The sequence below is a fragment of the Dermacentor albipictus genome, chromosome 1 (genome assembly GCF_038994185.2).
Source record: "Dermacentor albipictus isolate Rhodes 1998 colony chromosome 1, USDA_Dalb.pri_finalv2, whole genome shotgun sequence".
Classification (NCBI taxonomy): Eukaryota; Metazoa; Arthropoda; class Arachnida; order Ixodida; family Ixodidae; genus Dermacentor; species Dermacentor albipictus.
This window is the reverse complement of record NC_091821.1, coordinates 342,957,271-343,101,449: the sequence shown is the minus strand read 5'-3', so window position 1 is coordinate 343,101,449 and position 144,179 is coordinate 342,957,271. Positions and strand designations below refer to the sequence as shown.

At 45.3% G+C, this 144,179-nt stretch overlaps 2 protein-coding genes and 1 non-coding gene across 9 annotated transcripts; 1 reads left to right on the top strand and 2 right to left on the bottom strand.

Annotated features, from left to right (window-relative positions):
- Nucleotides 1-23,410: 23,410 nt before the first annotated feature.
- LOC135908588 (neprilysin-2-like) lies at nt 23,411-85,937 on the bottom strand. 4 transcript variants are annotated; one of them, XM_070531750.1, is made up of 3 exons: nt 85,874-85,937; nt 68,561-68,750; nt 23,411-25,402 (listed from the first exon to the last, which is right to left on the bottom strand). In XM_070531750.1, exon 3 carries the CDS (start codon nt 25,300-25,302, stop codon nt 23,542-23,544), a length of 1,761 nt encoding a protein of 586 aa, XP_070387851.1. In that variant the 5' UTR covers nt 25,303-25,402; nt 68,561-68,750; nt 85,874-85,937; the 3' UTR covers nt 23,411-23,541. The 4 variants fall into 4 exon arrangements, with proteins under 4 accessions (XP_070387851.1, XP_065296581.1, XP_065296649.1 ...); XM_065440509.1 differs by lacking the exon at nt 85,874-85,937 and adding an exon at nt 72,504-72,682; XM_065440577.2 differs by lacking the exons at nt 68,561-68,750; nt 85,874-85,937 and adding an exon at nt 48,670-48,805.
- TRNAT-CGU (transfer RNA threonine (anticodon CGU)) lies at nt 41,438-41,509 on the bottom strand. The gene has a single exon. It is a non-coding gene; the product is annotated as a tRNA-Thr (tRNA).
- LOC135908781 (oxytocin receptor-like) lies at nt 49,072-112,416 on the top strand. Of its 4 annotated transcripts, none has more exons than XM_065440706.1 (3): nt 49,072-49,178; nt 109,871-110,758; nt 111,514-112,416. In XM_065440706.1, the coding sequence occupies exons 2-3, from the start codon at nt 109,940-109,942 to the stop codon at nt 111,922-111,924; spliced, it is 1,230 nt and encodes a 409-aa protein (XP_065296778.1). In that variant the 5' UTR covers nt 49,072-49,178; nt 109,871-109,939; the 3' UTR covers nt 111,925-112,416. The 4 variants fall into 4 exon arrangements, with proteins under 4 accessions (XP_065296778.1, XP_070387853.1, XP_065296720.1 ...); XM_070531752.1 differs by lacking the exon at nt 49,072-49,178 and adding an exon at nt 84,048-84,122; XM_065440648.1 differs by lacking the exon at nt 49,072-49,178 and adding an exon at nt 84,739-85,112.
- Nucleotides 112,417-144,179: the final 31,763 nt, after the last annotated feature.

The window sequence follows — 144,179 nt, the reverse complement described above, 5'->3', positions numbered from 1 at the left end:
GTGTGACGACGACAGCGTGACGAAGAGGGCATGACGACAATGGGATGAGGGCGAGTGTATGACAACAATGGCGTGGCGACTACAACATGAGGGTTGTCGGATGATAAAACTTTAAATGACAATGGAACCACCATGAAGGCGGTATGACAAGGAATGCATGGAGACGACTATATGGTGACGACGCAATGTCAGCCAGCCAGCCAGCCAGCCAGCCAGCCAGCCAGCCAGCCAGCCAGCCAGCCAGTCAGTCAGACGGACGGATGGACGCACAGTTGAAGTAGGTTAAAATGCTAATCGCATTAAAAAGTTGACAGGGAGACAGCTGTCGCAGTAGCTAGATAGGGAGAAAATCGCATGCGTAATACGTAAGATGCCGATTCAGTTACGTCGCACGGTGAAAGGATCTTCTGCCTTTTCCTCTTAATTCCTAGGTTTCAATTTATTGAATAGGTAATTTCCTTTATGCTTTCCTCAGCTTCATTGGAGCCCCGCGGTTCTCGTTATTATACTTGCTGATTATGCGAATTAAAACGAGTCACGCTGTGAATCATTCTCGAAAAAAATAAATATTGTGAGTAAGTGATATCGTAAGTGAACAAAGCATGCTTCGAGATGCATTTACATGCTTCTAACCAGAGTTAGACGAAGAAGTATGAGAATTTTATTCATTCGCTCAAGAAAATAAAAGCACAGCAACAAAATGTACAGAAGGAGGTCCCAAAGCTCAAGGCGAAAGGAGTCCGCTTTAGTAGTACTCTCAGAATATGAGATCAAGCGAAAAAAGAAGCGTTTATAAATAAATAAATAAATAAATAAATACGTAAATAAATAAATAACCACCTCTCTGTAATATCAGTGTATTTGACAATGAGCGTGCGGAGGAGGCTAGGGATCAAATCCCGGTCATCATGATATGATCCCCATAATTGGGCTTGCTATATTGTATCAAGGTTTTTCGTTAACGTGTGCAGCTGTTGATGGCCCCCAGCCGCGTGCTTCGACTAAGCCGATGTACATTTTTATCCAGTGTGCTTTCTAGCTTAACAAAAGTAAAGCTTCAATCTCTGCAGCGACGACGATAAACGCTACTAAGCTTACATATATGAAGTTATATCGGGCCTAATAGGCAGAAGTATCAGTAAGGAAAGTGAGGCCACAATACTTTCAGAAATGTCATGTATAATTTTGTTTTGTTTGTTTGTTTGTTTGTTTGTTTGTTTGTTTGTTTGTTTGTTTGTTTGTTTGTTTGTTTGTTTGTTTGTTTGTTTGTTTGTTTGTTTGTTTGTTTGTTTGTTTGTTTGTTTGTTTGTTTGTTTGTTTGTTTGTTTCAGGAAAGTACGCCATTGAGTAAGCTGTGCCTCATATTCTGCTAGCCGCTTTGGCGGAGCACACATTTGGTGCTACGCTGTAATCGCGTGCGGCAGATGAGCACAATTGAGTACCACGCAACGTCGTGGCGTGTTGGCAGAGGAAATACTTTGCGCAAGCACAGTGTACAGTCGCTGTTGTACGTGTGCACCTGATTCTTCCGGGATACGAGAACCTAAAGCTTCCTCCTGTATACAACTGACGTTCCAGACAAGGAATTGTTGGACGTAAATGTTTCTCTCTCTCTCTCTCTCTCTGTCTCTCTCTCTCTCTTTCTCAATTTACAATTTCGGTTAGAAAACCATACCATGGCACTTAGGCACAGTGCTCTGAGTAAGCACGAGTAAAGGCAAATAAACAAAGTTTGACAGACTCAAATAGAAGTTGCAGTTACAAAGAGGACATTGCATCAGTAGTATCTAAAAGCAGCGCAGTGAGAGTTTCAAATAATTTTCTTCTTAGAAATAATGCAAGGGAGCAAGTCACCTTTATTAATAAAAGTGTAAGAACGTCGCTAAAGCTGGCAAGCGACAAGGCTGTATGTCCCAAAGAGAAGCGTTGATTCGCCGAGAGATCAGCTGGTTATGACTACAATTTAGTCGACTTCGCTCAGATCATTTGCACTCTCGCCTTGCAGTGTTGTTGCGTGCTAGTATTATCATATCACGCACATTGTTCGGATGATGAAAATATTTTTGCACTGCTTCGTTAGCGCCACTCCATAGGCACGCCGCAAATAAATTCCAAAACTTTCAAAGATCCGCTACGCGGTCACGGGAGGGTACCGTGAGCACACGTAAGCGTGAAGCATTCGCTGAGCCCTTCAACTCCACAAACAATCGGCACTCTCTTCCACGATCACGTGAGAGACAGAGCGTTCCCGCAAAATAGCAGCCAAGCAAACGCGACGATTTGTTTCAGGGCATTCACAGATGAGCGCCTCTCAAATGTTTCCGACCACCGCCGACAGCGCTTTGTTCTTCACGGTTCACGCGAGAGCGTGCCAAGCAACCATCGGAATACGACGACTTCTTTAAGAGCGAAGACGGTGGCGCTGGCATTCAATCGTTCGTGGCGGCTGAAAACAATCGCCAGCTTTGTGTTTCTCGGCGGGGCGGTGCTGGCTTGCGCGTCGCAGATGAATGGAGCGTCTCCCACAACTTCTCTACGCGTCGTGGTAATCAGAGATCGCCTCGAGAAGTAATGCCTCGGAGACGCAGAATCGTTCGCTTCTCTTACATCGCACGAATTAGTGCGAAGCGGAGTGGGTGTGCCGGTCGAAGGTAACGTTATAAGGGGTATTAGTCTTCCCCTGTCCTTTTCAGTCCCCCAAAGCTGACACTCACGAGAGAGGAGAGCGCGGCAGTCGCAGCAGAGTACAGGAAGTGCTATTCAGGATTCCATTCACGGAAGAACGAAAGCGTCGACAGAATGTTGCCCGCGATAAATAAACGCGGGGGCTTGCGGGAGAGACTGCCATTTCCTCCAAACATAGTTTGCGCGTTCTCGGAGTCTGTCGCGGTTACCGGTGCACGGAACATGAATCCGGGCAGACACACAAAGCACATTTATAATATATCACACTGATAAGTCCCCGTCAAGTCTACATACAGCCGCAGAAACGATTACACTGAGTTTGATCTCTCCCCTTCACACTAATGTATTTCCCGAGTTTTTAAATAGTTTGACAAGTTCTTAAAACGTCATTTTACCTATGCTACAATGATGGTACTGAGATGGTACTGAAAATGGCCGACGGCGCGAAGAGTAAAAACACGTGAAAATACTCGGATTGACGTCAAATTTTTCAGGCAACTTTCTGTAGGGAAAGTCAATTAATAGAATCCAGTAGAAAATTCGGTACAGTTTCATATGACTAGGAATCGAACCCGGACCTCCGTGGTGCAAGACGAGGACGCGTCGCCGACACCACGGTGGCTCCATGGTCATGGTTGACTAGATTGCTTGGGTCATTGCACACGTCACCTCACTGCCTCCTACGTGTCACTTGCTTTCCGGGTTTCCTCGGTGCTGTGTCTACTGTGATGCACTCCGAATCGTCTACCTCAACGGCTGCTGTGAAACGTGGTCGCCCACGGAAGCACGCCTCAGAAGACGAAGCAAGGGAACACAAAAGAAGACGACATAGTCACGACAGGCCAACCACTACGCATAAAATGAAATTCATCATTCTGCAGCAAAATGGCCCGAATGTTTCCAGCCTGTGGCCAATGTATACGCAAACGCACACACTAACTCAGCAGAAAGATTTTAATGCGTGTCGAAAACATCAACCAAAAACATTTCACCTAAACGATTATAATGCTTTCGCATTCCCACATCTAAGCAGTCCTATGCGTCTCTGCTGATCTTTTTTGCATTTTGCCTAATTACATAATTAGTCTTAATTAGTTAATCAACGTCTCGAACATTCTAATTAGACGAAAAGTGTCCTTGAAGAAACTATAGAGCAACATGAAAAACTCCCGGTACAGCTTTCTGTTGCTCATATATGCTACATAAAAGTGTTTTTCTGAGCGTGAAAGAGGCCCGCGAATACAAGGAAAATTGCCGCGCGTCTGGCCGCTCGAGGCACTGAAATATGTTTGTTGTTACAGCAGCGCTCTCATCCGTAGCGCACACCGGTGAGCACATACGATGCATCCGCGTAAGGTCCACAGGCGCGTTCTCAAGTTGGGGATATATGCACTGCGCGGTGCCTACGAACTGCCTTTTTACATGCGTGTTACGCTGGCAGTCAATTCTGTTTGGGCGGCCCAATATCCAACGCTTTTTTCCTGAAACGCCAAACTGGCGCTGAGCAGCCATGTTGCCATTCACTTCACTGAAATCCACAACTTTTACCTTGAACACCACAGACAACGGGCTCCACGTGCCGCTACTGATCGCCCACCAGACATTAACAAAAAGAAAGAAAAAAAAACATGCATGAGGTTTATCGGAAGAGCGCACATAGGAAAGCACATTGACCAGAAAAAAAATGCCTGTAGTTACATTTGTAAATATTTATGGTTGTGGCTATCAGTTTGTCAACAGGCACGCCGTAGTTTGCCAGATGACCGCTCAGCTATTGCTAAAGCCCACTATGAAGACGCTGCTTTCTTTTAAAAAAAATATCCCGACTTATATTTCGGTTTGAATAAAGGGGAAAATCAGACATCCATCCGTTCATAGCATTTGCTACAAGGGAAATCCATACGGGTTCCTCGAAAGAAAAGCCTCGTGTTGAAGAAAAATTCGTCCTGGTCCAGGACTCGGCACCGCCGTCTTTCCGGGGCAGCCGCTCTACCATCTGAGCTAACCAGGCTGCTAGCAGATGGCAGGGCGAAGTCGAATTTGTCGACAACACGAAGCAAAGGCAAGTGTTTGACGTAGTAGTTCTGCGAAAACCCGCAAGGTGGAGAGAAGTATTGAATAAAGGGAAAAATCAGACATCCACCCGTTCGTAGCCTTTGCTACAAAGGAATGTTTTAGTTAAAACATTCTTCAACTATGAGGCTTTTCTTTCGAGGAAGCCGTATCGGTATCCTTTTTAGTAAATGCTACGAACGGGTGGATGTCTGATTTTTCCCTTTATTCAATACTTATCTCCACCTTGCGGGTTGCCTCAGAACTACTGCGCCAAATATGTTTCGGTTTATACGAGGTGGCTTTAGGGATTCTGTACAAAACTTTAAAAATACGTATACAACTGGAAGTTTTACTAAAAACGTTCAGACCATTAGCCATTTCTCTAGAAAAGCTACAATTATTGCCCGTATCTTTCATTTGTCGTTGCAATGTGTGAGGCATTCTAGCCTATGGGCAATACTGCAATTCCCATAGCAATAGGGCGTTGCTTTTACCAAAGGCTATGCGTTCCTCATAGGGACGGCCGACACCGCAACCTGTGATCACTGCGGCCATGAAGAATCGATTGGCCAGATTTTGTGCGCCTGCCCGCAGTACAGTCCAAAGAGGGAATCCCTTCGCCACGAACTCAACCGGCTGGACGACCGGCCACTATCGGAAGAAGAAATTCTACACCATCGACAGGATCTAACGTCACAAAAGAAGGCCGTGCAAGCGCTACTGCGCTTCCTGCGATCTACTGACCTTTGTGAACATTTCTAACTGGAACGCCCTTCGTGTGTGTCTGTGTGCGTGCATTTTTTAACCCTTTCCTCTCTGTCCTCTTTCTAATCCACATCACCCAAACCCAGTGTAGAATAGCAAAGCTGAGACTAATATCTGGTTAACCTCTTTGCCCTTGCTCTTAATCTGCCTCTCTCTCTCTCTCTCTCCCTCTCTCCCTATAGCAATACACGTGGCAACTCAACAATAAGAAAATAATAACGAAGTTAAACTTACTTCGCGAAGTGAAAGGAAACAAAAGGCAAAAATGTCGGTCCTCTTTGATTTCCTTTTAGGTAAAAAAGAGTAAACTTTCTTCTAACGTAACCACAGCACGTCAGAGCAGGGTCTTCTTCTCGTGTCCCTCGCTTGAAGAAACTTTCTCTCCTATTATTCTGATTACGTTCACAGATCATAAAATTCGTATCTAATAAACATATTTAGTGTTCTATGTTTCTTGTTCTCTATGTTCTGTCCTGCATTGCATATTTAGTTATGTTGTTCTTTCTCTCGTTTCCTAAATCTCCTCTACGACTTCTTTTTTTTTTGTTTTTCTCCCGGTATTATCCTTATTTCGTAGCTACTTTCTGGGGTACACGGCACACACTAGTTAATGCAGGGGTCCTTGCTTCGGTTAGCGTTGTGCGGTTCCCTGTGTCTTGAAGTGTCTTTAAAAGAAACAAAGAAAATGCCCCAGTCAGTTGTGCCCTCAGATTCCTTTAACCCATTTGCACGGGCAGCAACTTCGTGGAATGCTGCGTAGCACGCCATGGTTTCCCGCCCAGACGAAGTTCAGCACTTTTCTCAGGAAAGCGCAGAAAGCGAGAAGAAAGCAAAGCATGCCGTTCGAGCAAGCAGTTTGAACGAGGCTTGCTATAGGCCACAACTCGCACTTTGCGCAGGGTTTGCCTACATACAGTGGTTCGGTGATTTCAAAAGGCGCCGGGGCTCGAGCGGTCAAATGCTGAAGTAAATGACTTTCCCCAGCCACGAAAATGGCAATACCGTGATATGCAGTCATCGCTGCCAAAATATGAATGCCATCATGCGTCGCCCATTTCCTGCCATTGCTTTCGATTCATATGGTAACGCAGTGTCAAGCACACATTAAATCACTTGTTTTCACACCTGCTAGTTATCTTTTTTTCATTTTTTACATAATTTCATTTTGGCCAAGCTCAGCTGTCTAAACCTTATATTGGTTCATTCCAGCTTTCTTGCGTGTTAGTTGTGTGTCACTTTTTTATTTATTGTATCGCTTTGTACAATGCTCATTTTGTTTACGCGTCGTATGCAGCAAACATGTAACAGAAAAGTGTTGTAGCTTAGCGTGTACGTAGTAGCGTAGTCGTATACTGTACATGTATACTTAAAGCACAGTGCGTATAGGCGGCAGACGACATCTTGGGTCATTATCTTCACCGAAAGCGCACAGAACATTCATTGCAACAACAAAAAAAAATGGGCAGACATATGCACATACAATTCGTGTGTTGCCTTAGCTTGCAAATAGTTGCGTGCAGAAACTAACAATTTTTTATTTTAACTGTGTTCTTGGCACCACACCGTGTGGAGACACAGATGCCATAATATTGTTCGTTTTATTTGTTTGTTCGTTTGCTCTATTTTTGTTTGCTTGCTTGTTTGCTTGCTTGCTTGCTTATGTTTCATAGCGCACACATTAACATGCGCCTTAGCCAAGGTTTCTTTTAGCCCTCTTTTTTTTGCCATGTCAAGTGCAGCAAAAATGATCACGTGACAAAGCCTACTTGGCATTGGTGGATGTCCCTGCTTGTAAAGTTCTTTTTTCGCTCTCCCCCCTTGAGTATCTTCATATATTTATTCCACTGACAGGGGAATAAAACTATTGTTGCAAGTAGCGCACTGTGGTGTGTGTTTCTCTGCTTTGTGTCTCGTCAAGATGTTGCGCAATCCAACCTCTAATATGCGCCTTAGATTAGAAGGACTAACAGCTCTGTCTTTCAACCCTTGTATAGCCCTCAGCGGGCACAAACCCAGTAGGAACAACCTCACGATGTTTTGTCAAACAGTAACTCGTCGCCCCCATTCGCTATCACCATGGTGACCTGCCGGTAAGAAGCGTGGTAACAATGTCTATCTCACGTTGCGATTAGCCATTACTCTCGGGCTAGTGGCGCAGAGCAACTGACTGCGCCTCGAGCATCGCCTGTCGCCCCCCGACGGCGGACCGGATATTACTTTCCGCTTTCGCTGTCGTTGAGTTTCCTAGTTTGCTGAGCGCGTACTGCTTAAGCGTGTATCTACCTATAGGCAATCACCATAGCGACGTGCAGTCTGGCTTGCAGCCTTTTTGCTTGTATGTTTTATTGCCCCTTAACTATGTGCATATTCAATTTGCTCTTACCGGTTTTGGAGAGTTCCGGGGCAAACTGTCTTTCACATTAGAGGTAAACCAGCATGGTTGAAATTTGGGACGAGCAGCCTTCTCGCTTTGTCTAGAACCAGTATAGGTGTCCGTACGGTAGTCGAGATTGCACTCGATTGTGCTGACGCTCTTCCGCTTCCTCGCTCGTTAAGTCCTGAGATATTGCGATGACGCTGTCCTTTGCGCACGGCGCTTCAGTGGCTCTGTCCTCGGCGGGCGTTTGCACGCGATTGGATGGAACGAACTTCTCACTGAGTCAGCTCATTTCCTGAGCGCCTCCACCGGTATGGGCAACAACGTTTAGATGCACTCCAAGTGCCAATAAATATTCATGAAGAAGGTATCACGTCTGATATGCTTTGCAATAGAAGCATCATTTGACAAGGCACATTTGTCGTTTGCAAGTAAAATTGAACACCACGGATAAAATCCTGGGAATGTGGCATCCTACACATGTACCATGCAAAAGGCCACGAAACCGCATCTGCGTTTAATGAAATCAAACGGCCTGCCTAACCGCTTGTGCCTGACTGACTGAGCCACGCCGCCTGTTAAACGAATATCAGGCCACGTCGGCCACATTACCCTACCGGCGCGATGTGAAAAAGGTACGGGTGTTCAGATTAAGCGTCAATTAATAGACATGCAGATATACCTCAATGTTCGAATCTAAACGAAGCGAAGCTTGTTTGACTTAGCGAGGCATATAGCAGCAGAAGCTAATAACACCCGATTAGGATGAGAGTTATATGCACGGAAAAATACAACGCAATTTTATTAATACATTTAAGGCTCCTATACTTTCCCGTCACCGTGGCACAAGCAGTCCACGAAGGCAAAGAAAGACTTAAGCTCGTAAAAATTCTGCAGGAGCACTTCAACATAGCTTTTCTCGTAGACCATATGCTTTTACAGCAACGCTGTTAAGGGCTACTTTCCTCACTATCGTGTACGCGTCTAGAAAAAAAATCCCGAAGATAGTGCAATGCTGGGCCGAGCTGCGGCGGAGGTGACCCAGACGTTAAGCAATCCTCGCACGTGGGCTGGGCCGATACCGAAGGCAGTACGTTAAACACGTGAGCCAGGCGTTAAACACGTGAGCCGAACTCAGAGATAATGCAATGCCGGGCCGACCCGCGGTGGAGGTGAAGCAGGCGTTAAGTACCCCCCATACAAGGGTCGATCCCAAAGATAGTGCAATACCGGGCCGACCTGCGGCGGAGGTGCAGTTCGCCATTAAGAGGCCCACATACACAGCTTCGCTGGACATACTTCGTCACAGAGTGGAAGGGCACCGAGATTTTTGGCATGCTATATTCACTATGAACCACGTACTGTGTGTACGTACATTTGCGCATAGACATTGTATCTCACTCTAACTAATTTCTTGCTGTCTTTCTTTCGCTTGGGAAGTGTAGGGTGGCTGAGTGTGCTCTTCATGTTTAACTCCTTAGCTTTTATACATTAGTTCTCCCTTCTTTTATAAGCAGTCGAATTAAGGTATCCTTCCTACGCGAACAAAGAAAAACAAGATAAACCAATCGTCGTAATGTGTTGTTTTCGTAAGCCGCGTCTTAAGCGCTTTACAATACACCAAGAATGATTGGGAACCCACGGCTCAATTTCCGTCACAATGAAAAAAGCGAGCAAGCGCGTCGAGAAAGGCTGAAATATCGATTCAAGCAGTTCAGTCGAACAAACACGCCATGCCTGATTTGTACAAAGAAGCAGCTAAGCTGTCTTCGCCTAGAATGGCAACGTAACAACAGAGTATGTGAGAATTATGGCGTCGTAGGAATTCACTATGACGCTGCTTGCCGAGTACATCGCTGTGGAAACCTGCATGTTGTCGTCTTTGTTCGCAAGAAAGCACAGGCTTTCTTTCGTAGTGACATAAAACCAGATGCAAGATCAAATTTTAAATCGTGCTAAAGAAAAAAAATATGCGAGAAAAATGGAAATAAGAACTGCCACCTAACTTCAAGGAGGTCGTTAACACGCACATATAGCAGCAGCCTGCTTACCAATAAATTCAATGCGTAAATATCCTTAGGAGACTAACGAGGGAAATCTGTCCATTGGTGTGTCTGTCCGTCCGTTCCGTGTAACGCAATGCGCTTCATGAAGAAAAAAATTCTAAAAGAAAAATATTGGCGGTGGTGAGTTTAGAACCTGCGCCGCCACGCTCAGAAGCCGAGTGTCTTACCCACTGGGCTAAATACCCATTATTTTTTTCTTTCTTCTTCGTATTTATTACAATCAATGAAATTACGTGCTTATAGGAACTATTTACAGCATTATGCGTCGATTACCTGTCGCCTTAATAATAATAATATTTGGGGTTTTACGTGCCAAAACCACTTTCTGATTATGAGGCACGCCGTAGTGGAGGACTCCGGAAGTTTTGACCACCTGGGGTTCTTTAACGTGCACCTAAATCTAAGTACACGGGTGATTTCGCATTTCACCCCCATCGAAATGCGGCCGCCGTGGCCGGGATTCGATCCCGCGACCTCGTGCTCAGCAGCCCAACACCATAGCCACTGAGCAACCACGGCGGGTTACCTGTCGCCTTGGTAACGTGCCTGGAACTATTGAACACTATTTTATTGATTGTAAAGATGCCATTTTATTTTGGGATGTCCTCCATAGGAACTTGCAGAAATATTTCCATTTCAATTCTCGCACTCTCCCATATCTTGTTGCGGCGCGTGATGACGGGCCATTCGTTACTGGTAGGCCTGCATAGCCTATGTAAAGCTCGTATGCAAGACCAAAATGCAGGAAGAGCCATTTGCTCAACCACGCACTTCACTGAAAAGATTATGCACTTAAATGGCATTTACGTTCAAAATGAATTTCAATCGGATTTGCATACACATTTTATGAGCTTTCTAACTTCTACTTTCAAGTTTTTGGTTGTGATAGAAGGTGTTGCTGTGTGTGACATCTTCTTTGTATCTACTGCTCGTTGAACTGTCATTGGTTATGACCACCTGGTACTCATAATATGGTCTAAACACCCACGATTGCCCGTGTCGCGTGCACTTGGGGGCATGTTAAATATCCCCTGGTGGTCTAAATTTATCCCTAATCCCCCGCTACGACAGTCCTCAGAATCGAATCCTGGTTTCGGCACGTAAAACCTCAGAATTCGTTCATTCACCCCCCACGCTTGCAGAATGCGAATATAGCTGAACCATATGAATGTGTTGTGCCGGTGGTACAAAGCAACGATCCAAGGAGAACAGTTCCTATATAACGCGTAGTTTAAAGATTCGTTGATGCTGAAATAAAAGCTTTCTCTAGAACCACACGTAGAGCCGACTTAGCGCCTTGCAGACATTATAAAAATTCCAGTTTTCCTAATACTTAAGGCCAAACATGGCGCATACCCGATGCGCTTCGGTGGTCGCGGCATGCTTCTTTCTTTGGGGCATTCCTTCACGGAAATGTCGCTAATCTCTGAGGACTCACGTGCTTCGCATCGCGCAACACAGACAGATAACTAGGGTTGAGGATTGGGCGAGATGGTAATGCATTCTAAAACTGGCACAGCGCAAGAACGAAACAAGCCGAGCCGGCCAGATAAAGGAACAGATAAGCCGTCAATGAGTTGATAACGATGATAAGGAGTGATGAGGGGTTATATGAGTCTGATCATGGTTTATAATGGCTCGACGTGAATATATAAGGTGCTAAACAGCGATAAGGGCTTATAATGGTGGGAACAATTCTGATAAGGTCGATAAGAACGAATAAGAGTTGATAATGGTCAAAACTTCCGCTGTATAGCTAACATTATCAAAGGGCCCTTTAATATTATCCACGCGTACAGGTGACGATCATTTAGCAAAGATTTCTTCGCGCCCTGCTCGATGTTCTCTTGATCAAGCATTTGTGAGGACCACAGGTATCTCGAGGTGAGCAATAGCTAGAACCTTGATGAAGCAAATTAATGCTTTGACAAATTTCTCAGTTGCTAGGGCATGCACTTGTTGTTTCCATTTATAATTTGTTCGTGAAACGCTGGTCGTATCGTTGTATACAGTAACGTTCAGAACAAATAGGAAAAATAGTTGAGTGCGATAAAAGGCAGCGTTAACTGTCGTTCTTCCATTAAAATTTCAGTCCACGCGCCAAACTTAATCTCCCCGTTTATCGCCCTTATGCAAGGCGCACCGACCTCTTTGCCATCGTGATCACTCGCTAACCAACTTCATTTTCTTTTCTTTTCATTGTCACGCGGAGTGGTATTTACATTACGAAATGTGTAAGCAGCGTTCCAGTAAAACAGCCGCCGGTGTCACTCTCGGTCTTCATGCATAAACGAACAATAGCTCACGCACACACATGCCATGTGAGCGCACCCACCGATATTATCCACCAAGACAGACGCCCTTAAAAGTTATTTCCAGCAAGCACCCACATCTCTCTCACAGAGTGCAGCACGCTCGAACGCATAATGCGGATTTACTTCAAACATGCATGGTGGCAGCAGGCGATAATCACAATTTAGTAGCTTAACTTATTTATCTATGGTAACTCTCCCTTTTATGCATCGATACACGCTATAATTACTAACTATGGCGTATAACTGGATACAGCAACAACTGCTGTAGTTCTGCACTGACACCTCGCAAAAAAGGTTAGTTTCGCACTGGCACCTGGTGAAAACAGTATTCGCCAGCTTGTCTACAACCATCGCAGGCGCTCGTGTGTGCGAACGACAAGGCGGCACGAAAAATGCAGAGTAAAAAAATTTACTCAATACTGGCACGAATATGACACTGTTCCCACGACCAATAGAAAGGTGCATGGCGGCGTGGTCGTTCAATGTGCTGACCACCTCATATCATATAAGCACATATCGACTAACTTTGTTCTCCTAGTTCAGCGGCGATTCTTTACTGTCTCTTGCAATAGCTTTCAATTATATTTGTTAACAATACATTTTCTGGTACAAACAAACCTCTGTGCTTGAAAAAGCTAGCTGGCTTGCTTTTGTTTCTTGATGACGCAGTGAACTAGGAAATGCGAAGCCCTTTTGGCGACTCTATGTTGGACGGGAACAAATAGCATCGATCGCTCCAATCGATGTCGTCTTAGTAGTCCTAACAACGTTCTGAGGCTAAGCTCTTCCTCAACAGTACACAGTTCCATCTGTGCGCATGGAGTCCAACGTGAGAGTTGCAAAGTTTGCAACTCTTTCGCAGAACATAGTAAGACCCAGCAGGCTGTTCATCTTAAGGTCAGCCATCTGATGTCGCCTTTCGGAGTGAAACATTCGCCGTCGACTTCGACTGCACACGCACTTATTTCCGCTCCATAAATGCTAAGCGTGGCACGTTTGAATGAACTCCGGCAAGTGCACAACTCATTAGGCACGAAGCAACCAAGGCCGTTTCTTTGTAATCACCGGCGGCCGACTAGAAGGAACGCCACTAGTAATTTATAACCGCCCCTTCGGGGCCTCCTCGGCAGATTCTGAAGCTATTTCGCAACTCATGGTGGCCTTAAACGCAAACAAAGGGGAACGGGTGTTGACGAATACCTCGTTTGCGCGAAACGAAACGGAAAGGCCGAGACAAGACGGAGCTTTTAGTTTCCATGTAGCATCTAAGCATAAATTGAAACGCAAGCGAGAAAAAAACTTATCAGAACTCCTATACATAACGTGCTTACACGCAACTACAACGCGTAATCACTCTGTGGGCACTTTCTAAGCATGAAGTAGACCCCAGTGTATGTTTTGGGGTTTGACGTAAGCCAGTGTTGCCTATGCAGGTGAACCTGGAAACGGAACAACGCATCGTTGTCTATAGTTTCGGGAAATGTTAATACTACCAGAGTAGTACGCGAATAATGTTGGTATTGTACCTGAATTATTCCTGAATAAGTATTTCATTCAACTGACAACCTACTCGCTATGTAACAACGAATAATGGTCGTGCAGAAAAGTTACCGCAGAAACCACCTGAGCATAAATGCCGCGTTTATGCGAACAGCATTGGGGCAACGTAGCGACGCACCGCATACTGCCAAAGTCTTCTCTCATACTCGTATTCATACCCAGCGAAGAATTTTGTTATATTTTTTTTTTTTGGGGGGGGGGCGTTCACTGAAGAGCCGCCACTATACCCAGTGGCACATGTCCAGTGGGTGCCAAAAAGTTTCATTACGTACGGTTGTCAGCCACTACCGCTAGCATGCACGATGCGCTCATATTGCGTTTACATTTATTGCGACTAGCATTCTTAGGGTAATTACGGGCTCTGCTTGTGTGCTTGTCGTTGTATCTAACCGTTTTCGCGCCAACTTGGATCAATGTGAAGCCGATGGTCTGCTCGGTCTAGTTTGGCCACTGCCGGTAGCAGCTTGCATCGCCCGAAGAAGGTTTATACCTACGAAACGCGTAGTCTCCGGTTTGCATGAGGGTAGACGTTTGTTGTCGAGCGGGCCTCCCTGGACATGGTACCCGTGGCAAGGTAGAACAGATAGTGTTCTCTGTCACATGTTTGTGCGCGGAAACAGGCACTTTAGGTTTCTCCCGTGTGCATCGTACTTCTCTATCCGCCGTTCTCGGCTCGTCACTGCCAGCGACAGACGATAAGACGATGCAATGTCATGCGTGTTGCTGAACCGATGGATAATTCATCGTAAATCGGACAGTATGCGTATGTGCTATACAACATAAAATGTATAGAAATTAACCTGAGCTCGTAAACATAAAAAATCTGCACTTAAACATATATTAATATCCGGTCTCTGTCTCCTTATTTTCACCATCGCAAGAATTCGTCACGGATAGTCACTAATTAAACGCCTAATCCCGTTACCGTCGCCTGTCATTCTAAAAGATGAATGCACCGCCATTTTTTTTTTTCTCCAAACGATGGCAGACCGGACCTCTCTGCACTGTCAGGTTGTTTATGTATTCTTTGACAAGAATAGCTTCTCTGCTTATAAACAATGACCCGTGCTTCTTGTTATATTCTGTAGGCATATTAAATACAATTGTAATGTTTAATGTCCCAAGGAAACGCTCGGGCTATGGAGACACCATAGGGGAAAATTTTAGTAAAACGAACGTGTCGGATAGTTGGTTGCACATCTTGAACTGTGGAACAGAGCGAAAGACGAGGACGCAGACGAGGCACGCAACAACCACAAGCAGCGCTGGCAAAGAAGTGAACTTATTGAGACGAAGGACGCCCATATATATATACGCTAGAGTGCGTCCTCAATATCATACAAAACCATAAAGGTTAAGATATTGGATGGTCGCCCTTACGTGATCACCCTTGGCGCCGTTCCCTAGTTCAAGAGGATTCTAGATTAAGTTAGAACACCATTTGGCTTCTTAACGTTCGCCCAAAAGCATGGTACACGAACGTTCTCCCAATCTGCCCTCGTTGAAATGTAGCCGCCACAGGAGGTAAGCGAAACTGCGACTAAGGCGCTCTTGTGCTTCTTAAGGACGACGGCCTTGTTTGAACGTCTGTGACTATTAATGCAATTTATATTAGACCACACGCGTCAGCGAACTCACCACTAATTTCCGTCTTTCCTTCCCTCCTCTCCCTCCCTGTCATCTTTGTTTTCCCCTTTCCCATTCCCCCGGTGCAGGGTAGCCTACCGGACGTTATTCTGGTTAACCTCCCTGCCTTCTGCTTTTCCCTTTCCTACTCCTTGTGTTCAGTAGCAGAACGTCATAGCCACTGATCAAGGAGGCGCGCAGTAAATTGGTTGCAATTTCGCCATTGAAACGCACTAATATAAAGCCTCGTAGTTTCATATGTCGTCCATGTGTTTTCTGCACAACTCTCACAAATAGCACACCCGGCGCAATGTCCTTGAGTAGCGCTGGCTAACACTCCCCGGGTTAGGCCTTGTATACGTACATTTTTTTTGCCTTTATATTATTATTGCCAACTGTACGGGTACCTGGGCCTCGTCAGGCCTTACCGCCTTTTCTCCCGGTCCCCTCTTTTCCTTGAAAATAAGAATGAACTTCACTTCACTTCACACACACGCATAAATACCCAAGAATGTGCACGTGGGAACAGCCTGCACCGTAAAGCAACGCACGCGTAATGCAGATGGTGTGGGTTCGGCTCCCATCAGCAGCAAGTTGTTTTTTAGTCCACGTTCATTTCCCTTTATTAAGCCGAAAGCCTTCGTTGGCTCATGGGTAGAAAATCCGATGCCCGGCATTATGGTACAAAAATTCATAGGGAGTCGAACCCACGACCTGTGGCGCTAATTAAGCCTAAGTAAAACCCAAGACCTTCGGTAGGAGGCAAACCAGTGGCCTTTGGTGTTTTAGGGCAACTTACGCCGTCAATTTCTTTATAAGAAAGCGTGAATCCGATGCGAAGAAGAAGCATCTGCATGACCTGTGCTGTTAAGGCACAGTTAATCAACATATATTTAATTAAGGCACTCGAACACACCACCTTTGGTGGGAGTCGAACCCACTTGGAGATATGGGCAAGCCGACCTCTCCAAATTGGATTCAGATCGACATGATCAAGGTCGAATGTCAAAACCATCACCTTTGGTGCTAAGGCGAAGTTAATTAAGGCCAGTTAATTAATATATAGTTAATTAAGCCACCTAAACCTTCGGCCTTTGGTGGGAGTCGAACACGTGACATATATTGTTAAATAGGGCGAAATTAATTAAGGTATTGTCTCCCGTTGTAGTATAATTAATTAACGTGCGGCTAATTAAGGAACTCAAACCCATGACCTCATCCTCCTTAGCTTATGCTAAAGTGACTGTCCACATTTATTATTTCACACCTAGATTAAAAACAACAAATAATATTCCTTATGATTTTCTTGCCTTCGTTGACTGTTGGTTTCATATATATGGTTGCGACTAAGAAAAATTGCGCTCCTCTGTTCTCCTCTCTCTCGTAAATCCACTTCATGTAGTTACTGTGAGATTCGTAAATCATCATACAGTGTCTCAAAAAGCACCCAAAATGTTTCGCAAGGATTCGTTGCATTCTCATTAAACTCAGTTGCCTGAAAACTTGTGGACATGTGTTCTTTCTGTATCTCTTACCACTTGCGTAATACCTTTGAAGAGGGTTCCTCAAGAAAGCAAGGCTGAACTGAATCGAAGTCCGGAAATGAGCAGTCGAAAGCGCGTAGCATGGGTCCTGTACAACTAGAAATGCAATACGCGCAGGGATTGCGTCAGCTCCACACAGACCGTACACTTGACCGGGAAAGGCGTGCTCGCTGCTGTAATACAAAGCTCCTGCCTGTTTAATGTTCCCAGGAGCACGGGGATATTGGATCGGGCTTGTCTACAACCTTCGGTAGCGTCTACACTGGAGATGTCCAGGGAATGGTGTAAAGTGCGAAAGAGTAGCAGACAAGAAATTCCTCGGAGATAGTAAGTGGTTGGGCTAGTTAGTTTGCTGAAGAAGCTGCTGACACGTCGGAAGGAAGGCTGTAACCGTGCAAGCCGGGACTGCAGCTTTATGTAGTTTTCTTTAAAACAACGTGTAAAGCTGCAAAGGCGGGATGAGCCATGGTGCAGTAGGGAGTAGAGATGTAAGGTACGTGAGCGGTATTTGTATTCTCAAGCTGAGATTGTATGCAGAAATTTGTTACGATGCGATCTCGGCAACAAACTACGTCTAACGCTGGTGCCTCAAATCATATTAAACAAGTACTAATAGCTTCTCGGAGTTACGACGTGACTCTCTAGTCTGTAGCTAAACGGCTCGTATTACGGCACACCTTGTTTTCCATCTTTAACGGCATCCCTATATGGGATGAAGCAGCTAGTCTTGAGCTTTGATCTAGTTAGTGACACAGGATTCAGGAATTCAACGGCTTAAACAGGTGCAAACCCACACACAGGTGACAAAAGGGGCATCTAATGCCAACTGAATCATCATCATCATCATCATCATCATCAGCCTGGTTACGCCCACTGCAGGGCAAAGGCCTCTCCCATATTTCTCCAACTACCCCGGTCATGTACTAATTGTGGCCATGCCGTCCCTGCAAATTTCTTAATCTCATCCGCCCACCTAACTTTCTGCCATCCCCTGCTACGCTTCCCTTTCCTTGGAATCCAGTCTGTAACCCTTAATGACCATGGGTTATCTTCCCTCCTCATTACATGTCCTGCTCATGCCCATTTTGTTTTTCTTGATTTCAACTAAGATGTCATTAACCCGCCTTTGTTCCCTCACCCAATCTGCTCTTTTCTTATCCCTTAAGGTCACACCTATCATTCTTCTTTCCATAGCTTGTTGCGTCGTCCTCAATTTGAGTAGAACTCTTTTCGTAAGCCTCCAGGTTTCTGCCCCGTAGGCGGGTACTGGTAAAACACAGCTATTATATACTTTTCTCTTGAGGGATAATGGGAACCTGCTGTTCATGATCTGAGAATGCCTGCCAAATGCACCCCAGCCCATTCTTATTCTTCTGATTATTTCCGTCTCATGATCCGGATCCGCCGTCACTACCTGCCCTAAGTAGATGTATTCCCTTACGACTTCCAGTGCCTCGCTGCCTATTGTAAACTGCTGTTCTTTTCCGAGACTGTTAAAAATTACTTTAGTTTTCTGCAGATTAATCTTTAGACCCACTCTTCTGCTTTGCCTCTCCAGGTCAGTGAGCATGCATTGCAGTTGGTCCCCTGAGTTACTAAGCAAGGCAATATCATCAGCGAATCGCAAGTTACTAAGGTATTCTCCATTAACTCTTAGCCCATTTCTTCCCAATCCAGGCCTCTGAATACCTCCTGTAAACACGCTGTGAATAGCATTGGAGAGATCGTATCTCCCTGCCTGACGCCTTTCTTTATTGGGAATTTATTGCTTTCGTTATGGAGGACTACGGTGGCTGTGGAGCCGCTATAGATATCTTTCAGTATTTTTACATATGGCTCGTCTATACCCTGATTCCGTAATGCCTCCATGACTGCTGAGGTTTCGACAGAATCAAATGCTTTCTCGTAATCAATGAAAGCTATACATAAGGGTTGGTTGTATTCCGCACATTTCTCTATCACCTGATTGATAGTGTGAATATGATCTATTGTTGAGTAGCCTTTACGGAATCCTGCCTGGTTTTTTGCTTGACAGAAGTCTAAGGTGTTCCTGATTCTATTTGCGATTACCTTAGTAAATAGTTTGTAGGCAACGGACAGTAAGCTGATCGGTCTATAATTTTTCAAATCTTTGGCGTCCCCTTTCTTATGGATTAGGATTATGTTAGCGTTTTTCCAAGATTCCGGTACGCTCGACGTTATGAGGCATTGCGTATACAGGGTGGCCAGTTTCTCTAGAACAATCTGCCCACCATCCTTCAGTAAATCTACTGTTACCTGATCCTCCCCAGCTGCCTTCCCCCTTTGCATATCTCCCAAGGCTTTCTTTACTTCTTCCGGCGTTACCTGTGGGATTTCGAATTCCTCTAGACTATTTTCTCTTTCATTATTGTGGTGGGTGGCACTGGTACTGTATAAATCTCTATAGAACTCCTCAGCCACTTGTACTATCTCATCCATATTAGTAATGATATTGCCGGCTTTGTCTCTTAACGCATACATCTGATTCTTGCCAATTCCTAGTTTCTTCTTCACTGTTTTTAGGCTTCCTCCGTTCCTGAGAGCATGTTCAATTCTATCCATATTATATTTCCTTATGTCAGCTGTCTTACGCTTGTTGATTAACTTCGAAAGTTCTACCAGTTCTAGTTCTATATGCCAACTGAATGCTGATTACCAATAACGTTTCTTTTAATCAAAGCGAACAGCCAGATCTTCACGGCGAACATGCTCGCTAGAGAAAGAACAACAAATTGTGCAGGCGAAGTTAATCATAACATTGAGCGTTAACTAATGAATTAAAGAAAAACTTTATTTAGTAAGCTTTTCCAGGGCATCTGCCGGATGTAATTGGTCCCTACTTCACAGAAATCCATGTGCTGCTCTCGCCGCCTGGCCCCTGTTTACGAGCGGCAGCTAGTCTTCCAGGGCAGTGCTGGACAGAAAGATCTTTCATCGCTCTCTAAGGGGTGGGATGGGGTTGCGGCTCATGTTGGGGTTGGAGTTGGTGAGCAATAGTGGGTGTTCTTGGCTAAACCTGTATTCTCCTATTTGTGTTGCAATGTTCCTGGCTCCTGACACACGGGCCACTCCTGCCCGTACTTTTCGGGTACATGCGGTTTAGTACTCGGAGGTGCGAGTATGACTATCTGAATCCATCTATATGGTGTCTGCTGCTCCCTCGTTAACTAAAAGAAACTAACTAAAATAAAGCTAAATGGCATAAAGGTATCTACAAAGCGCCCTTCCTTCTATGAAAGTGGCACATAGAGCATACCTATACAGGCTTCACGTTCTCGCTTGGTGCGATAGACCTACATTCAGAAAACAGCCACATTTCTTGAAATGTGCGGTTATGGAGCTGCAAAAGTCATTCTTGACATTCAGTCTTTACTGGCAGCACAATCAGTGAAAGATTGACAGGTGTACTTGATGTATTAAATTGGAAGCCTTTAATGGCCCCTGTCAAGGTCGTCTACCATTAGCAGAAACTGTCACAGCTTTCCGGCCTCCTGATTGGTCTCTGTGTCGAGCCGTCACTGTTGGTAGGCACAGGTGTGCGCCTCCTGATTGGCTCGCGTGCGTGACGTCACTGTCGTCAAGTGCGGGTGTCGGGGTGGTTCGGCGCCGGGTGGGATGACTCATCACATCGGCACGCGTGGCGGCCGTCTGTTCCACGGTGCGCCCTGAAGTCACTGTCGTCAGGCGCTTGAGGTGGCCTCCCGATTGGGCGCTGTGTGGCCTGACGTCACTGTCGCGAGGAGCACGTGGCGACCGTCTGTTTGGGCGTGGTGTGGAGGTGGTGGTGGCGGCAGCTTGCGATATTTTGTGGGAAGGATGCCGCGTCTCACCAAACCAGTGTCGCCCAACACGCGACGTGCGACAGCCGCTGAACGCAAGCGGCGTACAAGGGAGGCTGAGCGTATACATCGCATGCATCAGGGTGGCGAGGCGCGTTCGACACCGCAGAGTCCAGGGACGCGACGGGCCAACGTAAGAGAGGCAATGCATTTGAAGTGACTCACTGCATCTCCGGGTACCAAAGCAAATGAAGCTCGGAAGCATCGTTACCGCCATCTTGCCGCGGCAAGCCAAGCAAGTACAAGTCAATCGAGCGAAGTGGATGATGAGGATGGCCAACTACACCCCGACACAGGAGGAGCCATGGAAGCTCCTCCTGATCAACAAACGGCTCTTCAGCAGTTCCAGGCGGCCACAAACTACTTTAACAGACACTTCGTCCAGATCGACGTTGCAGGCATTTAATAAACAAACATTCACATAACGGTGTACGAGTTGTGTGCCTCCGTGGTGTTTCCGATGCAACAAATCGCCATTGGCAATGGTGTCAGTCTTCCACCATTTCACACTTTAGTCTCGACAAAGTGTCTTCCGTTTTTTCTTTCCCTCAACTGTATGCGCCGCACTAGAAACGCCGCTCCTGACGCATGCTCTGTAAACATGATCGCGTGTTTCGTAGCGAACGCTTCTTTTCTGCCTATTGTGCTTCTATGTATCACAAATCTTTGCCGGTTTTCGAGGTGCTGACATGACAATGCCAACATCGAGATGTATGGTTGTATTCTGATGTGGTGAGGTGATCCATGAACTTATAAGGTGCTATCTGGACGAGACACATTTGATTGTTTCCTGTACCATCGGCCAAAGTTGGTTCACGTTTCGTTTTGTGTAAAATGCTTTCAAAAATTCCGGAAACCAATTATGACCGGTATTGAGCTTCCCTGATACGCATCAACTGAGCAGAGGAGCCGGAGAGCAATTTATGTCCGTAAAGTTTCTCAGCAGGGGCTTTTAGGCATGGTACAGTACCTTATTTTGACTACCTTAAACAATGAGCCGCTTTATTTTATTTAGTTTTTCCACATGAAACGACTTTCAGTTTGTTCAGCACAGGGGATCGCTTGCTAAAACCGCATGTAATGAAAACAAGTAATTCTATTATCGTTTATATATTTGCGGCTGTACTAGCCATGTGCCATATTTTGGTATCGTAATGTAGAGGAAAGACGCCATTACTCGACCAGGAATCAGTCTTGTGCACAGATGGCGCCGATGTTGAGCCAAGCATGACGCAATCGGAGCTACATATAGCGCCTCGCTCGTGTTCAGAGAGGTGTAGCTCGGCATTGCGTTCGTCGATCCTAGCGCAAGTGGTCGCGTTTAAGTTTACCCAGCCGTAGTAGGTATAGTTCATCAAACCCGAACTTGTGTTCAGCAGGAATTATAAAGCTTACAAGTGTGCAATTCTTTGCAGAAATTTGGTGGTAGCTAAGATATGTTGCCCCGCAGTCGATACATAGATTCGAGAAATAACGTGAACAGACTCAGTAAGCAATACGGAGGAAGGCAAGTTCGCGCCACCACCTTTGACCAAGGCGGGTCTATTACGAATAGGGAGAGAGCACGATTCCAAGAGTAACCCGCTGTGGTTGCTCAGTGGCTATGGTGTTAGGCTGCTGAGCACGGAGGTCGCGGGATGGAATCCCGGCCACGGCGGCCCCATATCGATAGGGGCGAAATGCGAAAACATCCATGGTACTTAGGTTTAGGTGCACGTCAAAGAACCCCAAGTGGTCGAAATTTCTGGAGTCCTCCACTACGGCGTGCCTCATAATCAGAAAGCGGTTTTGGCACGTAAAACCGCATAATTTTTTTTTAAGATTAGACAGTAGAATCCCCGCTAGCTCTATCATAAGTTTAGCATGCAAGCATTGTAATGCGCATTAACAAATGGTACTTGCATGTTTGGTTACGTCATTTCTGTACCCTAGTGCCCATACATCCTCAGCATCACGCAAGGGACGGTTCACGTCTTGTGAATTGTGCAATTTACGCCACACAGAAGCCATCTGTGTGGGCTGTGTTCCCCGTAATCTTTCTCGTGTAGAGGAGGCCTCTTCGAAAACTACAAGGTGGAGCGGCTCTTACACCTTCTGTTACCTGGGTCCGCGCTTCTCATGGTTCATGGTTAAACCCCGTGACCTGTGCAAAATGATTTGGTCCGACTTCTAAAACTGCCAATCCCCAGCCGTTGTGGCTCTGAAGAAGTACAAGTTATAGCGAACGCATGTTGACATGACTGTATGATTTATTCATAGCGCATATTATCGTGTAATCATACGTTATCGTAGTCACACCATGCACACGGTCTTCCTTTCAACGAGTCATTGAAAATCTGAATACATGGCCCGACGAATCAAAATCGTTTCCATGCAAAGCGATCGAAGATGGTGGGAATATTAACTTTTTCACACTCCTTCTGTCTGCCTGGCTGACAATTAAGCTAACCTGATCGCTGGCTGGCTGGCCGGCTCGCATGGCATAGGTCTCCATGTGTGTGTTTGTGTTGGGGAGGGGGTCATTTCGACCTGCTGCAAAGGTAAAGAAGAAACGCAATTTGTGTTCAGAAGGAGTACCTCTGAACCTATCATTCTATTGTCATTGATGAGACATACGACAAATAAAACATAAGACAAATCACAACAACACCATACGTCGACACCTATATAGGACCTTCGCACAACGTTTCAGAAGACACACTTGCGCCGCGGGTTCATGTATGAGCCGCGGCGACACTGGAAGGCCTTACTGAAGCTGACTGAGTGACGCAGAGGTCCGTTGACCCGGTAGGCAGCGTGCGCGCGGCGTCCATGTCGCAGTAGCTGGTCTTCGTAGGCGGTGTCGTACCTCTCGCAGCGACTCAGTGCAAAATGCACAAAGAACAGCTGCTCATTACTGAACGGTAAGCCGGGCAACGTGCCTTCTCCGCCGTTACCGATGAGCCGGCTATATGCGCGAAATGCTGCTGCAACAGCGAGCAGGTCTCGCACGTCTTCCCGAGCCGTGCCATTCGACGTGAAGGGCACCGACGTGGTCTCACTCATAGACAGCCGCGTCTCGTGCAAGCACGACTCGGTGGCCGCAAAGCGGTCGTGCAAGTCCGTGTAGCTGGAGCGCAGCTGGAACGACACGTCGCGAAACACGTCCAGCAGGGCGGCGCTCATCTGGAGGAGCACGCGCGGAAGGTGATACTCCCAGAAGGCTTCCTGGTGATAAACACCGCGCACGGCCCCAAGAGGCACGAACAGCGTTCCGCCGTCGAGCACGCGACTTTCGGTCTCGAACAGGTCGAGCGGATAGTCGGGAAACGGCCGCCTGCTGGCCGCCAGGCGCCGACGCTGGCGCTGCGCCACAATTTTCCGGAAGACGTCGACCGCCCGACGGCCATCCGAAGCGCAGCTAAACGGATGGCACTGGATCGCGCGGAACGCGAACTTCCTCCACTCGGCCGGCGTGAAGAATGCCGCCTTGAGCATCCTGACGCGGTGCTCTAGCTTGGCCAGGAACGACGTCGTCACCCAGGACATCTCGCCGAGGAATTCGAGAACGTCCCTCTTGGCGTGTTCCGCCATGCTTCTGAGCACAGGCTCGTTCTCTTCGTGTTTAGACTGGGTGACCAGCAGGTAAGCCGCGAGTCCCGGTTCGGCTCGAGCTGCTATAACGGTGCAGACGTGGCTGCGACGCTCGCTCCAGCCGTCCTCCCAGCCGACCGTCTGCGCGACTGACACGTCGCTCAATTTCCGGAAGCGTTTGCCCGGCAGCATCGGTGCATACGCGAGCGCCAGTCTAAACGCCAGGTAGTTGAGCACCAGCGCTGGCTTCGCGGAGGACACGAGCCCGAGCAAACCAACCCCGAGGCGCTTGGGCTCGTATGTCACCTTCGTAGCGGTTGTAATTGTACGGATGCCGAACATGGCGTTCGTCAAAAACTCCGCCCAATTCCACTCCGCGGTTGACTCGAGCTCTTTGACAGTCACCGTCGAGTATTCTTCGACAGGCGCGCTGAGGAGTGCCACGAGTTCCTGCTCAAAATCGAAGAGCTCTGGCATAGGCATGCGGGCAATACGACGCGCCGCGTCTATGTACCAACCGCGATGCGCGTTGGCCACGTAAACGAAATCTGGGAATAGTGTAGGTGCCTCGGACAGCTTGATTCCTTTGTCCGTCAGGCTTATGTGTACGAACGGTGAGACGCCGGTGACTCGCAGAAGCCTGCCGGCAACAGCAGCTGAATTGGCGAGGCTCCAGGCATAGGGAAATCCGCTAAGGCCGACGCTGTCGAGGATCTCTTGGAAGGCGAGCGTTTCTGAACCAGAGGAAGTCATGTTCAGGCAGGCATTGTACAGGTCGAACATGGCGCGGCTACTCGTGTCTTCAGTGCCGGCCGCAAGCATGGCCGTCAGCTGGTCTTCCAATTCGCGGGTGCTCATGACAGCCTCGGAGTACATGGCCTCGCCCTGTAGTTGGTAGGTGGCGCTCCAGTTCGAGCAGACATACTCGTAGAAGTTGTCACAGGGGTCGCCATCTTGGAGGGACTCCGAGATGTACCTGCGTAAAAAAACGCATATAATGTTGCCGATTCCGCACGTCATATGAATGTAGTTATCAAAGAACGCGATCACAAGTTGTAGATTCAGTTCAAAAGCGTGTGTTTGTTTGATTACTGTTGCGCAGTTTTTTTTTCTTTGTACCAGAAGTCGTAGCATGGTTCATCGGAGAAAATAAAATGTTAGAAGAAAGCAAGATAGCTATGCTCGACTGAATTACCACCACAGGTGCTATGCTTACGTACACCAAACCCGTCGCTATCTAATCTCACGAGTTTGCATGCATTAGTGAGTCAAAGCAAAGGCAAAAACAAACGTACTAGGTTATATCATAGTTTCCGAGTGCTTTTAAAGGGCCCCTCACCCGGCCCCATAGCAAATTTTGGTTATACGCTGGAAGTTGTTACGTGCCCTCTAGGGAGCGTTCTGCCGCAAAACTTTTTTCAAGTGGGCTTATTGATAGCCGAGATATAAATATCCACTGCCACTATAAATATCCAGTGTGCTCCACTGCATCGCGAGATTCTCTCTCCACTCGCCCTGTCTAGCCTTCGCAAGCGAAATTCCCTTCCTGCGTTTTCCCATGCCGGACCTCGAGGATAATGGGACACATACGTCACGGGCCCCGCCTTCGCTTTCTTTCTCTCCTCGCTTTTTTTTTTTCGACGCTACGCATTTCCGCTGACGGCGTCGCGCGCGAGCTGCTCTCTCGTTCGCGCAGTGAACGATTTTGCGCACTCTGCACAAGGAAACGTAATTAGCGGTATAATTCAGTGCTACACGAATACTGAGGCAGAACAAGCGGATCGCAGAGCATGATTACGCGCTGCAGCACGGTAGAAAATGGCATAGTTTCGCTACCTGGCCACACGGTCGTGGGAACAAGCAGACGAAGCGTAAGTACGTCGCTCTTGCTTCGGTGCGAGGTGAAGCAAAAAAAAAACACGGAGAGGTTCCGCTTGTGTTTTCTTATTACTCTAAACTTCAATTTGTCAATTCAAGCAGCAGACCCCACAAATAACAGATGGCGCCTTGAATGCTTCTTGAAGTCATGTGCCACCACGAGCGACGTCCCACTGCGGACTCGAGTACGTAAGCGCAGGGACGCGACGTCATCCTCCGGCTTGGAACGCGGCGGCCACGAGAAGAAAAAAAAAACGGCGTTAGATTTGAAATTTCAGAACTTTCCGCGGCGCGTAGCAATGTAATACTTGGCAGACAGGATCTTTATCATGCAATGTATGCTCTGTACTTCATTCATTCATTCAAATAACTTTATTCCGTGGCATGCGAATTGGTGTGGTGGGCCTGGACCCCGCCTAGGTTTCGGCCAAGGACTGATGGCCCTTGGCGGCTTCCTCGGCTCTCTGGACGGTTCTTCTATCTTCCCACTCCCGCTCATCGGTAGTCAGTGAGGCGGGGCTAACCGAGGCTCGGTCCGTAAGTTCTCGAGCCATGCGATGCGCCGCCTCATTGGTAGTGTGTAAGTGGGTGTCCAGATGAGATCGACAGTTTTGTCGCGGTTATTAGCTAAATTTTTAGTACACTTGTCAGCTAAAAGTGGCCAGACCTGTTGAGGGGCCCTTTAAAACTTGAACAGGTATCCCGACAAAATTGTAGACTATACCAAGAGTCCTGTTTGCTCTCTGATCTAAACTACTCTCTTTCTGTCCAACCCATTTTTATTTTTCTGTGAATTTCCTTCTCATGACCAGGGTTCCCTATGATTAATTGGGCGAGGTAAACCTATTCCATCACAGATTCAGAGGGCTGAATGTCGATCCGCAACTCTTCCTCCCTTGTCCGGCTATTGATCATTATCTGGGTCTTCAGGATATTAATCTTCATCCCCACTCTTACACTCTCTCTGTTAAGGTCCTCAATCATTTACACTCTCTCTGTTAAGGTCCTCAACTCGTCTGCAGTGTTGCTGAATGGAACAATGTCATCTGCAAACCGAAAGTTGCTGAGATATTCGCCATCGATCCTTACTCCTAAGCCTTCCAAGTTTATTAGCTTGAATATTTCTTCCAATCACGGGTATAGCCGATATTCTAATTGACATTAAGAGAAAAAAATGGAGCTGGACAGGTCATGTGATGCGCAGGTTAGATAACCGCTGGACCATTAGGGTTGCAGAATTGGTACCAAGAGAAGGGAAGCGCAGTCTATCACGGCAGAAGACTAGGTGGGGCGATGAAATTAGGAAATCCGTGGGCGCTAGTTGGAATCGGTTGGCGCCGGATAGGGGTAATTAAATATCACAGCGAGAGGCCTTCGTCCTGCAGTCGACATAATATAGGCTGTTGCGGATGATATCAAGTGTCCATGACATTATTGCTAGCACTTCTATATTTAGTTTCTGTGTTACAATTGAATTTGGGCTGTCTGAACTTAAAACCGGCACAGTATAATGGTGATTCACAGAAAACATGTGGATCTTTTAATGCGAAGCAATCCTCCTCATTCTGGGCGCATCGCGGTATGTAGGTGGGTAAGTATATTCCGGTCTTGGCCTCATTTCTCACTTTTGTAGTAACCAGAAAGGCATGACCGTCAGTAGAATCGAACCTCTTCCTTTGAATACAGCAGCCCAGTGCTCTGACCATTAGGTCACAACAGCTTTTCTTCTAAAGCAATAGCTTTCTTTGGTCCTTCTACCCACATTGCGGTTTTTATGTTTCTGCCAGTTTATGACCAACTTGGGGCACTAGATGTCACTAGTTGTTGCTAGAAATAAATTGAAGTGTGCGAAGCGTGCTTTTAAACCCTGGTCCACGAGCACGGAAGCCCAAAGCTCTAACCATTAGATATGGCCGAATTACCTGGTGCTTAATTATTTCCGACGTTTCATCAACAACATAATACAATCGCATACAGAAATAATCAGGCACATAAGTACGTAGCAGACACTTTACAAATTAGTTATTTTTGGTTACGCATTTCAATCGCTGCAATCAAATACATTATATAACCATCCAACATTTCTAACGCACTCTTTGCAAATACCATCTTCGATACAAGATAGAGACAACATATATAATAACAAAAAAGGCAGTTAGTGCTCCGGCTCCTAAACCTCATCTTAAGCATCCTCAGTGATACACTTGCCTTGCTTTATATCTGGTAACATTAATCGCTTCAGGGTATTACAGTCTGAAACAGCAAGTGAGATTGGAATAAAATTCAATCATAGCGTACACCTTTTAGTTTAGTTTTATTGCTGGAACTATTTAAAAATCGTGCAGCCGTATACTTCATGTCGGAAGTCCTTCGTTTGCGCAGGTCATTTCATACGTACAGCATACGCATGACTTCCAGGGCTGCAGCTTTTTATGGCAGAGCTCTTTGAGGCGAATTCCGTAAACGTTTCCGTGCGGTGGCGTGCAACGTGTGCGACGAATTGGTTTCAAACGTGATTATCGAAGATTAGTCTCGCACGCTTCTCCTCGCAACCACAGCGTACCTTGCGCGGGGAGTGATGGGAGCTTGTCGCGCTTTTACTTTATAAGGAGCATCACCTGGGGTGCCCATAGAGGCACTATCGCAATACAAAATATTACTCGAATGCCATCGGCAGATTTTCTATTTCAAATGCAATTCTCCTTCGAATCACACTTAAGTTTCAATGGAATCAGCGGCGCAGTTTTATGCAAGAGATGTCTACATTTGAGATGTACTTGAACAGAGAAATTGAAGACGAAATCTAGCCAAACTCTTACTGCAATACGTCTGGCCCTAGAGACGCAGGTTGCAGAAGAACGTGACAAATGCGCCCCAACCATGAACATTATGTTATGGTTGTCGCATAATATCGAACTTGCCTGGCCAACCCCGCTGAGAGACTGCGAGGTCTGGGGTACGTAAGTACGAAACACGTTCCACGCTGAATCAATGACTTGGGCACTGGGTATGTGAAACTAGGTATGTGCCACTCGGCATTTGCGCATTCTTGGCCAATCCACCAAAATATTAATCCAACAGGGGGTACGGAAGAAGTGAACGTATTGAAGTATTTCTCATGCGTGTCAGGTGCTGTGAGTGGACCTGGTACAAAAATGTTTTTCTGGGCAAGCATCATGCATCGCGCTTATGCTCGTAGCACGCTCACAGTCAACAGCAATACAACCGACGATGTTGCGCTCGTGTCTAACTCAATAAAGAAAAATACGGCTCAGAACAGCCGCAAGGGTAATGATCCTGGTGTTTAAGCATTGTATACTGGCTCGTTATTTGCGCGTTGACGAGCTAAACGTTCTTGCTTCTCTTCTTTCCTTAGATTGGGTACCGCTGCCCATCTCTGGCTGTTCCGACGCATGACGTAGTACCACTGGCCACCTTCATTGGTCTAAGCATGCCTGTAGTCCTCGCGAAAGCAGCTGCAGCTGTGGAGAGTGGCGAACAGTGCCCGGTGTCCAAACATTGCACCAATGAACACGAGCCTCCGCGACACGTGTGCGCTAGTTGCGTTGTGGCTGAGCCTCTATGGCGAGTGATGTGGGCGGAGCTTCGGAATTTGTTTGCGGGTGATGTGACCTTGGTTGCCGGAGGACCTAGGATACGCAAATTATCGTATGGTCACATGACTGACCTTAAATGAACCCTTCCTACATATAGAATACAGAGTGGCCACTTCCAAGTCAGCAAGTTATCTATCATCACTTCACACTCCTCACAAAACAAAACAAAAAAGTTGGGCTCCCTTATAACTTTCATTATTTACTACTTGATATAGCACTCGTGCTGTTGAATATTATAAGCTAGACACTATTAGGTCTAGTTTAAGTGTTTAGCATTATTTTCCCATATTTGTAAGAGGAAAATTACATTTTTTGTTTTGCGTGAAACAAAACAGTGATAACCTTGCGTGACCTCACTGAGCGACTTCTGTATAATGCTTCGGTTTAAAGGTTTCGAGCCATTTAGGTTCAGGGCGAGAAGGTAAATCGAGAGTGATTTCCCAGAGAGAGAGAGAGAGCGAGAGAGAGAGTTTCGAAATTGATGGCAAGACAAACATTCTCCGGGTGTTGTCTTGGTCCGCACGCAGGCATGTGCAGGTTTTGAAGACGTGCAGGAAGGTTCTGTATTCAGTACAATACATAATAAAGACTACACGGGCAAAACAGTTACCGCACAAGCGGGTACCCGGCATCTTCGAACGTCTGTCCCTCTCCGAACAACCAGACAGAGTAGTCTGCAGGCCTATGGGTGTCCCCAACTACTCAAAGCCTTGCAGCACAGCATAAAGATCCCTCTTGCAGGGGATGCCAGCTATTTGCTAACGCGGGGCAGTCACTCTACCACGCAAGCTGAACCGGGAGACTATACTTAAGTCACGGATACGATCTACGGGACAGCAAGAATTATTAAACTGCGAAGCTGCCTATATGAGAAAGAAAAAAAAAAGACTGTGTTTCGAACGTAGCTTCGTGCTATATACTGTCGGGTGGATGGAAATTTTTCTCTTTCCCAACCAGTTCTTTGCAGGCTTTGTTGACAAACAACGGGCTCTCAGTGTAATAGCGCCCACACTATCGCACACGAGGGACCGAGTCAACGCACCTGGCAAGACGGTGACAGCTTTCGCCGGCGCAGCTCGGTGCCGAGTCTCGGCGACCGGGCAGCAGCATCGGCGCCGACGACGAAGCCCCCCGGTTTCGCCGGCCGAATTCCAGCAAGCCGCGTGACCCGGGGTCGCTCATTATTCGTTGCAAGGCCAGCGCGGCGCCGATCCCGATCGCGACCACGGTCAGAGCACTGCAGACCACGCACAGGCGCCAGCGCAGGGGCTGGGACCGAGGAGGGAAGATGGATGTTGCCGTGGGGGCCACCAACGGAGCCGTAGGAGCACGACCACCGCCGCCAGACATATCTCGCTCTTCTACGTCTTCTTCTGCTTGGCTCCGAACGCATATCACGTGCGGATGCACCCGTGCGAGCTTGCAGGGGTGTAGCTCGCACGGGTGCATTATTATTATTATTATTATTATTATTATTATTATTATTATTATTATTATTATTATTGTTGTTGTTGTTGTTGTTGTTGTTGTTGTTGTTGTTGTTGTTGTTGTTGTTGTTGTTGTTAGTATTATTAATATTATTATTATTATTTTTTTTTTCTCTCATCAATTTTTGTACATCTTTTGCCTTGTCTATCATATTCATTGGCACGGTCCTACAAGCCAACTAAGGCTTAGACCGGCCTGCTTGTGTTGTTTTGTATATTGTGTGGCAATAAACATTATTATTATTATTATTATTATTATTATTATTATTATTATTATTATTATTATTATTATTATTATTATTATTATTATTATTATTATTATTATTATTATTATTATTATTATTATGTAGCGGAATCAGTCGCAGATGTAGTAGATGCATTTATAATAGTGGAAACAAATGTACCAGAGGACTGCACTAACATTTACAATTTAAAGGGTTACAAAGCCCATTTCATGTCACGACAGAAACGACGAGGAGGGGGTTTAGCAGTGTTTGTTAAGATAAGATATGACACTGTGGTTACAGACATTTCTTTAAACCACGCCGAAAGTTTGACAGTAAAAATTACGCTTACGAACACAGAATTATTGTTGATAGCTATTTATCGTCCACCTAATAACAGTGTCACACGGTTCTTGCGTGAACTTGAGGAAATTTTAGAAGGCCACAAAGCAGCAGATCAGACTTGTTTGGCGGGTGACCTAAACATTAATATATTGAACATCAGTGCGACTACTGTGTCGGATTACCTCTCTATCTTATCAACCTATGGCTTACAAGTGACTATAAATCAACCTACAAGAGAAGAACTTTTACAAAATAGACTAGTATCCTCCTGTCTAGACCATATAGCAATAAGAGCACCGAATTATTCTTTAGAGGCATGTATCATAAGGCAAAAGATAGCGGATCACTATTTTGTCGCATGTCGCCTTAAGGCACTTTTACCCCTGCCCGGAAAGGACAAATCAGAAGAAAGACATGACAGTAATCAATTAAAAGTGCATATTTTAAACAAGAGAACGTTTGATCATTTGATCGCACAGTTTAACTGGGCGGAAATGATTAAGGATTGTAATTATGCTAAAGTTTATGAAAAATTTTGTGAGCAGCTGAAAAAATTTGAGCTTTCTAGTATGTACACAATAACTAAAAAGCAAAGGAAAAGTTACCCCTGGTTCACAGCCGACATAATGAGAGCTATTTCCAACAGAGACTGGTTGTGGAAAAGGAGCAGGCGTGCGCCGAAAAATCAAGATTTGAAAACTGAATATAAGATTACAAGGAATAGGGTCGTTGCCCTCTTGAGATCAGCAAAACGGCTGTATTTCGTAGACAGATTTAATCAAGCACACAAAAATTCTGCAAAAACTTGGGCTTTAATAAATACGCTCCGAGGCAGTACTGCGGCACCTGCGAATTTCTTGGAATCTTTTTCAGAGAAGCCAGATGTAGTTGTAGATAATTTCAATAATTTTTTCATGCGTTTTTCTAACACTGCGCAGTCGCAGAGACACACTTGCTCACTCAAACATACTGTTCAAGCATCTGCTTTTTTGCCCACGTTGTCGAAGGAAGATCTGAGGCGAATCATTTTTGGTTTCCGACCTAATAAACAACCGGGTATAGATGGGTTGGCTGTGGCCACACTAAGAAGAAATTTTGATACATTAGCAGACATACTGCTTTTTATGATTAATGGTTTTATAAGCACCGCATCAATTCCGGAGACCTTAAAAACGGCGATTGTTAAGCCACTGTATAAAGCAGGAAAAAAAGATGATGTTGAAAACTATAGACCTATTTCTGTTTTGCCTATACTCTCTCAAATACTGGAAAAGTTTCTGTTTGATTGCATGACTTCCTTCTTAAAGAAATTTTCAATCCTAACACCAAGAAAGTTTGGATTTGTTGCTGAGCGAGGTACTATTACACTGTTAGAAGAGTTCACAGATGAATTATATTCTGCTCTAGATAAGAACCTGTATAGTTGTGCCTTGTTTTTAGATTTAGCAAAAGCGTTCGAAACTGTAAATCACGATATTTTATTGGAAAAGTTGTTTCGTTTGGGTTTCAGGGGACCCTTTTTTGATATTATTTGCAATTATTTACAAGATAGATCACAGGTGGTCATGGGCAGTAAAGAAATTTTTAGCGCTAGAAAATATATTACAGCTGGTGTTCCACAGGGATCCGTGTTGTCCCCTCTTTTATTCAATTTATTTATGAACGACTTTCCCACGATAATTACAAAAGCCACTGTGTATCAATATGCAGATGATACAGTTCTACTCACTCGTCATATGCATTATGAAGAAGCAATTAGCGCCCTTCAAAATGCAGTCCATAAGGCTATGCAATGGTTTGAAGAAAACTGTGTTTATATCAATGCTAAGAAAAGCAAAATCATGTGCTTTCGTAGTCCATTAAGAACTCAAAAAATGAACTTGCCAATATTTCTGCATAATGAACATTGTATTTCATGTAAATGTACTGCTATAGAATATGTGGAGACATTCAAATACCTGGGTATAACGTTCAACAGCGGCATGTCTTGGCAACATCACATGGCGTTTTTATGTGGGAAACTACGTAGTGTTGCATATTTACTTTTCAACATAAAGGGTTTAGTACCTCTACAAGTCAAGAAAATGATAGTGCATGCACTAGCATACAGTGTGCTGAGGTATGGGATAACGATCTTCGCCTTTTGTACAGAGCACTGGAAAAATCGGATTGATAAACTACTAAAAAAATATATTAAGAAATGTGGCTTATGGTACTACACTTAACGACAATAATATTTTTCAGGAATTAGGATTTTGCACATTGGAGGGTTTATTTACCAGAACTGTTATTATGCGGCATAAGTGGAGCGATGAATTCAAAGAGGCATACGATACACCTCGTTTGTTAAGAAACAAAAAACGTTTTAAGGTACCCTATTCCACTACTAAGTATGGTGAAGCGAGAAGATGTGTATACATACCAAAAATATTTAACGATTTGGCCGATGAATTCTTCTTGGCAACTTCGAAAAAATAGTTGAGGAAATTATTGATGAAACGTTGAAATTTATTCCCGATCTTTACTTAAGTTGTTGATGTGTTTCTCTTTATTTACTACGTCATTGTCTGTTAACGGGTAATACTACCAAACATTCTTCTCAAAGTTGAAAAAAACATGTTATTATGTATCTGCCTACCTTTTCACTTTTTATGTAAATATATAACCACATCGCTGTACCGACTCTGCCGGGCCTAGTCGCACAAGTCCTCGTAGACTTAGACAGGCCCGTTTCTTTGTATTGTGTTTGGATGTGTGTCAATAAATATTATTATTATTATTAATATTATTTGTAGTAGTAGTAATAGTAGTAGTAGTAGTAGTAGTAGTAGTAGTAGTAGTAGTAGTAGTAGTAGTAGTAGTAGTAGTAGTAGTAGTAGTAGTAGTAGTATTGCCCATGCCTTGGTCTACAGCACTCTTCGATATGGGATGGCTGTTCTTGCTTTCTGCCCTACCCAATGGCAAAACCGTGTTGATTCATTGTTAAAAAACGAACTAAAAAACATAGCCTACAACACTCTGTCAATCACAAATGGTGGCGTCTTGTCTGCGCTTGGCCTTCCATGCTTCTGCACTCTGTTTACGCAAAATCTGGTGATAAAGCATTCTTGGTTCAGTGATATTAAAGTATGTTACACAGCCCCTCGAAGCCTTCGTAGTACTGTTTGCTTTGTAGTTCCGGGATCCTCAGCAAGACATGGTCAAGCTGGGCGTTGTGTTTATGCGCCAAAAATTCTGAATGATTTGCCAAATGAGGCATTCTCCATCACATGAAAAAATGCATTGAAAAACATGATTTGTTCAATGTAAGATGGTTGCTTCAAGATTTGTAAAACATGCTGGTCATTATTTCTAAAACATGTACATCTTACCGTCTTGGTGTCGATTGTTGGTTATTGCTACATGATTTGCTTCTGATTCGTGTTAAGTTTCTTAACTGTTAATCCTCCTGCATTATCTTGTTGTATGACTATGGTAAAGTAAATATTGTACGCTCGTCCGCTGATTGTGCCGGGCCAAGTCCCTCAAGCCACTGGTGGCTTTGACAGGCCCGTTTCATGTAAGTGCGCAGTGGGTAATGAGAGACGCCGAAGTGAAGGGCTGCGAAATAATTTCGACAACTTGGGGTTTTCTTTGGCGTGCTGCCAAAGCCCACTATCCGATCGCTTTTGCGTTTAGCCTCTTCCGGAATCAGACTGCGGCTGCTGGGAATCGAACCCGTGATTCATCGGAGGAACGCACGTGCTATTGAGCAACCTCGTTGAGTATCGCAAGATTTAAGAGACCGTGAGCAAGAGTAAACTCAAGGCTGTTTCACTCGCCTCACCCTCTCGTGCGGCAATACTCAGCCCACTCGCTGCTGCTAAAGTTGGCGGGCCTCTTGCATTACCGCCCCACCAGGGACTTGGGTCCAAGAAAGGTGCACTCGGACTTATCCTTGTAAGTGATTATATATTTCTTTGTTGCAATTCCGTTTGCATCGAGACATGTTTACGACACAATTAAGGGCAAACGGCAAGCACTTCAGACCGGTGCCATTCTCCTCGATGGCATGTTCTCTCCTCGGTCTGCCCTCCTGTGCATCTCATTCACAAACGGTTTAGAGAGCAACCACAGTGGGTCAATAGGTCAAGTAATAAATGCTCTCTGGAATAAATTACAGGCAAAGGCGACGCGGAATGAGGCGCTTCGTACCCGGCTGGGTCGTTCGCATGGCAAGGAACAGCTCCCTCAGGCACATTTTCCAGAGGAGTAACGGGGATGTTTCCTGTCTCTCCCCTATTTAAATGTGCCCAGATCGACCGAGTATGCAGCAGACCTTACAATGAAATTATTTTGTTTTTGTTCTTACTTGTGGTATATACTTCCAAAACTCTATTTATATTCCTTTTTCCTAAAGAAAGACCAATTATAACAACGGCAAAAAAAATTTAATGAAGGCCGAAGTTTTATTATTATCGAACCCAAAGCGTCAAGCCGGTGATATGGTTTTGACGACCAGTATTTCGCAATGTTTCGGCGTATCCCATTGCTTTTGTACACAGAAAGCTCCTTAATACTGCCCGGTTGTTTCATTGTTTTCTATTTGATATGGAAAGTCGCAGAAACGAGAAATATGCCACCGGTAGTTGTCCAACTCGCGACCTCGTCATGATGAATGCGGCAGCCTATACCAACTGAGCTACGGCGACTGTTTTCCCGCCGTCAACTTTCTTGGGATCATGGAGGTGTATTTATACAACCCAGTCCTGTAAGTTGCTCAAAGCGGGGCCACGGGGCTACGCCGTAAATACATCTACGTAAATACCCAAGAAAGTGGCAGGAGGAACAGTCGCCGAACGACGCTTGGATTGCATTGGATTGGATTGGATTTCCTTCTTTGGTGGCGAGTATCCAATACGACGCTTGTCAATGCTTGTTCATTGCCGGTGACGTCGGACCCACTATCGCTGTTTTTGGTGGTGCCTGATTCTTTCCTAAGAGTGGCCCTCACTTCACTATTTCTTGAAAAAAGACGATTGATTGATTGGTTGAGTGATTGAAGAACGTCAATTTATTGAAAGCGCGATATGGCGATAGGCGAAGTGGCAATGGCTGCGGACAGCCAAGCTGATAGCCGAAATAAAGAAAGAGAAATAGAGTGAGGCTTCTTAATCAATGCTGGATATATTTTTTGGGTGCTACGCCTCACGCTCTACTTCAGAGGGGAATAATAAGAAATTAAATGGTGCGCACTGTACCTGCCGCAGACGCAAACAGTAGACAAATCAAATCAAACTATATCAAGTTTATTCATTACAAAAAAGGAAACGGTTACATTTTTGTTTTACAGACGAGGGTCCCAAAGTCGAAGACTGTAACCTGGACCCTCGGTGGGTAAGTATAAGAAAAAATTACATAGGTGGCAGGACAGAAATATAATTTGCAAAATGTAAGCTGGGATTAACGAAGAGGTGAAATGCAACAACAGAAACGTAATTAGGATGTACAGTATTACTATAACAATATAAAAACAAAATTGGCGTACAACAGAACCTTATAAATTATGTAAAGAAGGAACGGAACGAAATAGATAAAAATATAATCGGCAGACCCAAATGAACGTAAAGTAAATATATCAGTGTGCTAAAAATATACATAAAAAAATTTCAACCGACACAAAAAGCAAGAGAATACATAAAAAGAAGTCTTTATAAACAAAACAGCTAAAGGCTATGGCAAGCATGTGAATAGCAACACACAGGAAAAACAGCGGTAAGAATAAACAAATAAGACATTTGGAACCATAATTGCGTCAATGTGTAAAAATAAAATTGTTAAGGTATTTCTCGAAGGCATAGAACGAAGTGAGTGATATTATGTTTGATGGTAAGTGATCCCATAAAGATATGCCAGCAAAAGATGATGTTAGTTTACCGTGATTGGTACGAACACGAGGCAGGGAAAAATTTCTGTAAAAGGCAAACCCAGTTCTATTGTAGTTATGTAAATGATTTAAGTCAACGAATTCATAAAGCAATTGGTTGTTAAGTAACTTGAAAAATAGGATTGTCAAATTATATTTAAACAAGTTCACGGTCGTTAAAATGAGGTTTTGACCGACCAAAATGGATGCATTTGACTGGCAAGGACTGCTAGTAATGATACGAATGGCTTGATTTTCTAAATGCTGAAGTGACGACACGTGAAAATTATACGTGTTACCCCAGGCAGCGGTTCCATAGTTAATATGGCCATCAATAAAATCGAAGTGATAAAAGAGCCTTGTGTGAAAAGAAGGCTCATGCTTTTAATAAAGCGCGAATGCCAAATGCCGTTTTTTTTTCTTAGTATTATTAATGTACAAGTCAAATTTGAGGTTAGCGTCCAGGAGAACACCGAGCAATAGAACCAAGTCACTGGCTGGAATTTGATGAGCACCAAGTGTTAACGCTAGTGGAGAAGTTAGGACCCTGTGACAACTATTGAATATTATATATTTAGTTTTATCGGGATTAATTATTAGGTAATTACTGCGGCACCATTCTGTAACCTCAGTTAGCGCAGCATTTAACTTTGATGTCAATGAAATTTACGACGTGTCTGGTAATGATAAGGTGGTGCCGTCGGCGTATAAAACGCAGTGAGATGAATTTAAAAGATTGGGTAGGTCATTAATGTAAATAATAAATATACTAATGGACCAAGAATGGACCCCTGGGCTACACCTAAGTTAATTATTTTAGTTTGAGAAAGGGCACCCGCTACAGAAACCACGCATTGCCTATCCAACAAATAGCGTTTTAATAAAGCTAAGGCGGGACCAGGAATACCGTATGCTTCAAGTTTGGTGCTTCAAATTCTCTTCTGGTATGGCTGTTAATAAGCGACTCGTAGCCATATCCGATAAAGCAGTTTGAGTAGGCTGTATATGCGCTAGTATTTGTATCGAGTAAGTTAATGTTAATGTCGCCAACGATTAAAGCGTTCTTGTTTTCGAACGATAAATGGGTTAAGTATGACGTCAAGAGCAAGTAGGAAATCAGTGGCACGAAATGATGGGGAAATGATAGAAGAAACCAAGAATCATATTTGTATGATTAAGTGCAAAGAAAGGTTGTTCAGCCTCGATCCAAATCGCCTTACAGGAACTAACATTTATTGAAAGCTCATGCCTGCGGGTGTAAGCGACGTCCGGGGCAATGAAAATGGCAGCACCTTCATGATTATCAGACAAACGATGGTAGTATCCAGAATTGTAAGATTAGAAACCGTATAAATTAATATCATTGTCAGAAAGCCAGGTCTCAGAAATGCAAATAAACGAGAAAGAGTGATTAAGATTGGTGATAAAGTAACTAATGTTAACATGATTCCTCCTAAGGCTTCGAGCGTTAAAATGGATCAGTGAAAGATTATTACTCGAAAGTTGATGCTGAAATCTTTCCGGGGACATCAATGACATGACAGATTAAGGTGCGCAGGTGCACGGAAAAGATGAATGAAAGACGGCTACGTGAAGATTCGCAGGTCTGCCTCAAATGAAATGCAGAATACATTGCTGTCACTGGTCTTACGAGCTTTAATGAGGCAATTATCCATCCACAGGAATTGCCACTTGTTGTCTTTCGTTAAGGCAAGTACCTTCGCGAAGAGCCTCTTGTTGTCGGGGGTTAAATGGTCATCTAGAAGGGCTGGAGCTGGGGGTGAAGTGGAGCCTGAGAAACCAATTTGGTTGGTTTGTAGGCGGGCCTTCCACGATTTGCACAGGAATTCGTTTTTCTTGTCGCGGCAGCAGAAGCGGGTAATTTATTTTTTTCGCCAGACTTCGTAGCCACGCGATATAGGTTGTCTAGGTCAGAGGGCGAAACAGGACATTCAATCACGTCGCCCATTAACTTGATAATCGCGACACAGTCCTCTCCATCAGTGGACGGGACACCCTTAATCTCGACATTATTCGTTCGAAATACTGTTCGAGATGCGCGACTTTCTTCTCAAGCTCATTATTGCGTGCTATCAGGGCTTTGTTCGGTGCAAGCAGCTCGCCCTGTTTCGCCATCATTTCATTGAAGACGCCGCTCAGGTGCTCGACACTCGCACTGAGAGTAATATGTAGGTTCAAGCCCTCGCTGGACAAAGCCCTATAACACGCGACAGAAAACCTAATTAACGTGTCTCGTTGAGACCGGTGTCTCTGCAAAAAAATTAAAGTTCCGTTGGTGTGTGTGACGCATAGGCGACGTCGTCAGTGGTCCAAGTACGTGTTTTAATGGAGGCATGTTAGTCCCTCAGGTACAGTCAGCGCGCACATGAAGGCGGTTCCTTATATTGGGAATAGGGCGCAGAAGCTGATTACGTTTAGACATCTTTGTCCAATTTTAGCCCTAGATGTTCGACACAAATCAATGCGAACTTACTCAGTTCACCCTCCTTATCAGATTAAGGGGATTACGTCTTCCAGCACGTTGCACATGGGGCCCACAATGATGACGGGACGTTCAATAGACGATGCCCGTACGCGTCGGTTTCCTCCTCGTCATCGGCGGTGTATACCTGTAACCGTAGCGGTGACACCGCTACAAAACCAAGGAACCTCTGTCAAACCGCGCGGGATGTGCACAGGCCAATGAACAGTACAAATTGTGTTTGCTTTTGCCACGCGCCGACCAAGTGACCTTGGGGTTATGCGAGCCCCACATGCGCACTGCTCATTACATAACCCGCTTATGACCTGTTTATTTCTTAGAGGGCAACACTGAAAGCTACGCATGCAGTGTCGGCGTGGAGTATGAGTTTTCTACGTGCGATCTGTCTTCTCTATTGCAGAGCCATCGAGTGCTCATGTTACAATTCCGGACATGCGTCAACTGCGCCTCGATATTAGGGAGGATGGGACGCGTTGCGTTAGGTGTACGCGTTGTGCTACTCATTGTTATTGGAAAAGATGCATTGGCCCTAAAACAGGTAAGCCAGGGTAAATATTCGAGTTCACTGTAGCTGGAACGCTTAGCTGAACGACAATCGAAGCTCCGAGCAGCACCCCTGCGCCGGTGACCAAAGTTAGATGCGAAAAAGAACAACAAAAAAATCATAATTTACAGGGCAATGTTTAGACGACTTCTTGTCATTTCTTTGGTTTCTCGTTATCATTGGTTTCATTTACTGCAACTGTAATGAATAACTTATTACTGGGCCTATCGATGTAGCCTTCTTGTGGTCGAATGCGGCATGTAAGTTCAGTCGCGTGGTTTTCAATATGCTGCATTCTGAGCGTGAAACGCAGCATTAAAGTCAAACACTATTGGAGCTCGATGATGGCAGTGACATGTTGATAGTCCTACTAATTATTCATTGATGATATAATGCTTAAGCGTGACTGAATGGAGTGGTAGAAGGAAACAGACACCCAGAGACACGTTCCGATACCATTTGGCAGAACGAGCCACACAAAAAGATAAGGCCTAATAAAAAAATTCGCTGCCGCCAGTGAGGATTGAACTCACGACCCCTGGTTTACGAGACCAGTGCTCTACCACTGAGCTATAGCGGCGGGTGTTCGTGCCGTAGTTTAATTGTGCTGTTTTCATTTTTCTATGTTCCTTTTGTTTTATTTTCTATGGACGACAGTTTGATAGGATCAATCATTCAATGCATTTTGTTTATCCATTGGAACCTCGAGAGTCGGCAAAGGCGTCTATTTTATTAGGTTCAGCAGGCTGTATATAGGAAGGTTAAATAAGTATTTCAGAAGAAACAAAATATCTGTTCAAGTGCCTTTTGGTAATGCCCTGCGAATATTTGCTATTTGACACTCACGTGTTGCCATTCTGTATGCACACTGAAGCAAAGAAAGAGAAAAGATATCAGCCACTGTGAAGAGGCAATTTTTTTTCCTCTCTTCCTTGGCGAGGAGCTTTTTTTTTTCTCAGTCTTCGTCAAAACTACTTAAATTACCGCAATCCACCTGCGTTCTCTGTCTTTGTCTTCTTCTAACGGTAGACCTCTCCCGGCCGACGCCACAGAGCACCGGTGGCATCCAAACAGGAAGTCACCGGCACACATGAAGCGGCCGTGGTTAGAGCGGTGGTTGGCCGAAAGTACCCGGCGCCAGTTCTCGGTGTGGTTGACATGGTGCCGTCATTGTATTGAGGCGCCCAATCTGCAGTCACACAGTGTTTGGTGAGAGTTTGCGCAGGTGGACAAGTTCTCTCTTCTTTTTTTTTCCTTCCGTTTTGTGAAGGTTAGTAATCATTTCGCCCGCCATATTTGCACTGCTAAATGTGTGAGCTGGAAAACGACGGTTTGTGACCTGTGTGGCGAGAAATGGAGACGCTAACATCTTCTAATTGCGAGAATGGATTACTCTGTTGACTGCAATAAATGCTTCGCCCAGGCATCGGCTTTTCTTTGGAAATGTAGCGCAGATTTGTGGTGGCCTCGTGCATTGGCCAACGAAAATCAGCAAGAACATTGGCTCATCTTGCTTGAAATACGGGCCACGTTCTTGTGTGCCGTGGACTGTAAGATGATCAATGGGCGATATTGGATCATCCTGCTTACCAAAATATGGACAACCATAGCACCTAGCAGACTAGTCGCAATGATCAGAAGTGGAAGAAACATCAGTACTGACGAAAGTAGCGGTAACCGTAAGTTTTCTGCGGTTGAAGATAAGTGAGAAGCGATAATTCGAGCCCGTTCATTTCGGCACCTTCAACACTGTACGAAATAGTGTTCAAAAAAGTTAACTGACCATCATTAATAGAGGGAAATGTATAGGTTTACCCGCTCTAGTAGCATGTTTTTACTGTTATTGCCACAACTTACGCTGCACCACCACGAATGCTTGGAAGTCTAAGCGATCGAATTATCTCGTTAGAAAGGTGATTAATTGGGTCTGAAGTGAAGCAGCCAACCAAATGCTGTTATCGTTCGAGGTGCGAACAGCCCATAATGAACGTGTACACGCTAACTTGTTTTTATCCTGTTAAATACGACAAGAGCAGGTAACGAACGTGCCAGATGCTGACACGCGGCTGACGTAGAGAAGTTACTGTGCAACGAATTAGGCAATTATGCTCGCTTTGCACGTTCGCATGGTGGTGGCTGTTAGTAACCTCGTTAGCTAAGTGATGCATGCCACTCCAGCAGTGTACAAGAAAAGACAGCTGGTTGTCATTTATTTTGACCTCTGTAAGGCGTTTGATGTTGTATGCCACAAAATACTTCTTCAAAAGTTGACGCCACTTGATCTGCACCCCTCTGTCACAGCGCTCATAAAAAGCTACCTACGCGACCGGTACTGCTACGTTAGTGTAAATGGTCAGTCATCAGAACTTTATGCGGTTACAAATGGAGCTCCTCAAGGGTCTGTCTTCAGTTCTCTTGTTTTATCGCTTTTTATTGACGCCGTTTCGGTAGTCATTCAGAACTCTTCATTTTTGTTATATGCTGATGACGCGAAGCTTTTCAAAGCGGTAAGAAATGTTAATGATTGCGCTGCTCTTCAGAAGGACATTACGAATTTTGCATCATGGTGCCCTGAAAACAAGCTGGTCATAACTGCATTAAGAACAAAAGTTGTAAGCTTCACGCGGAAGGCTAACAAGACTTTGCTTCTCTATAGCGTTGAAGACGTTCTCCTGCCAAGAGCTCGGGGAACAAAGGACCGTGGAGTGTACTTCGATAGCTCTCTGAGTTTCTCGCCCCACGCTCAACAGATGAGGCAGCGTGCACTTCGAACGTTAGGCACAGTATATCGGGTGACGAGAGACTTCAAACAACCTGGGTCATTTGTAACTTTGTATAAGAGCGTATGCCCTCCAGATCTTGAGTACGCCTCCATAGTTTGGGGCGGCACTTGTAGGTCAAATTGTGAACTTCTCGAAAGTATGCAAACAAAGTCCACATCCAAAATTTAAACATCGATTCTGTTGAAAGCCTTGCATCTCTGTAGAGCTACAGATACTCACGTTACCTACCCCCACTTGTAGACGCCACAAATTGGTTGTGCTTTTTCCCCACAAATTAATACATGGAAAAACCTGCTGCTCGCACTTGCTTTCTAATGTGCGCTTTTACATTTCTTCGCATTTCGCCTCTTCAGAGTGCCTGGATACCTTCATGCCTAATTTTAATATTTTGCTGAAAGGAGTTGCAGAGGAATTTCAGTAACTGAACAAAAACTCATATATCTATTGTGTGTTCGTTCATTCTGTAATCTTTTTCGTGTCTCCACTTTTGTTTTGTATTCTCTTCGTGTACACATTTGATGCTCTGTTGAAATCTGTGTTTGCGAAATTAGTTTTTTGTGTGTGCGCGCGTGTATATAATATGTCTGAATGCGTGTGTGGGTGTGCAGTGTTTTGCCTGTGCGTTGTTTTGCCGAGTGCGCGAGCACAATAACCTTCGAGGTTGTTCCTGGGAACATTAATAAACATTTGATTGATTGATTGATTGATTGATTGATTGATTGATTGATTGATTGATTGATTGATTGATTGATTGATTGATTGATTGATTGATTGATTGATTGATTGATTGATTGATTGATAGCAGTAGTAATATTTCTGGATAACTTATCAGTCATTCCAAGCTGTCAATTTTGTTTTCTCGTGGGACGGGGCAACGTTGCTCTGTTCGAGGAATTTTCAGACGAATTAAACACAGCGTGGGACAAAACATGTTCGCATGTCCATTATTTCTCGATACTTCTAAAGAATTCAATACTGTGAATCACGAACTCCTGCTTGAAAAACTATACCTGTTCGGTTTCAGGGGGTCATTCTACCAGTTCCTAAAAATTATTTGTACGGCCACTAGCAGGTGATATTTTTAGACAGCCAGTTATTCATCAATAACAAATTCCTCTGAAAGTAGGAGTGTCTCAGGGCTCTATTTTGCCTCCTCTTGTTTTTACCATATACACCATATAGATACAGCAGACTTTTCATATTCTGTATCGAAGTCTTTGATATTTCAGTATGCAGATGATACTGTACTTTTAAAAAACACATGTATGTTACTAAAGAGCAGTTGCGTTACCTCAAGAGAGTGTGTACGATGCAATAACCTGGTTTGTTAACAACTGTTCGTCAATACACAAGAAAAAACAAAAATGGGTTTTAGAATCAACTTAAAACAATTGTTACAAGTTTACCACTGTGTTTGCACTATTCTAATTGCCAATCGTGTCAGTGGGCCCCCGCGTCATATGTAAACTCTAATAAATATCTTGGTATTTTATTTGACAGTGACCTCTCATAGAATGATAATTTGACGCATATTTGAGACAGGCCCCGAAGTTTTTCATCGCTATTTTTAATCATTTTTATCATTTTTATCATTCATGCCTTAGCATACAATGTCTTACGTTAGGGCATTACATTGTTCGACTTTTGCTCTTTTCGATGGATGAGTTGACAGAATTCTAAAGAAAATGCCGCCCTTCCATTAGTGTGAAAACGGGTGCAAACGAAGCTCGGCATCCGCGGCTCTTCGTTGTCGTAGGATAGGATACACTTTATTGCTCTAATTTACAGAGTCATTCAGCGGCCAGACCGAGTACTTCCGTCTTCTTCTTGTCGATGGTGACTCCCGTCTTGCAGCGTGTGCGCCTCTATTCCAGGGCACAACTGAGCGTGGCTGCTCGTAGAGCTTTGTGTACCAGCCCTTGTTGGAGGCATGGGTTGCCGCTGGAGAGCGCACTCTACCACTGCTCCGCACTCGGATTTTCTATATTGTGGAATGTTTCGTTTTTGCTGCATTCCCACGTGATATGGTAAAGGGGGTCGTAACGCCTCGGCTTGGCGCTCCCTCACGGCGAGGTCGGCACGTCGACGACATGCTATGGACTGTTTTGTGAAACAGACAAAGCAATGCTATGGTTTCTCGTGAGTCAAAAGATGAGAGGGACAAAGATGACTTAATACTAGTCACGCTAGAGTCGCGGTGATAATATCTGACAATGAAGTGGGCGGCGCGGTTTTGGACTGACTGGAACGTCGCGATTTGGTAATCTCGATGATGTGACCAGATAAGGGCTGCGAATTCGAGTTGTGACCTTACGAATGTCTGATAAGCGATTTGTCTGGTGAAGGCAGGAGCATCGCGCAGGTTACGTTTAAGATAACCGAGCGGACGTAGTCAATTCGAATGGTTGCGTTTCACATTATAGTCCTTTTCTAAAACCATGCTGATGTTTAAAGAAGAACTTTTTAGTTTCCAAGTGATTTGCTACGTTTGGAAAGATTATGTGTTCTTGTAACTTACCGGGAACGCTTAATTTGTTAGTCATACTGGGAGGTAATTGTTAACAGCGCTTTTATCACCAGACTTTGAAAAAAAGGTATAATTTTACCGACCTTCCAGTCATACGGAACTTCCGCTGTTGAGAGGGGCTGTTGTAACAAGCAAGAAAGGACTGTGCTAGAGGGTGCAACTGTACATTTTAAGATTTCTGAGTTTATACCGCGTATGCCGGAAGAAGTTGACATCTTGAGGTTGTTGATCAGCTCAGCAACACCAGGGGTTGTTATATTGATGAGCACCATGTATGGATAATCGGGTTCGATGGGTGTTGGTATTTTCTAATGGTCTTCCTTTGTAAATACGGCCGTGAAGTAATTGTTAAAGAAAGATGCTGAAAGCTCTTGGGCTATCGGCAAGCCAGAAATATCAATTACTGTGAAATGTCAGAATCTTTAACGGGAGAGATCGTTTTCCAAAATTTTTGGGGGTTGTTTTGAAGCAGTGATTGCAGATCGCAAAAGATGTACTTTTGCTTGGCTTAACGCAGGGCATTGCAGTAGTCTACATCACAAGACTTATGTTTGCTCCAAGATACAGGTATTTCCACAGGTTTGGCAGTACTGTAAGGACGCTTCTTTTTATTTTTTAGAGTACGAAGAGCTTTACTGAACCAGGGTTTCGATGAGTTAATGCGAAATGAAACCTTTGGTATATGCGCATGTGCTAATTCCATTAACATTTCTTTGTACAGGCACCAATTCCCATGACTACGTGAAGCTTTCCAAACCATTGTTAATAGCCCTGACCTTTGCTCTTTCGTAATCAAATACTTGTTTAGTTTTCAGGTGGCGTGGGCATGAAAGTGTATGAACTGTGAATTGTAATAACCGGTGGTCACTGAACCTATCCGCAAAAGTGATAGTGTTAACCCTCTTGGGTGCGGACGATAGAACAAAATCTAAAATATTATTGATACGAGTTCGTTGGTCTTTCAATTGCACAAGTGAAAAATCAAGTGTTAGTTAAACGAACTCACAAGATGCACGTGATTGGCCTCGCAAGTTTTGCCAGTCAATGTCTGGAAAGTTAAAGTCACCAAGAAGAAAAAATGTCAGCTTTGATATATTTGGATAGAATAGGGGTAATGTTATCGTGTAATTCGGAATGAAATTGGAGGAGCTATCGGGTGGTCTTTAGCATGCACCATAAATTCTATTTGATTGAGGAAATGATACGCAGACCCACAAAATTTCGAGACTCGAAGGCATCGGCCCAAGAAATGACGTGATATGTTTTTTTTATGGCGAGCAATACCCCACTACCTCTTCTGTCTTCCCTATCTCTGCGATAGATAACGTAAACATTAGAATCGGGTAGAACTTCGCCATCCGTAATTTCAGAGCTGAGCCAAGTTTCCGTAGGTGCCAATATGTCCCATTCACAGTCATCTAAGTATGACGAAATTTAATTGCGTTTCGGAAGAATGCTACGAATGTTAGTTAATGATATGGATAGGTACGAGAGCACGATAGGCTCATGTGACGAATCGGGTTTGTTCTTAAATGCACGTGTTCCCAGTCTAGGTCTCTGCTATCAGTGTAGGGGAACTACAGTGGCAGACGCTGCATCGTATGTGTGCACATTGTTATCGATTCTTAGTTTATCGAGGGTTAGCTTAAATTGCGCGTTACTGGTTTTCGCGAAGTCTATCAATCTGCGCCGAGCGATACAGGTTTGCATAGAAAAGTCTTCACGAACAGCAAAATTGGTGTTCTTGAACTTGCAGCCTTTTTCTATTACGCGCTGCATATCCTTAAAAATGCGAACCTAACGATGACCGGTCTATTTACCTCACCTTTGTATTGGCCGAGGCGATGCGCGCGGTCTACTTGAGCTGGATCGATAGTGATAACAAGGTGTTGGTTACATATTTCAATGACTTTTTGTTCTGATGATGACCATGATTCGCTTTTGTCATCTGCGATTCCAAAGAATAGCAAGTTGCAGTGGCGAAGTCTATTTTCTGTGTCTTCACAGCGCGATTGCATTGTTTTTAGCTGTGTGGAATTGCCTTTAGCTATGTTCAGTGGTTTCGGGCAATGTATTGTTGACGGAACTTTTCATTGAAACAATATCGACTTCTACAGCCCGGAGCCTAGTCGACAACTGCTTTAGCTCGACATCAGCTGACGCCTACCAATTCTTTAATGCTCGCAGGTCATTACAAATCTCGTCCTGGCCGGATTCAATACGTTCCAAAGTTGCGAGAACGTTATCCAGCACATCCAGCCCGGGGTTTGATTCGATATCGCCGGATAGAAGTAGGTGCAACCCACATGAGCATAAAGAAAACAAGTTTTTGCCATGCTTCATTAACGAGTATAGCTCACTGGGGCACGACACCGCAAAAAGACAGCGATTGCTACTTTTCAGACAAGAACAGCGGTTCAAGTAACCAACCTGAAGCGTGAGCACGGGTGAGCACGGGTGAGCACTCCATCTCCGAAACGCTGTCGTGCGCCGGCGCGGCGGATGGTCGCTTAAATTCGGTGCAGCCAATGTTGTCAGTCGAAGCAGTTGGCTTTGATGATCCCAGTTGCCAGCAGATGAAGTGAGTATCATCCAAGGCGGGCAGTTGCGTCCAGTTCGTGAAGTGGTCCGCTGGATGATTCCAGATAAATGGGTCAGTTGCGCACAAGGCAGCAGGCAACGCCAGAAGAAGGGACAGCTGAAACGTGAGCACGGGTGATCACTCCATGTCCGAAACGGTGTCGTGCCCCCCGTGAAAAGCTATAGCGAGTTCCCGGCGGCGTTCATCAAACACCACGTTTCCTTCAGCCGAACTCACGACGCATGGCCCGCTCCCGCTGCCATTCCTACAACGCAGCTTGCTCTTCGGCAGAACGAACCGAACACTGCCTCCCCATCTGGCTGCCGGGCCTGAACTGCCGGGAAACAGCAGGCGCGAGGTGAGCGAACACGCGATCGCACCCTTTCCCTCCTCCTCCGGAGGGAGGGGACGCCTGTGATTGGCTCACACCTTAGGTTACCTCTACTTCTTCATGCGTATAAAACCCACCTTTAAAGAGTGCGTATGAACCGATATCTTGATGTGCCTCTCGATAACTTCCGGAACAGTGGAACTCATTCGACGTCCACAATAAGCACTATCCATCGAAAGATGACAACCTGGCAGGGGCGTGATCTCTCCATTTTTGCGAGAGCTAAGGCATTCAATATATTTCTCGCCTGCAAGCTTCTTTATGTTCGGCAGGTCTTACACTGCTCACGTATCCATATTCAGACATTTCATAGAATATTTGCATATTTTATTTGGCGTTCATCATGGGAAGCCATTAGAAGGGACAACCTTTCCCTTCTGCTTGAGAAGACAAACCTGAGCCTTGTGCATTTGTTTGTACGACAATTGGTCATGCGATTATTTTACCTTAAGAACGTCCATCATCCATTCCTTCTCACAGTTAACGAACACGTCTGGCTTCACGCCTCCATTTTCTTTTTGTCAGGACAAACTTTGCTCAAGAACTGCCGTTATGGGGCTTCTTAAACGAACTTGTCGACGCTACCTTCTTGTTAAAAGGCAGATTCACTCTAGAATGCTGGTTTACCGTTGATCGAAAGTCGCTAAATGTAGCACCTATAGATAACTTTTTTCCTGAAGCTATGTACCAAAAGCAGCATCTATCTCTATTTGGTCAAGATGTTCTTTGCCGTGTCCGTAGAATGTGTAGCACGCCAGCAGCGAAAACATTTTTATTTAAGTTGCACACCTCCACCCTGCCAGTTAAAACGTGGCTTCAGGAAAAAGGACTATATGTACCCTGGAATACGAATTGTAGATTTTGCAATCAACCCGAGACAATAGAACGTTTCTTTATACTTTGCCGTGACGCATTTTATTTTTGGGACATTTCACAATGAACTATCAAAAAAGATCTTCCTCTTACATGTTATGGTATCTGGTTCCTTCCTTTCAAAAAGTCGGCCAGTAATACACCATATGATTTATTTATGTTATTAGGACCCCGTTCATTATGGTGAAGCCGAAGGATCGACAGACATGCCGAGCCACCTCGCTCGACAAGGTCTGCCTTTCGAGGAGAGAATGCTCAAGCGCGTAGTGTGGTTCCTACCATTCATCCCGTACCTGAAAGGATTTCGCGTCTGGACGCTTTCGCCCGTTTGCCTGAATGTTGAACTTTCATTGCACTGCATACCATGTGCGCACTTGTTTCTCATCTGTGTTCAAGTGTAATGTAACAGTATTGGTTTGACACTACTCATAATTCCATGCGATGAAGAAAAGACAACCGACAGTGGCTGAATCGGTAAGCCTGTTGGTCTCGCGATCCGGAGTTCGGTGGTTCGAATCCGCGGACCGACGAGCAATCTTCATTTTATCGTGGCTTCAGTTTTTCCGTACGGCCACACCGACGCCGACACGAGTGAGGCTATGCAAGCTTCGCTTTAAAAATATGTTGATGTCCATTGCCTATAATTCGTCCTCAAGTGACAATGTGAACTTGTTTATATGTCTGGGTTTTCCGTCATTTATAACTTTGTTCAGTCAAACTGTTTTTGTAAGACATTTATGGAACCTCGGTTTCGAACAAGAATATATTTCTCTCCTTGCCCTGCGGAAAACATTGCGTTTTATGATATGCAACTGCAACACAAGATTCGGTAAAGCTAATAGGTATGCTTATGTCCCAGGAATATTCAAGGACCTGCCTGATAATATATTTACGACAACCATGAAACAAAGCTTGAAAAAATTATTGAAGGCACTATAAGCTGTGTATAATACTAAATACTGTTCTCTTTTTCTCGTTTCTTGTATTTTTGTTACTGGTTTCAGCTCAGTTTCTGTTTAAATTTGTTGTTGGGATGAGCTTCACCAGCTTTTCATTGCCGTGTATGCTGCCATTTTGTTTGCCCACGTGCAGGGCCAAGTCATGCAAGCCACTTCCTTGTCTTTGACCGGCCTGCCTTCTGAGGCACGAATATTGTAAGATGGCGGCAACCACAACAACGGCAACATTATTATTATTATTATTATTATTATTATTATTATTATTATTATTATTATTATTATTATTATTATTATTATTATTATTATTATTATTATTATTGCTTGCAACGTGAGCTATACAAAGGGCGCTGCTCAACTTTACTTTATAATTGGGCTAGGATTAGAAAATATGAGCATATTTACAGCGCGTGCAACGAAAAGTGGGTGCTATCTATGCGGTTCTTGCATATTGACACGTTGGCTTGTTTATCATTTCCGGGTGACCGCTTGTCACCGCCTAACAAATGTTATCCCACATCGCAGGACACGCATACATGCTGTGTCTATTACTGTCGCAAGCCGCCTTAGGTGATCGTAGAAATTTCCGGCGAAGACAACGACGTCATCCATGTAAACAAGACACGTCTGCCACTTCAATCCTGCTAGCACCGTGTCCATGACGCGCTGAAACGCTCCAGGCGCCGAGCACAGTCCGAATGGCATGGTTTTGATCTTGTAGAGGCCGTCTGGCGTGATGACGGCGGTCTTTTCGCGATCTCTCTCGTAAACTTCTATTTGCCAGTAGCCAGACTTGAGGTCCATCGAAGAGAGGTATTTAGCGTTGCAGAGCCGATCCAATGCGTCGGCTATCCGTAGGAGGGGGTATACGTCCTTGCTCGTGACCTTGTTCAGTCGACGATAATCGAAGCAGAAACGTAGGGTTCCGTCCTTTTTCTTCGCCAGGACTACAGGAGATGTTTGAAACAGAACAGCGAGTTTTTCACGGGGACAAGCAGGGAGAAACGACACAGACGAGCGCTGACTTGCAACTGAGATTTATTGCTTGGAACGAAGAATATATAACAGCTCCAAACAACAGGAGAAACAAAAAAACATACATATATTCGCAGTCAATCATACATGCTCCACTGAACAAGGTAGAAACTGTAGTAATCATATCCCCCCACCCCCCCGCTAAACATGCCAGTTCTTTGGACATCATCGATAAGGAGGGGCTACTGACGCATGCGTCTTTTGACCAGGTGATGTGCGCTGCTTCGATGATTTCACGCGTTAGTTGGTTACTGTGTTTACTTAAAACTTGTGTTCGAGCGAAGTCAGGGTGGCAAGCCTTGCTGTCGCAGTCTCTACAGTGGATGCCAAGATGTCTTTTTACAGTATTATGCACATTGTTGTTGTGCTCCTTCAGGCGTTCATTAAGGCATCTCCCCGTTGGACCGACATAAAGCCTGCCACATGACAACGGAATGGCGTAGAAAACTCCCTCTTTACAAGAGACGAATTGATTTTCATGTTTTATCTTGCACTCTCATGGAACGAAATCAGTATTAACCGTTTTGTACATCTTCCCAAGCTCATCCGGCGCCGAGAAAACTACTTTGACACATGCTCTGTAGCTATCTTTTTTATTCGATGGGAGACATGATGAATATAAGGCACTGCTAGTGTCAGTGTCAGAAACTATCCTCAGTAGTTTGAGCAAAAACAGAAAAGAACAACGGGTAGATTCGGTGACAGGAAAGGAAAAAGTAAGAACCACTGTAGTGCCTTATATTCATCATATTCTTCATATATATACTTTATAGATAGAAAGATAAATGGTTACATGTGTATCACGAAAGAATTGCAAGTTCTCATAAAGTCACAAATGCGCCCACGATGCGCCAAAAATACTCAGACGCGCAACTTTATCTGACAAGGCGACGTATATAACGTATATAGCCTTAGCCTACGGCACTTTTCTTAGCCACAGTCATTGCGACAGAGTACCAAGTGCTATTTTCTCGACAGAAAATTACTTGCCGTATGATCCTGCGAATAAGCGCAAGAACAGAAACTATATAAGATGTGAAAAAACAAGTAAATATATCGCACTTCTGACCTTTCAAACATCACGCTCTGCCGCTGTGGCGAGCGAACACGATTGTCATTTGCTGACGTGATAACACCGACGAAGCGGCTGGTCCGTGATAATCATGCCCCGATTTCCGCAGGCGTCGAACTTCTGCGATTTCGTTGCAGCTTTTTTCTGCGATGAGGGAAAGTGCCGCGGGTCACGCCTACAGCAGCCAGGAACAAGTAGTCGCGAAGAGAAAATTGAGATGTCCATCTGCGGATGCCCATCTGCGCAAGAACGCCGAAGGGGCGCCGTTTTCTCGTCGGGTAAAAAAAGCTACATGAAGTGAGGGTCGCAGAATTCGTTTTCGGTTATTCGGTTCTGTAGAAGTTGATGGAGCATGAAGCATTTTTGTCGGCGACTGTATTTTATGAGCCAAAGCATGCTGGTTTCTTTTTTATTGCGAAAGCAACTATATTGGCACGCGCTAGTTACGCTAGAAGCCGAGGAGGAAGAAGTGTGCGTGGTAGCTGCTTGGCGTCGAGAGGTGTGCCTCAGGGATCCTTGAGGGCGCCGACCAGCTAGCATTTGGTTGTCCGCCCCGGTGTGCCTAAGCTGGAACTTGCTTAGTGGTTTGGCTGAGTTTTGGGCGAATTTCACCTAGTTATCTTACTTATCTAATTTTTGTAGGACTTATCTCCTGATTGAAGCAGCGCTGATGTCTAAAACCTCTCCTGGGCAAGGGCCCAACCCTTGGTTAGCCTCCCTTTCTCCTGATGATTTGCCTTTGCAATCTTTCTTCCGCAGCGGTGTTAGCAGCATCCCTGTCGCGCTGGTGCCCTCGAGCGGTGGATTCATCCGGCTGAACAACCCACAAGCTGTTCAGGCCGAGCTGCAAGCCATGACGCGTCATTTTCAGATGATAAGCTATGTCCGACAATTTGGAAGAGGTTGGATAGTTTGTAGGTCATCAGATTCGACCTGTGTTGCAAACCTCCTAAAGTGTAAGACTTTCGCATCTGTCCCGGTGAGTGCGTTTATTCCTCCTCATCTAGCATGCCCTAAAGGCATTGTCCGGGCCGTAGACTCGCGATTGAGCCCAACTGAGACTCTGGAGAAATTGTATGATGCTGGCGTCATAGCTGTATACCGATGTAACCACCTCGTAAACGGGGAAAAGTTGCCACAGAATCGGTTAGTGCTACGTTTGCTGGCATGTCCTGCCCAGCTGAACTAAAAGTGTGGCCACTTATTTTTAGAGTGGAACCTCTCGCTTCCTGTCCACTTCAGTGTCGGAACTGTTGGCGTTTTGGCCATAGTGCAGGAGGCTGCAAATCAAATGGACGCTGTCACACCTGTGGTGAAGATCATTCCCCCTATGAGGGCACAGCTGAAGCCGAAACGTGCTGCCTACGTGGTGGAAACCATGCGGCTGACTATGGAAACTGCTCGGCTAGAGCTAAGGAAATACAGTTATTCGAGATAATTGACAGGTGACGATGTTACTGGCGAGAAGCTATTGCAGTCGTCAAGGAAAAAGCTTTTGGATACGCGAGCGTCACTGCGAGGCAATCTACTTCACAGGAAGACAACTTGTCGAAACTCATTGAATCGGCCGTAGAAAAAGCAATGACAAAGGCTATGCAACATATTGTCACAAGTGTAACCGAATGTATTTCCCAAGTCTTTACTGCGCAGATGACCCAGCTGTTGCAAAGAGCTGTAACACGAATCACCAAATCGAATGCTTGTGCTGCAGAACAGGTAGCCAGTTCAGTCCTAGAGCTGAGTACCACATCGGACTCAACATTTGTTGGATCCGGTCCTTGCTCTTCGCGTCAGTCAGACTCGCAGGTCGACAGACTCGCAGGTCGACATGGAAACAGGTCATGACACCAGGCCGCAAAAGCGAACTAAGTCTCTAGTAACTGCTTCTTGTCCATATACCAAAAACAAAAAGCGTAATCCTATTTCTCAATCTAGCATCCGAGGAAGTTCATTGCGACAGTAGTCGCTGAAGTAATTGTATCAATTAGAACATCACCATAGCTTTTTTTAAAGGGCTACTGTGTAACTTTCGTTCCTTGTTTTCTGCTTCAACAGACTTAAAAAACAGCTCATCTTAATCCTGACGTCATAATCTTACAAGGAACCTGGCTTACTCCTGAGAAAAATTTTCATTTTAAAGATTTTCGATCTTCTCGATTAGATTGCCTTTCCCTAGGAGGTGGTTTAATGATTTTGTTGTCATCTAAATTCTGTCATAAGGCGAAAATAGCTTTCAAGTTAATGTCTCCGGAATGTCAGATTTTGGCAGTGCACCTTAGCATCCCAGGCTACCGTTCATTTTTGATTACAAATGCTTATTTCCCTATAGGCGTACACAGTACATACCAATTGCATAGTGCGCTTGCCAGCTGCAAAAATGAAATCAGCCTTACTGGTGGCTTGAACTCGCATCACGTGTCAATGGGGTTACAGAACAGATGCATGTGGGACGCGTCTATGAGGCTGGAGTCCATAGATAAAAATCTTTCATGCCTTAATGTCAGACGACCTACATTTCTCCGTGGGCAATCTCGCTCAGTATTATATTTGACGTTTTCTAGCACAAGTGTCGCCATGACATCTTGGACTACGATTGATTTCGGTACAAACAGGGGTCATCAACCATTACACATCAGATACAGACGCTTTTGTTGAGCGTGCCGAAGCAGCGTGGCACCTTGCACGGCAACGAATTCTATCCCGACAAAGTCAAGAAGCTCGTCGATACAACATACGCCATCCAGGCGTCACATACAACCCGAGAGATATCGTATGGGTTTGGACCCCTATACGTCAACGAGGCCGCTCAGAAAAATGATTGCGCCGATATTTTGCACCCTACATAGTTTTGCATCGTCTAAGTCCTGTCAACTACGAAGTTATTCCAGCCGAAACTTCGCACCACTCCCGTCGACCACGTTCCTCTGACATTGTTCACGTTACCAGGATTAAGTCCTACCACTCGCGCTGACTCCCATCCACAAACTTTGCGGTGCAGTCCCTGTCGTCACGTCCGTTGTCTTTCTCATTTCTTTTATTTTCTCCTTGTGGCATTTAACATCTCCCCAACTTCTTTTTGGAGGGGGAAGTGGGGGGCTAACTTTTGTCTAGTTGCATGGAGTAGTAGTCTTCTTCTTGTTCTTTTTTTTTTGGAGGAGGGCTTAATGGCACGCGCTAGTTAATCTAGAAGCCGAGGATGAAGAAGTGTGCATGGTAGGTGCTGCAGAAACGAACAGTAAACCCCGTTCACCCAGGAGTCAGTACCTACGTTTATGCTGACGACATTGCCTTTTTTGGTATGGCTAGTGACATATACTCTCTTTACGAAATTTTGCAGTCCTATCTAAGGGAACTGGAACACTGGCTGGATAGCGTACACTTAAACCTGAATGCTAATAAATGTGCTACACTTGTTTTTCCAGTTAAAGACCCAGTATACATATCGCTGAACTACCACCTCGAAGGTATTCCACAAGTAGAGTCACTAAAGTACCTTGGAGTTATTTACAACGGAAATCTTAACTGGCGGCCACATATTGAATATATTGCGACAAAAGGAGCTCGTACAATGGGCATTTTGCGCAAGTTAAGCAATCGAAGAACAGGTATGCGCAGAAAATCCCTCTTGATGGTATATAAAATCTACGTTCGTCCGGTGTTGGAATTTGGATGTGTTTTATTCTCAGGTGTTCCATCATACAAGCTTCGGCCGCTAGTTTTGTTAGAACGAGAGGCACTACGTCTGTGCTTAGGCCTTCCAAAATACGTTGCAAATGCCGTATTATACATGGAAGCAAGAATCCCACCCATATTATGCCGATTTCACCTTCTGACCATTCAGACCTTCTTAAAGCTATATGAATCACCATTAAACCGTCCTCAAATTATTTTCATCTCCGATCCAGAATTATTTTTTCCTGTTCATTGGCCCAGGTTTCATAGACCACAGATTATATTTGTGCAAACATTACTTAACCCACTAAATGTACAAATTCGTGATGTGCTTCCTAAAAATACGCATTCAAATTACCCAGAGATCAGGTTCGACGACATTTTCCCGAACCACGCGAAACTACTCCCTTACGGCATCTTAAACGCCATGTTGCAAGACCACCTAAGCACCCTAGAAACAAACATCATCATTGCAACAGATGCCTCACAGTGCGAGGAAAAAGCTGGCATTGGAATATTTTGTCCTGCGCTCGACTGGTCTTTTTCTTTAAGATTGCCTGATTTTGTGCCTATTTTTCTGGCCGAGTTGTTAGCAGTAATCCTAGCTTTACGTACATTAGACCCAATGATTACAACGGCTGCGATTCTTACTGACTCCCTTTCTGTATGCTCTTGCCTTACCGCTACTAATGAGTCACCCATGCTAAAACTCTTCCACTTACTAGTTCCTGCCCATGTGCTATGTATTCATTTGATTTGGGTGCCTGGTCATAAAGGTTTGGTTTTTAATGAAACTGCCGATTCACTGGCACATGCATCACTAGCCGGCCCTGTTCTTCCTATTCTACCAGTGACTGCACAGATCACGGCGGCAAGATTTCGGATTGGATCAATTAGATCAGCCTTACCAAACCCACATTTGACAGCTTCTCCAGAGTATATACACCTTGCATTTCCCTGGCATAGCGATTCTTGTTATACAAAGATGCTTGAGGTCTGCCTCACCAAATTACGCTGCCGCATTCCCTCCCTAAATTTCTATTTACACAGGTGGAGTTTGGTTCCCTCTCCCCTTTGTTCTTTTTGTGAGGAGGAGGAGACGATACAGCACTTTCTTCTATCTTGTCGCCGCTTTGCTGCGTTAAGAAAAAGATTGTTGGAGATGCCGTTTAGAAGAACTAGCCTGGACTTGACAGAACCTGCACTTCTTTCGTTCGGGGCGTCCACTTTGGGTTTCAGCCACGGGGATGCATGCTTCGCTGTCCAAACATTCCTTACAGAATCTAAACGAATGCCCTGCTAAATTCTATTTTTTATTATTACTTTTAAATTAATTATTTCTCATTCAACATGACCTTCCTGATTTTATTTTAGCCGGTTATTCAACCCTATTCAATGCTATTCCCATAGATTTTAGGAAATTTATGCTATATATTATTTTGGAATAATCCATCCATTTCTTGGCCAATCCCCCATCGTGGGTAGGAGCCACACGTGCCACAGGCCACAACAACAACAACAACAACAACAACAGTAAACGGCCGTTCGCTTGGAACTGACTGCTTGCCTATTCCTCTCGCAAAAATATGGACCTTACAAGCGCATTTCTGCTCGGCGTCGGCGTCGCTGTGAGGTTCCGCATAATGTCCAAGGGCGATAAAATTGGCGCCGTGTTACCACATGCTGTATGTGCGAGTGCAAGCATGCGAGCGTGAGCCGCAATCGCGACCCAATTTTGCGCACCAAAGAGAGGAAAGCGGGGAGGAAGCTCGCCGTCTTCCGTCGCACCTAAGTGTCTTGAGGAGCGGATGGAAGGGGGGGTGCGCGTTTTATTTTGGGTGGCGCGGGCGGCCGCTCGCGCCCGGGCCACTGTATCTTGAAGGTCATCTGCAACGGGGACACAAGCCGCCGACTTAGTTGCCGTCGATGCGAGACACAGAACGAAGGTCAGTTCGCTCGCTGCTGCTGCGGCGCTTCCTCACTTCAACGTTCTGACAGCAAGTTCCCGCGGTCATCGAATGAGATATGTTCATGTTGGCTTGTGCGCCCATAACACCATTCTTGTCAATTTGGTTAATATGCCAGCGTTTACAAGTTTATACGGCCGATGAAACTGATATCCCTAATTCGTATAGCTATCCTGCAATTTACAATCGCAATCGCTGCTTAGCCTTTCGGGCAAAACTGCGACATATACAGCGAAGTTGTATATGGCTAGCCATCTGTCCGTCCGTCCGTCTTTCTGTCACCTGTACATAGACAACTCCTCCGGCGCAACCCCATGCACATGCGCAAAAAAAAAAGTAAGAGAAAGAGAGGCACGCGATTGGCTGCGCCAGCAGGGACGTCGTTGCTCTTCGTCGCAGCCGAGAATGCCCGCAGAAGTTACTCTCCGGCTCCGAAATGGGTAGGCCGCACGTGATACGTGCTCCTTAGAGCATGAAGCTTTCGATCAGCAGCGCTGCGAGCAGAAGCGGCAACGAGCTCGTCTATGCCATGCTGATGCTGCAGCCCGGGCACAACAACAGGCTCGTAAAGCTAGTGATTAAAACTGGGGCCGCACATTTCAGCTTCGCTGGTTATCCATCTGTACGGAGTGCTTAGGCGGTGATATCTTTATATTTCATTTCGTTACCTTTTTTTTTCCTTCTGCAATAATTTAAAGTATAACCTGTACTTCTTCCCCCCACAATTTGTACAGTATACAAGTTAAAGTTATATGCTACAGAGAGGGGAAGGGGGGCGTTTACATTTTTCATCGCTGTAAAATCGTAGCAATGGTCAAGGACGCAAGTATGGTTCACTTGAGGTCATGAACCATATCGTCATGAACCATATCCATATCGTATGGTCATGAACCATATCGTCGTGGATACCTGCGTAAGTACCATCCACGCAACTCAATCGATGGTCAAAAGACGTGCCGTCTAGCTTAGCACTACAAGTTTTAGTCATCAAAAAGTTATTTTCTTCGCCTAAAATTCGCCTATTTCTTGAGCTAGAGACAGACGTCGGTAGAACACGTAGGCTTCACCTACAACATGATTTTTCAATGCAAGACAGGATCTTCTTCCAGCATCCTTAGTAGAGCCTTATAATATTTACCGTATATAGCTCTACGGCGTGGACGTGAAAACAAACATTTAGCTATGATGAGGCGTGGGTTCGCGTACTCAGTTCAATGAGAAATCCGGTGAAGCGTTGGCAACGATCATGTGAACATTTTTATTGTGGTTGAACCAAAGCAACCGGTTAGCACTGGCCGCCCGCCAAGTTCGCACACCAGTCAGAGAGCTTTCCTCACAAAAAACCAAAGTGTAAGTGCTAGGCGTCTCGAGGACAGGCAGCTGCTGCCCCTCTTTCTCAGAGCAGATAATTTTCTTCGGCCAGACCGCTATAGAAGCGGCCAACGGGAAGATAGGGCTTGTCTCGGCAGCGGTAAGAAAACGAAGAAAGAAAACTTGTCGGTAAGGCTGCATTAGCTAGGCTGTACAAAAAGACAGAGAGAGACAGCTGTACAATTGATATCGATCTGTTCCCGCCCCTTAAGCCTGGGTTGCGCCACTACCTTCTTTATTTCTATCTTATCAGTAGGTAGCAACTTCAAAGCACTTCCTTTGAGGATAGCATTGCAAGAGGCATTTCCACTGAACATCACCATTACAGTGCTTCGGCACAACTTCGCCTATCAGGAACCGGTGCGGCAAAAAAAAGAAAATCAAGTCTAAATGCCTTCATGAGGCAGCGCTGAAATCTGACTCGTACATTATTTTGTACTTACATTACTAGAGAATGTTCGTACAGCGCAAGACAAGGAATAGAAAAGCTGACAGTTACTTTAGTATGCACTAAAGAGGATGAAGGCTGAAGAAGCCTGCCAGCTCGCGAAACAGTCATTGCATTACTTGACAGTTTCATCCTAATGCGGTGTGACTTCCTATTACTTGTTTTCTCCCATCAAACATCGCGCGTTCGAGTGTCTTAATTAAATATATCTTAATCAGACGTCCCTTAATTAACCATGCCTTCATTAACACGAAAGGTCGTGGGCTTGACTCTCGATCTTCACCATGTGAATTGCATGGAATCCAACTAGGAGATACAAGCGGTTCGCCCATGTCTCCAAGTTGGTTCGACTCCCACGAAAAGTCGTTGGTTTGTGTGTCCTTATTAATTATATCCTAATTACAGTAACTGTGCCTTAAATAACTTCGCCATAATTAATACAACATGCTGTGTGTTCGGCTCCCACCAATACAACTAAATTCACGAATAAATCAAGTACATAAGCAAATCATCTTAAAGAGTAAGATACTCTGTAAGGTAACAAGTGTTGTTTATAATTCGCATACGACAAACTATACCGATCAGATCTACATGACTGCGATTAGGCGGTGTTCTAACCTCATAACCTCGTAACTTTTTAAAGTCTGACTTTAATAAAATATGCCGGTACTCAAAAACAAGAGAATCGTCCTTTCTGGCAACTTTTAAAAAGTAAACGTTGTCAAGGATAACATGAAGCAGCATACAGGACAGATAGCAAGACAAAACAACATGAACGCTCTCTGTCCCGTGTATTGCACTACTTCCGTCTTGACAATGCTACACCAACTGGCCTAAACTTCTAGACTATCGAAGCGCAAACGTTAGGCACAGAATTAAACGCGGATTCGTAGAAATACTGGAGTTACAATCACGACACACCAACAAAACAAGAAGCCTTTTGCAAAGAATAGCGACGCCTCTAAACCACCTCAGCGCCCTGGAGATATTTGTTCGGTGGAGATAGAATGACTGTGACCAAGCAAAAAAATTTCCTTCCCACCCGGGAAATGTGAACAAGTTCGTTTGTCACCAGGAATGTTCAATATTATTTCAAATCCATATGCCCTCGGAGAATTGGCTCTGAATTCTAATACTAAAATAGTTATTTCTCTTCTTCGCATATTATGCGAGGAGGTCAATGCAAGCAAATAAAGTATGAAATCATTTTAAAAGAACGCACGTCGAGTATTTGTAATAAAACTTTTAGGGCCTACGCCCAGCACGGTTATTACGTTTACGAACACACTTTCCCCAATATTTATTTATGTTATTTTATTCTTTGCGTCTTAACACCGCCGCTACTCCTTCATCCGGCCCTCTGAACAAAATGTTTGGAGCAACCAGGGCTAAAGAATCAGCAATCTTAGAGAGGTAACCATGTGTTGGTAGTTTTCGAAAATATTTAGAACTTGTTTCTGTTATTGTTGTTTCCATGTTTCGGCTTTACAGAAGCAGTGAACTGTTTTACTTTTCTGTAAGCGTTATATATAAGTTGGCACTTCAGTGCATCGTGTTTTCTTTAGTGATTATCTGCGACGTGCTGTGATTTTGCATCGAGTGTTTGTCAAGGAGTTAGCCTAGCCCCTGCCACTCCCTCCGCTCACTTATTTTTCGGAATATTGCGATATGTGACCGTTAGCGCAACTCGGGAACGCTAAGTTGAGTGGATGGCTTAGGAGCTGCGAAGTAGAGTTGACAAAAAAAAATATGGCGGGCACTAAACCGTGAGGTCGTCACGGCAGGTCCATCTTGTTCCTGCTGGCATGATTGTTTTCCCTCTTGCGACGCAACGAAGAAACACTTTCAAGACACCTTGGTATAGCGAGCAACAGAACTGTTAAAAGGGTGCAGTCGGGCGAACCCTTCGTTTCTCCCGAGTGCAAAAAAACTCACCATTTCTTGTTCTGTTTTGTTTTCTTTTGTACATACGTTGCAGTAGACAGATTAGCCTAGAGAGTACCTTGGACATTACAGCATCAGTACCTTTCTTTTTCTTTTTTCGTTTAGTAATTCTTATTTAATATAATTCTTGCATTTCATTGCTGTACACTTCAGATTATCGTGCAAGCATTTTATCGCCAAGCTGCACCTGAGCCTCACGTATAATAGGAACACGCTTTCCTTTCGCGTCACTCTTTGGGTATTGATAGTGTCGTCCCTTAACAGCCCCTTCATATAATTCGTCAAGTGCAGGTTCGCGGTGTAACCAATACAAAATATATATAAATAGTTATTATTGGCCCGATTAAATTCTTTTTTTATTCTTACTTTATCGCGCTCTCTGTATTTCTACGTGCATCAGGTGTAGAAGAGATTTCTCTCGATGTATCTTAATTGAGCTCTTTCTCTACGTGGACACACAAATCCGGCGGAAAGACTAGGTTTGCGGCCCCTCAATAATATATATGTCGTCATTTTATTCGACCATATATAGTCTCACAAAATGTGAACGAACGACAGGAAACCGAAAAAAAGAAGGGAAGCGTACCGCTCCTTCTTATTAATTTTTTTTTTACTGTTCCATTTTACCATCACGGAGAAGATCTCTGCTCATTTTTCGATCGCATTTAACCGTATGTAACAGATGTGTTACATTCTGTTAACTTGTTCTTACGAATATGAACACTATGCATCCGTCATGCCATCTCTCGCGGGAGTCTTTTTTTTTCTGTCACTGCTCAACAAACAAATTAGAAAGAGCGCCGTCTTTTTGAGACATCTTTCGCAAGGGCAAGGTTCTTTCGCAACGCCGATGAGCAAATTTCGTCATCCGTCCTGGACGTTTCCAGAGATTGCATCAAGCAGTCTCTTCAATTTCCTGCGAGGAAGTCTGTGTCACACGTGCTCCAGTACAATGTTGGCAAATGGTGAAAAGACGTTTCCCGTCTGGTGGCTGAACTTTGATCGTTTATTCTTTAATCGGCTCCTATAGCATTTCCTGCTCTCCTCCCACTCCTCCCTCCCTGCATATAAGAGTCTCACCATCATTATCCGGTAACGCGGCTTCCCGTTTCTCATCTCGTATGCACTGGCGAAAAATAAAAGTTCTCTTCGTTTTATAGTAAAAAGTTATTCATTGTGTTTTCTTTCTTTTTTTCTTTCCAACTACAATTTGTGGATGTGAACGAAAAACGTTGTGCTTAGCGAAGCTACCGGAGACAGGATGGTGAAATAATAGTGTGGTCGTATAGCACAGAAGAGTGGAATGGCGTGAGTCTTGTCGTCCTTGTATTGTCCACTCGATTCTTATATCTAGAGCAACCGTACATTGCTTTGTTTGTTTTACTTCATTATCGCAATCACCCTGGCACAGTTTCTGAACATGACTATACCTTTCAGCCATTCGGCAGGTTCCTGATTATATTATTCTCGTTTAACTTTGTAAAGGTAGTACATGTTCTTGCTATTAGTTACGTTAGTCTGTCTTGAATTAGGTGAACACGGGAGTCAAGATTACTTGTCGTTTATGCTTCTCTAAAAAGAACGACTGCAAATTTACAGTTATAAGAGAACGCTCTTGTAGGAACGAAATTATCACCTTTTCTATTTTAATTCGCCATCATTAGAAGCAGCTACAGGATAGGAATAGGATTTTTTGACAAAGAATTTTTGGACCACCCATGCCCAGGCCCTCCAAGTGGCGCAAGGAATTCACTGAAATAATTGAATTTCTCAAACTAAAATACATAGAAAACGCGTAAAGTACGACTTATACACAGCCTACAGGTCATGATAGCGTCGTATTGTATTTTTACTATACGAGAAACCACAATTCTGCTACGCAAAAACACAAAGAAAGCCCTTTGCCACCGTTTCTACCATACATAGGACGGCCACGGCGGCCTCCATTTGCACACGCCGGCACGCGAGTATCTCGGGGGCCACGGAGCGGCGCGTCCGATTCCTTGCAGTAGCTCCAGATGGCGCTCGCCTCCGCCGCGTCGCTGCCCACGCAAAAGGGCGCGAGTTAATTTGTTTCCCCTTTATCCTCTGGTAGCTTCAACACTAGTTAAGGAGGGAAGGTGTTTAAGGTCCGAAGTTGGCGCCCCTCCATGATTCGCGTGCACGGTGGCGGCGCGAAGGAAGAGCCGTCGTCCGATAAAGTGACGCTTTATTCAAACGCCGAGGCGTCTGTCAGAGTCCAAGCCCGAAACTCCACCCTTTTAATGCGCTTTTTTTTTCTCTTTTTTTCTGAGAAGTGACCACCGCAAGGACTGTCGTGCGTTAACTCCAACACTTCGGCGCGGCGCGACGTTGGTACTGCTAAGTGAAGACACTGTTCCCCTTCTAATTGTTCCCTGTGATGGAGCAACGGACCAAAGCTTACCATGCCGTGCGAACCCTCTTTCGCCTGGCGCCAAGCATCGGCCAGTGACTCATCTTCTTTCCGCTCTTCCGCGAAAGAACTTTCTTTGACTGGCCGAAGTTGCTCGCTATCGCCTATATCATCCGCCCCTACAACATCCCGACTTTCCTATTGCTGCTGCTCCTCAGTTGACGTGGGATTGGTAGGTCGCAGCTCCGATGCTTGTGTGCCCTCTTCCCTCTCTCCTTCATCTTCTAATGAGGTGTTTTCCCCACTCTCAGTGTTAGTCGCCTGACGCTCATTGCTCGATGGTTCCTCAAATGCGCGCTGCACGGCGTTAGCGTTACGGGTGGGGCATATATAGAGTCACCTGTTCTTGTTCTCTCATCGGAGAATATTGTTCCGATCCTAATTTCGTCGCTTTAAAGTCTATACCCCAATCACATTCCTTCAGGTCATTCAGTAGCTCTTGCCAGCAGTAACGAAGACATTCGTAATCTCCCGGAGTGAGTAAAACTGCCGCTCTAGGTAGTTAACTGATCAGTTACTCCGCAATGCAATGGCACACGCTGAGTAGTGCTGCGCTGAGTAGTAGTGTGGGAAATTCAGTTACAACAGAGCAGTTGGAAAAGCGAAGCAAATTTTCTTCCTCCAATTTCAAAAGAAAAACGCACGCCCCTATATAGCCCACGCAAGCATTTTCTCCAACCATGCTTCCCGTCACAGAAAAAAAAATGGAAAAAATAACGGGTAATGTCATATAAAGAGCCATTATCAGCAATAGAAGTCGGCAGCCGACGGCCTGTAGCTGCTATGGCACTGATAACATGTCAATATTGCAGACATGGGCTGCCGCGTCGCACCTCTTAAGAACATTGCCACCTCCCCCAGAGTAACGTTGTTGCTTTGAAGAGAAACCAGAAAAAACATGGCCGCAGTGAATTTTTTATTCAATTACCCGAGTTACTGCGAACGACAGTTGCGTTCCCCCAACTCGAAAATACATCATCTTAAAGGAAAACCCTCAGTGCTCCTTAGAAACGTTTTGAGCAATCCAATGCTGCCTGGATAACTTCTTCAAATTCTTGGAAAGTATGCTGAGGCCCCACTGAAAGAGGGTGTAGCTTGAGCGACAAGCCGCACGCGTAGGACACACCTCGGTTAACGAGCACTCCAACAGGTGGCCTCTGTTCAAATTGCTTTTACTTCCAAGTGCAATTTTGTGCATTCCCAACGATACACGACACGTCTGCGAATATTGTAGAAAGCACGCACAGCGCAATGATGGAAGAGCGAAGGAAGACCGCGCCACAGTGCACGTGCACCAACGTCGCAGGTGTCAATAGGGGGTATGACGCCCAACATAAGCGCGAAGAAACACAGTCATAAAAGAAGAGGAGGAAGGTGCTAGCTGCTGGTGGATCTAGCCTTGCAAAGATATCGCGACAGTTGCTCCAGCCGAGCAAGGGGGTGGCCCAACGGAGCACAGGTCAGATGTGTCCACTGCACGAAGAGTACAGACTTACTTCATCGAGCGAATGGCGACTATTAAAAATGTGCTGCGAAGTGTCACCACTCGCTAGACCTTGCTGAGAAACTTCGAGAGGAAATTGTCGTGTCCCTGTGGGAGGACAAGTTATCCGCAGCCGTGTACGGACCGCTCAGCATTTGAACCCTTGAAGGAGAGTCTTTGGTTCTTCGACGAACTTAGGGCAATCTAACACAAGTAATGTTTCCAATTCCCATGATTTTGACAAAAGGAGGCGCGCGCTGGTGACACAAAAAGAAGGGCAGGCCACGTCGGCACCCAGTGGAAGTACCGGCAATATGCTCGTGGCGTAGTCGCTAGAACGCTCGGCGCGAAAACGCACGAGCATTTACGTGAAATCAGGCCTGATCGATTTTCTTACGTCATATTGTGCCATAGATGACCGAAAGCGAGACGAAGGATTGAAAGAACTTGGTCGTACCATTCCTTAGCTCAGAACTGCTGTTCACGTAAAATGCCTGATTTGCCTAAAGGTAAGCGTGAAAGTGAGCGTGAAATCCTAATTTTCCGGGGCTTGATCAACGTGAATACATTATTCCGCCTTCGCTTCTGCATAATGGCTCCCTCATCGATAAGTGTGAAGACGTCAGCGCAGAATTGCGGTTGCGCGGCAAACTGACGAGAGCATGCGCAGTACATTGGGATGGTCATTACAGGCCGCAGGCTTCGCAACTTATATGCCATCAAAGGACGTCGTTTCTGTATAGAGGAGTCATTATGACCCTAAAAGTGTTCGGACGTCTCGTCAGCGAGAACCCGTATCTCGACCGGTGATTTTCCGTTCCCGGCCGGATTATACTTCGTCACTACGCCACTTTACGGGACTTCGTTTCGATCAGTTTTGTCCTTTTTTCGCATTATTCGTTATTTCCAGCTACCATTTCACGAAACTTGGACCTGCTAAAGCCCACTATTTTTTTTTTCGCCCGAGAACTATGCGCACGTTTCAGTTCATCCAGCTGGTGCAGCGCATGCGCCACCCTCCGCGTTGTGAGGATGCGGGTAATCAGTCTATGCTTGGCGGTTTCGCGACGGTAAACCAGATCAGAAACCAGTCGACCAGGAGACCATGTAATAGGGTAATAGCAAGCTATAGGCGATCACGGAGATGATGTTATCAAAACTGCAGCGAGGTTTTAATCAAATATGTGACCTCGCAAGGGTTTCAGTTTAGTTTATAACGTAAGCCTAAGCTACAGGTAGTGCAATCTTGGCTATCCTGTAGTGCTATCGCAATACATTCGTCCAGCCACTTCTACATCTCTTTATCGCCATTGCACACTGTACGCGGATGCAGCAGATATTCCACGAGGAAGACAGGCCTATTCTGTTGCACATCGGAAAGCTGTAGCATCACTGTGTCGGGGTGAATGCGGCGGCTGTCTAATTCGCGTGCTGACGGATGCGCTCGGCCTAAAGCCATTTTCGGCGGCCATTCACCAACGCAGTTTGATGGCTTTCAACGCGTTGTGGCCCGCGAGTATCGGCGCGTCAGAGGGAGCTGTTCAACGCACTGTTCATTTCGAGAAACGAAAGCGATGCCTGAATTCGCTTTCTACGCTCTCTTCAAACGCACTTCGCACCTCCAACCGCTCTGCAACATTGCTACAGACGGCCTGCAGTGACCCGTTGTAAAAAATGAGACGCGCAGCCAGCTTGCCGTGCTGTTCTCAATCAGATGCGTAAGCCCTAGTCATCCTTGAATTAAGTATACATGCACCTATGCCACCGAAACACCGGATTATTGTTATTAGAACTACACGCGTTACATCATGTTTTCGAGCATGTCAGCGCGTTACAAAGCGTCACAGAACTCAATACACGCGCTCTCTCTACACGGACTCTTAACTGACTCGCTCGTTGCATTGAGTGAACTAAAGAAAGTGACAAAGAGATTTCACATCTGCCCAACAAATACATCAGCTAAGCAAGTTGTCTCATTTTATCATTACGGTGCACTGGATTCGACGACTCAGTGGAAGTTCGTTCAACAAACTGGCCGACCGAATGGCTCACTCACCATCTGTTTCTGACAAACCATCAGCTGGGCTTCCTTACCTTTGAGCTCTCCTCCAGGTCCAGATGCCTGTTCTCGAAGGGGCCACAGGGGCACTTTTACCTCCGGGTGTCTGCTTCCTTCTCGGCAACCATTCCTGGGAGGACGAAAGTTTGTCTTCCGAGGTTTCTTCCGGCTGGGGTCGCCCTGACACCTCCTGTCACCTGCGCCTGGGCATCTCCCAGCGATAACCTGGCAGATGCCCAGGTTGTCGTCACATATACATTTAGGTCATCAGTGCCTAAATGTCGCACAGCATGAGGATGTAAACTTGCTTGCCCTTGTATTTAATCAATAAGTGTAAATAATTAAACCGGTTTTAAATAAAGTAGAATATCGCACGCATTATGTCACTGTTCTCCTATAGTATACTTAGTTGAAACGATTAAAAAAAAGCTTTGAGAAAAGTATATTCCAACAAGTGTGTTTTTTGCCGCAATTTTAAGAGATAGGCCGAGTTCCCTGTAACATCACGCTTCCTTGTAACGCCATCGCGAACGAAAATAACTTAAGAAAAAATTATGCGCAGGACAAACATGTTGAAATTTGTGTGAAGCGAAGCTTCACAGAAGCGCTTCGTTAAACGCTATAGGACTGATGGTAACGCATATAATTTTTAATTTTATCCTCTGCAACCTGCAATGTCATGCGTGCAATGTTTGTCCGCCATATAGGTCCCACCTTCAATCACGTGCGCATTTTTATGCAATGCATTGCCCATAAGTTTGTGGGCAATGCATTTGCCCATAAGAATATACCACTTGTTCAGTTGTTCGAGTGGGGTTACAAATGGCTAGGTCGCGTTACGGAAAAACCTGCAGTGTCGCCGGTTACCGAAGTGTTTAACTTGGGGTTGCTGAATCTGTGCGCTCTTTATTGCTATAGTAATTGCGCCGACGCTCGTGGCGCATTTCCGCCGTTGGCGCCGCTATCGCCTCCGCCGTGCTGTCTCGCTACCGGCGTCGCATCTTCGTAGACGCGCAGTGGGCTTGGCTGCAAAAAACTACGAAGCGAAGTGAACACACCGTCAAAGCGCCACTCAATCGGCCCGGTGACGGAGCTAGCAGAGCGTTCTGCCTCCCGCGCTGCACTCATGAGCATTGTACGCGAACACGCAATAAACAGCAGACCAACGTTCCTACTAAGCTGTTCCGTGCTTGCTCTGGTCTACTACGCACTAAACGTCAAGCTAGCGTTATCTAACACTTCACTGGTGGCTGACTAAGGCCGACGGGTAATGGTCGGTCGTCGAAGTGCAGCGCACACGAAAGACGAAAGGCAGAGCTATCAAGAGAAGGAGATTCTTGATGACGGGAAGGAAAGGCTGGGTTAAAGTGCAGCGCAATAACTGTCTCTCACCAGAGGACACCTCAACCGCGCTGCACAGGGGGTAGGGAATGAAAGTAGAGGGAGAGAAAGTGCTATCAAGAAAGCGCTCCGGCGGCGGGAGAGGAGGATGGCAGTCACGTTACGCCGGCGCTTGCACAACGCGCACGTTATGACGAATCGGCTGACGTGTCCGTCTCTACTGCAGCCCGCCACAGACTGTGCTGGCTAACGGCGCTGTTCTGCACGGTATTACGCAATGAAATAACAAACGCTACCTAATTAGCCTCACTGCAACAAATATACGCCTTCAAGGGCATCACTCGTTTAATAAAGCGAATAACTTTCAATAAGCCTTCGGCTATTCGCTTACATTTAATCTTCGTCGGTGGCATCTGCACAGTATTTTTCGCTTGCGCTCGGAAGAATAGCGTGCATGCCATGCTATTATCGCTACATAAGCGAAGTTTTGTTAAAGGCTTTGCCATTGCGCTTCTTTTCCTTTCTATTTATCGCAGTCCCGCTCTCAACACTAGAAGTGACAGTGCGAGCGACAACTTTGGCGAGGCCACATTCGAGCTCGCGCTCTAAAACACGCCATTGTTGTTGACGTATGCATGGTGTATGCAGAAGAAGGCGGCATTTGATCCATGCGGTTTGATGGAGATCGGTGGCAATATGTTTCCCCTCCCCACGTACAGTGCCGCTCGAATATATTGCGACAGAGGACTTTCCCAACACAGCTGCGAAGTGGTTCGCTTCATACCTCTTCAGTTTTTCTTCCTCTTGTCGACGTAATCCTGTTACTAGCTGTCAATATTGCCATTATAGAAGAAAATCATGGAGCAACGCTGCGCCGGTAGGGCGGAATCGCTTCTGGCGCTGTCGGCCGACAATCTTTCCCAGCCATCTCGGCTCAGTGTTGCGGAGACGTCCCAGGGGCGAATCTCCGCTTGGCTGCCATTGGTTGTTTTAATGCAGAAGATCTTTCACACTAGCGCCAAGGTCCCCATCAGTTACGGCCCTAGTAGGAGGGCGATACTTTGGCGAAATGGCGGCGCACACGATTGTTTACGTTGTCATGTCAACAGGACCGCACGGCGCCTCCTCACCCTAGCACAGTTAGTTCTTTTTTTATTTTTTGTTTTTATCGTGACGACCCGCTTCGCTAGATTTCCACCCTTTCATAATCCCGCGCACCTTTACTTTTGCTTTCTTTTTGCCTGTCCGTGGTGAGTATTATTTCGCTTTTTTTTTTTTCGTACCGCGTGCACGCGCTACGCCAGGCATTGGCGCGCGGTGGACCGTGGATTCTATATGTGTTTGCACGCACGCAGTCTTGTCCATACTTTGAGTATGGCAGCATATGCCGGAACATATACAAACTCCAGTTCAAACACAACAGATTTTTGGAATCGTTTTACTGACATCCGTTTCCGAAAACAATTATTTTCGTATAGCTTAGTATGATACACGTTCAGAAAATGAACAAAAGTGAAAAATGCATGACATGTACATGTCTACTAAAGAGCACAAAAGTTCACAGACAGTGAAATAACAAAAACATAAAACTCAAGAAAACACAAAGGCCGTTTCATGTATACGCACATCAAAAAAGATTTTATATAATGCCCTAAAGACCAAAGTGTAGAAGAGCTTCTGATATACTCACGAAGATATTGCCCAACACTGCACGACGTGTATGAGATAGTCATGGCAACAAAAGGAAGGGAATATTCTTTGGTAATGGCAAAAGCAGTTACCCGCAAAATACCTCAAAAATATAATAAAATGCCAAGATTGTTTCATTGACAGCCATACGATAAAAAAGAAATAACTTATATACCTGCAAAAAAGTATATGAAACGCGTGACATGCTTATTGCTACTAAAAAAAATCAAAAAGCCATGGCAGAACAAAAATAACATTGTACTAAAAATGGAGATACACATTATCACGTTATTTTGCACTTGGCCCCAACTTGAGTAACGGTGACAAGGGAGAGCAGAAGGTAGTCAGCTTTTGCAGCAGTACATAAAAAAACATTCTCAGAAAGGCCTATTCCTAAATCAAAGACCAGGTGAAATAGGCCAACAACACGACTTTTCTTTCACCACGAATACAATGCTTAGCAGTAACATTACGTTACTTAAGGCACTAATTCATACCTACTGGGCACTCCTTTGTGTAACAAATACGATCTGTAAAAATCCGCGTATAGGACTCCTGCAATACCCATGCTTTCTAGAAAAAAAGCGCATCATGTCTACACATGAAGGTTGTTCGAGCCGTTTTCCCATCGGCAATTACTGAGATAATACATAAACACGAACAGTTTACTTTCGGCTGTTAGTACATTTGCAGAACGGGGACACCCAGAAAAGGCCCTGAGGGCGGAATGGAAAGCTGGGCGAGTTACTAAAGTTGCAGAATAAGAATTGGCCCAGAAAAAGTTCATAGACCAGGTGACAATAAGGAGAAACATCTGTCAGCTTTCTCTATTGGTAAGAGAAAAGCGTAGCACAATCAAGGCGCAACGACGTCCGGAAAGTCATGGCGCACACACATGAACAGGGCCCTGTATGTGTATATGCACCTTCCGACGTCCTTGGGTCTCACCTGTTGTCTTTAGGCACCCTTAAGAACCTTGTAGGGCTTGTTCTTGGGGTATTCGTGCACTACTACACAATGTCCGAGCGGTGCGAGTCGTGTAACGGGTGAACCATCGCGAAGCACAAGCACACAGCTATTGAGGACCACGAAACCGGTGAAACTGCCCACGCCGGTCAACGCACAGCAGGGCAGGCTTCGCGATAACAGAAGATAACGAAACATGAACGTTCATGGAGCGAGCTAAGCTGGGCCGGTGAGCGCGCGTGGAGACAGGCGTAGGTGAGGGAATTGCGAGGAAGAGCGCACACTGATGTGCGCATGCCTATGCTGAAAAAGGTATAAATGTCCGGTGAATTTCAAATAAACTTCCAGTTGGCAGTCAGCGCTTGTCTGTGGTGTTTGCTTCCTTGTGTCCTCGTCTTTTTCGCCCTGTTTCACCTCAGTTCTAAGTATGAACCAACTAGCCCTCATCAAGATCTTACTAAGGGGAGTGCAGTTGGGAAGAGGGGCGAAAGGGCACATCCTCCTGGATCGACGCGTGCCCGCGCGCGCCGATCTAGGAGGCCACGCAAGGGAAGCAGATTTGCTTTCCCGCCTTCCTGATGGATGGCGCCAATTAACTCTGCCACCGAAGCGGCGGAGATTCCGAGGCCGGGTGACGTGTCATACACGAAGCCCCCTGCTGCTCTGACAAGCATCGTTGTACAGCACTCTTTCTTATACGAGCGCCATTTCACGGGTTGTTAATAATATTGCTTCTTTTTCGTGCACTGTTGTACTCTCTGCGTGCGGATTATTTAAACAGAAAAATACCTTCCCACAGCTCCGTCTTCTTAACGATATTGCGTTCCGACTACGACGACATTACAGAATTTTTTTTTTTTAGCTGCAGCCAATTTTTTAGATTGTCTATGGCAGATAGCTTAGCTCTAACTTTTTATCTAAATTACTTGACCAGGTAACAACTACTTCTACGAGAAATCAACAATTCCAATTTAATTATTAATTTCATTACACTAATTAGCCTTTAAATTAATTACTCTTCAGCACTTATTTCAATCTACAAATTATAGCCGCTGAGTTCGCATGGCGTGCCCACTTGTAATTATTTCTCTGGACAGCACCAATTCCGGGATATTAACTTTCAAAGTGTTCGTCGAGATTCATTGGTGTTCTAGTTGCTTTTTTGCTTCAGTTCACAAAACAGTTGTTTCCTATATATATTATCCAGCTGTCGGATTTGAACAGGCGACATTTAGTACAGCAACCCGATGTCATAACCACTATGCCACGGGCGCATTCCTCAGCAGGCGAAATGGCATGTCCTTAAACATTTCCTGCGCGGCAAACCATCTCATTTTATTGTCATTTCAATTGTATGTACACTCCAGACAAATCTTCGCCGTCGTCGATGACTGCATTAAAAACACTGATTTATTTAGTTTTAATGCGTTTTCTGAAAAAATGAACGGTCACTCTCTTGTGTGAGTGACTGTTTTTTGTACGATTACACGCTGTACGATTTCCCTTTGTCTCAGAATTTAGACACAGGTAAGGAAGTTTGTCCAGGTGCATTCCAATTACGGCAGACTGGTACAGAGAAGGTGCTGTCTTCTGAGACCGCAGGATAGGCGACTTTGTTTGCTGAAACTGATTATAACACAGCCTATGCAGGCCCCCAATTGTGCCATCGCTTTCTCGCGCGTATAGTAGCCATAGTAGTACCTATCGGTGCTGTCTTCCTGCAGCAAAGCAGCGCGTTTCTCCCGCGCTGCATCGCAAATACATGCCCCAGCGTGAACGCCGGCCGAGGAGCTCCAGCGAAGCGCTAACCACGCTGAAGGAAGCCGCGCCCGCATACATGCCACGACGCACGAACATCATTTGTGCAGGTATGCGGGCCGTTCAACCGTAGACGGGCGTAAGGGTATAATTTATAAGCATTTTAACTCTTAAGGATGCTTGAGGGTGCAGATTGGTTTACAGTGCATGAATTAAATTGGATTAGATTGCAGGGTTAGATCTAGTACTCGTGCACGAATATATCCCAGTAGGTGGACGGGAGGACACGCGCCGCTGTAGCTCAATGGCTAAAGGGACACTGAAGAGAAACACTAAACCAGTTTAGTCTGGTAAAGTAATTATTTATTTTATCGTCGTAATTTTTTTTTGTGGGACGCTGATTCTAATAAGAAAAAAAATGGCTGTGGCTTAGGTAAGGTTAAGCCCAGGATGCGAAGCATACTAGCCTTTATTTTAGTTGTTGAACCACTGTTTAGCCTGGTGAACTGCTGTTGCTTGGCTATATTTGGTTCGGCTAGACGAAGAAACAACTCATGCATTACTTCTTCGCCTTCAAGAGTGGAACGCGACAGCGTTCCCGTCGACCCGCCAAGGGGTGTAAGACAATGGGCTACAGGGCAGCGACTACGCGCCCCGCATTGGACGCGGTGAGCGTCGAGCAAAGCAGCGTTCGGCGCGGCAACGAAATGTGCGCCTGAGCAAGAGACGCACGCCTTAGAAACAGCGCGTTTCTAAGGCAACACCGCATTCACTAGAGGCGCTTTTGTACCGCTTTGAAGCGTTGTACTCGTGGCTCAGTGGTAGCGTCTCCGTCCCACACTCCGGAGACCCTGGTTCGATTCCCACCCAGCCCGTCTTGCAAGAGTTGAGCCAAAGCCACTTCTCCTCTGTCGTGACGTCACGGTGTCACGTGATTTCATGGTCACCGCCGCGCCTGAGGAGCTGGGTTGAGCCCTCGTAATATGCTTCGCATAAAAACGAAAGACAAAAGTTTCATTCCTGGAATTTCCCGCCGGAAGCCCAGTGCCGGTATGCGTTAGTATCACGCCACTGATTGCAAATTATCTTCTCGTGTTTAGGCCATCGTGACTGAGTCCAGGTAATTGAAAGTTGCTAAGTTCAGTATTTGGGTCTTTCAGAATACAATGTAATCCAAGTACTCCAAGTCGGCGCCAAAGAGTTTCTCGGAACAGCGAAACATGCCCAGTCCCGCGTCTACAGTGACCTATGTCGCCGTGATAGAAGTTTGTTGAAGTGCGGCACGCACCCGCCGTGGTTGCTCAGTGGCTATGGTGTTAGGCTGCTGAGCACGAGGTCGCGGGATCGAATCCCGGCCACGGCGGCCGCATTTCGATGGGGGCGAAATGCGAAAACACCCGTGTACTTAGATTTAGGTGCACGTTAAAGAACCCCAGGTGGTCAAAATTTCCGGAGTCCCCCACTACGGCGTGCCTCATAATCAGAAAGTGGTTTTGGCACGTAAAACCCCATATATTATTGAAGTGCGGCACGTATATACGCATTGCCACCTACTCAGTGATCTAAGTTGGTCCGATGCTTTGTTTCGAATCCTGTTACCTCGGCACAGCAGCCTGATAGGCTACCCATTCGACTACTGACCGCCCAGGTAGGCGGGAAAACGGTTAGATACTAACAAGCGAACATACAAGCATGAATACGTACAGCGCTGCGCAGTATCGAATAAACATGTATTTTAGATACTACGTTAAATACTCTTGGCTATCTCGTATCTGTGTCATCGTACGTCTGGCAAGACGTGTATCAGTATTTGCATTTCCGATACAGAAAAGAATGTGTCCTGTATCTTTATATACAAGATACCGGCTGCTGCAACATCACCGTGTGGAACTATAAACGTTCACTGACCTCCGCTTCTCAAGCTGATACTGCTGCCACTAAGCCACCTTAATTTCCACAGGCGCTTAATTTTCTATTGTCTGACATAACAGGTAAGTTGACAATACTTCATGCTTAAATGTCATAGCTATTAATGTGGCTGCATGCATCGTGTTTATACGTATTCACTGTGATTGTGTACGGAACCGCCTTTCTATTTTGCGTAGATATATATATATATATCTTTTTTTATTTTTTAGCTCACCTTAAATTTCTTACAGTTACACATCACCAGATAATACAAGCCAGAAGTGGCAGTAGTGTGAACAGCGGCGGTATCCTGCAATGATTTCTGCCACTGCAATAAGTATTAAATCTTTTTGGGCTGCACAAGCTTTGTCTCGGAAGAAAAATCGTAAAAGGATTGCACGTTAATGAATATGTCGCTAACGAACACTTTACGCAAGCATATAAGTGGAATATGAAAGGTCATTGACACTTTATGTGCTTTCTGCATACACGATGCGTCAAAAACAAAAAAGAAGGAACAAGTCCCTACCAGCGTTCTCGCTCCTGTACAACTGTCCGGTGATACGGTATTACGTAAACGGTAATACGTTTACGGACAAGGTAAAACACCGCAGCGCTATTTGCGCCATAGTGCCGAGGCTTCATATTGAAGTTCTTGTAGTTAGATGGTGACCTCCTATCTGTTCTGCATGCACAGTAGCGACTCCCATCAATTACAAACGCGACATGCAACAACCGCTGACAGCCCGGCGAATAAAGAGCTTTTACGTTAAGCAGCTAAACAACCCGAATAAATTGTCTTTCTTGCTCTAAGTATAGTACTTTCATTCCGAAACAAAGATTTTGAGATACTAGCAGGTATTTCATTCAACTGAAACAAGGTTGGTCTGGGTTAAGAAATTTCCAAGGAAACATTTTGGTGCATACGCGTTTGCTGCTACATTATAAGATCTACAATAAGACACTTGTGAATGTATCGAAGGATGTTAAGATAGAAATGGAAAGTATCGTATCGGATACAATAATTATGGTAGTATCTTGTATCTATATCTCAAATACTTGTTGCCTGAGTATCTTGTATCGTATCATGATACAATTGCAAGGTATCTTTGCCCAGCCCCGGATACATAGATTAAAACATGAATGGAAGGAGAGATAGCACACAGAAAGGGCGCGAAGTATCCAAAGAATGCGAACACATTAAAATTCTTTCAGCATAGGGCCAAAAGCGTGATATTAAAGTTATCCGTTGTGTTTTCTATATTGAGTGCCCTAAGAGAACTGTTGAAAAATAGATTATGAGCTTTTACGTGTCGCAGCCACGACATGATAAGATTATGAGCCGTAGTAGGGGACTACGGAAATTTCGACCACCTGGGGGTCTTTAGACAACTTTAAGCAACCGTATCCCGTGCTCCCAGTGCACGTGACACGTTTCTTTTTTTTTCTTTTTTTTTTGCATTTCGCTCCCAACGAAATGCTGTCGCCGCGGCCGCGATTATATCCCACGATCTCGTGCTTAGTAACGCAATGCCATAGTCACTAAGCCACCAAGGTAGGCCTTATAGGAGAACTGTACGTGACACAGAGTTCGTATTTGTTGGATATGGGAGCATTGTTAGGGGTGATGTGACCGCGAAAGTTTAACACTTTGGGCTGAACTGCGATCGTCGCAAATGCTTACTATACACCCTGCATATATCTTCATATACCCAACCTGGTAACCTAGAGGCTGTGACGTTACGCTGCCGAGCTTTAGGTTACGGGTTCGATGCCGGCCGCGGGGGCCGCTATTCGATGGGGACGAAATGCAAAAGGCTCCTGTACTTGGATTAAAGTGCGCGTTGAGGAAGCCCAGGCGGTCAATATAATTCCAAGAACCCAGCTACGGCGTGCCTCATGATCAGATCGTGGTTTTGGCACATAAAATGCCAAGAATTTCATACGGAAATATTCCTATATTCACGTCCTTGGTAAACCAAACAAGTGATTTTGTTACTTTTACGTGGTACAGAGGGCAGGGTATGGGTGACGTATAAGCAGCCACCGAGGATACATTTGGTCAAAACCGGGGACACTGCATGGCTGTCGTGCATGCGAAGTTATAAGCTTGCGCTTGAAGTACCGTCTTGGTTAAAAATTCCTTAAGCAAGTGCTTGATAGCGTTATATGCGGGAAACATTGCTAACGGCTGGGCGAGTCATACGGGAGTAGCGTTTTAAAGTGCGTTGCTTATTTGCAGGCAATGCAACTGCTCGAAAGGACCAACTTCGCTGGGCATTTGGCTGTGATTCAGCGAGGTCGCTCAAATCAGCAATCTTCTTGCGCGAAGTCGCCCAAGCCACGCGAGCAAAAAAAAAAAATGATCCCATGCATTCCTATTAACCCATTCGTCTCACCTGTATTACTCAATGAACTTCTTGTGTTTATTTTTTCTTTTTTCTTCTTGCTTTACCTTTTTTTTCGACACCTTCGTTGCCCTTGGTCAGAGCAAAAGCAGAGATGCAACCGAACAGCCAGCGGCTCTACACAAAGTGACAAGCCCAAAAGCGCGTTCCTCGAGACGGCACCGACGGCACCAAGGCAGCGTGATCTTTCCATCGCGTGGCTCCATTGTGGGCGCCCACGCTTATCGGCGGGCCTCTGGCGAGCGCTCGCCGAACACCGCGTTAAAAGTGAAGAGCATAAACCTTCAGCCGTGCCGTCCTCACCTCGATGCTTCATGTCATGGCGAGCGCGAGCTGTCTATTCATTCCCTGATGCATTCGCTCTTTCTGCGACGCCTCAGAGCTTTCGCTCTTGAATAAAATTTTCTACGTCGATAAGGAAGACGTGTTGTAAACATTGCGGATTCGGTTATTTATTGTTTCTTTCATTTAAAGGAGACCGATACATTCAAGTTGCCCGTTGGAAGTGCGCCGAGCTTGTATTTTAACTTGGGGCAGCGGTGCCATAAGTGCGGTTCCTTCCCAAGCGAGAAGTCCGTGCGTCATTTCTCTAATGCTACTTTCAGAAGTTGCGTATTATCGCACGTCTTTTGGACAACCCTCAGACACTGGCGACTAACCTTGCTCGCGCTCTCTGGTGATAATATTTCAGCACTGGTTTGCTTGCTTGTTTTTTTTTCTTTCGCGGTGCTGACGGTGCCATTTTTGTTGATCGAGTGATCCCAACATCCGCAGAGTTCCAACATAGGTCAAGAATAAAGTGTGATCGCTGGCTCATGACTCAAGTTGAAAAGTGTGCACAGCTGATTGCCTCTTATATACGAGACATCTGCGCTTGAAATGCAGAGGCACACCGCGTAGCCTTCGCAGTTTGACATACTGCATGGCGCGTATGCTGCTTCCACTTTTCGTTTGATAAGCATTCTTTGGGAACTTTACCCACATTGCTGCATGTATCCAACCTCTTCCACCATGGCCAGTGACCCAAGTTGTCTACTAGTATGTGCTACCATGTACGTGCTATACTGCTGTCTTGCGAAGCAGACAGAATGGGCCTCCACGTAGGTGGCAGAATAGACGAATTGCTGCTGGCTGTCCTGTAGCAGAGGACTTCAACGGGCATGTGCCCCAGCAGACAGGCCGATCCCTCGGGATGGATTTGTCAAGATAACACAAGTGGCACGTAGCCTTAAATGTCGTTATACGATAGCGCCCTGTTAACAACAGACACCTCGGCGTGGAGCGTGGCCTCTTGATGTATATAGTCATTGCAACAAATGTGCGGCCAGTATACTATAGGGTACTATACGCAACTTCAACTGGGCTACAAAAGGCCACGAAAGCTCTGCTGCGATATTTGAAAGCTACTGGATTGAGTCAGCGTCTGTGATCCGGACTGAGTGACCGAACGATAGCCCCAGTATACTTTCTCTCCTTCTTTTATACTTTCCGTTCCCTTTTTCCTTTCCCCGGTGTAGGGTAGCCCACCATGCTCAGTCCTGGTTAACCTCACTACCTTTCCTTTATCATTTGCTCTCTGTCTCTCTTTCAACTGGGCTGCAGTGAATACAACAAAATATACGATGTCATGGTATCATTCGGCATTTTGGCTGGCAGCGAGATTCGCACTTTCTGTGTCTGCTGATATGAGCCCATAATGTTTCGCGCTTCACGGATGACATGGGGATACAATGATTATCGGATGACTTATCGCAACATGTAATACACATCATCACCAATTACACTACCTATTATAAGAAAGATTGCTGGTAGCATTTATTTCACCAATCATTTCCAAAGGATAATGCCATTTTTTTATGTAATCAATATTTTACCTCTGCGCTCATTTGTGGAATCCACAGCATTGAAAGGAGCGCCTGTCATCACTGGCGAATACAGAGAAGGTCCTTAGGCACCTGTTTCCTAAAGCTCTCGCGAAAATGAGAAAGTATCCAACAACGTAAACTCCAGCAAATACTCACTCGTCGTTCCCTTCAATCTCTGCATCATTAGACGCTTTCCTTTCGTATTCTATGTTTCTGTTGTTCGTATTTTATTTCTGCCACGAAGAATGTTATACAACGTGTTTCAGCTAACTTTAGTCGGAGTTTAAAAATCTGCCGATGCACTCTAAGACGACGCGACCAAGTGCATGTTGCTAACTTTTGTATGTATAGTGTGTCACACTATGTTTTGTATTTTGCTTAATTAGATAATCAGATAAGATTAATTAACCACCTTTTGAAGCAAGGAAGCTGGGCAAAAAATTCTAATTAGGAAGTTGTAGAGTGCTATGCAAAACGTCCGATCAGACAGTTTCGAACTTTCTATCTTTTAAGTATTAGTTTCTTCAGCTTACCACGGATGCCCACGAAATTTAAAAAAAAAAAGAAAATATCACGTGACATACCCGCTTGCGCGCCGGGATTGCAGCGCTCCTAAACTGTCCGCGTACAAACGAACATAGCATGTAGCAGGGCGCTCTGCCGCTTAATAGGCGACATGGCAGTGACGAAGGCGCTGGCTGTGCGATTCACGCCAGCGATGTGCTTTCCTCACGTCGGTTCATGACAGCGATAAGCAGACGCAGTGGCAGCACACCCGGCTAAATGCTATGTTCTTTTGTGTGCGGAACGCTTGGGAGCAGTGCAATCACGACGTGCCTGCGGGCATGTCACTTGCTATCATTTTTTTTTTTTGGCGGACATCCGCACTAAGCTAAAGAACACTAACACTTAATAGATACAAAGACAGAAGCTGTTCGTTCCGACGTTTTGCAAACCGCTCTGCAACTTGCTTATTGGAACTTTTTTTCCTAGCTTCGTTGCTTTAGAACTTTCTTAATTTTAACTAATTCTCTAATTAAGCAAAATACGAAAAGTAGCGTGACACACTACATACAAAAGTGAGCAACATGCATTTGGTCGCGTCGTCTTAGAATGAATCGGCATATTTTTAAACTCTGGCTGAAATTGGCTCAGACATCCTGTATACTTTTAACACGTCCTGGTCACAAGTAGATGGAATCAATTAATAATTTAATTAAACCTACTTCTCCTGCTTTGTTTATAGCAATCGTTCTACAATAAAACGTGTTAAATTAGTTAGTTCTGTTGCCTCGTTCCTTTATCTGGCGCACACAAATTTTGATTTCCTGCCCACGTATAAGTGCTTTTTTTTATTATTTTGGAACCCGCTGCGGTGACTTTGCGGCTATGGTGTTCCGCTGCTGATCACGGGATCAAATACCGACCGCGGCCGCCGCATTTCGATGGAGGCGAAATGAAAAAAACGCCCATGTCCTGTGCACTAGGGGCACGTTTAAGATCCCGTGGTGGTGAAAATTCAGATGCATACCATCTAATATGGACATGTACGGGTTTACAATCGGAACGCTCGCGTCTCCTACTGCAAGCCGGCCTCCGCTACAGTGTGACAACACGCTATTACCGCTGGATACATGACAACAGATTCCACAAAACACTGCTTCAATTCATACACAACACAGGCCTCACAGCATACGCATAATACACATATACGCTCCAAGAATTATGCCTTAAGGGCAAGCCTTTATCGCAATAAAAAAAAAGAAGATTAAGCCGCAGTCGCCCCACGACAGCGTGCCTCGATCATGATAAAATCGTGAGTTTGGCACGTGAAACCCCAGAATTCATTCATAATTTCGGAAACTGCGAATGATTAAAAAATATGCAGATCCGACACACTTGCTAGAGTCTATTTAATTGAATGTTTGATGTTTAATGGCGCAAGGGCCAGGTATGGCCAAAGAGCGCCATGCCTGTGAAGTTGATGTGACGTGGCTCTAAAGAGGCCTTAAAAATGGCAGCTCTAAAGTGCGTAAAATCTATGTGTAATAATATTATGGCGGTGCGAAATGACGTGTACTATCAGCATTAAGAAGCACTGCGAAAGAATGATACGATATACAAAAAAAAATGTCAGATGCCAAAATTGACTAGAGCACCACTGCCACGTTAGAGCCCTTGAGACACAAGGGCCTGGAGGCATGTGCTATACAATATTGCTATCGCAGCGGCATCCTCTGAAGGGAGGAAGCGCTCCAAATGGATGGGACTAATAACATGTAAGACAACATCCTTCAAGAAACGGAGGGCTGCACTGCTGGTAAAAAGCGGTTCTTTAACAAGAAACATTGCCGGATGAAGTAGGACACAATAGCGATATGCCAGAGGAAAATGTTTCTTTCTCTCAGCTTGGGCTTCCCGACACCCCAGTAAGACGTGGAGGACGGTCAGCCTCTCTCCGCATCTACGACAGCTTGGAGGTTCATTTCCAGTAAGCAGAAAATTATGGGCCCCAAATGTGTGTCCCATTCTGAGACGACAGAATAGGACATCTGTTCGCCGTGATTTTGTTGCGGGGGGCCAAAAACCTAACTGTGGCTTTATAACGTGCTGCAGTTGACTCTTTATTTCTGCGTCCCACATGCGTTGCCAGTGCTTTCGCAGTTTATTTCGTAGAAAGGCTTTAGATCTGTGACAGTCTATGTGAAGCGGTAAATAAAGGCTTTACAAATAAAGGCGATGCGTACAATTTTGTTTGCTTACAACTTACCATATAGAAATGGTATAAATGCCTATCAGTCGACATTGTATGTTCAGGTTTTATGTAGGATATATTTATTTGGCTAGGCAGGACGAAAGTGCGCATACTTGGTCAGCATACAGGGGTTATATAAGCCATTGTTGGGCTACATTCAATTAGTATTTGTACATATTGTTACGTGTAGCTGTAGCCCAGTGCTATATACATTTATTCAGAGGAAGCTAACGGAAGGCCACAATGGCGACGCTATATTAAGCGGGTCCACGTCATCTTCCTCCTCTTTAGTGCAGCCACACTGTGGTGGCTGTTTCGTAGCAATATATTCAAAAAGATACTCGCCGAGATAGCGGCTGACGCTCTGTTTTCCCGTCTCTTGAGATGTGACTGTGGCGAATAGCTGACCACTATTATTTGACATGTTCTGCAAAGTCTGTTAAACTTCTCCTTCCGAACCCGCATACAGGCAGCCACGCAAACCCTCGAAAGTGGGCAAAGAAAACTTGCCTTTAAAAACGAGAAAATGAAGTGATATAATATAGAGCGCGGACAGCAACAGCACATCCATCTACCTAATCGCAAAGATGTCGAGGTTAATGATGTCGCCGTGATGCGTGACTGAGAAGGCTAAAGTACACTTAAGGGCTACGAACAACCTTATGATAGGCTTAAAGCTTAAAGCACGCAAAAAAAAAATAATTGCAGTAGTAAAGATGAATTTCTTACCCGGTCGCATTTATAAACCCATTACCGAGACCAAATTTCCCGATCATGAGTTCGCAGGAGCTGACGCCGTGCTCATTAAAGGCCGAACTTTTCGTCACGGCGTGCCAGCTGTCAAAGTCGAACTGGAGACCAAAATACAAGTCACGGATTCCAAGCGAAAGAGCTCAGCGTGAAGAAAGTAAGTATACGTAGAGCCCTTGCGCAATTTCATGAAGCAGCCCCATGAAATGAAGCACTAAGTTTAAGCTGACCAGAAGGAAAAAGCCCTAGAAGAGTAAGGAAAGTTTGGCGCTACTCGACGACGTGCGTCAAATATTTATATACTCCCTCCAATGGCGAAGGGAAACAAACAGTGAGGAAAGTGCACAACCCACGGCACAACCACAGTGGGCAGCCCTGCGCAGGCAAAAAAAAAAAAAATGAGAAGAGGAGGAGAGCGAGATGTTTGACACAAACAAAAGAGAAGGGGTGAAAAATTGCGCGCCCGCCACTTTCCTCGAGTCATCCGCGTGACTTCCTTCCTCCCGCGTGCGGTCATTTTACAGGCATCCTTTCTCAGGGCACCCGGGTGCGGAACGCCTGGCAGAACCCGGCGTCTTTGTAAGCGTTTCAAGCCCGCGAACAGTCGGCGCCCAACCGCGAAGTGATTCGGGCGTCACGTGGACAGCCCACGTGGCATTGCCCTCCGCGCGAGGAAAGGAGAGAAAGAAAACTAGCAAGAGGAGGAGGGGGAGGATCTGCGCGCGAAAGTGGCGACGTCGTCCGCAGGAGCCGGCGGGCCGAGTTCGAGCTCCGAGCGCTCGCTCTCGAGGTTACAACGCGCGCTTTGGAAGCGCCGAGAGTCGTTGTGCGTCCGCGTCGCTCTCGTCGGGTGGGGTGGCGCGCGCGAGCTCTTTTGTCCCGCAGAGACCTCGCGTGCACCGGCGAGGCGGAAGCAGAACCGCGCGAACCGCCGTCGGACACAGACCAGTTCCGGTGACCTGGTTCCGCGCTTACCCTTTCATCGTGCGGTCCTCATCCTGGTGGCACTGTGCCCGCGTGTACTACATAATTAGTGGACGCCACAGCGTACCGGACCCTTAATTGTTCGGTGATTTATGCCGAGTGATCTTTCTTTCTTTTTTTTTTTTCCTCGGAGGAACTAACGGGCCGGACGTCCAGTGAACCCGTGAGTACGTTAAGTGTGAAATGCGCTATACACTAAGGTGTTTTTGCTTCTTGTTTCTGGTATCATTGGCGTGGCTGTTTTCATTTTAGTAAGCGTGTCGAAGTCACCGTGGTCCCGTGTTACCTATTCCCCACTGCCTTCTTTCTGTCCACTCTTTTCTAAACGGCAGGTAGGCTGGCCCTCCCTCGTTTTCATTGGGCCAGTTTTTATGCTTCAAATAATAATAATAATAATAATAATAATAATAATAATAATAATAATAATAATAATAATAATAATAATAATAATAATAGAGTAGTACGAAGAAGAAGACGGCGAACCTGAAATTCACACCGAAGTATTTCTTATTCCAATTTCTAGATTATATTCCTTTAACCCACACTCTGCCATTGAAATTTAGTTTTTAATTCTGATAAACATACTTGAAGCCGCGTGCTTCTCGGCCAATCCTCCGCAGTGGGTTCGAGCCAGCATTTGGAGACGGGACAATGTGAGTACATTTTCTCACGACAGCGCGCGGTGTCAATTACTCTTCTACGATGCCGAATTACGCGCTTAAAGCTTCACATGAGAGCTCAGGTGCGGTTTCCTGTCGTCAACCATCTCTGCTCCGTGTGGGAGATATAGAATCCTCGAATCATTATCTGCTTTTCCACTGAAGGTGTACTTGTTCTGTCTTTGAAAAAAAAGCTACACTTGCTTTCTGTGTGCGATAACCCTTACACGTATTGGCCTTAGCCTGACGGCTATTGTTAATTTACCTTTGGTGGGAGCAGCCTGGATTGTGCCCAGAAGAAGGTCTCCTAGACTGTGCACAACAACATTGTTGCATCAGGAATGCTGAGGGAATCAACTTCTTTTTTCTTTTTCTTCAATATTATAACCACATTTCTTTGCGCCTTTCTTCTCCGACTCCATTATAAATCGACCTGTTCATTTTTCAGTGTCTTTATAATGTTGTTTAATTGTGTCATTTACTACGAGGTTGGCTGGGAACCACCGTGGTCTCCGAGTGGCTGCTACCGCGCTGCGTTGCTCAGCTCAAGGTCACGGGTTCAATTCCGGTCGTGGCTGCCGCATTTTGATGATCTTGAAATGCAATAACGTGTTCGTACTTAGATTTAAGCGCACCTTACACAACGCAAGGCGGTCAGAATTTATCCGCAGTCCCATATTGACGCCTACCTGCAACTTGCATTTGACTCTTACATTGTTATGTTCATAAGCGTATGGGACTGTGCTGTGGATTTGTGACCGTATGAAGTGATTTCTTTTCTAGCTCAGCTTTCTGTCGTTCTAAGCTTCATTTATAGCACTCAGACCACTTTTCCATGTGTTGTCCACTCTTGTGTCTTGTCTGCAAGCCTCAACTCTTTTTTGCATAATGATTTCTTTTCGTTTTCCTACATATTTTTCATATTGTTGTTTCCGCTACGAGAAAAGCAGTAGCCGTCAGCATAATAAGGTGGCTACGTATATTTCCTTTATTGTCATTACAATTTAAAAAGGAAGAAGCGTGCATGATAATAAGGTCATGGTTATAGCACGTAAAACCCTGGAATTTAATTTTTAAAGTAGTTTGAAAATACTAATTTTATTCCGCGTTGCTGTCACAGCCAACGTGCCAATTTAACCGGCAACAAGGGCAGCAACAGAAAGAACGACGGCAACAACAACAGGTCCATCATGTATCAGTTAATTCTAACTTGAAACTTTCCGACCATCTATTTTCTTTTGAAGTTTCCTCAAAATGATATTTTTCTTGAACCATTATACTACCCCATTCATTGCCGATTCCACGGGGTTGGTTGTGGGACATCATAAAGGAACAAACAAACAACAGATCTTGCGAATTGCATGTAATGTGTTGTTGAAACCAGTTTTGTTTCGTTGTGCTCGCGATTTATATATATATATATATATATATATATATATATATATATATATATATATATATATATATATATATATATATATATATATATATATATATATGTATATACATATAATTATTTTCAGAGAATAATTGTTTGTTCTTTGTGATTGTTTTACAGTGAGCGTAGGCATGTTTACACCCATCGGTGCTTCGATTACAACGTGACAGACTCGAACCAAAATGATATTGCATTTATGAGAGCAGCCTGCAGTGTGCAAGCAAAGCAAAAAATATAGGCCCTTGTCCACGTAAAAGGAGAGAAGTCTAATATCGGCATAACGTAATGATTACGTTATGCATTCGAATACTATTTCTTCTCGCTATTCGTCAGTGGCTCGAGTAATGCTCCTCCTAAGTTATCACTACCATCGCCCGGTCATGAGTGTTGGATGACAAGGAAGGAACGCATTCGAGCCAGAACAATGGCTCCACTACACCGGCCTAGGTTTTCGCAGGGCTAAATTAAATTGTGAGATTTTACGTCCCAAAAATGCCCGATGGTTCATGAGGGACACCATCGTGGAGAGCTTCGGATTAACTTTAAAATTAAATTAAATTATGGTGTCTTACGTGCTAAACTACTTTCTGATTATGAGGCACGCCGTAGCGGAGGATTCCATAATTTTGACCACCTGGGGTTCTTTAACGTGCACCTAAATGTAAGTACACCGGTGTTTTCGTATTTCGCCCCCATCGAAATGCGGCCGCCGTGGCCGGGATTTGATCCCGCGACCTCGTGCTCGGCAGCCCACTACCATAGCCACTGAGCAACCACGGCGGGTTCGGATTAAGTTTAGTGACTTTAGATAAGCGGCTGGTGTGGCCGGGTATCGAACACAAAACCATGCACTCAGCAGCGCAAGGCCATAACGACTCCGCTCTCACAGCGGTTTGCTAAAGCTTAGCTTCTTTATGTGGATCAAAGGCACTATGGTATGCGGATTCAGGCGGGTATATTCCGATGCAGCAAATTTTGCGTATCGACTTGTAATAGCCATGAAGTATACTTCATTAAAATCGATGAATTGCCCGAGGCTTTACGGACAGTTTGCACAAAAGCGTTCCTACGTCCGAACTGTTCGTAGGAGCAGATTGCAGCCGATTGTGATGTCGACATATTATTGAAAGCGGCAGACCAGTGGCATACAACACTTACGAAAGAAAAGCTTTTTTAAATGGTCCCGTAAGAATGTTAAATGACGTAAGGCACTGAAATGAGAAAAGTGAACCGAACTTAGCTCGATGAAAACTCTGCCAAGAAGAGCAAATCGATTATAGTAGGCCCAATAATTATGCGTCGACCATATTTGTATTCCACTTCCATGCTTTCATTTCATTTAGAGCTGTTCGTTGCCTTACTGGCACGAGTTTCGAAAAGAAATGTGCGTTTCTCGAAAATGTTCCTGAGTTTATTTGTTTGTTTGTTTATATTGCTTTATTTCAACGCAGCAATGCCTGCCTTCTTTATTTAAAGCAGGAACATGAATAAAATAAAGAGAACGTTGCACACGAGGTTCACTTGCGCTGCCGGAGGACGCTTGACGAATCTCTCTCGACCGCGCGAATTCCCTGAGCAGGTTTGGCTCGGATGCAGGACTATTTTTCACGTCGTTGGGTGGGACATCCGAGAACGGTATCTGCATTTCGCAGAAACTCGTGGTTGATGCGACCGTAAGATGTATTCAGCTCGTTTGTCCCCTCTCCATCGAACGGTTCGAGCGACGTGTCTCATCTGTGCTGGCGAAGTCCTCCTGCTCACCAAATAGTCGCACACACATGGGCGCACAAGGAAGCTCGTTGCTACGCAACTGACTCTTCAGACGACGAAGTCAAATATCTTGCAACGCCTGCTCTTTCGATTCGCAGCTACTTCGTGAAACCGTAGCTTGCTTGCTCAGTGAGCGATCATAATTACATCATGTGCCAGATCTGATCAACAGGCGCTGACAACGAAGCGCAAGAGCATTTCATGGAATTGTGCTTTGTTAGTTTGGCACATGTAGAAACTACAGCCCACAGCTCATTTGCATGAAACGCGGGAGTTGTGCACTGTGGCATGCGTCAGTGCTGTTTCCAAAGCGCAATGCATGGTGCCAGACAGCTTTGGTTACTTCCATGCGCTACCAGATTAAGGCTCCTTTGTAGTCGACCGGCCTCCCTTGCATAATAAGTGTAAATCACCTGGGCAATGCAAGAAAGGACTCGCGATTTCTGAAGTACCCGCTTGGAGACGCCTACGCTGGGAGGCAAACAAATATCAACCCTGCGATGCCTCGCGAAGATCTAGTGGGGTGTACCGAGCGAGAGTGAGTGGCTGTATCATGAATGCAGTATGCTCGAGCTCAAGACGAGACAGTTATGCAGAATTAGACTTGGATGAGGCTTGTCCTGGATGCAGGGCCATTTTTCAAATCAAAATGTGACTTTTATATATACTTCAGAATGTCGCTATAGTGTCACGGCTAGTCCGTCGTGTAATAGGATGCATTCACATTACTAGGCTCCTTACTCAGCTGTATGTTTTTATTGCTTTCTCCGCTGGAATGGTAGTAGCGTATCATCGTCTGTTCTAAAGTTCACGTTTGCTCTACAAATAAAGATCGGCTCTAATGCATGTTACAGCGACTGCGGTAATGCCTGTGGCGGTGATAACCACGTAAACTATAATACTGAAACGATGATTAAGGAAAACCACTACGAATGTTTGTTACCGCGTGTTGACTGTCTGATCTGTTCAGGATCGTTCTTTTTGTTTGTTTGCTTGTTTGTTTGTTTGTTAATAATAATATATGGGGTTTTACGTGCCAAAACCACTTTCTGATTATGAGGCACGCCGTAGTGGGGGACTCCGGAAATTTTGACCACCTGGGGTTCTTTAACGTGCACCTAAATCTAAGTACACGGGTGTTTTCGCATTTCGCCCCCATCGAAATGCGGCCGCCGTGGCCGGGATTCGATCCCGCGACCTCGTGCTCAGCAGCCTAACACCATAGCCACTGAGCAACCGCGGCGGGTATTTGTTTGTTTGTTGCTTGCTTGTTTGTTTGTTTGTTTGTTTGTTTGTTTGTTTGTTTGTTTGTTTGTTTGTTTGTTTTTTGTTGTTGTTTGTTTGTTCAGACTGAAAGGTCTACGCTGTCTCCTCTCAATGATAGTTCTGCTTGCATTTCTTGTGAACTCCTGGTGATGAAGAATAGTGCGAGCGTGACGTTTACGGAAGGAGTTATCAGTTTCACTTTAGTACGATTCCCAAAGCTCATTTGTACTATCAGCGTTTATCAACGCACGAAAGAAGATAATGAACTGAACAGTTCGTGTTTTTCTAACGAATCGTTGGGTACCCCTCCCGAAAAAAAAATCAGTCAGAAAGAGTCTGTATGCTTCCAAGGAACCTTAATGACAGCAACACTTTCATGTTGCATAGCCCTGAGCAAGATCGTTCTGTTCCGCACGTGTATCCTTAAAGGTTTGACAGTATAGTATGTGACAGAATCAACAGTAAAAGATAATTAGAGAATTATAAGAACAGAATCTGGATAGTAAAATAGGTAAACGGACCCAAACATTTAAGGCAAGCCACGGGATAGATTCACAAAAGTTCTTGTTCATAAGAATTTTTTTGTTGGTCGGCTTGCCTTCCTAATAATATATTCGCTGTCTGTCTTCGACCGTTTTTGTTCTCACAAACTTTATTAGCGTAAGAATGTATTTTGTAAAAACGGATCTAGTTGCGAGAATTTCTATCCTACATATGGGAGAGAATGTGCGTGAATATGACAATGTATCAAGAAAACAAGCAAGAGCACCGAAGCTGGACTGATTTTTCTTTCCGATACGGTTTCCCGTCTTTTCACGGGCGAACTCGGGAAACAGAAAAAAGTACATGTTGAGCCTCTCAAACCTATGCGTTACAACGCCAGGTTTAACGACAGTTTCTGCTGGTGGAGCCCACGCATGCACGAAGTGCGAAGAATCGCCGTATAACCCGTGATGTCGCGCCCATTTACGTCTAGGGACAAAGAGTTCGAAGCGCTGCACACAGCGGCCTCACGCGTAAACGGTGCTCGTATAACACCGGCGTCGACACGGCTGGGCCACTCTGCTACGCCATCTTTCTCTCCGTGATCACCGCTGCCTCTCGCGTACGAGCGCCCGCTTAACCAGCGTCAAGTGCTCGGTGCTCTGTTGTGTGCGGGAAACTAATATCCTCGCGAGTCCTCGGGACTCCGCTTTACCCGCATAAATTGAACGTTCTTTCACCTAGAGCATTCTGGTGAGAGATAAGCACGTCAAGCCTTCCTTTCTCTGCATTTCTCGTAAGGTTTGAGTGATCCCGTCCTTGAAGAGCGCGCTGTCGGGACGCTTCTCTATTGCGGCAAGCTCTCAACCTAGAAATCCAAGGGGTGAAAAAAAATGAGAGATATGCTTTTCTGCACTTCATATAATGTTTGCCCTTTCTTTTCACGCGCTTTGCTTATACCGCAGTTAAATAACTTTAGCTGCGTTAAAAGCGGTTATCCGGCACTAGAAAAAAGTGGAGGAATGTAAAGCATAGCGCTAACTTGAAAAGTAGGAGGAGAAAGAGGAGAAAATTAAGAGAGAAGGCAGGGATGTTAACCAGAAATGCGTCCGGTTGGCCACCCTACTCTGGGAGACGGGAAAGAGGGAGTAGAAAGATAAGATATGGAGAGGGAGGGGAGGGGGAGGAAAGCCGCGGTGAGCTCACGCACGCACGCGGAGGGCCTGAGCGAGTCAAAGACGTTCACACAGGCCGGTCGCCCTGAAGAAAAGCGCATAAGTCATACGCCAAAGCCACCGTTTGCATATGAGGCAGACCGTATAGTGGAAGGCCCTCGACAAACAATTCGACTACCTTGGCTACTTTTTTGCCTTGCACTTCCGTCAGAAAATGGCTGTCACCTGCAGCTGCGGAATGAACCCGCTACCTCGTTCTCCATAGCAGGACACCACAGCAAGATGTCGGACGTTGATTCGGACGAAGGAAAGGAGTACGTCTTCGCAGCTCGAGGACACAGAGGACACGAGGACACAGAGCTCGAGGACACGTGTCCGCTGCTGCACTTTTCGTCGAAATAAAATATATTTGAGCTTTCTTTCACTCAATTTCGATACGATATTCGAATTCGGAGGGTTGAAAACCATTATGTACACGTGTTCACTCATTTTTTTCTGTAAAACCTTTCAGCTTCCCTTTAATGAACTTGTGAGCGTCATTCATGTCACTGTCAAGACAGTTTCCACTTTAAATACAATAATAATTCCGCGGAAATTACACTTTAAAATTGACAGAGCAGCATAAGATGCTCGCCGCTTGCGACAGGCCTCTGACCAACAGCGCCACGCTTGTCTTCATGAAGCAGAGAAGCACTGAACTGTGCTTGACGACCCGTGGTCTCCAATATTTCGCACGCACCTCCGCGCGCCATTGCGATCTCGCAAGCCACGCGTGACTAGCACATGGCACATCTACCCATCTATAGCCACCGTAACACTGTGTGTCAGTGCTTTAATCACGTCGTTATGATTTTCTTGTCTTGTTTTACACGGCAATAAATACAAATACAAATACCTTTATTTCAACATCAGGGATGTTAGGGAAAGATAGAAAGTTAGGGAAAGAGGGAAAGATAGGGCGAGAAAATGCAGGAAAGTTAACCAGAAGAAGTCAGGTTTGCTACCCTGCACGGGGGAAATAGATTTAGAAAGAGCGGAAGGGATAGAAATGAGCAGTGAACCGGAAACCAGAACAAACAAAAATGTTAGGGAGTGGTCACAACGAACATATGTGCTAGCTAAGGGCGGCTAGATGAAATTCTTGAAAAGCAATTGTTAGCAAAAAAAGTAAGGACGATAGGACGTGACGCAGAGGACCCACTGAATGTACCAGGCCAGCTCGCTCTGTTTACCGAACCTTTGCAGTGTTTTAGATAGTCGGAGAAAAGTAACGTAGAAGTAATCGATTACTTTTAAGCAATTCCTGAATCACTTTCGTGGGGCAGTGTGTTATCACTGTAATCAATTACATTTTCAAATGAAGTAATTGCAATCGATTAAGTTTCTTGTAACGTCTACGAATCTGGCACTGAAGGATAGCCAACTGAATCTGATCCAGATAAGGTAGCACAGTAAAAGAGAGCACAGCGTGATCTTTAAATGCCATGCCGACAGCGGAGACATCCACATGCATCTTGATGGGTTCGCATGGACTGTATGTCGCAAGATTTGCGATGGCTCTGTTACACAACAGGGCACTTCGTAATGACGTCCGTTTTTTTCCCGGTATATAACATTACACTTGATGTCTTCCCCATATGTCACCCTCTGGCCCTATAGGGCTTAACAGCGTCCACAGACAAGGCAGGAAAAAAATCTCGTACGCAGCATAAAGCAATACCAAAATATTAAGCAGAATCGACCACTCAATGAAGAAGCGGATCAATCAGTCCTGCATTAGTGGCAGTGAATCCTAAAGAAGTAATGGGATGAGCCCATGAGCCTGGGATGAATGATCCGCGTGCGAAAGACTTTAACGCCAACTGCCGGCGGATTCGCGGATGTTTCAAGGCCATACACTATGTTACACCACACAGTATAAATTACCGTCTTTAGCCATACACGTATACTTCACGCCGGTCGTTGACACTCTGGAAACTGTAAAACCTCGCTTATATTTTTTGTTCGCCTAAAAACGGCTGCTGGTCGAATGGTCATTATTTTAGAAAAGACACATTTCTTCCCGTTGCGTCAAGGCCGCCTGTTGCGTCACTTCTCCCTCTCCGGCCGTAAAACTGTGGCGCCGTTGCTATGGGTATTTTCATTTCAACGCTTGACTGTGCATTTACATGTTTCCTTAGTTCATTGGCCTACGTGGGCATTTGTTTCCCGCTCTTCTTTTTATACCAAATTAACGGCTTATGAACGACCTCCAGTAGTTATTGCTTGAGGTGCAAATTATAATTACTGCAAGTGCTTGACATTTGTTGCAGGTGCACTGTAGTGACAATAACGGCAGGCACAAAAAACTGTGCAGTATGGTCGAGCGTTAAAGACAACGCCTAATTAGTACTGCAGCATCGATTACTATTCACATTAGGTAAGGAAACGTCCGAAGCAATCACTTATCGATTTATGTCTACCTAGCGCACAATATCAGAGGCTGATTTTCATCAGTATGCGAAGACTTTTCAAAGTGATATAATACCCTATGCTAGAGAGAGATAAAAAAACGTGATAAATGAAAGGCAGGGGCGTTAACCAAGACTGAGCCCGGTTGGCTACTATGCAATGGGGAAAAGGAAAGGGGAGTTAAACGTTAAGTTTCGTCCACTGTGGATATCACCGACGTAGTAAAGGTTTTCTGCTCTATATCGCAGACGGTGCTAAATTCGTGTTCCCTTAAGAGGAAGCTTTACTACACCTATATTTACTGACAGTGCTTCAATTAAACTGGTTACGTCCGCTCATAGGAGAGAGCAGGAAATGGGCGCTGCAACACAGCTACATTACAGAAAGGAGATGAGCTACGTGTATTGCTCACTACACTCTCAGCAGGCGTTCTTAATACTTCCCCTTCTCAATACGCAAAACAAACGATCTTAATGTTCAATGACAGCCTATTTGTCTATGTGACATTCGCTATAATCCAGGGCTCTTGCTTCGTCAGAACGTTCGCGGAAGACGTGCTTGAAGTTCGCGAGTAGCAAGTGCATATATATATATATATATATATATATATATATATATATTGCCACCTGGTGTTTTGAACCAGCGAACATTCAGCATTGCGTGCCCAGCAAAACGGCGAAGAAGACGACGAAGTCGAAGATCCCGCGCCAGCTGGAGAACCGTCGCTCAGTGCTTGGCATTTTTCATCTCTGGCTGATCCTACTGTCACTTATTCTTGTGTTAGAGCGTGACAAACTGGTGGAGGTGCGGGGTAATTTAATCTATGCACCACACCCCTCCGAGCAGTAGGAGCTCCAGCCCCGTACCGGTGGTTACGCCTGTACACCGCGCCAGCAGAAGGATCCGTGGACAAGCCCCTGAGTTTGGCCTCCTCCCAGAGAAAATGGCAGCTCCGACCACGCCAACAGGTATGGAAGGCCCAACGCCGATTCATTGTACGCTGCTGAACCCGCGAACGCCAAATCCCTTCCACGGCGCCATACATGAGGATGTTGAAGACTGGCTGGTCCACTATGAACGTGTTGCCGCGTTCAACAAGTGGGATGACGCAGAGAAACTGAAAAACGTATATTTCAGCTTTAACGATGGTGCACGTGTTTGGTACGAGAACCGTGCAGATGCCCTAAATTCATGGGCAGAATTCAAACGCCGGATTCTTGAGACGTATGCGAGCCCTGATCGCCGGGAGCGAGCTGAGCGTGATCTTCAGTCCCGTATACAAATGCCGAACGAAGGTGTCGCAATGTACGTCGAGGACATGACGCGTCTCTTTCGACGAGCCGACCCCAGCATGTCGGAACAAAAGAAGGTGCGGTACCTGATGCGCGGAGTGAAAGAGCAGCTGTTCGGCGGTCTCGTGCGCAGTCCTCCCAAGACTGTGTCAGAATTTCTTTCCGAGGCCGTCACCATTGAACAGACGCTTCGGCAGCGGGCACCATCATACGAACGCCAAGTGAACGCTGCCTCACCTACAGACTTCTTCGGAGCTCTCGGGGGCCACGTCGATTTCTTTCGAGAGCTCATTCGTTCCGTGATCCGCGAAGAACTCCAGAAGCTTGTCGGTACCCTCACAGCCGACGCTCAACTCCTTGTCCAGCGTTCTCCGTGACGAAGTCCAGCAAGCGCTAAGAGAACCACCCTTCAACACCGAAGCTCGACCACTAAGAACTGACAGCTCCCGCATGTCGTATGCGCAAGCTTTGAGGCAACCTGCCCCACCTCCATCCCCGCTTCTCACCGCGTGCCCGGCCATGCTGCAGCCCGTCCAAGCGGCTTCGTATTACCAGGACCACCGACAGGCCCCAAGGAAATCAGACGTGTGGCGGGCACCTGATCGCCGTCCCCTTTGCTTTCACTGTGGCGAAGCTGGGCACGTCTACCGACAGTGCTCCTATCGAGAGCTCGGACTACGCGGATTTTCAGCAAACTCGCCACGACCTAGGTTCGGCCAGCGTCCTCCTGAAATCGAACAATACGTTGCCCAACAGTGCGGATCCCCATCAACTCGACACCAGTCACGCTCCCCTTCGCCGCGGCGGTTTTCTCCGACTCGCCGTACGTATTCGAGTGTGGTGCGGGGTCGGTCGCCCAGCCCGCGCCGGGAAAACTAACCACAGCGGCCTTCGGGGGCGAGGCCGCTTAGTCTGGACGTGCTCAAGGACCCCTACTGACGCGTACGCGGACCGACGATACATCGACGACGACGGTACCTGCTGATTACAGAAAAAGAATTTCCTTGGACATTCCTGTACTCCTCGACGGCCGTGAATTGACTGCTTTAGTGGACACTGGAGCGGATTATTCTATAATCAGCGAAAAACTGGCCACCCTTCTGAAGAAAGTGACAACGCCTTGGAATCAAGCGCCAGTTTGTACAGCTGGCGGGCACATCGTCACCCCACTCGGCATGTGCACGGCAAGAATACAGATTCGCGGCTCTACGTTTGTTGCCAGCTTGAGCATTCTCCCTCAGTGTTCTCGAGACCTAATCATCGGCATGGACTTTCTCAGGGAGCACGGAGCTATCATCGACATTCGCCAACGCCTCGTCACTTTCTCGACAAAGAGCGCGGCAGCGACGACCAACACCATCCACCCTCGAGCACCTCTTCGTGTCGTCGACGACGCTGTCACGTTACCACCACGTGCAAGTGTCGTGGTTCAGGTGGCATGTGACAGACTCTTACATGGTGAAGCGGTCGCAGAAAGCAATCGCTCTCTCCTGCTTTCTCAAGGTGTTTGCGTAGCAAGAAGCCTTATTGATCTCCATGATGGCCACTGTGAGGTTCTTGTCACGAACTTCAGCTATGAACACCGGCACCTTTTCCCCGGTACTGTCATCGCCTACGCCGACCCGATCGCCGACGTCACGGAGTGTTTTGTGTCCGAGACAGTCGACAATGCTGAACCATCTATACGCAACGTCGACATTAGTCCTACGCTTCCTGAAGAGAACAAACAACACCTCCGTGAGCTGTTGCTCCAGTTCCACTCTTGCTTTGCACGGTCGTCGAAGGTACGTCAAACGTCGCTTACGAAACACCGTATCATCACCTATGACGACGTGTCCCCCATACGGCAACAGCCTTATCGTGTTTCCCCGCCCGAACGACATGCAATTCAAACGCAGGTGAAGGAAATGCTTCAAGACGGCGTAATACAGCCTTCATGCAGTCCCTGGTCATCGCCAGTCGTTCTCGTTAAAAAGAAAGATGGCACGCTTCGGTTTTGTGTTGACTACCGGAAGCTAAACAACGTCACAAAGAAAGACGTGTACCCATTGCCTCGTGTCGACGATTCTCTGGATAGACTGAGGCGCGCGAAGTATTTCTCCTCTATCGATCTGAAAAGTGGCTACTGGCAAATTGAAGTAGATGAGCGGGACCGTGAGAAAACTGCGTTTGTGACTCCGGACGGCCTTTACGAATTTAGAGTACTCCCTTTCGGCCTCTGTTCCGCGCCAGCCACATTCCAGCGAATGATGGATACAGTTCTCGCTGACCTCAAATGGAAAAGCTGCCTCGTCTATCTCGATGATGTCGTTATCTTTTCGGAGACTTTTGACGAGCACCTTCGACGCCTTCGGAATGTACTTGAAGCCATTCGATCGGCTGACCTTACACTCAAGCCAGAGAAATGCCATTTCGGTTACGAGGAACTGAAGTTCCTTGGTCACGTCGTGAGCGCGGCAGGTGTTCGGCCCGATCCCGAGAAGACTGATGCCGTAGCTGCTTTTCCCACTCCAACCGACAAGAAAAGTGTCCGACGGTTTTTGGGCTTGTGTGCCTACTATCGGCGCTTCATTGAAAATTTTTCGAAGATTTCAGAGCCGCTATTTCGTCTTACACGTGACGACGTACCATTCCTCTGGACTGATGAACAACAGACTGCCTTTGCGGAGCTACAACGTCGATTGTCTTCTCCTCCCGTGCTCGGTCACTTTGATGAGGATGCTGACACAGAAGTACGCACTGACGCCAGCAATATCGGTCTCGGAGCTATCCTGGTGCAACGGCAAGACGGAACTGAACGAGTTATCGCCTACGCGAGCCGCACTCTGTCACGGGCAGAGTCCAATTATTCCACCACAGAGAAGGAGTGCCTTGCGGTTATTTGGGCTACTACAAAGTTTAGGCCGTATCTCTACGGGCGGCCATTTAAAGTGGTGACCGATCATCACGCTTTGTGCTGGTTGACCAACCTCCGAGACCCTTCTGGACGATTGGCACGTTGGAGTCTGCGACTCCAGGAATTTGACATCACCATCGTATACAAGTCCGGTAGGAAACATGAAGATGCTGACACGCTATCAAGAGCACCTGTGGCATCTCAGAATCCTGACGAGGAAGACGACAGCGCCTTCCTGGGAGCCCTCAGCAGGCCGGACCTGCTCGCTAAACAACGATCGGACGCTGAGTTAAGGCCCATCATTGATCACTTAGAAGGCGGCATCGCGCCCATTCCTCGCCCACTTTCGCGACGGTTGTCGTCATTTTGCCTTCGAGAGGGCATCTTATACAAAAGAAACACAGGTGCCGGCGACAAGCCACATCTTCTAGTAGTGCCTCAAGCCCTTCGCGACGACATCCTATTAGCCTGCCACGACGAGCCGACATCTGGTCACTTGGGTTACTCAAGGACTCTGGACAGGGTACGGCAAATGTACTACTGGCCTGGACTGACTGCTTGCGTCAAACGCTACGTGAAAGGATGCCGTGAATGCCAGCGCCGAAAGTCACCACCCTTCAAGCCTGCAGGCCTTCTACGACCCATCGACCCTCCGTGTACGCCGTTTGATCAAGTTGGAATGGACCTTCTTGGACCATTTCCTTTGTCTTCCTCCGGCAATAAGTGGATCATTGTCGCAACAGATTACTTGACGCGTTACGCTGAGACGAAGGCACTACCACGCGGGACAGCATCGGAAGTTGCCCAGTTCTTTATGCACCACATTGTGCTTCGGCATGGCGCACCATCATTCATTATCACTGACCGCGGGACGGCATTTACGGCGAAGCTTCTGGACGACATCTTGAAGTTGAGTTACACGACTCATCGAAAGACCACTGCATACCACCCTCAGACTAACGGCTTGACAGAAAGACTAAACAAAACACTGGCAGACATGCTCTCTATGTACGTCGATGTGCAGCACAAAACGTGGGACGAAATCCTGCCGTACGTAACGTTTGCGTACAACACTGCCACACAGGAAACTACACGATTTACGCCGTTTCACCTCGTTTATGGTCGAGAAGTTCAAACTATGCTAGACGCCATGATTCCATATGAAGACATTGATCAGCTCGACCAGTTAGCTCCTGGCGTCGAGGAGTACGTTCAACGTGCCGAGGAAGCACGTCAACTGGCCCGTGTCAACATAAGGCAGCAGCAGTGTACAGATGCCATAAGCCATCTTCATAAGCCATCATAATGCCATCTTCACCATCGACAAGTTACCTATGAGCCTGGTGACCAAGTTTGGGTTTGGACCCCCGTTAGACGGCGAGGCCTCAGCGAGAAACTCCTGAGCAAGTACTTCGGACCATACACAGTACTAAGGCGTGTAAGCGACGTGAACTATGAAGTGATTCCAGACGGAGACCTACCATCGCCCAAGCGCCGTTTACCACGCGCAGAGACTGTACATGTCGTCCGCCTCAAGCCCTATTTTGCACGGTGATGTTAAGTCTACTGGTGAAACAAACTCTTGTTTTTTTGCTGTCGTCGCGTCGTCCTCCAAAGAACTGCGAAGTGATTTTTTGTCTTTTTTTTTTTGCTCCCGCCGACAGATTCCATTTTTTTTCCCCTCGTGTGCATGCCCGTATGTGTGCTAGCGCGTTTCCCCCCCTTTTTTTATGTCCTACCTAATGCGCGTACCTTTCGTGTACGTCTTGTGTTTGAGCATCGAGTCGATGCTTCATAGGGAGGGGGAATAATGCCACCTGGTGTTTTGAGCCAGCGAACATTCAGCATTGCGTGCCCAGCAAAACGGCGAAGAAGACGACGAAGTCGAAGATCCCGCGCCAGCTGGAGAACCGTCGTTCAGTGCTTGGCATTTTTCATCTCTGGCTGATCCTACTGTCACTTATTCTTGTGTTAGAGCGTGACAATATATATATATATATATATATATATATATATATACAGGTAGTACCCAATTCTAGTGCATGAGCTGCTCTACTCGAAGAGGCATGCAAAATCGACTAATACAATCGCGTATACCCATGGATGCTATTCAGTCAGAACTCCAAACCTTAGCACTTTAGAAAAGGATGTAAAGGATGACTGGCCTGGAAATTTGAGTTAGACACGCCAAATGGGGGTTCAGAAAGATTCACTGATAACTATCTAAGCCCCTAGGTGTGCAAAGATGCAGCCCACAGCACGCGTTGTCTCGCTTACAACAGCGATCCGCACCGATGCCAAAAACCCGAGAGACCCCTCCATGCGTGACGCAAACGCTGTGTGACAAATGCGGGGTATTCTCTTGAGTGCAGCCCGTTGTTTGCGCAGCTGTTCGATTCCCCAAGCTGACGCCCGAATTCCCAATTTGTCGTCAGGTGCGCGTGGGTCACGTTTCTCTGGAAAAGCGAATAGCGTTTCCAAGTGCACACACAGACAGGGGAAGAACTACGGAATTCGCGCTTTGCCATTTCCTTTGGGATGTATGTGATCATACCTGTTGCAGGTTTACTACTGGGGCTTTGTGATTACCTTATATCCCGTGGTCTTGTTGAAGAACATAAGCGCAGTCTCAGCTGCGTTTCCGTAGCAACAGCGCTTTGTTGAGTGGCGCATATCCGTGATCGACTTTCACGACAACACGCCTTTCAACTCGTAACGCTGGGCCGCCTTTTTCAAATTGCGCGACGATAGTTTGTGAATGTAGGGTATCACAGCTACCCTCTGCCTACGCTGTGCGAGTGTCGCATGTTTGCGGCTTTGTGCGCATCTTTTTGAGAAGGCCCTCTGCGGCCGAAATGAAGAGGTGCTGAGGATACCCGGCGCTCAGCAATCTTTCGTCTTGATTATTGAAGGTATCTGGGATACAGTGCGGGCAAGATTTACCAAGAGCGTGCTTTAGGCACAACCTTACAATAGGTCGTTTAATGAACGTAGTCTGAGCGTACTCGAAAGGCACAAGTGGTTTGTTGGCTCGCCGTTCAAAGGTCCAGCAGACGCCAACACATTTAAACCGGTACCAAATATCTCAAAATCTGATTTGGCCATTGAGGGGGAGTTCGCGCGTTAGGCCAAGCGAGCTCATAGCATATTTGAACATAGCCAACACCTTTCTGCTTTCAAATTCAATTGCCTGCGCTTCACAATTTAAAACAACCAAAGAATCATAGACAAAGCTGAACACCTTCACCATCAGCTACAATCGTGCGTCAAAGGCACAGTGATATGCGTGCGTAACAGCTATTTGCCATTGTCAATCACCAGCGCATTGACAGAGGACGAAGGTGAAAGACGCTGTAGTCGAAACTCTGGCTTGTTTTGTCGATTTGGCCGCTGTTAGACTGATGAATACTGCGCTTTCAACAAACCTGTCCAGTTTTGTGAAGCGGATTGTTGCGAAAAGGACGCTTCAACAACGAATAAAGAGCTATTACAGCCCGGACTAGGGAGAGAAAACTGGAGCCGAATTCGGACAGCTTTTCGTTTGGAAGTGCTCTTTGCAAGTGGCTAGCCAACAGCAACGTTGCTTGCAAAATTCTCTTACGAATAATACTAGCGTAAAGTAGTTGTTTGAATGCCGACCCAGTTTCGCCATTGCTTAGTAGCGAACACAGCGATGTCAGAGAGAGAGTTGATAATATCACGCCACACACAAAAGCAACTGCGTACTGCTTCCAACCTCTCCATTTAGTCCCCATTTAACCTTATCTACAAAAGCAACTGCATAAACTGTTTCAGGCTTGTCGGCGACACGTCGGTATTATTAGTAAACCTTGCAATTGTGAGATTCTGAGACTGTACTTATGATCAGTCACTTTGTGGGACATCAGTTTTACTGTAGTAGTAGGCACAGTATCACTGTTGACGGTGACAACGACACGAACGCGTTGAGGGAAACAACCCGCCCGTCGACAGAAATTGTCTATCACGTCATGAGTTTGCTGCTAAACACCACAAAGGCGGTAGCTTTTTCCTTTCTTTCTTTCTTTCTTTCTTTCTTTCTTTCTTTCTTTCTTTCTTTCTTTCTTTCTTTTCTTTGTCGAGACGGGATTTGACCATAGACATACGAGTTGTAATCAGCTCTCTTCGGTAGTGTCTCGGGAAGACGTCCTGCCTCGGCTGTTCACCTCAAAGGACCAGATGCAGATGTCGCCGCCGTTAGCGGGAAGGTTCACTGTCCGCTGTAGAAGAAATTATTAATCTTATGATACGCATAATTCTTGGACAACACTTGAGCGGAACGCCCATATATGATCTAATGTATTCATTTGCATGTGGCTTGCTTTACCTTTTCTCTTATTAGTAGGAATCCTACACACATACCTACAACGCTTACTTCAGAGTAAAGAAAATATACTGCGGTTTATGCATAGAATTAGAACAAGAAAAAGGTAAACCGGGGATGGCTGTACGAATATGTGCAAACATTCAATTACAATTCATTTCTATGTCTCCCATCGTAAGCGATGCAAGAGGCAATGCGCCTACGTGATCACCAGCATTGGCCAGTCGTGACTGATGGTTGATAAGAACGGAATAAAACCGAACGAAAGAGATCGCTACATTAAACCGCCCCTGTATAAAAAGAGCACTGATTTCAACGATGGCAGTTAGCCCGCGTGTTAAATGCACGGAGCTTAACTGCAGATTCTTGTTCCACACTTCTCACCTTGCTCTACGCGTTTCCTGAAACTTCCTTTTAGGTGCTTGCTGTTTGCATGCCTTATGTCATACACCGAAGGCATACGCAGATACCATTTTATTTTTGAACTTTCTTTATTTTTATCGGAACATGTCTGAATGATTTGAAAGTTCTCCACACTGAATGGGATTTCCGGGGGTGATAAATGGTCGGCGCAGAATACGTTTGCCGTTTGAAGCATGGCCCATTCTTCAGCTCCATACGCCCTTTTACTGTAAATACACAAAATAAGGCAAGAAAGAAAGCCCGCAGAATAAAGAAGCGGTTGACCATATGCAGTGCTTTCTCCTGCCACGCACCCTGATTTAAGTAAAACTCTTGCTTGGGCTAGTTGGTTCATGCTTGAATGAGTAAACGCAAGGCGCAAAACACCAGGACTGAAGAACACAAACTACAGGACCGGCGCTGGTCCTGTCATTTCTGTTCTTCTTCAGTCCTGGTCTTTTGCGCCTTGCCCTTACTCATTCAAGCATGAACCAACTAGCCCAAGCAAGAGCTTTAGGCGCCGGTTCTGTCTTTGTGTTCTTCTTCAGTCCTGTTCTTTTGCGCCTTGCCTTTACTCATTCAACTCTGATTTTATTTCTTTGTAGTGAGTGTTTTTTCTGCACAAGAACATTGTTTGTTCAAGAACAATGCCAACGGCACAAGACTCGTTGAAGTATGCAACAATACGCACTTCATGAGTATTTTATGGCGTTTCCATTAAGCTGTCACGTTGTATCGCATTCGCGATGCATCGGCATTCGCAGTGAATTGAGAATGCCGCAGGGCACTGGAGCGCATAAAGAATGCTTGCGGTCAGCTATGCATGCTGCATTAGCAGGAAGTCTAAATATGCTTCGTAAAATGGGTCACGCCGGACCCATCAATTTTGTTTGTGTTATTGTTTTGTTTTTTCCCCGCATAGTCTGCGTTTTATCGCCTTGCACGTTGTGACAGCAATGCTGCCACTACATTATTCGAGCATCGAATGCAGTATTGAAAGCTTACGTGTCGAAGCTTTTGTATGCTTATTCCAGGGTTAAATGTTCTGAAGTGGACAAGTGCGCTTCGGCCTAAAGTATGCGCACTTCCACGCGGCGCCATGTCTCTGTTATGCGCAGCGAAAATTAAACCCGTATATTAGACGCATTCTTTACCGCTTTCCGCTGCACCCCGCAGCACAAACTCCCCATGCGCAGTGGGCCTGAAAACACAACGTCACCATTACAACGACCGCCCTGTTACTTGAGACCATGCGAAAATTTATGCACGTCTGCAATGACAGCTTTTTTGCCACCTGCAGGAGAAGGCTCACTGTCTCGACTAGGTGCGCTGTATTAAGTACTATATTCCTCAATGATGTCGACAGATCTCTGGAGCGCCATCAACCATTGTTGATTATTACTTAGTGTTTCTGGGGAAAAAATATGATTTCAGTGCCAGGGTCCTGGCTATTTTTACTCGTAAAGTGCTTAACAATGCGGTCTTGGCCTGAAGTCTACGTGTGAGTTGCCTAGAAAGCGAGTTACGATTCCTTGATTTGAAGCTGATGTTTATTAATGACCATAATTGCTGGGTGTATTCGCCCGGCTCAAAATCAAATACGCTTTTTAATTATGCGTCTACAAACTTTACACGACAGACATCCTCTATGAAAATAGGCAGGAATTCACGAGGCTTGTCAGATTGCGCGCAGTAATGGTTGCATTAGTCAGGCCTTCCTGCCACGTTCAGGCAGAGACCTGCAATATCTGTCCAAACTGCATGTCTAAGTATACGCATGCTCTGTTGAATTCAGTAAAGCTACTTCCTTAGGCGCTAGATTTTAATTGAGGGTGATGTATTGTGTGTTTATCTGCCGTGTGGTTGTTTTCACACGTATGTACGACATGATTTCCCTTAAAAACTTCCAGTTGCGAGTGAGCGCTAATCCAGCCTTCATGTGTCCTTGTCCTCCTTGGTGTCCTGTAAGTTCATCGTGAATGAAAATGAACTTGCCCAACTTGCTGTACTACTTTGCTCTTGTTGTAAAGAGCCAGAAACACTTTATAATTTTTATAATTTTTTTCTATCCTGCCGCCGCTTATTATTCTTTCGATTATTCTTCGTAGTTTTTACTAGTAATCTAGATTTTATTTTATCGACGTCAAATAAATTGTCTTTTGGGATATGTAAGTTGGGTACCATCCACAGGTTTATTGTAGCAGCTCTGCCTAAGTTCACTGAAGCGTCCGTCTGGGGTGCTGATCGCACTGTACTTAAATATTTCGGGGAAGCATGCCTAATCAAAATACTGTAGGCCTTATGTTACCCAGTGCTTTCTTTTTGATTGTTTGTGTGCTTAATTTGTCCATGGCATGTGTACTTTCCATCAACTTTAGTGTTCCCAATCCCCTTGTGAGTATATAGGCCATGTGTTTTGATGCCAAAACGAAAAAACACTCACGTGCCAATTATGTGGTACATCGAAGTAATGCTCCACACCATTATTACGCAGTAGGCGAGTAGGGGCGATGCGTATGCTGGTGTGGTATAACATAGCAATTTAAGCGCCTACACATTTCCGGACATGTCAAGAACGTCGCCTTTATTTTGCTGTTGTTGTTTTAACCGACACAGCAACGCAGGCACAGTCCACTACTCCTATACTTCTGAGTGTACACTCGCGCACTTGCTAATCCATTCGTCATGCTACACTCCGCGAAGCATCGCTTGCAGGGCGTCCAGGATGCAGGCCACTGTGTAGGGAAGTGTATCTCTGTCTTGCGTGGCTTGTCGCCTCCCATCTGTAATGAGAGAGTTCGCACAGTTGACAACTAGTGTCTAGTCTTTCGATACTAACCCGAGCTTACTGTCAGCCGCAGTCTTCGCCGTAATTCTGGGAGAAGCTTACCATGCACCTAAAGCGGGCAATTTTCGTCACCAACTTCAATTGCATGCTGTATGCAGGCTTGTGTGACAAACATTACAGGAACTGACCTAAATGACTAAATGACCTAAAACATGGCGTGTACTCCTTCTTTGAAGGTGTCCCATTCCCACGAGTTAAAGAGGCATGCATTCGCTACGAACCTTGTCTCGGCGTAAGCCTTAGCGATTGCACACGAGAAATGGCCCAGTGTGTGTGTCTCCTTCTAGGCAGCTCCGGCCAACCAGACCAACTCAAGTCACCTCTCTCTAGTCGTCTCTTTGCGTTGTCATTGCAGCGAGTTATCGAAGACTTTATTGAAAAACAAGGTGATAATGTGGGTGGCCTTGTGTTCATTAAAAATATTTCAGTTGTAAATGATTGCGCGATACAGGCTGGAAGCCGATGATGATTATTTCACTGAAAAACTTACCTAGCCTGTCCTAGTCGTTCCAGGCCTTCTGGTGTAGTGTCTGAAGTGAGTGACATTGTGATAATGACGATAATGGTATTTACTGTATGATATTTACTGTCGTCCCCTATGAAACGGGGTAGCGACAAATAGTCATAAGGCATGCTTGAGCTATTCAGGTTTTACTGTAGGTTTTTAGTAGGCTAGCATTTTGCTTATATCTCGTTAATGTTTTCTGTCTTCATTAAAGCATCTATGTATGTACTGTACAGCTACTTATGTTTCTAACAAACCCGACTCTATCGATCGCTTCCTAGCTTTTGCCTTTTTTTTAACATCAGTAATCTAAACGTCTACTCCTTATTTCGACTTCTGACCTTCCTAGCCCTTCTAGAAGGTGGACGTTCCCTACAGTTCTTGCTGGATTAATATCCTGGCATTCCACTACGCTGTGCTGAATCGTCTCCGGACTTTTTCTGCAGCAGGCACATTCTTCATAACGTTTCGAATATTTTCTCCGGTATGTTATTCTTTTCAGGCATCCCGCTCGGGCCTCAAATACCAAGATACTGCCCTTTGTGTTGTCGTGCAGATTTTCTCTCCTGATTTCTCTCTTGCCGTGTATGTAAGTCTTCGTGGACTTCTTGTTTTCATCATTTGTAGTGAATGTACCGTCTCCATTCCTTTCGCTTTTCTATTTCATGACACCGAGTTGTCTGTTTGCCTTTTCAATTACCCTGTACTTGGTTGCCAACTTTCTTGATCACTTCCTCCCTTCCATCACATTGTGATTTATGGCGAGTTCCTTGCATCCTGACGGGTTCTCTTCAATAATCATTGAACCTATATTGTATCTCCAGCAGCAAATATCAGTAAAAGCAGGTGAGAAGGATTTTATGTGAACACGTACCGTTCGCTGGCGCTGCGGACACACATCTTAAGGTTCAGGACAATGGGACATCCCCCCTGGATCCGCGCATGATCTCGTCAGATATATTTGCGGACACTGCATACACGTCGTATGTGCGCCGGATGCAAGCTTCAGCAAAAGGGCTTACATTGTTATGGTGCATTTGGAGAGGACCATGTGCGCAAGAGGGAGACGAATAGGAAGTGGTAGACTGTCTACTGAGCTGTGACCTTTGTACCACCCTCAAAACGGAGCTTTGCAGTGACCGCCGCTTAATTCTTCGCCGATTTCGCAGGAGATGGTGCCTGGTCCGGCAATGCCTGGGTCGACTGCGTCCACTCTCGTACTCACGCATCCGCGATTTCCGGAAACCTTCTGCAGCACCGATGGCGCCGACGTCGACGACTGGCTGTAGATGTATGAGTGGATGAGCAGCCATAACAAAGAAAATCTCACAGTGTTGCAGGCGAACATAATTTTTTACTTGGCAGGAGCAGCGCGAGTGTGCTTTCTATATCACGAAGCAGAACTCCGTGACTGGGAGACCTGCAAGCAGAAGCTGCGAGATGTCTTCGAAAAACCGCTAGGCCAGAAGGTCATGGCCAAGAAAGAGTTGGCATTACGAGTTGAAACATGCACCGAGGGTTACGTCGACTATATACAAGACGTGCTGGCATTCTTCCGCAAAGCCGACGCTGAACTGCCCGAGTGTAAAAAAGTCGGGCATGTCTTAAAAGCTATAGCCGATGACGCCTTCAATCTACTGATATGTAAGAAGTGTACTTCGATTATTGACGTTATCAAGGAGTGCAAGCGTTTCGAGCAGGTAAAAAGCCCTTTGTACCTACCAGTTATTTGCACGGATTCCCAATACGGGTGCAACATTTTGGGTCGATAGGGCGATTTTGTGTCGACTACCGTCAGTTCAACAAGATCACGAGAAAGAATGTACGCCTCCTCCCGCGGATTGAAGACGCTTTCCGACTTCCTATACGGATCCAAATATTTCTCTTCAATCCACCTACGGTCCGGTTATTGGCAGACTGCTGTTGATGAATTCGACCATGAGAAAACCGCTTTCGTTACAACGGATGGCCTTTACCATTTTAAGGTTATGCCTTTCGGACTTTGTAATGCTCTAACAACTTTAGAAGGAATGATGGACTCTCTCCTTCGGGGCCATAAGTGGTACACCTGCCTATGTTACCTGGACGATGTCATCGTATTTTCCCCTACGTTTGACATCCACCTGAATCGCTTGGCCGCTATTCTTGAAGTCTTCAGGAAGACTGGCCTTCAACTTAACTCTGCTAAGTGTCATTTTGGACACCGCGAAGTCAAAGTTCTTTGCCACCCTGTCAGTGCTGCTGGTATACATCCTTAGCCTGATAACATTCACGCAGCCAAGAACTTTCCTGGGCTCTGCACCTCCACCAAATGTTACGAAGAGGAAGCCCGACGCACAAACGTATCTATAACTATTTACATAGGAAAACGTTAATGGTAAACGCGCAAGCGTTTACCATTAGGCGACAAAGGTCACGGCTAAGTAGACGGTCTACCACTTCCTCTTCTTCCCCCTTTTGCGCGCATGGTCTTGTCCAAATGCACCGTAACAATATTATCCCCCTGTATGGCTCACTGATAAAGTGCTGCCAGTGAGTACACTTCTGTCCACCGTAATAAAACAATATATCACATTAAACCTGTTTATGTGATGCCGACTGATAATTATTCTTAAACTACAGTCATGTTTCTAGAATACCTACGTTATCCAATGGCTTCACTTATATGACCATTGGTTATGTGCCAATGGGTAGGTGCCCGTTCTTTGACAATCCTCCGGAATGCGCTTGTGCCAGAGTAACACAAGACATACACAATCCTTAAATGGACCTGGATATGTGTTGTACTTCTCTATGCATACAGATGTAATCACCATTCTTTCATACAAAGCCTTCGTCCTCATGAGATCACAGCGTTGACGCCTCAGACAGTGCATCCGCCTGATTTGGTGTTTGTATTGTGACACAGCTTGTGAATGGTGTAGCGTATACATGTAAATATTACACGGGATTGCACGTTGCATAAAAATAAACATAAACACGATTGTTTTTAGTTGTATAGCGCTGAACTACTTGCTTTTCTTCAAATGAATGTCATCATGTGCGTTGGATCTGCGTATTTTTTACTTTAGCACTACAGCAATTTCTGCGGAAACCAGATGTATCTTAACCTGTTGCGCAGCAAAGCTCTGAATATCACTGCTTCTGTGGTTCTTTACGTACTTACGGAAATAAAATTGTTGTCAAAAGCTGCGACTGCACAATTTCTTGATTTAAAAGATAGGCATTCGCGCCATAATACTATCACTGCGCTCACGCGTATGGCTCTCAAGCCGTGTGTCGCGGTCTCATCGTGCCGCATTGCTCGAATAATGTGCGGTATAAACATCGATTCTTTTTCATGCGCCATACTAATTCTGAGCCACTGATGCGCTTTTATTCCTTTTTTTTTCAGCCCTTCCATTTGATCTCGCAGTCAAGACGGGAACTTCAGCCAGCACCAAACTCTGGAATTATAGGCCCTATGGTGGGGAACGAGAAGCAACCTTGCGCGATGCCGGACATCTCCACAAGGACCTCCAGCCATGCCGCCTTGCAAGACAGCGCAAGGAACGCCACCTTTAACTTATCATCCCTGCAAACCACCGATATTGGAAACAGTAGTGAAGAGTCCGTCTTCGGTCCTCAGTACCATAGTCATGTGCGCATCACTGTTATTATAATCATGGTCGCTTTCTCAATCGCTGGCAACTGCGTCGTCTGCTGGCGGCTGCTACGAAACCATCGCCGCAGGCGCTACCAGAAAGCGCACATACTGTTCTTGAACCTCGCCGTTGCCGACCTTCTTGTTACAACCGTGACGATGACATCGCAAATGGTGTGGGAGATCATGGGCCGCGCTTGGATTGCCGGTGACGCATTCTGCAGAGTGTTTAAGGTTCTCCAAACTTTCGCACTAGCGTCTTCCACCTACATGATCGTGAGCATAGCTCTGGACAGGCACTTCGCGATCGTGTACCCGCTCGCCGCCTGCTTGGCGCCGTCACACCTGGCAGCCGGGTCATGGCTCGCCTCACTGATCCCTTCTCTGCCCAATCTGTACATGTTCCGGCTCGTTGAGGCCAGCGAAAATCTCCAATACTGCGCGTCGGTTTTCTACGCCCGTAAGGCAGACTCGCCGCTTCCTCGCCAACTGTACATGACCTTCGTTTTCCTCAGCGTGTTCGTACTTCCCCTCATTCTGCTGGTTGTGCTTTACGGTCGCATCCTGATCGAGATTTGGAAACAGAGCTCGGCGCTCAAGAATCGACACCAGACTGCCTCGCCTTTCCCAAAGGCCAAGGTACTCTTCAAGTTTTGTTAAGTATGTCCGATCTGCTTGGGCACTGAACTGCATGGGATTGAGTACAGATACCTCAATAATAATACATTCTTGAAATGGTTAGGCAGGAAAGTTCGCGACGAATTATTGTTCAAGGGGCGCTAAAGTCGAAATATATGTTTATAGGAATGAAAGTGCAATTTACATAACGTAGCACGAATACGTGAATACGTAATGCAGCGTGAAACAAAGAAAGATTGCAAAAATTTCTCATTATGTGTGAACTGCAGGCCTAATTGTTACTTTCGGCCTAAGAAAAGTTACCTCTCTTTCACATAAAATATGGACCTTTATTCAGAAGTGTGCAAACAGGTGAGATATGAGCAGTTCTTCACTTGTGCGGTAGGGTATAATATGGCTGCAATCTCTGTCCAACGCCTAGTTAAATGGCTACGAAGGTTAGCTGCTGTCACGTAGTGTTTCATTTGAATTTTGGAAAATGTATTACGTATTTACAATTCTTAGGGAGTTGTTCGACCCCGCGAGTAGTCCGGTGGGCTAATTTTGTGCTGGGTAAGTTGCATCATCCACCGCCGAACGCAACAAACCTTTAGTTCACAGCAATTTTCTCCCTGCTGCAGACATTTTTCCAGCCATTTGTCACTAAATGATAAAGTATACGGTTTCCTACTCTTACGAATGGTTACTCCCTACAAGTTCCGTTGTGAATATTGGTCCCGATTCTCAACTCACTTTCTTTCCTTTCTGCTTTGCAGGTGAAAACCATCAAGCTCACTGCCGCCATTTTCATCGCATTCTTGGTGACGAACGTACCCTACATGGTACTGGAAATGGTCCTGGCCTTTGCCGGCACCGGCGCCTCTCTGGATCAAAACATGGTGGCGCTGTTCGGCGTCATCTCGGCCTCGAACAGCACGGTGAACCCCTACATATTCCTCTTCTTTCAAAAGAGCAGCGAAAGTGCCAAGCGGAAGCGATTCGTGATGCCCTTCCGTAAAGACGCCGTAGCGGAGCTTCCCGATGGCCGCTCCAGTTGCCGTAACGGAGGCCTCGAGCTGTACCCGGCTCCGGGAAAATGCAACTCGCCGCCCGTGTTCACCCTCGCCCCGAGGGAGAGCAGCGTCGCCTGTTCCTCGTGTCTACCCACCGAACTCAGCAGCTTATGACGGTTCGGACCGTCCCGCCGCTTCCGGGAACCTTCTATACACGCTGGTGGCGAACAGTGACATTTTATGGTGCTCCTGCAAGCGGGGATCGGTGGCAGCGTGTACCTCCTGTGCTGCTATGCGGCTCATCGGCCCGTTCCGGACTCTGACGACTTTAGCTACATCTGGTACCTTATGAGCGGACTGCGTAAAAGTCGGAGAACATTCCTGTCGGCTTCGATCCGCAGTTATATCTCTAAGTGAGCGTATTTATATTACCTTTCGTGGGCGCACGCATTCTGTGAATGACATCGCGAGTTACTGTGCTGCCGTGCGTCCTTTCGAGTATTACGCATCTTGCGCGCGTTCTGTGCATGCGCGTTTTCTTTATTTATCACTTTGTTATCGTCTTTTTTGTTGTATTTAACTTCTAGCATACTCATGTCAAAAGGACGGACTGTCACTACAATATTGTTACTATACAATCTTCGTTATATTTTCCAATAAAAGAAAATGCCGATATTTATCAAAATAGCTATAGCCCCAGGTAACCCCGGGTAACCAGGTGCATCGGTGATTAGGTAAGTTAATACACGTTAATGTATAAGTACAAATACTGTGGTGGTGTCGATGATGATGGTGGTGGTGGTAGTGTTGGTGCTGGTTTATTGGATTCCACGAAGCACTTTGTGCTGGCTTCTGTGACAAGAATGCGGCATTTTCTCGGTGAAATATTACGGGCAAAATATCTTTCTCTTGCAGCCGTTTTCTTTTGAACGTCTGGCTGTCAATGAACATAGGAAGTTGGTGGGGATGCAGGGTCTTTCTTTATTTTGCCATTGCACACCAACTCAGGTAATGGGTGGTCCTGGCCAAGCAGGGAATAAAAGGAGAGCCAATGTGCGTAACAACACAAACGCGGAATAGAGCATTTCGTGTGTCTCAAAATTACGAGAAGAAGGGCGTGCTGGAAATGACACTAGAACATGGTTCACTGTAGCGTAAACAGCCATAGCCCTCGCAGTGCAGTACCAGTAGATGACGCGAGTTGCCTTGACAGGTACACTAATGGAAACTCTCTTGCTTACCAGAGGAGTCCATAAAGATAGAACTGGAGAAAAAAAAAGAAGCAGGCTTCCTTCGCTGTTATTTGATAATGCAAGAGGTAGGATCAGCCTCCATCATGGCACATGAGTAAGTACAGTCGGCATTCTAAAAGTGAAGCTGCTCTTGCCTTTAAATGCGGTGAGACATTCCACTCGAAACGTCCCTTCCAAACGTAGGCCAAACTAACTTGAAAGAAATCTCAGGAGTGTGGCGAGTAATAATTTGCGAGCAATGCTAAAAGAGGGTGACAGGATTAGTTGTGACGCAACATGGAGAAATTTTCAAGATATAAATGATTCGGGCACCCCTTAGGAAAACACCGAAGTTTTTGTAATTTGAGTTGTCGGCGCTTGTCGTGGGATAAAATGCTTGCTTTGTGAGAGCACCTGGGCACGTCGAGGTGAAACTTGGAAACATTAGATAAAACATTTTAGAATTTTGTTCAGCTGTGCAGGCACGTTGGAGGCATAGCCAAACAGCGACAGTGCCATCGTAGTCACGAAACCTTTCTGCGAACAGACATTTAAACTTGGAGTGGTTGCTGTGAGCCAGATGCTGATATGGGGAACATTCTCACATACATAGGAGATCCTCCACACTTGTAATCAAGAGTTGTAACTACGTTCATAAGTACATCTTCCGGAGCATAAACGTTATGTGGCAGTGCATTCAATGCCATCGGGGCAGCAGCTGTGCCACGGCACAGCACGCAGTACAGATGCGTGAGGAGGATGCACAGGTGCTGCGAAAAAGAGGAAAATAACCGCGACTTCAGACGGGGCGTGACGAAGGAGTGGACAGGAGGAGCTCCTTCGTCACGTCCCGTCGCGGTTCTTTTCCTCTTTAAACATGTCGCACCAACTGGCCCTAAGTTCCCCCCTCTTGGTGCTGCGAAAAAATTTCACATGAACCGGCAATAGCTGCTCGCAGGAGAAGGAAACACTCGGGAGAAATAAGACTTACCACTGCAACCTTTTTCTATAGAACTACCTTTTCGCCAGAATGTCGGCTGCGATTCTGTAAAGTCACACGAACATGCCGGATTTTGAAAATATGATGACTTTCGAGTTGCATTCTTTTTTATTGACGCATCGTCTAAGATGCTGTTTCATAAAACCAAACTTTACTGAGCCTCAAGGATTGCGTAAGCCAAATCTTCATTATACGCCTTTTCTGAAAACTCAGGCAATGAGAACACCGTAGAAAACATCAACGGTGTCGTTGTAGTTTTGTAACTGAAGAACAGTAACTGCTAGAATTAAACCGTTCCATATGATAGCCCTGCCGTAATCTTCAATTGCAATAATTCCTGAAGTCAATGCGTGCCCAGTATTAGAATGTCGAGCACACGGGCAGCATACATCCTCAACAAGGCACAATCTATCACAGTTTTGACGTCAATCTAGACACCTACGCAAAATTACTGCAGCAGTTACCATCTGACAATAACACTTGACATTAGCTGTGGCTACATGGAAAGTAGAGGGCGCTAAGACAGGCATCAGGAATATTGCTTTGGTAGGACAGTGAGAGCATAGATGCATCTTTGAACACATTCAAAATCGTATCATACCTTCAATCTGTGCGGCATTTATTGCGTTTAAAACATTGGTGATAATTAATTTCCGGCATTTTAATGATTTAGGTTCTATGCTTATCGGCCTTTGCTTGTAGGTATGTGCTCTGAAAGCTTCGGTGTTAGCAGTAGCAAAAGGTAAGTGCAGCGCATGGCAAGAAAGACGGTAAAGCGTGCAGTGTGCGGGGGTACCTCAATGTAGAAGAAGAGAAGGACGAGAATGGAGAGTAAATCGAGACAATTGGCAGACGCTGTGATTTCGATGCTAGAATAACGAAAATGGAGGATTTCCGAGATTAGCTCGTGAGACAGGTCGAAGAGCTAAAAAAATGACCGAAATATGGAGCATGCTGCACGAAAGACATTGGAAAAAGTACTTCAAGTAGCTGAGGAAATGCTGAACATGCAGGGCCGCCATCATGAACGAGAATCGTCGTGACGATGGAACGCCGTTTCCAACGTGACAGGATGGAGAGTGTCAACAAAGCACGTGGAATGCATGCAACGGGGAGTGGGGGTAGCTGTAAGGAGCTTCAACTACCTTGAAAAGCGGGAATGCAGGGGTCAATGCCCGTGTAAAAACCGAATAATGTGGAAAAGGATGGGTGCAACAGAACTAAATCGGAAAGAAAGGGAGGAGGAGTCGGAATGCTAATATATCAGGTGGCCAAATGAGAACGAGTAAATTCAATATGTCAAGAGCACCTTTGATTATTATGCACATTATGTGGAAAGAAAACTCGGCAGTGCGTAACGTATAGTGTGGCCCGGAAATAATTGCGAAGAGAAGAATCAAGAGCTAGTGAAATGCCTAAGTGCTGATATTTCGGGCTTCGGCAATTACGCCGAAATTATCTTATCATATGACGTGATTGCCCACATAGAGGATCTTTATGATTATACCATCAACAACAGGAAGTCAATGCTATAGATCTTTGCGAGCAACATAAACTCTTATTCTGAATACAGGGCTTAATTGTGATGGGCAAACCAAATGGGAAGTTGAAAACCGGCAATCGACCACTGATTACTGTCTGTTGACAGAAGGAATTTGTGATAAGTTGAGAGAAACGTTCACTGACGAGAGAGAGAGAGAGAAACAAAAAGGAAAGGTAGGGAGATTTACCAAAGTTAACCAAGCATAGGGAGTGAACATAAACGCATCATGTTGAAAATTGGATATGTAGTTGTGAAAGAAAGCAAGGAGCATGGAATGGCCAGTCCAAATTCGAACGCTGAACAAACAACAAATATAGTCGCAAGAGCCGAGGAAGAACTTAGCAAATGACCAAGCAAACAGTGGGAATATGGTGAGCTTCTAAGTGTAATTAGGACAGAAATACGGAAAGAGAATTGCAACACGTTCGTTGGAAAGGAAAAAAGAAACCAAAAACGTGGTGGAACAGGGAGATACGAGAAGCGATCGTCGAATTGCAGCAAGCATCGCGACAGTATAGGGAGGGAAAAAAAAGCAGTTGCTGTAGGGTGAAGTAGCTAGAAAATGGGAAATATACAGGGGGGAAAATCTATCCTTCAAATATTGGTTCCATCAGAGATGAAAGGTGAAAGTGAACGTTGGTTCTCAGAAATACGTGAGAAAAAGAAGGCCGCAGCAACAATATTTTGGAACCACATGCACGTATTCCGCAGGATGTCTGGAACAAAAGCGCAACATATCCTAGACGAAGGTTCAAACAAATTGGAAGAGGACGCGGCACTATATTACATCTGAAAAATAACAGCTGATTCTTTCCGAGGCAGTGACGAGGGTGTATTTGAGGAAAAAAAGAGCATGAAAGAGAACCAGATGGAAAAGGAACTCTTGCTGAGAAATTTCAACTGGAAGAAAGCCGAGGAGGAAATTCCTAAGCGCACAGCCACACGGCTAGACGAGGTTCCCGTTCGGTTTGTCAATTAACTAAGACCAAAAAGTAAAGAAGCTTTGTTCAAAGCAGTATGAAAAACCTTAAAAGATAGACAAATATCAGCCAGTTGGCGACAGAGTAGGACGAATTTAATTTAGAAAGGTAAGGGAAAAAAGATTGAATTCACTCATATAGGCCGTTGACCATTACATTCGTAATATAAAGGTTAGCAATGCAGGAGATTAAATTAAAGCTGCAAACATGGACAGAGAATAATGGCATATGGGAAGAACTTTATAATGGTTTCAGTGTCGGGAGGCGTCCAGATTATAACTAATTTGTCTTTACTCAGTGTATTGAAGTACCCAGTGAAGAAGCAAGACCGCTATATGTGGCATTTTTCGACATTACCGGAGCATATGACAACGCAAACCGCAACATATAGAGAGATATTGTAGAAGGGGAGTGCATAGACAATGACTGTGTACAGCTTTTGACAGATATATACCTACAAAATACAGTTTGCGCTGAATGGGTAGGCATGAGGAAGGAGGAGCAAGTTGATGTCAACAAGGGACTGAGACAGGGGTGCCCTCTATCCCCGCTGCTGTTAATGAAGTACATGGTAAGGGGGAAAGGGCACTAGAGGGAAGCAATATCGGGTTTGATTTCTCATACAAACAGGCGGGTGCAGCAACTTTCAGCTTTGTCTTATGCGGTTGATATTGTGCTTCTGCGCTTCAGAAGGACAACGCGACCTGCCCATAGCTCCGCCTATCAAGGAGGCCGGGCAGATACCAATAGTACCACCCGGCGGCAGACCAACTCCATGACGTGAGGAACGTGTGATTCCCTCGCCAAGAGCTAGGCTAACCACCTCCCACCCCCGCGAAGACCGGCATGCCTTCGTGGGGGTGGCAGGTAGGAGGATATCGTGTTATTAACTAAGAAGCAAAGTGATATGAAACGTCTGGCTAATATCTGCGGACAGGAAGACGAGAATTCAGGTATTAAATTCAGCGTTAAAAAACTGGTGTTATGGTATTCTATCAAAAGAGTGAACAGACAGTGTCAATACAGGGTCGTTTGTGTTCTTCTTCTTGAGTCCTGGTCTCCTGCGCCTTGCCTTTACTACTTCAAGGGTGATATGGGTTGGACAAGTTTTGAAGGGAGGGAAGCTCAGAGTAATATTGATTATGAAGAACGACTGAGGAATATGGAAGAAACTAAATGGGCTGAAATAATAGTGTTCAAATATTTGTACAGAAAAAACATTGATTCACAGTAGAGTAAAAGATCTAGGAAGCTTACGGGCAAGTATGAGACCGGTATGGTGACCAACATGTCAACAAATAACGTCAAACGGAGTCCGTGAGGTTGAGAAAATCTTATGGGTGGCGGCAATGGGAAAGAAACCTGCTATCAGTAACTAATTAGGAGGAAACAGCAAAACCGGGAAAGAAACTGTTTATTACAGCTCAAAGGGAAGCTCTTTACTCACATCAATCAGGATCAGGATTCACATCACATCGCATCAATCAGGAACAATCAGGATCAAGATTCCCAATAACGTGCAAAAGCGAGACACAACAAGGAAGGAAAAGCATGTACTTGCTGCGGTAAAGCTAGGGAAACGATAGAGCATGTTTTATTAGAATGTGAAGATATGCACCTCTGGCCTCCTTGAAGCCCTTGGGTTCAGCCATAGCAGGGGGAAAGTAAACATGCCCTCAACAGAGATTGGTAAGAGGCGTTTAAAAGATTGGTGGAAGAAAAGTAGGGAAACGACAAACAACGGAGACGTACAACAACAAAGTTCCCAATAGTGGTCCAGAAAGTTTGGTGATAAAAATGCTGTGCGGGGTTTTTTTTCTTTTTTTTATATAGGTAGGACATTAGGAAATATAATAACAAGAGTTTGGTGGTGCAGTCCAGCGCTCCGTTTCAAAGGAGACGCTCATAGCAACCATGCATGGTGGGCTATTATGAATTGCCGCGGCGTTTCTTTGTCCCTATGGTCAATATTTACTGTTACAACGGCTAATATTGCTTTTAAGACTGTTCGCGCGTACGATATTTAGTTGCCTTACTGCTTCCTCGAAGTTCTGCGGATAATTCAAGCGTTGTAATTTCAATTTGCTTGTCTATGTGTTTGAAGCAGGGCAGTAGATACTCAAGAGAGAAATTGAGTGCATAGGACAGATACCAGAGAAACCCTACGTTGCTTTAGTAATCATCTTCATGCCTATCATCGCCAGTTTATGTTTATGCGCCCTGTAGGGTGAAGACTTCTCCCTAGAGTTCTCCAATTATACACCCTGTATTACTACATACCACCACATAATCCTCTGTCGTAATCGACTGCGCTTCCCTGCCCTTGGAGCTAATTCTGTAACTCCTGCCGGAGTTACAGCATTACAGTTACAGACCACCAAGTATTTGTACTACGCTATAATTACATGACCTTCTTAACTTCATTTTTTCTTCATAATGTCAATTAAATATCGGCTAACTCCGTTTGCTCTCTAGCCCACATAGCAGTCTTCCCCACAAATTGGGCCCCTCGGTTAACCCCCCCTTTCTTGTATTTGGAAAGATTGGTTGCGCTTTCTAGACGATTACAAGAAAGAAGACAGGACCGGCGCAAGGATTGCGCCTGTCCTGTTTCATTTATTTATGTCCATTTATTTATTTATTTATTTATTTATTTATTTATTTATTTATTTATTTATTTATTTATTTATTTACACAATACTGCAGGCCAGTAATTTGGCCCTAGCAGGAAGGGCTACAAAGATACATACAATGTAACGAAAATCAACAACAAAAATCAAGGGAACACGAAGACCATAGCAATGTTCAACCATCGAAGTTCACAATGTGAGACTCGAGTACCTTCATAAAGTCGGCGGATTCAAAAATCTTTCGGGGCAAAGAATTCCACTCAGACACTGTTCGGGGAAAAAGTGTACTTGTGTGCGTTGGTTCTAGCGAAAATTGCCGATAAAAAGTATTCATGGCTATGTCTAGTTGTCCTTGTAGTTAAAGGTTTTATGCAATTGGGAAGTATTAATTTAGTTTTCCCAGCAAGGCAATTGTGAAAAAACTCAAGACGACAAATTTTCCGACGAGCCTCGAGAGTCGGTACATTGCACTTCTGCACAAATAAGGATAACGAATCGTGCCTTCTGTATCTATCAAACATAAATCTTATTGCCTTTCTTTGGACTCTTTCGAGTTGCACAACATCCTTCTTATGATGGGGATCCCAAACTTCAGCAGCATACTCTAGTTTTGACCGAATACATGTATTGTAAGCTAACATTTTGGTACTAAGTGGAGCATGTTTAAGTTTTCGTTTAAGGAACCACAGCTTCCGCAGTGTTGATCAAGAAATGTCCAATATATGCTCTGACCAAGCAAGCTTATTAGTTATAGATTCCCGCCTAAGTACTTATATTGGGAAACTTGTAATACAGGCTGGTTATGGAGTTGATAAGAAAAAGAACTAGGACATTTCTTTCTTTGTGAGAAGTAAAAGTACAGTTTTCTCCGAATTCAGCGCGATACCCCAACGCATACACCAATCATCGACTGCCAAATGACTTTTGTGCAACAAGAAATGATCATTTCTGGATGATATTTTTTTAAAACAGCACAATCATCAGCAAACATTCTTATGGATGCATCATTAGGTACTACGTCCACCAAATCATTAAAGAAGAAACAGTAGCGCACCTAAAACACTACCCTGTGGAGCGCCCGAGTTGACAGCGCCCTAGACGGACAATGATCAATTTCTACAAACTGCTTTCTGTCGGTTAGGTACGAGGAAATTCACTGAATAATGTACAAAGGTAACCCTATACACTCCAACTTATACAATAATTTTTCATGAGGCACTCTATCGAAAGCTTTCGATAAGTCTAAGAACAAACAGTATGTCAATTTGACCGGACTGGTCAAGTACACTCGATATCTCGTGCACCGTCGAAATAAGCTGTGGGGTTGTAAATAGACCCTTTCGAAAGCCGTGCTGATGGGGAGACAAAATATTGTTTTTAATAACGAATTCCTGAATAAAACTCACGACTATGTGTTCCAAAACCTGAGAACAACTACTAGTAACAGAAACAGGACGGTAATTTTTAGGAGCAGCCGGTCACCGGCTTTATGTACAGGCGCCACAAGAGCTATACGCCAGTCAGCTGGTACGACACCAGAAGTTATCGAAAAGTTAAACACTGGGGTCAAAAAATTTGAGATTTGTTGAGCGTAACGCCTTAAAAATGCATTTGACAGTCCGTCAGGGCCGGGGGACTTCTTATCATCTTGCTTAAATAGCATGGCAAGAACCCCTTCACTAGTTATATCCAACTCACTTTCTAATACAGGAGAAACATTCGGCAGGTTATACTCACCATGTATTGAAAAACAGATTGAAAGTACTGATTAAACGTATCTGCAATAGAAGTTGGGTCATCGAGAATTTTATCATTAACTTTGGCTTTCTTAACCTCCTTTTTACTTTGACTGAGGTAGCACTAGACTTTCTAGGATCACTTTTAATGAAGTCGGCAATAGTGTTGCTAAAAAAGTTGCTTCTTGCTTGTTTTACTTTACTTTGCAGATGATGCTTTAGCTCCATAAATTGTGGAGTGAATTCTTTGTGCTTCTTTCTCAAACGCTTAATTTTTCTTTTAGTTTGTGTCATCTCCCGACTAATCCAGGGGTCTGTACGGTGCTTTTGCAGTTTTTTTGACGGTATGAAATGTTTAATGCAGAACGTAACTGCAGTATAAAACTGTTGCCACAAACTTTCGACATTGTGCTAACGAGAAGATGCTCATCTAAATGATCGATTACTGCTGTGTCATGGGCTCTATTATAGTATTTTACTGTAACTAGAGGAATTTTTTCCTTTTGCATCTCCATATATCTAGTCCAGCAGAAATATATCAGGTTATGGTCAGAAATTGCAGGTTCGACTTGCACCTTCCCGAAGTAAATTTTTCAGAAATAAATATGAGATACAAAATTGCATTTCCACAGGTGTAAGCTCTCACAATCTGATCAAGATTAAAAGTAAGCATAAGAACAATTAGAGCGTCAACCGCTTCAGAATATCCATACTGCGCGTTATTCCAATCAAGGGATGGCAGGTTAAAATCTCCGGTTATAATTACGTTTTTGTCCCGGTATTTTAGCAGGTGATCATACAGCCTGCTCAAAAACAAGTCATCAGGATTCGGAGGTCGGTAAACAACGCAGACAAAAAACGTGTTACCTTGTAGTGACACCCTTAGAAGTAGTCTTTCATGATCACAGACTTGGTCAGCGACAGTAACTTCGATAATATCATTTGTTATCACCGCAACGCCGCCACCACGGGAACCCCTATCACGTCCGCACAGCTTGTAGCCCGGCGGCGCAACTTCATCATTTCAGTTTGCCTCAGTTTACCTGTCGCTCCTTAGGTTAGTTCTCACGCTGAACTATTTCGAATTCAGTTCTATTCACTACCTGCACACTTTCGGCACTAGCATGGGAAAACCATTCGCTCCCACGTATGCAAACATTTCCTTGGAACAGCTTGAAGCAGACCTGTTGAAATCCCACCTTCTAAAACCGTACATCTATCTTCGTTACATAAACGACATATTTATAATATGGAAACAGGGCACTAGCGTGTTAAGCGACTTAATTAGCCATTTCAATCACTTTCACCTGAGTATTAAATTTACTGCTCACCACTCGACTAGTCAGATCAACTTCCTCGACACGACGGTCTACATAGAAAACGGAAAAGTTAGAGCAACACTTCACTGGAAGCCTACGGTTAGCCAGCAATATTAAGACTACAACAGTCATCATCCATGACACTCCATGCAAGGAATTTTTGTCGGACAAGCAAAATGAATAAGAAGAATCTGCAGCGAAGACCACGATTATATTCCCCACCTAAATGACCTTAAAATAACGCTAGCAGAAAGAAACTATCCACAAGCTGCTCTCGATAGAGATTATGATGTCGCGTCAACATTGGAAAGACAGTCGGAATTAGCGAAAAAACAGCCTACACCAGAATCTGACAGACCGCCAGCCTTCATAACAAAATATTCTAATGCACTCCCAAACATAAACAACATCCTACGAAAATACCACCCAATATTATCAAGTAACGAGCGTCTGAGAAAAGCGTCCCCGTATGTACCAAGGATTACCTATCACCGCAACAGGAACTTTAAAGGCATGTTAGTGCACGCAAAAGTCAGCCAACCTCAATAGCCTGTAATAAGAGCATGTTGTTGCCCCAGGTTCAAAACCTGCAGACACCTTCAAAGTGACATTAAAATTAAAAGCACCGCCAATACTTACATACGAAGTCAAATCTAGCTTCACATGTACAAGTTCGGACGGGATTTATATGCTTGAATGTTCCTTCTGTAAGATACAATATATCGGTGAAACGGGAGAATCAATGAACGTCAGATTAAACGGACATCACGCGGACACAGCTGAAAAGCTTCCCGAAGCCGTCGCCTAGCATTTCAACCAACCAGGTCATAACTTTGATGAATTTAAACTCTACATCTTACAGTCCAATTTCCGTTCTGAACGAGAAAGAAAATACAGAGAGTCATACCTTATCTATAAGTTCAAGACATTGCCACCAATAGGCATAAATGTTTCAAAGGGAGCTTTAGAATCTATTCGCTATGCTAAATTGCAAGCTATAGGCAACAGCACTTAGTTTGGTTTCTTAGCGTTTTTTTTTCTTCTCCTTCTTGCTTCCGTCTTTCCCCTTTTATTTATTTATTTATTTATATTTATTTATTTATTTATTTATTTATTTGTTTATTTATTTATTTATTTATTTATTCCATTTCAGTATTTCCTTTTTTTTCCTTTTTTTCACGAGCACCTGTTTCTACCGCTCCTTCCTTCTCTGTCAGTGACACGATAGCCCACGACCACCTGCGAAACAGGTAATAGAGGGCTTCTGTGTACGACGTTGACACGCCGGCTGACACACGTGCATTGAGCATTGACACGTGATTGACAGAGGGCCGTGTCCCTGGCCTTGTGCGCAGCACACCTTTATTCTCAATTCGACACCATCACCGCTAACACATCTTCGCTCGTTGCCCCAAACACCCTCCTTACGCCCTCTCCCCTTTAGAAGAACCCCACCTATATATACTGTGGCGAGGAAAGCATATGTCCTCTTGAAGAAGACATGCCCGCTTGTCGAAACGTTGGCGCCTGCTTTCACCTTGTTTTCGTTTTGCTCATCGTCCACTACAATTGTGTGGCATAATTTTCAAGCCATCGAAGTGTAGTGCCTTTGCTTTATCTCTCCGCTGTTCTTTCCGTCTACCATTTCTCTTTACCCTGTCTCCGTGCAGGGTCGCAAACCAGAATATATTCCAGTTCACATCCTTGCCTTTCCCACCCCATTTCTCTCTCTCTCTCTCTCTCTCTCTCTCTCTCTACTCATCACAAAAGAAAGGACAGTTCCAAACGAATTCGTTTACGCGCTAGTTGGCACTTTTATATTGAAAACTGAGTTTGTGCAGCGCAAACAGAAACGAACGCAGCGCCCGTATAACTCGTTTGTGTTTTTGTACGTCCTGTCCATTTGCGCTGAATAAACTCAGGAGAGGAGAGAACCATTAAAGTTGAACATCAGATAAAAGAAACGAAAAGGAAAAATGAATGAAGTAAAGCGTTGACAATGAATTGAGTGCGGCATGCAGTAGAATAAAAAAAATCGCGGTGCCTCCCTAGCTAGCGCGATGGCGACGATGGCGACACTTCTGGCGACGATCCGGGAGATGGCGCTTTCTCCCTTGTAAACAGTTTTTCCATTGCCTCCGTGATGCTGAGCGGTTATTAATTGGTAGGTGTCTGCAGAAACGTGCTACTTACTCTATTCTTCGTTTCGGGGATAAGAACAGTGTAAATCGAGATACCGTATACGGTATCTCATCACCATCCATCAGCAGGACAACGTAGAGTGGCCCGACTTTACTCAAGGGCTCAATCTTTCGAGTAGCATCAAGAATGGCCAGCGCCTATATGAGACAACCTTTTAATCTAGTAATAGAACACACCTTGCTTTAATTTTCATAAACATGTCGTACCTCCCCTTTCTTTCCTTTACTGGCACCTCTGCCTACCTTGTATAACTGACGTAAGCGTGTACACTCTCTGACATTATTCTTAGTTTGTTAAAATGTCAGCACGGTTGTGAACAGATTCAAGGGCTTTAGTGAGATTAGTTTGGTAAGGGTCAAATACAGCACATGTTTTCGTCGCACGAGAGTTTTATAGGCAACTGATTTCATGGGTGGTTGTGCTGTGAAGAGCTTTGGGCGAAGATATCCAAGGATTTTGTTAGCTGAGTTAATTATGCGGCTTACATGATCTGTCCGAAGACAAATGTTTGCACAGAGGAATTCCTAAGTACTTAAAGGAGTCGGTGGTAGATATTGTACAGTTGTTGTTGTTGTACTTGTTCGTGCTCGTGCTCAGCAGCCCTACACCATAGCCACTGAGCAACCACGACGGGTTGTTATTTTCACGATAATGTTTCCATGTAGCTTACAGACAGAAGCACAAACAGCAGAGAAATTTGGTTACACATCATTCTTCCCGTGTAATTGAAGTGTGTGGTCGCTCCGTAAATTATGCCTCGAGCGGAGAAATGGTACAGGAGGAGGAGGAGTTGGTAAGGAAGAGAAAAGGCGGGGATGTTAACCACGTCTGGTTGGCTACGCTCTTCGGGGGCACGCGAAAAAGGGAATAAAAAGATGAGATAGAGAGGGGAAGGGAAGACGCGGTGAGCTTGATAACATACACGGAGGGCCTGAGCAAGCTAAAGGCGTTCACATAGGCCAGTCGCCCACAAGAAAGACAAAAGTGCCTTCACGGCTCTCTGGACCGACGTGCGATAGGGACGATTTTCAAGTCGCACCTGCACAGACAACAGCCGATCGTCATGTCGTCGCAATGCGATAGGTCTGCATATCACCATTTACGGCGACTGGCGCGAAAAGTTTATGCATGCAACTCTGCTCCTCCGCTTCCCTCCATTATATTCACGTCGCCTGCATCGCAGTGTTTCCAGGTGAGGAAATTTGACTCCATGGTTATATTTTCCTTTCTGCATCGTATATGGCTGTGTCAAGGTAATTTTGTGGCGAGAGACCGAAGTTTGTCGCTTAGTCCGTCGTTCTGCCGACTTTTCGGCCGCAATCATTTCTCAATGCGTCACGCTCGGGCACTAGTGTTGAAGGAATTTTTTTTTTCGGAGCAATTGTCCCATACTGGGCCCGAGAGCCAGATGTAAAGGCCATTAAAATCTAATCACGGGGTTCGCTAAAGCCAATAGCACAAAGGGAACGATTGTACATAAAACGATTGCGACACTTGAACAAACGTCTAGAAATTTTAAGCAGTTACCTCGCTTCTTGTGCAAATGAAATCTATTCATCCGATCTATAACTTTGCCGTTGTTTTGTTTGTGCTTGCCATTTACAGAATCTTCAAGACAGAATCAAGACAGACAAATCGATGTTAATATATGCCAGTTTTCGCGATCTCTTTCCTCTCCGTCTAGAACACATATGTGCCTGCATTAGAGCCGGGGATCAAAAGGATATGCGGAGTGAAGTCTGAGTTTTTCAGTCAAGGAAATTGATCTTTCGCAACTACGTCAGGGAGACGGGGTTTTCTTACAACTCGATATTGCTGGTCATTTTAACCATAACCACGGAATTTCTGAAGGCGTATGATGACACTAATTACTTTCTGAAGCAAGTAACCCACGCAAACGTTATCAAGCTATAGAATGTATGTGGATTATGATGATTTCGAGGTTTGGAGCCCGTAATAGATGTATTTCAGAATCTCTTACTGGCTCTTTTGAACGGGATATTGGCGGCTGCTCTGTAACATGCGAATTTAGACTGAACAAACGCATGCAGTTCAGAACTAACCTTACAATACTACGCAGTTTCAGTGCCCATGATTAGATGCCCATCACTCCTACGTTCCTATTTCCGACGCCAAACATTTGTTGCCAGGCAGCCATTATCCTATCTTATAGGCTCTTCCAAACAGGGAACGCCCTCGCAGACTCCGTGACAGTGCCTACGGAAACAGTTCTGTATCATGTGTATGTCTGTCTGTGTTTGTGTTTTTTTTTCTTTAATTCTTTTTATCTCTCTCACCTATCGCATCCGTATGCCCCTCTCGCGGTACAGGGTAGCCAACGGGAGATGATGTCTGGTTAACCTCCCTGTCTTTCCTTTGCCTCTCTATCTCTCTCTCTCTCTCTCTCTTCCACAACGTCAAAATGCAATCACGCGAACAGATTCCTAGACCTAGATTACTAGAACATGCTCCGTTCAAAGAGAGAGATAATGAAATTAAGGACAATGAAATTAACCGGATGATACTTCCGGTTGGCTAGCCTTTAATGAAAACGAAAAAAAAAGTAGGTAGGAAAGATGAGATATAAGGAGGAAAGAAGGGACTACCTGAAGGTTATATTGGTACACGCTGTCATAGAATCAGCCAAAGTGACACGCACTCTCACACACAGAATATCCTAATGTCTTACAAACAGATATACGTGGGCATGACGATAATCATAATATTAAAGTCACAACTTTTTCATTTCTTTATTCATTAGTATTGGTTTACTTGTTTATTTCTTTCGGTGAAATTGAGAACTGGAATAGCCGTGAGTCTCTTGATCTCAGTCTCTCCGCTTCAACTAAGCTATTACAGAACAAGAATTTGACACAGCAGGATAGCACCGCTGGAGCACCTCAAATGCTTGAACAGGAAGGAGCCTTGCTCTAATTTTTGGCTACGGATTATGCAGATTCTCTCAAAGCAGGGATGGAAGCTCGGCGAATGATGCACTGCGTGTGCGTCCAAGTTTGAACGGCGTGTATGCTCATTATCAAAGCGAACAGTTTTCGGCTCTTTCGCCTGTTTCCGTGGCGTTCGGTGGGGGTAAAACTTTCACCGCCGACGCAAATGCGTCAAAGCAAAGGGCAAGTGCTTTCGCAAAACCGAGTTGCGGGACGCGTTCATCGGCATTTACGCCAGCTATTGTATCTTTTTGGAGACGCACGAGCTTGATTTAGCGCGAGCGCTTTGGGGGACGTCCGAACGCTTACACAATGTGACAGAGCGCCAGGCAAGGAGAGCCCACCTATTTTCGCGCCGGCCATTCTCCTTGTGTCTGCTGCGTTGTATAGAGGGACAGGATGTGGCTATGAAGAGAGGAAAACCGCGGCAACTGTCTCACGCACTGGTAGACACTACAACCGCGGTGTTGGGGGGAAGAGAACGGAGAAAGAAGAAGAGAAAGAGTAGAAGGAGAAGGGTAAAAAGGTAAGTGCGACGCGTTGCCAGTTCGGCCACAGGAAAGAGTATACGGGCCGTGCATTCACCGTAGGTAACGGTACACTACGACGGTGGTTCCGCAGGCTGCGACAACTGCAGCGGTGATAACGACCCTCGAGTTCACGTATAAACCCTTTTCACCAGGGAGTGGCTCATTCTAAAGAGATGGCTCTTGTGCCGTGCCTGGCCATTTGTTGCCTCACGTAAGGTATGCGACCGCGATAGTTGGTGTTGATCCATCACGTTTAACAGCGCGAACTCAAGGCCGGCAGCGTCGCCTTCTCGGCGGGCGCATTCCGATAGCGGTGGAATGCATAAATTGCTCCGGTGCTTATGCGGTTGTCGTATGAGCACGTTCTATCGCGCTCGATTCCTATCGGGTTCCATCGCAATCGGAAGCGCGCCGTGTGATACACGTATTATATTAAAATGTACGTTAAAGTTCGCCAGGTGGTCGAAATGAATACGGAGCTCCAGAACTACCGCGTACCTCAAGTTCCACTGCGCAGTTTGAGAACACCGAAACGCACCTTCTTTTTTCTTTTTTTTTATCTGCTAAATATGCTTTGCGCGTACACACTTGACTAAAGCTGCTTCCTATTTTAATGGATTGGCGACTGTCGCATTCGCACCGGGATATTTGTACTATAAAAGCTCGCAGTGTTGTATGTTCTGAATGGAGAAACATCGAAAAAAGTGTATCACTCGTTAATGGCGTTCTGCTAGCTCTGCTTTACTGTACCTACTGTCCTCCAAAGTTTTCGTCGTCCTTGTTTCCTTGCGCCACAAAACCATAAGAAAATGTCGCACCGTCATCTAACTCATACCAATGTTTTGCTGCAGCGGCATCACTTTTTAACCAAAAGTAATGTTCGCGGGGAAATACGATAGCCAGGCAGCACAGAAAATTTAATAGACACTTACTTGCGCTTGGCAATATTATTTTTCCTGGGAATATTTCTGGGAAATATTATTTTTCTGGGAAGCCGGCCCGCATTCTCCAAATTGAACATGGCAATATTTGCCTCAAAAACGACATTTACCTCGTATGGACCCCCACCGACACAGACCCTGCTTTCCGGGGAAACGAGACGGCCCATGCCGCGGCTCGAGGACTTACATGCCGAGCGGCGGCGCCCGCAGGCAATCCCGCCGTCTCGCCCTCCACGAGAGCGATGCGGGCGTGGACGGGGGGGGGGGGGGGGGGGGGGGGGGTCGCATGGCCACTTTCATAGACACCACGCAACTTTACAGATTGAACAGATGCAAATATCCACCACCGCACGCCAAACTAAGCAAGAAACAGGCGGTTGCCAGGAGGCAATTGCAGACCCACACATATCCGAACCCGGCGATCCTTCGCCTCTGCTACCCCGACATTTATTCGTCCGACGATTGTAAAGCATGCGGAGCCAGAGCTACGCTGCAGCACATGCTGTGGGAATGCGCCGGTAGCGAGCACCAGGAGTCCCCGACGAACGGGGTAGACATGGCAGTCTCGAACCGAGGGGCGCGCTGGCAGGCGCCCCTGCTCAGCCACGACCTCGCTCATCAACTGTGGGCCATCCGGCACGCCGAGGAAACCGCCCGAGTCCGAGGACTCGAGGCCGTCACCTAGGCTGGGGTGCTTATAGCCACACCCCGCCCAAATCGCCAAACATTTACAATAAAGATTTCACTCACTCACTCTGGTCTCAACTAACCTCAAGCATCATTTTCTGAAACTAACTGAGGCTCACAGGCACGTATTACAAATGAGTGCAATCAATGGCTATTAGGCCGACTATTGAGTGATTTACATGTCTTACATAGGAATGCTCGAAGCTGTGGGTTCTTTCGTCACGAGTCCCTACTTAAAGCAGTGACGAACGATAATATGATTTTTTTTTTGTAAGCTACTACAATACGTCAACTCATGAATCTCTTGAGTTCGGAGTGCCGCATAAACAAATCTAGCGCAAACAGCCCGTTAACCAGTGGGCACGTAGGAAATAAATAATGTAATGTCGTCGTACCATAAAATATTATAGTGAACCCAAAAACATCACAACCAATGGCATCCAAGTCATTGGGGAGAAGTGAAGAAAAAAACGAAGAATGAATGACAGTAACCCTGATTTAATACAGCGGCTGAAACGACTGACCACTGTGTCTTTAAAAAAAAATATATGTATAGTCTTTTAGGAGAGCGCGTTGTTGGGCGAGTCGGTCGTACATACTTAAAGAAGGGAATTGAGCTAAAAAAGACACGGACGAGTAAGGACATGGACGGGCGCTGTACGGCTGTGCTCCTAGCCTTTGAACAAGGCTTAGCGAGCACAGAAGGATAGCTATACGACAGTTATGTGTCTTCTGAAGCTCTGGCCCATGTTTCGTGGCAATTTTTTTTAATGCGAGGATAAATGCCTCAGGGCATACAAGGGTATGGGATGGGGGTGAATAAGGATGATTAAAGGAATGAAAAAAGATTTCCTGACTTAATGAAGTCCAAGAGGGATCGATAATGCGGTCCCTGCGTCCAAGCAGTGTAATGACTCAGATTATGCCGCGAGAGTCCCCCTGCTGCGAGGTGCCGGAGCCTCGTCGGTTTCAGTGCAGGGCAAACCCACAGCAGGTCGTGGCAATTATTGTTGGCGACAAACGCCGAAACAGTGGCTTACCACATCGCACCCGTGTCGTGGGCTGCCGTTGTAAAGAAAGAGAGGCAGCGGAGGCCGGCTGAGTCAAGCAATGGACGCGTCACAACGTAATCAAACATGGTGACGTCCACGGGAACACGGTGAAAAGGGTTTGTAATTGCTATAGCCATAAAACAGCGAATAAGTTCATCAGCACTGTCCGCATAACGAGCTCTTTTGTCTCGGAAGAGCTGTTTTGTCTCAGAAAAGCGACCCGCTCTATTTGAGCCGCTCGCTCGCTGAATTCTCAGCTACGTGACTGGAGTCACAAGCCTACATTGAACCAATCAGAGGTGTGTGTGTGTGTGTGTGTGTGTGTGTGTGTGTGTGTGTGTGTGTGTGTGTGTGTGTGTGTGTGTGTGTGTGTGTGTGTGTGTGTGTGTGTGTGTGTGTGTGTGTGTGTGTGTGTGTGTGTGTGTGTGTGTGTGTGTGTGTGTGTGTGTGTGTGTGTGTGTGTGTGTGTGTGTGTGTGTGTGTGTGTGTGTGTGTGTGTGTGTGTGTGTGTGTGTGTGTGTGTGTGTGTGTGTGTGTGTGTGTGTGTGTGTGTGTGTGTGTGTGTGTGTGTGTGTGTGTGTGTGTGTGTGTGTGTGTGTGTGTGTGTGTGTGTGTGTGTGTGTGTGTGTGTGTGTGTGTGTGTGTGTGTGTGTGTGTGTGTGTGTGTGTGTGTGTGTGTGTGTGTGTGTGTGTGTGTGTGTGTGTGTGTGTGTGTGTGTGTGTGTGTGTGTGTGTGTGTGTGTGTGTGTGTGTGTGTGTGTGTGTGTGTGTGTGTGTGTGTGTGTGTGTGTGTGTGTGTGTGTGTGTGTGTGTGTGTGTGTGTGTGTGTGTGTGTGTGTGTGTGTGTGTGTGTGTGTGTGTGTGTGTGTGTGTGTGTGTGTGTGTGTGTGTGTGTGTGTGTGTGTGTGTGTGTGTGTGTGTGTGTGTGTGTGTGTGTGTGTGTGTGTGTGTGTGTGTGTGTGTGTGTGTGTGTGTGTGTGTGTGTGTGTGTGTGTGTGTGTGGAATAAAATTATTATTTCCGGAATTCCGGACTGGAATAAAATTAACAAAGTTTCCAACGGTAGCAGCTGTTTGACATTATCCAGCTGCATTCATTAACTCCTTTCTGAAGAGTATAGGCAAGCAGAGTGCCCTATGCGGTGGCGGTTGCCCGCCTGCTCCTCGCTTGCCCTTTCCTGTCAAGTGAACATATGTTTTCAAACTAATTATTATTATTATTATTATTATTATTATTATTATTATTATTATTATTATTATTATTTTCCATCATAGGATAGTAAAACATTACCATTTGATAGCACCTGCTTTTACGAATATTTCTGGCGTAAAACCGTTTTGTGAATGCGCTCCCTGAATGGGTGACATTCTTACCCTCTTAAGGTAATCGAAACGTATAAAAACACGCCTCTTTCATTATTTTTTTGACGTGATGATGATAATGCTCACTTTATTGAGAAGCTGGACATGTCGCCTTACAGCCTCCTGGCTTATGGCCTAGCATGCACTTCCAGCTTCGTACTCGCTGGGACGTGTCGGCAGGTGATAATGGTATGCGCAGTGATGAGAGCAACAGCGCATGTTTGCACAGACGCAAGCTTTCCACAAAATCTTGTGAAGGCCTCAATATCTGTAAAAAAAAAAGGCCTACGCAAGGCTTTTCTTCTGTAAGCGAACTTTGCCATCGACCGGCTGCCTTCGCTAATATTGCGCCCAGCCTCAGGGTTGACTGACTAGGTTTTACGCTTGCAAACTAATCTAGCGTGTGAGCTTTTTGTGACTGCAGGTTCATCAAACGCCTTCGTAACGCGCACCGCGCTAGTGGCATTTCCTCACAGGTGGAGAAGGCGCTGCTGCCTCTAACCTTCTGCGCTCCCACAAGAACCAATATCTCACTCGACGCAAAAGCAGGCGCTAAAGCCGGCGCGACAGCGCAAGCTACTTCCGAAAATTTTCATTTCGAACAAGGCGCTTCTGAGTTGGCGGGACACATACGGCTAGCAGCGGAGAACGTTGGCAGGGACGAGCCACAATTTCGTTGCCAGCCGCAGATGGTCCAAGTCTGCCTTCCTTCTCCATTTCTTTCTCCATCTCTCTCTTGTCAATCGCCACTATAAGTACGTCTTAAGGCGTGAAGGTCCGTATTCCTCTAACTTCTCTTGTAAAACATTGTGAAACATTCCAATAGCTGGAATTCCCGCGCTCCCACCTTCTAGCGCGCCGCCTTACTGGCTCTAATTTTTGGTACAGCGCAGGTGGCGCATATGGCGAATGTGGCGCAAATGTGGAAGAAAAGGTGGAATCGGCGATCAAGCTGTATATACGCGCTAAGAACGCAGAAAACTAGATCTCTACACGAAACGCAGTTTGTGCTGTAGAGCGGTACACAAAGGTAGCTACAAGTTGTGATACTTAATGAACAACGGTGACCCACCAATGGCAAACAGTCCTGATGAAAGGAAAGCTCTGTGGATTCAGCGCCTGGGGCCGGATTCAGAAATATTTGATTTCGCAAGGGCTGCTTGCCAACAGCCAGTCGTCTTTGTAAACACGTCCAACATCACTATCGGATCGCGTCGGCTCTCACGAACACCACTGGCGTATGGATATCCTCGTGGATACGGTTCCTTCTTCAAGATATCTGCCTGAAACTTGGCCAGGAAATGTGCTGTTCTTAGGCCGTAATTTTCAACAGTGCATTAAGGGGACCTTTTGAGAAAACTTTGCATGGGATTTCGATGATATGTGAATCTTCGTGTAAATGTATACCGCAGAAATGTACATCCTATAATTGGTGCCGACGTCAAGCTCCCTAACAGATGTGCATGCCTTGATCGTAGGTGCGTCCGATTGCAGTCTCGCGTCCAGTAACGTTCTTTAATGAGTTACCCACAGAATTCCGCGCCCTAGCAATGCAATTAGTGAATGTAGCACAATTTCTTATGAATTTCACCACAATTAGTGGGCTGCCGAAAAACAAAACAAACAACTCCATCTGTATCAGTTTATCGCTTTCTTTAGATATTGTCTGAGGCATTTGTCGAAACCCCAGAAACGATGGAAAAAATATTAATAACTTTCTACGTTCCCTCAGATTATTACTTTCCATGAACAATTTTTCACAGATAATGTAAAACCATCAATTTCCAGAAATACGTTATTTAGAGAAGAAAATGTTCCGTTTTTTCATCTGCGCCTCAATTCTCTGAGCAGAATCGTGCACTGCAGATGAAATTGCACTTCGCAATGAGAAATCGTTCCGGTGAACTGCTTCGTTTCCGAATTTAAACGAAAATCACATACGTCGCATATGTGCCATGTTGTATCGACCTTTTTGTTTCTTTCTTTTTTCTTCTGGTGGAGTTGGGGAGGGAGGAGCTGTTTAGAAAGCTTGAGGTCGGCCTATCCCAAGTGTGTACTTTGCGTTCAACTTCTTCAAAACTTTTTTTTTTATTTCACTTGAGATGCCCAAAAGTAACGCAGTCTTGCTCGAGAGCACATCTCTAATAATTCAATCTGCCTTGAGCACTCCTCGCTCACAATTAATGAGTAAAGCCCGCTTTCTGTGGTGCGGACCAAACTGTCAACAAGGCGATGCTTAACCTTCGGCTTCTTTTTTGTGTGCGCGCACTTGTGTATGTATCTGGCTCTGCGCACGCGTGTTGGTAGCGGGCTCGCGTGAGCCGTCGAGCCATTCGTCATACATGCCAATATAGATGGCGCAGCAGACGACGGTAAATTGGTGGTCGTAAATTGTCGCTCACATTTTCGGTACGGCTGGTCAGTTCTTGATCGAGCCTGAAGAGAAAAGCAAGCGCCTTGTTAAACGCCGGTTGCGGTTGCATCTTAGCTGACCCGCCGCGGTTGCTTTATTGGGTGTGACGCTGCCCTGATACGCTCGAGGTCGTTGGTTCGATCCCGTACGGGCGCTTGTATTGAGGCGAAATGCGAAAGTCCTCGTGTGCTTTTCAGGTGCACGTTAAAGAACTCGAAGTATCCGTAGTCCACAACTACGGTGTTCCTCCTAATCGGATACTGTTTTTTGGAGCGTAAAACCTCACGGCTCGTATTCACAAAAAGCTCTTGCGCTAGAACTTACCGCGCGAACAATATTCAGCCATTCTTAATACTGGACATATCTTTAGCAAAAGCGGCAGACCAGTGCAGCAAAAAACACTTACGAAGTAGAAGCTTTGGGAATTCGGCCCCGGAATTTCATTCCACAAAGGAACTGTGAAGGGCAACTCCGCAATGGTTTTCGTGATGTGGCAGGCCACGGTGTGGTTGATATCAAATGTAAATGCAACGAAAAGTGTGTTCGAGCCCCGAATTCGCTTTTGAAGCGTAATGATCAATAACTATAAAATGAAGTTACCTTGTCTATACCTCATTAAAATAAAAAAACAACCTGTATGCGCAGTTTTCTAACTTAAATGTAATTCGTAATGATTGTTTCTCGCGACACGTTATACCGGCTCCACTTTACAGGTTTGCTGGGAGCTTGTACGACTTCCACGGTGAAAGCCGCGGAAATATGAGAATGGGCTGCTTTTATGCTGCTACATTCGCCATACAAGGGCACAGGACTTTTCACGTACCCAGCTGTGGCTGCGTCTCTGATACAGCCTACCCAATGTTTTTGCATCCTAACTGCAGCACTCCATCAATTATAAGTGATAACATACTTGATAGGGTAATTCGTTCAGTTTAAAATTAGTGCAGCTGGCTCAAAAAAAGTAAAGAAAACATATCTTCCTCTTGTCATCGCTACTATCAATGCGTTTGCCATGCTCTGCATTCTAGTTTTCTTGAACGATATCCTTCACTCCGTTTTCAAAAACAAGGTTTCGCAGCTTGCTTTATTTTTTTTATTTTAGTGATAAGATATTTTTTTAAATAAGACGACCTGGCTTCATGGAGCTCTTCCTAATTGTAATGTTGGGTTCTCCCACTAAGTGGGTGTAGGTGGACCCTTCCCCTCACTAGTTATATCCAACTCATTTTCTAATACAGGAGAAACATTCGGCCGGTTTTATTCACCATGGATTGAAAAAAAACAGATTGAAAGTGCTGATTAAACATCTCTACCATAGAAGTTGGGTCATCGATAATTTTATCATTAACTTTGACTTTCTTAATCTCCTTTTTACTTTGACTGAGGTAGCGCCAGACTTTCTAGGATCACTTTTAATGAAGTCGGCAGTAGTGTTGCTAAAAAAGTTGCTTCTTACTTGTTTTACTTTACTTTGCAGATGATGCTTTAGCTCCATAAATTGTGGAGTGAAGGTTTTGTGCTTCTTTCTCAGGCGCTTATTATCTTATTATCGCTTATTATTATCGCTTATTATCTCCCGACTAATCCAGGGGTCTGTACGGTGCTTTTTCAGTCTTTTTGACGGTATGAAATGTTTAATTCAAAACTTAACTGCAGAATAAACTTTCAACGTTGTTTGTGCAAACGAGAAGATGCTCTTCGAAATGATCGATTACTGCTGTGTCATCGGCTCTATTATAGTCTTTTACTGTAACTGGAGGAATTTTTTTCCTTTTTCAGCTCCATATATCTAGTCCAGCAGGAATTAATCAGGTTATGGTCAGAAATTCCAGGTTCAACTTGCACCGTTCCCAAGCTAAATTTTTCAGAAATAAATATGAGATACAGAATTAAATTTCCACGGGTGTAAGCTGTCACAATATGATCAAGATTAAAAGTAAACATTAGAACAATTAGAGCGTCAACCGCTTCAGAATATCCATACTGCATGTTATTCCAGTCAATGGATGGCAGGTTAAAATCTCCGGTTATAATTAGGTTTTTGTCCCAGAATTTTAGCAGGTGATCATATAGCCTGCTCAAAAACAAGTCATCAGCATTCGGAGGTCGGTAAACAGCGCAGACAAAAAACGTGTTACCTTGTAGTGACACGCTTAGAAGTATACTTTCATGGTCACAGACTTGGTCAGGAACAGTAACTTCGATATTATCATTATCGCCGCCACTACGGGAACCCCTATCACGTCCGTACAGCCTGTAGGTAAACCAGACAGGTAAAGCTCAGTTTACCTGTCTCTCCTTAGGTTAGTTCTCAGGCTCAAGTATTTCGAAGGCGGTTCTATTCACTACCTGCAAACTTTCGGCACTAGCATGGGAACACCATTCGCTCCCACGTATGCAAACGTTTCCTTGGAACAGCTTGAAGCAGACCTGTTGAAATCCCACATTCTAAAACCATACATCTATCTTCGTTACATAAACGACATATTTATAGTACGGAAACAGGGCACAAGCGCGTTAAGCGACTTAATTAGCCATTTCAATCACTTTCACCTGAGTATTAAATTTACTGCTCACCACTCGACTAGTCAGATCAACTTTCTCGACATGACGGTCTACATAGAAAACGGAAAAGAGAGAGCAACACTTCACTTGAAGCCTACGGATAGCCAGCAATATTTAGACTACAACAGTCAGCATTTGTGACACTGCAAGCATTGAATTTCTGTTGGACAAGCAAAACGAATAAGAAGAATCTGCAGCGAAGACCACGATTAAATCCACCAGCTAAATGACCTTAAAATAACGCTAGCAGAAACTATCCACAAGCTGCTCTCGATAGATATTATGATGTCGCGTCAAGATTGGAGAGAAAGTAGGAATTAATGAAGAAACAGCCTACACCAGAATCTGACAGACCCCCAGCCTTCATAACAAAATATTCTAATGCACTCCCAAACATAAACAACATTCTACGAAAATACCACCCAATATTAACAAGTAACGAGCGTCTGAGCAAAGCGTTCCCGTACGTAACAAAGGTTGCCTATCACCGCAACAGGAACATTAAAGACATGTTAGTGCACGCAAAAGTCAGCCAACCTCATTCACCCGTAATAAGAGCATGTTGTCGCCCTAGGGGCAAACACTGCAGACACCTTCAAAGTGGCATTAAAATTAAAAGCACCGCCAATACTTACACACGAAGTAAAATCTAGCTTCACATGTACAAGTTCGGACGTGATTTATATGCTTGAATGTTCCTTCCGTAAGAAACAACATATCGGTGAAACGGGAGAATCAATGAACGTCAGATTAAACGGACATCACGCGGACACAGCTAAAGAGCTTTCCAAAGCCGTCGCCTAGAATTTCAACCAACCAGGTCATAACTGTGATGAATTTAAACTCTACATCTTACAGTCGAATTTCCGTTCTGAACGAGAAAGAAAATACAGAGAATCATACCTTATCCATAATTTCAAGGCATTGCAACCAATAGGCATAAATGTTTCAAAGGGAGCTTTAGAATCTATTCGCTATGCTAAATTGCAAGCTATAGGCAACAGCACTTAGTTTGGTTTCTTAGCGTTATTTTTTCTTCTGCTTCTTGCTTCCGGCTTTCCCCTTTTTATTTATTTATTTATTTATTTATTTATTTATTTATTTATTTATTTATTTATTTATTCCATTTCAGTATTTCCTTTTTTTTCTTTTTTTTCACGAGCACCTGTTTCTACCGCTACTTCCTTCTCTGTCAGTGACACGACAGCCCACGACCACCAGCGAAACAGGTAATAGAGGGCTTCTGTGCACGTCGTTGACACGCCGGCTGACACACGCGCATTGACACGTGATTGACAGACGGCCGTATCCCTGGCCGTGTGCGCCAGCACACCTTTATTCTCAATTCGACACCCTCGCCGCTAACACACCTTCGCTCGTTGCCCCACACACCCTCCTTACGCCCTCTCCCCTCTAGAAGAACCCCACCTATATATACTGTGGCGAGGAAAGCATACGTCGCCTTGAAGAAGACATGCCCGCATGTCGAAACGTTGGTTCCTGCTTTCACCTTGTTTTATTTATTTATTTATTTATTTATTTACTTATTTATTTATTTATTTATTTCAAAATACTGCAGGCAGCAATGCTGCCCTAGCAGGAGGGGGTTATATCAAGTGCAATGACAAAGATTTCACAAAGGAATGTACATTTGCACAATCAACAACGCTTTGTTCATCGTACAAAACAATTCTGTGGCATAATTTCCAAGCCATCGAAGTGTAGTGCCTTTGCTTTATCTCTCCGCTGTTCTTTCCGTCTACCATTTCTCTTTACCCTGTCTCCATGCAGGGTTGCAAACCAGAATATCTTCCAGTTAACCTTCTTGCCTTTCCCACCCCATTTATCTCTCCCTCTCTATTCATCTCAAAAGAAAGGACAGTTCCAAAAGAATTTGTTCACGCGCTAGTTGGTCCTTTTATGTTGAAAACTGAGTTTGTGCAGCGCAAACAGAAACGATTGCAGCGCCCGTATAACTCGTTTGTGCTTGTGTACGTCCTCTCCATTTGCGCTGCATAAACTCGGGAAAGGAGAGAACCATTAAAGTTGAACATCGGATAAAAGAAACGAAAAGGAAAACACAATAGATCACAACGAATGAAGTAAAGCGTTGACAAAGAATTGAGTGCGGCATGCAGTAGAATAAAAGAAAATCACGGTGCATCCCTAACTAGCGAAACACTTCTGGCGACGATCCGGGAGATGGCGCTTTGTTCCTCGTAAACAGTTTTTCCATTGCCTCCGTAATGCTGAGCGGTTAATAATTGGTAGATGTCTGAAGAAACGTGCTACTTACTCTATTCTTCGTTCCGGGGATAAGAACAGTGTAAATCGAGGTACCGTAAACCATGCATCAGCAGGACGACGTAGAATGGCCCGACTTTACTCAAGGGCTCAATCTCTCGAGCAGCAACAAGAACGGCCAGCGCCTATATGAGACTACTTTTTAATGTAGTAATGGAACACACCTTGCTTTAATTTTCATAAACATGTCGTACCTCCCCTTTCTTTCCTTTACTGGCACCTCTGCCTATCTTGTATAACTGGCGTATGCATGTACACTCTCTGAGATTATTCTTAGTTTGTTAGAACGACGGAAGCAGTTGATACTGAGAAGGAAGTTATTAACCGAAGAAAAGAGTGCTGGTCTCGCACCTTTCGTCCTTCCTGGCTGTATGTATCCTTTGCGCTTAGTTTTCCTTTAAAGTACACTTGTGTTGTTGTTGTTGTTGTTGTTTATTGATACCTCAAGGGCCCAAATAGGACAGACATTATATGAGGAGTGGGCACGTAAAAGGCCGGAATGATTGTGATAAAATTAGAAAGATAAGTCGGAACAGTCCATGGCAGATCTAAAGCTCGCTGTATCGCGGATGAGTGCAGTTTGTCTGGAAAGGCCATTCCAGTCTCGGGCAGTGCGGATGAAAGTGACTGCAAGAACGTAGTGGGGCGGGCTTGTGGCGGGATTAGCGAGTTCGGATGGCCTGTTCGACGAGCACGATGAGCCAGCTGTACCAGCTGGCCGTCACGAGGCATGGAATAAAAAACTTGTGATAGAGGCATAGGCGAGAGATGCGACTACGAGAAGCAAGAGGCGATAAGTCTAGTTTAGATTTTATTGATGAAACGCTAGTGCGATATGAGTAATCTGAAAGAATAAATCTAGCAGCACGGTTCTGAACAGATTCAAGGGCTTTAGTGAGATTAGTTTGGTAAGGGTCAAAGACAGCACATGCTTTAGTCGCACGAGCGTTTTATCGGCAACTGATTTCGCGGGTGGTTGTGCTGTGAAGAGATTAGGGCGAAGACAACCAAGAATTTTGTTAGCTGAATTAATTATGGGGCTTACATGATCTGTCCGAAGACAAATCTTTGCACAGGGGAATTCCTAAGTACTTAAAGGAGTCGGTGGTAGATATAGTACAGTTGTTGTTGTTGTTCTTGTTCGTGCTCGTGCTCAGCAGCCCTACACGATAGCCACTGAGCAACCATGGCGGGTTGTTACTTTCTCGATAATGTTTCCATGTGGCTTGCAGAGCAGAAGCACAAACAGCAGACTAATTTGCTTACACATCATTCTTCCCGTGTAATTGAAATGTGTGGGTAAATTACTGCTCGTAAATTGCTGGTAAATTATGCCTCGAGCGGAGAAATGGTACAGGAGGAGGAGGAGGTGGTAAGAAAGAGAAAAGGCGGGGATGTTAACCACATCTGGTTGGCTACCCTCTTCGGGGGCACGCGAAAAAGGGAATAAAAATATCAGATAGAGAGAGGAAGGGAAGAAGGAAAGACGCGGTGAGCACGATAACACACGCGGAGAGCCTGAGCAAGCCAAAGGCGTTCACATAGCCAGTCTCCCAAAAGAAAGACAAAAGTGCCTTCACGGCTTTCTGGACCAAATGTGCGATAGGGACGGTCTTCAAGTCGCGCCTGTACAGACAACGGCCGATCGTCAAGTCGTCGCAATGCGATAGGTCTGCATATCACCACTTACGGCGACTGGCGCGAAAAGTTTATGCATGCAACTCTGCTCCTCCGCTTCCCTCCATTATATTCACGTCGTCTGCATCACAGGGTTTCCATGTGAAGAAATTTGCCTCCGTGGTTATATTTTCCTTTTTATATCGTTGCTGGCTTTGTCAAGGTAATTTTGTGGCGAGAGACACAGGTTTGTCGCTTAGTCCGTCAGTCTGCCGATTTTTCGGCCGCAATCATTTCTCAATACGTCACGCTCGGGCACCGGTGTGAAATGATTTTTTTTTGCCGAAGCAATTGTCCCATACTGGGCACGAGAGCCAGATGTAAGGGCCATTAAAATCTAATCTCTGGGTTCGCTAAAGCCAAAAGCAGAAAGGGAACGATTGTACATAAAACGATTGCGACACTTGAAAAAACCTCTAGGAATTTTAAACAGTTACCTCGCGTCTTGTGCAAATGAGATCTATTCATCAAATCTATAGATTTGCCGTCGATTTGTTTGTGCTGGCCATTTACAGAATCTTCAAGACAGAATCTTTCAAGGCGATGCTAATATATGCCAGTTTTCGCGATCTATTTCCTCTCCGTCTAGAGCACATATGTGCCTGCATTATAGCCAGTGATCAAAAGGATATGCGGGGCGAAATCTTAGTCTTTCTGTCAAGGAAATCGATCTTTCGCAACTACAGTAACGGAAAGTTCAAGCCTGTCCGTATTGAGAAGCGTCAGGGAGACGGGGTTTTCTTACAACTCGATATTGCTGGTCATTTTAACCATAACCACAGAATTTCTGAAGGCGTATGATGACACTAATTACTTTCTGAAACAAGCAACCCGCGCGAACTTTATTAAGCTAGAGAATTTATGTCGTCTGTCCTGATTTCGAAGCTTGGAGCCCGCAATACATGTGTTCCAGAATCTCTTACTGGCTCTTCGGAACGCGATATTGGCGACTGCTCAGTAACATGCAAATTTATGCTGAACAAACGAATGCAGTACAGAACTAACCTTACAATACTGCGCAGTTTCAGTGTCCATGATTAGATGCCCATTAGTCCCGCGTCCCTATTTCCGACGCCAAACATTTGTTGCCAGGCAGCCATTATCCCATCTGAGCGGCTCTTCCACACAAGGAACGCCTTCGCTGACTGCGTGACAGTGCCCACGGAAACAGTTCTGTACCGTGTGTATGTGTGTCTGTGTTTGTGTAGGTTTTTTTCTTCAATTCTTTTTCTCTCTCTCACCTATCGCATGCCTATGCCCTTCTTCCGGTACAGGATAGCAAACCGGAGGTGATGTCTGGTTAATCTCCCTCTCTTTCCTTTGCCTTTCTGTCTCTCTCTCTCTTCCACAAAGTGGAAATGCAATCACGTGAACAGATTCCTAGACCTAGATTCCTAGAAGGTGAACCGTTCAAAGAGAGAGACATTGAAATTAAGGACAACGAAATTAGCCGGATGATACTTCCGGTTGGCTAGCCTTTAATGAAAAAGAAAAAAAAGTGGGTAGGAAAAATGAGATATAAGGAGGAAAGAAGGGACAACCTGCAGGTTATATTGGTACACGCTGTCATAGAATCAGCCAAAGTGACACGCACTCTCACACAGAGAATGTCCTAATGTCGTACAAACACATATACGTTGGCATGACGATAATCATAATATTAAAGTCACAACTTTTTCATTTCTTTATTCATTAATATTAGTGTGCTTGCTTATTTATTGCGGTGAAAGTGAGAACTGGAAAGGCCGTGGGTCTCTTGAACTCAGTCTCTCCATTTTAACTAAGCCATTACAGAACAAGAGTTTGATACAGCAGGATAGCACCACTGGAGCACCTCAAATGCTTGAACAGGAAGGAGCCATGCTCTGCTTTTTGGCTACGGATAATGCAGATTCTCTTCCAGCAGGCACGGCAGCTCGGCGAATGATGCACTGCGTGTGCGTCCAAGATTGAACCGCATGTTATAACGCCAACTATTATAACTTTTGGAGACGCACGTATTGCATTTAGCGCGAGAGCTTTGGGGGACGTCCGAAGGCTTACACAATGTGATAGAGCGCCAGGCAAGGACAGCCCCCCTATTTTCGCGCCGGCCACTCTCCTTGTGACAGCTGCGTTGTATCGAGGGACAGAATGTGGCTGTGACGAGAGGAAAACCGCGGCAACTGTCTCACGCACTGGCAGACACTTCAACCGCGGTGTTGGGGGGAAGAGAATGGAGAAAGAAGAAGAGAAAGAGTAGAAGGAGAAGGGTAAAGGTAAGTGCGGCGCGTTGCCAGTTCGGCGACAGGAAAGAGTAAGGGCCGTGCATTCACCGTAGGTAACGGTACACTACGACGGCGGTTGCGCAGGCTGTGACAACTGCAGCGGTGCTAACGACCCTCGAGTTTACGTATAAACCCTTTTCACCGGGGAGTGGCTCACTCTAAAAGGATGGCTCTTGTGCCACGCCTATAGCCATTTGTTGCCTCACGTAAGGTATGCGACCGGGATAGTTGGTGTTGACCCATCACGTTTAACAGCGCGAACTCAAGGCCGGCCGCGTCGCCTTCTCGACGGGCGCATACCGATAGCGGTGGAATGCAAAAATTGCTCCGGTGCTTATATGGTTGTCGTATGAGCATGTTCTATCGCGTTCGATTCCTATTGGGTTCCATCGCAATCGGAAGCGCGCCGTGTGATACGCGTATTATATTAAAGTGCACGTTAATGTTCGCCAGGTGGTCGAAATGAATACGGAGCTCCAGAACTACCGCGTACCTCAAGTTCCACTGCGCAGTTTGAGAACACCGAAACCCACCTTCTTATTTTCTTTTTTTTTTGGTCTGCTAAATATGCTTTGCGCGTACACACTTGACTAAAGCTGCTTCCTATTTTAATGGATTGGCGACTGTCGCATTCGCACCGGGATATTTGTACTATAAAAGCTCGCAGTGTTGTATGTTCAGAATGGAGAAACATCGAAAAAAGTGTATCACTCGTTAATGGCGTTCTGCTAGCTCTGCTTTACTGTACCTACTGTCCTCCAAAGTTTTCTTCGTCCTTGTTTCCTTGCGCCACAAAACCATAAGAAAATGTCGCACCGTCATCTAACTCATACCAATGTTTTGCTGCAGCGGCATCACTTTTTAACCAAAAGTAATGTTCGCGGGGAAATACGATAGCCAGGCAGCACAGAAAATTTAATAGACACTTCCTTGCGCTTGGCAATATTATTTTTCCTGGGAATATTTCTGGGAAATATTATTTTTCTGGGAAGCCGGCCCGCATTCTCCAAATTGAACATGGCAATATTTGCCTCAAAAACGAC

Coding starts and splice junctions, on each gene's coding strand:
- LOC135908588 (XM_065440439.1), bottom strand. CDS start 31,271: ATGTCTGGCGGCGGTGGTCGTGCTCCTACGGCTCCGTTGGTGGCCCCC. Junction 25,403..30,963: donor AGCTGTCACCGTCTTGCCAG/GTGCGTTGACTC, acceptor TTTTTTACGCAG/GTACATCTCGGAGTCCCTCC.
- LOC135908781 (XM_065440706.1), top strand. CDS start 109,940: ATGGTGGGGAACGAGAAGCAACCTTGCGCGATGCCGGACATCTCCACA. Junction 110,759..111,513: donor CGCCTTTCCCAAAGGCCAAG/GTACTCTTCAAG, acceptor TCTGCTTTGCAG/GTGAAAACCATCAAGCTCAC.